The sequence below is a fragment of the Salmo salar genome, chromosome ssa06 (assembly GCF_905237065.1).
Source record: "Salmo salar chromosome ssa06, Ssal_v3.1, whole genome shotgun sequence".
Taxonomy (NCBI): domain Eukaryota; kingdom Metazoa; phylum Chordata; class Actinopteri; order Salmoniformes; family Salmonidae; genus Salmo; species Salmo salar.
The window spans coordinates 12,939,359-13,083,537 of NC_059447.1; the positions used below are offsets into that span (position 1 = coordinate 12,939,359).

General features: G+C 41.9%; 3 protein-coding genes and 2 long non-coding RNA genes across 9 annotated transcripts in view; 4 read left to right on the plus strand and 1 right to left on the minus strand.

Annotated features, from left to right (window-relative positions):
* Positions 1 to 2,139: 2,139 nt before the first annotated feature.
* Positions 2,140 to 10,037, plus strand: LOC106606379 (GTPase HRas). Its single transcript, XM_045719799.1, has 5 exons — positions 2,140 to 2,438; positions 3,845 to 3,957; positions 5,175 to 5,353; positions 6,069 to 6,228; positions 7,149 to 10,037. Exons 2-5 carry the CDS (start codon positions 3,847 to 3,849, stop codon positions 7,260 to 7,262), a joined length of 564 nt encoding a protein of 187 aa, XP_045575755.1. The 5' UTR covers positions 2,140 to 2,438; positions 3,845 to 3,846; the 3' UTR covers positions 7,263 to 10,037.
* Positions 10,038 to 12,522: 2,485 nt separating this feature from the next.
* LOC106606380 (hemicentin-1) lies at positions 12,523 to 18,854 on the minus strand. 2 transcript variants are annotated; one of them, XM_045719792.1, is made up of 8 exons: positions 18,597 to 18,854; positions 17,728 to 17,772; positions 16,994 to 17,203; positions 15,931 to 16,191; positions 15,158 to 15,439; positions 13,563 to 13,659; positions 12,787 to 12,925; positions 12,523 to 12,660 (listed from the first exon to the last, which is right to left on the minus strand). In XM_045719792.1, exons 1-8 carry the CDS (start codon positions 18,733 to 18,735, stop codon positions 12,637 to 12,639), a joined length of 1,197 nt encoding a protein of 398 aa, XP_045575748.1. In that variant the 5' UTR covers positions 18,736 to 18,854; the 3' UTR covers positions 12,523 to 12,636. The 2 variants fall into 2 exon arrangements, with proteins under 2 accessions (XP_045575748.1, XP_045575747.1); XM_045719791.1 differs by having other exon boundaries at positions 16,994 to 17,341; positions 18,597 to 18,853.
* A 21,877-nt stretch (positions 18,855 to 40,731) lies between these two features.
* LOC106606377 (NACHT, LRR and PYD domains-containing protein 12) lies at positions 40,732 to 79,486 on the plus strand. Of its 4 annotated transcripts, XM_045719769.1 has the most exons (13): positions 40,734 to 40,865; positions 41,855 to 41,925; positions 55,766 to 55,944; positions 56,054 to 56,217; positions 56,362 to 56,403; positions 57,546 to 59,373; positions 61,617 to 61,790; positions 62,388 to 62,564; positions 62,742 to 62,915; positions 63,371 to 63,544; positions 78,143 to 78,313; positions 78,402 to 78,451; positions 78,597 to 79,486. In XM_045719769.1, exons 3-13 carry the CDS (start codon positions 55,787 to 55,789, stop codon positions 79,130 to 79,132), a joined length of 3,648 nt encoding a protein of 1,215 aa, XP_045575725.1. In that variant the 5' UTR covers positions 40,734 to 40,865; positions 41,855 to 41,925; positions 55,766 to 55,786; the 3' UTR covers positions 79,133 to 79,486. The 4 variants fall into 4 exon arrangements, with proteins under 4 accessions (XP_014058004.2, XP_045575725.1, XP_045575723.1 ...); XM_014202529.2 differs by lacking the exon at positions 41,855 to 41,925 and having other exon boundaries at positions 40,732 to 40,865; positions 78,402 to 78,476; positions 78,597 to 78,883; XM_045719767.1 differs by lacking the exon at positions 41,855 to 41,925.
* A 12,290-nt stretch (positions 79,487 to 91,776) lies between these two features.
* Positions 91,777 to 121,877, plus strand: LOC106606238 (uncharacterized). Its single transcript, XR_001329010.2, has 7 exons — positions 91,777 to 91,928; positions 94,495 to 94,546; positions 97,684 to 97,942; positions 98,434 to 98,708; positions 115,080 to 115,257; positions 115,371 to 115,492; positions 120,247 to 121,877. It is a non-coding gene; the product is annotated as an uncharacterized lncRNA (long non-coding RNA).
* Positions 121,878 to 138,870: 16,993 nt separating this feature from the next.
* The window catches only part of LOC106606237 (uncharacterized), a 10,312-nt gene continuing 5,003 nt past the window's right edge, over positions 138,871 to 144,179 (plus strand). Inside the window, exon 1 of the long non-coding RNA XR_006770154.1 lies at positions 138,871 to 139,195. This is a non-coding gene — a long non-coding RNA (uncharacterized lncRNA). The remainder of the gene's footprint in view (positions 139,196 to 144,179) is intronic.

Below are 144,179 nucleotides of genomic sequence, written 5' to 3' on the forward strand. Positions count from 1 at the left end.
GCATGGGTGGTACGGATGCGACTCAACCCAAGGCTTATTTTCTATTGCTACTGGCCTATGTTGCACACAGCAGTCCAATGTTTTCCAGCATCGGCAAAGTGGGCATTATATCCATGAGGAAAGGCCATTGGTTACTCCACTGAATCCTGTCAGAGAGCAGTTAAATGGTGCTCCAGAATTCTGTCATTATTGTCATATTACCCTCTCAGTATTTTAGGCATTTTGCCAAAATCACTGAACGCACTTATATGTAGAAGTCAATATTTACTGTATGTAGGCTACTGTTCCTTTCTATATACGTTTCTATGTATTAGGCAGTGCTCTCCTGAAGTGTGTGTGTGTGTGCGTGCGTGCGTGCGTGCGTGCGTGCGTGCGTGCGTGGCGTCGGGTGCAGGTGCTGGAACATTGTGCGGTGAGCATGCTGTGATGATGGGTCCATGGGTGCAGTGAGTGCACCACACAACGTGGCCATGTGTCCACGTGTGACAAGAGAAGTAATGATGACTTAGGATGTTAATGTGTGACCACACGTTGCTGTATTATTTCTATTGATGAAACTTGTCGGCCTGTTAGTGAATGACTGACTGTCGGTGAATTGTGTGTTAACCTTTTGTGCAGTGATGGAAAAAATGTGAGGTTGCCATTGTACCACAGCGTGCAATGTGTGTCTAATACTGGTCTTTAACAATACGAACTGTATCTTCAGGTGTGGGTGTTCTGTCATATTATACAGTGTACGTTTGCGAGGCTAACGGGGACTGTATGCTCTACGTGTCCTGAACAGAACATTTCAGCAACCAATCCTGGACTTGTTACTATAGTTGTTGTTGGTTTTCTGTTGGTTTCTTTTGTCTTTTGGTTTCTTACTTTCCTGTTTCCATGTTCTCCTCTGTCTTGTGGAAACGTACGATTACCTGTTGGGGAAACAACATGTAAAAACACATACAGATATATACATACAAAAACACAGAAAAAATATGACATGTATGAAATATGTATATGTGTAAAATAAAAGGTGTATATAAAATGGTGTCGTCATTATTACACCCCTATTGTCATTACTGTTTATAATTGATCAATAATTCTGGTTTTATCACTTTCTAAGTAGACAATAGCATATTGTCATTTTAGTAAGTACATTTTAGTAAATACAGCGATTGGTATTGTAATAGCACAAGGAATTTAACTTTTTACATAATATTCACATTCATATTCCCAAGGTTCTCTCTCTCTCTCTCTCTCTCTCTCTCTCTCTCTCTCTCTCTCTATGACAGATGGATGCTGGATTATCTCTGTGATTTTAGGCAAAGATTAGTGAGGAGAGCAGATGCACTCAGTAGGGGAGAGAGAGAGACAAATGGGGAAGGATGCAGGGGATTGGCTATAGCCTAGGTTATGGCAGGGAGGTGAGGGGGGAGAGACTGGTGTGTGCGCTTCCCTAAGTCCTTAGTGAGCTGTAACACAGTTTGATCCATCACTGTCAGGGTTCCACTACTGATCTTTACAGCCCCAATCCTCTCTTTCACTAATGCAGTTCGATACTTACAGCAAACCCAATAGGGACTAAGGTATTCCAATATTTCCCAATATTATCCTCATCCAATTTGTCAGTTTGAATATCGTTTTTAAGGAAACCCCATAAAATTGGGCCATCAACCTTGTGCTTGAAATGTGTCAATAGCGTGCAATGAACAAAGCGATCTTGACTGTGTGTCTGTTTTTCACAGACATCTAAATACTGTATATTTTGGTCGGTTAGCTCTTTTTACAGCCTATTGGTTGGTTGACCGCTAGTACAGTGATTCCATCTAGTGGTCAAATTATCTCCGCACACTCAACAACCCAAATAATCGAGCCAATCAGACTCGAGTGCGCTCTTTCCAAACATTACTGCACCAATGTCTATGATTGGTTAATCTTCGTACAAAGGCGGGACTATCAAGGCGTCGTGAGCACGCGATTTATTTTTCGGACACGACCAATGAGGCTTTCAGTCGGTTCCTGATTGGTCCGTTTCTGATTTGAAGGCGGGTATAACCGGAAGTAGACCGCAAGACCCATTCTGGTTAGGTTACTCTACTGTCTGTCTACTTTACCACAATGGTATTGGCTGTTAAATCAATACCATTGATTGCGTTTGCCGTGAAAGCCTTGCCCCTTTTCAACCACAATGGAGTCTAGAGAGATTTACTCCCCTACTACTAATTCTTACCTTTAAATTAATTCGGGTTATATTCAGCCTATATTTCCCGTTCATTGCCAACAGCGATTTGACATAATTGTGGCTCAATTGCTGCAAAGATTGCAGCTTCTAATAGCATATATTTGTTCTTAGCTGGCTTCAATCAGGAAATTGTTTCAGGCTATGTAGCACTAATCTCATTTTGTCATTCAAACGCTGCATTTTTGTTTGGTGAAAAACGACCAACCAAATTAAGGTAAGCACTCTGATTTAGTCATTTTGCTCATGCAATAGGCCTAGCGTTACATTATAATCGCAGAAATGCAGTGATTGTATTCTGCCTAGTGTGCCATCTACCGCAGTCTGTTAATTATGCTATGCTAGCTAACGTTAGCTCTCATACAAATCTGGGTCAAATTAGAGCCAGCCTCTTTGCCAGTAGATACCAGCATGTTTTTGTAATGACCGCGAATAAAGATTGATATCCTGCAATGATCAGACAATTCTCCGGGCCGTTGGCTATTCCAAATCACTGAAAGTGCATATTATGTGAACTTGTTGTTGGCTGTACTGTAGACACCACAGGTTTCCTCGTGCCTTTGTCTTATGATACTTTGTGTTCAATTGAAAGAGTATACAGAGCGTTTGCCTTTGGGTGTACTCTTCACTCAAAAGGGGTCCCCCAAGTGTACAGAAATATTGTCTAGAATTTACCTAATTGGACAGAAAGACGAACACCTCATCACACTTGAACAGAAAGTATATAATTTGCCTAAAATGTAGGACTCGTTTGGCTCAGAAATGAGTTAATGTATAATATTGTTATGAGTTCGGGGGCTAGCCCTGACTGGGACACGAGCCCTGATCTAGAGACTGTCAAGTCAACACCTTAACCATTAAGCCAAGAGGTCAGAATCTCTTGTTGAGGTTTGGTTAAGGTCCCTACATTATCACCTTCCTTCAGGAGAGTGTGACCCACGCTTCTCTATACCAAGTTCCTCAGGTGTACACCCCTCTCAGATGGCCTTACAGGTGATAATTTGACATGCACACACACAATTACACACACAGACATTTCAGAACTTATTTACAAGTAAGAAAACAACTAGTACTTAAATCAACCAATTTAATAATTGTAAATGGATTCAACATTTAAAGCCACAATATGTAACTTTTTGGGTGACCCAACAATGTACATAGAAATGGGAGTTATAGCTCTGTCATTCTCATTTAGTCTAAGTGGTAGATCTGTTCCATGTGTGCTATTAAAGATGCAATATGCAGGAATCGCTCCGCCATTTTCTGGTTGCTAAAATTCAAAATAGTTTGCCTAATTTCAGTTAATGTGACAAAACAAGCAGTCATTGTGTAGAGAAACATTGTACCATCCTAAACTGCTGTGAAATATATTTTCCATAAACAGAAATATTGTATTTTCTATTACAAAAAATATTGTATTTTCAGCTGTTTTGAAGTTGGTGTAAGAAACCGAAAGGAGCAAAAACAAAACATAAGAACGGGAAGCATAGTAATAGCTTACATAGAACAGATCTACCACGTAGACTTGCTTTCAATGAGAATGACAGATCTATAACACACATTTCTATGTGACGCTTTAATGCAAACATATTGACGTGTTTCTCTTTCTCCCGCTCTCTCTAGGCATGACTGAGTATAAGCTTGTTGTGGTGGGTGCTGGAGGTGTTGGGAAGAGTGCCTTAACTATCCAGCTCATCCAGAATCACTTTGTGGATGAATATGACCCCACCATCGAGGTGAGTTGCAGGTGTTTGTCTCTGTGTGACTCTTAAAGGGCAACACCGCCACTTTTCCCCTTATCTCCAGCTTCAAACCAGTGTCTACATATGTGAAAATTGCACGTTGCTATGATCTGTAGTTAAAAAGGATGAGAAGGGTTCCTAAAAAAATGCTTCTGTGACATCACAGGGTAGGATTAAAAGTAATAAACCATGATTTTCAAAACCTGCAATGAGTTTCTAGCTAAAGGGATGGTATTTTCTTGCTCCCCACATCAATGCGAATCTCAGTGTTTGAAAATCTATTTTATTTTTTATTTTTTTACTTTTGATGTCATTTTTAATGTTGAAATGCTCAGTATTCCACATATGTAGACACTGGTTTGGTGCTGGAAATAATGAATAGGAGGTTGAAAAGTTGTGGAGTTGCCCTTTTAATTGTGAGTTAATTCGATTTCAAATCGTCTGCTTTAAACGTAGCAACCGACTATATGCATCTTGCATATAGAGTCTATGTAGATTCTATTCTAGAAGTATCTATCCACAGTCTCCTGATCATTAGGATAAGTGTTGCCGCTAGCTAAATGGTTAGAATGATTTACAGAGTGGCTCCGTAAACTATAAGGGTGGCAAAGGGGCAGGATTATTACTTTCCAAACATAATGTTACGATCATGCTTTCCAATCCATTCAGATTCACACCAGTACCTATGGGTAGGTACCTGATTCTAACTAATCATCAGGCCCTCAGTGAGTTGAATAAGGTATGTTTGTCCGGGGCTACTACAAAATGTGTGCTGCTGTGGGGTTCTCCAGGACCGGAGTTGGGAACCACTGCATTAGAGCAACAGAAAAGAGAAAAAAGAGTTTTGCAATGGAAAACTAAAATAAACGTTTTCTCATTGGACAAGTCCAGGTAGTCCCTCCCTGTTTTTACTTGTTTCCTTCCATTTGGTGGTTGTTCCACTGGATATCCTAAGGTGAATGCACCAATTTGTAAGTCGCTCTGGATAAGAGCGTCTGCTAAATGACGTAAATGTAATGAACACACCCCTATTTTAGGATTGTACTAGGTTGAATATACCTAATAATTCCATGTGGAAGCTTCTGAAAATAAACAGATTAAGCGGTGTTGCTTAATAGCATCGCTGGTGTCATTGTTTTGAATTCTTCATTTATGCTAAGAGTTCTAGGATATTAGAATCCTGGTCTTAAGCTTTGTTATGTTCAACCTAGGACTCGTACAGGAAGCAGGTGGTGATTGACGGAGAGACGTGTCTGCTGGACATCCTTGACACTGCAGGTCAAGAGGAGTACAGCGCCATGAGGGACCAGTACATGAGGACAGGGGAAGGCTTCCTCTGTGTGTTCGCCATCAACAACATCAAGTCCTTTGAGGACGTTCACCTGTACAGGTACTGACTGTCTGTCACAGTGACTGCTGTCCTACACCTGGAGTGTATTCATTAGTCGCAGACCGTAGTGAAACGTTTGGCCTGTTTGCGAAACATTTTGCAACGGAAACCGTTTACACTTGGAATCAAACAGAAGGAAACTGAGGGACATACTTGAATTTGTCCAATATAAACTCTAGTTTTCATTGCAAAATGGTTTCCATTTGGAGTAAACTATTTCCGTTGCAAAATGTTTCGCAAACAGGCCAAACGTTTTGCTACGGTCCGCGACTACTGAATACAACACTGGAGTGTCATGATCATGTTCCGTTAGCATCCATTTATTTACTGTTGTCAGACTCCGTTAGGTATCACGCCCCCATTAAGGCCCAACTCTAAATGTGGAACAACAGCTACACGGCAATCCCTCTACTTGGTTTGCTTTAGAGCTGAGGGATGGGGCTGGATAACTGTAGCCACTCCAATTTCTAGATGGCTCTATGAATGCAAGGACTGACTGTCCATGAAGTCAACGTGATCATTTGAACCATGTGGGTTCCCGTCCGGCCGGGCGGACATGGAGGAACTGCGGTGTCACTGACAATGGAGGCGAGGCTTTGGAATTAAAAGTAGATTTTTAGATGTTTTTTTGTCATGTCCATTTGTTTGACACGTGACTCTACCTCTTGGTCCTATTCTTCCTTTCCACTTCTCCCTCCTTTTTTCTCCTCCACAGAGAACAGATCAACAGGGTGAAGGACAGTGACAGTGTGCCTATGGTGCTGGTGGGGAACAAGAGTGACCTGGGGAGTCGGAGCGTGGAGAGCAGGCAGGCTCAGGAGCTGGCCCGCGGCTATGGTGTGCCCTTCGTGGAGACCTCTGCCAAAACCAGACAGGTGGGTTTTCCAGCCAGGGGAACTACACGGGGGAGTAGTAGGAATGGACCAGCTACACTGGAAGCATAACTTTTGAGCAGCACGTGATCCACTTTATCACGTGTTCACAGGTGGGAATCTTGAAAAAGAACCAGACGCTGAGCAGCACTTGCTTCTGTCTCCTACTTCTCACTCTGCAGAGATGATACGTCCATTGTAGCAGGCCTGTTAGGCCTCAAACTGGACAAAACAAACTTTACTTGTCACATGTGCCGAATGCAAGTGTAGACCTTACCGTGAAATTCTTACTTACAAGCCCTTAACCAACAGTGCAGTTCAAGAAGAGTTAAGAAAATATTTACCAAATACACTAAAGTAAAATAATTATTTAAAGTAACACTATAACATAACGAGGCTATATAAAGGGGGTACCGATACCGAGTCAGTGTACAGGTTAGAGGTAATTTGTACATGTAGGTAGGGGTGAAGTGACTATGCATAGATAATAAACAGCGAGTAGCAGCAGTGTACAAACAAATGGGGGGGGGTCCAATGTAATAGTCCTGTGGCCATTTGATTAATTGTTCAGCAGTCTTATGGCTTGGGGATACATGCTGTTAAGGAGCCTTTTGGTCCTAAACACGGAGGGTCAGAGGAGATGTTGTCCTGACAGACTCCTATGTCCTTAACTGTTGTGTGTATAATTTGAATAAACTCAACTGACTCACTAAAGGTATTGGGTAACATAACACATCTGTACACAGCCGTTAAGACAGTATTTGAGGGTACAAATGGGATAACTTTGTTATTGGATACATTCAGGTAGCACTCTTCTATTCTACTCATTTGCTCTGTTTTTGAGTCTACTGAAGGCGACCAAGCTGCATTCCATCACGCTTCATTTGAGTGTAAAGTTTCTCCTTTTTGCGTCTTTGTTTCAGGGAGTGGAGGAGGCGTTCTACTCTCTAGTCAGGGAGATCAGGAGGTATAAGGAAACCAACCGCAGCAACAAGAAGAGCAAGAAAAGCACTCAGAGACGTTGCACCATTCTATAACACCACACACACGCTGCACATAGCCCAATAACCCCCTCACACACTGCACATAGCCCAATAACACCCTCACGCGCTGCACATAGCCCAATAACCCCCTCACACGCTGCACATAGCCCAATAACCCCCTCACACGCTGCACATAGCCCAATAACCCCCTCACACGCTGCACATAGCCCAATAACCCCCTCACACGCTGCACATAGCCCAATAACCCCCTCACACGCTGCACATAGCCCAATAACCCCCTCACACGCTGCACATAGCCCAATTACCCCCTCACACGCTGCACATAGCCCAATAACCCCCTCACACGCTGCACATAGCCCAATAACCCCCTCACACGCTGCACATAGCCCAATAACCCCTCACACGCTGCACATAGCCCAATAACCCCCTCACACGCTGCACATAGCCCAATTACCCCCTCACACGCTGCACATAGCCCAATTACCCCCTCACACGCTGCACATAGCCCAATAACCCCCTCACACGCTGCACATAGCCCAATAACCCCCTCACACGCTGCACATAGCCCAATAACCCCTCACACGCTGCACATAGCCCAATAACCCCCTCACACGCTGCACATAGCCCAATAACCCCCTCACACGCTGCACATAGCCCAATAACCCCCTCACACGCTGCACATAGCCCAATAACCCCCTCACACGCTGCCGCTCGTATTGACAGGGGATCTGGAATGGTGAACGCATCAAGTTCCACTTTCAGTCATTAGTGTCGTCACCGTAGTAACGGAAACTTCACTTCCTGTTGCTTGTCATTGGCTGCACCATTAGCATTGTGACTTCAGTTTATCCACGTTGTTTTCTGACAATTGTAACAAGAAACTAGAAGTTGTAGCGTTGAAGAGGGGATTTATAGACTGGGTTTAAATATGAACGTCACTTTACTGCCCCTAGTGGTAAACATCTGAGCGGAGTAATTCATTGATTAATTAATGACGCAAGTCGCATAGCTACACATTGTAAGTGATCATCTTGTTTATTTTTTCACCATGTTGGGAAAAATTTTTTTTTCTTCGTTTTTTTTTTCTTTGCCAACGTGTTCTGCATTGCAAGAAGCCAGTGTAGGCTAGCTTTTCTTGCATTCCAAGGTAGTTTTCTCTTCAGTATTTACACACAGAAGTGTCTCTCTGTTATTGTCTTTTAAACGCCTCAGCAATGTTGTAATAGAGAAGGTATTTTGGTCCTCACTAGCCTCAATCTCTCATTTTCTGTATTTTTTTAAATCCAATCACAGAGTTGAAGGCCACAACTCACTATTGTGTCATTAGGCAGCGTTTACACGGGCAGCTCAATTCTGTTTTTTTTTTTTTTTTTTCAATTATTGGCAAAGAGCTGATCTGATTGGTCAAAAGACCAGTTAGTGAGGAAAATATCAGAATTAGGCTGCCTGTGTGAACACGGCCTTATACTGTTGCCATTTCTATAGGATCATGTCCAATTATTTAGGCTCGCTGTTCAGTGTACTACTAGCTTGAGTTCCATTTATACAGTAAAGTTGTGCACGTGAACATGTCTATTGTGAATTCTGATCGCCAGACTCCATTTTGATGTCTGTCGTGTGGTATTATTTCAGATACAGATTCTGGATGTGTCCCAATGTCCATGCTAGCATACTCCTTGGTGCATGCCCAAAAGTTTCATGCTAAGTGGCATGGTGGTTTAGTGGTCAAGAATTTGAGCTGAATGATTCCAAAACTCAATTGGCCTTTGCAAATGAGTTATGTGTCATTTGCTAATATCTCTAGCTTTACATTCTTAATAACTGAAACCAGGGACTTTTCCCCAAGAGGTTGAAATAGAACGTGTCAGAGAAAACGGGATTCTCTTATGTGGAGATCGAAACAGCGTTCATTCTATACGATGTAGTTCAATCTGCAACATTTTAATTATTTCAGTCCACAGGTATCTGAAGTGTTAGACAAGGGAATCGGGGGACAAAAACAGTTATTTACACACACTGAAAGGTGTCAGACCAACACTGCGTGAAAACATGGTGTTTTATTGGTTGGAATTATGCTAAATGTGGTCATTGGACACTTTCTAGTGTCATCCCAAATGACTGATGTAATATGTGGGCTGAGAGGTGAACCCACAATGACCCTGGTGTTGCCAGCAGGATGAGCTAACTCAACCTCTAGGATGAATCCCCCTGAAGTTTCAGTGGTTAGTGAGTGTAACCTATAGGTGTCTTATGGTAGTGTTACTTTGCCCAGGCCGGTGCAGCAATACCAATGTTCTAATAGTGTTACTCAACTCTCCGGGAGTGTAGTCTTGCAGGCCCCTCACCCCCTGTTGCACATATTTGTTATAGCCCAGCACTAACACACTTGACGCAACTGCTCAAGAGCTTGTTGATCATTGCAGCAGGTGTGCTATTGTAGTGCTGGACTAAAGTAAAGGATTGTGCAACCCTTAGGGCCTCAAACTAAACTCTGGACCTTAAAACCAGTTCTACTGCAACTTTTCATTGTTGCCCTCTAATCAGGGACTGATTTAGACCTGGGACACCAGGTGGGTGCAACTAATTCAGGTAGAACAGAAACCCAGCAGGCTCTGGACCTCGTAGGGTAAGAGTTGAGTACCCCCTGCCCTAGGGGGACCTGTGACAGGAGTTGAGCAACACTGCTAGAATACATTCCACTTTGAGAGACTAGACAGCATACCGCCAGTTTACTGAGTTGTACCACTCCTTCATACCACTGGTCTAGTCACTTTCAGGTTGTTTCATGAATAAAGTGGCTTTTGGCTATTCGGACTTGTGTGTCTGTTTTTGGTGGAAACAAGTTGAATAGAGAGACACTTATGGGCCCTCATTTCTGTCAATCAGCTAGTATCAGCTACATTTATGCCTTTACTAGACTATGGGGATATTTTATATATGAATGCTTCCGCTCAGTGTTTGACATCAATTGACACCCTTTACCATGGCACTTTGAGATTTATTTTAAACTGCAAAACCCTTACGCACCACTGCACTTTGTATACCAGGGTTGGCTGGCCTTCTCTAGTCACTCGTAGGCTCAGTCACTGGTATACTTTTATTTAAGAAGCCGTTTTGGGTTTACTACCATTTTATTTGGGCATTTTTATTGTTCAGAAATGTGGTGGGTACTCTTTGTTCGCAAATCAAATCTCAATGAGCTCTACCTGGTTAAATAAAATATCAGTAAGCAGGGTCAAATGGAGGGAGACCGCCCTCTAGTGGCACAATGGCTCTGCTTCTCTAGAACAGAGTATCTGAGCGGAGCAAGGAGCGAGATTCCCAAAACCTGGAGCGTCTGCCTTCTCGCCCGCTTCAATTTCGCTCAGTACATGCTGGGCCGGGCATGCATTTGTAGTCTACGCGTGTGCTGCTATAGCCCTTTGCTTTAGCAACTGTCATGGCGTTCACTAAATATTTTCATAAAGAAACTGATCAAACGCACAGGTGCTAAAGCAAGGTGACTTACAAAGATGAGGACCAAGAGAGTGCGGTGACTTAGAATTAAATACAAATTAAACAAATGACTTAGTGCCTTTGAAAAGTATGATTGTGTACTCACTACGTGCACATGCTAAAAGAAAGGAACGAGGTGGGTAGATAACTAAGTGTCATTGTAGCAAAATATTTATAAACTAAAGTTCAGATCTCTTAAACGTTTAGTTCATTTTTGTTCTATTTATACAATAGCCCTGGCATATCCCCACGTTCAATGAGCTTTCCGTTTTGAATGGGTTATTTAGCCTAAAAACCTTTTAGGCGTACCTATAGAAAAACAAATATACAACTCTCCATATCTGTCCTGTCCGGCAAGGGTGGCCAAAAGGGTATTTAGCATCCATAGTGGCTCTGCAAGTGTGGAGGATATTCTCAGCTGCTGGCCTGCTCTCCAGGCACCTGCTCTCCAGGCACCTGCTCTCCAGGCACCTGCTCTCCAGGCACCTGCTCTCCAGGCACCTGCTCTCCAGGCACCTGCTCTCCAGGCACCTGCTCTCCAGGCACCTGCTCTCCAGGCACCTGCTCTCCAGGCACCTGCTCTCCAGGCACCATCTTATGAGCCAGAAGCCACAGACTGGCCAAACTCCTGTTTCTAAAAATGAATTCAAAGGCACTAAGTCATTTGTATTTAATTCTAAGTAAGTTACAGCCTATATGCGCAATTTACAGACTATAATGATTTAATACAACGAAATGTTAAAGACTGAGCGCTTTATGTGCCTACCAGCCTATTGTATCGCACTCGCAAATGCTTCACAATGTATTTATTTGTAGGCTATAACCTTGAAATAATATAGACAAATTAATTATTTTTCGTTCTTTCTTAGCTTCATGTCTGGCTCCTGACGTATTTAGAGTTTTAATGCTGTTTCATATGACATGTAGCCTATTTGAAATTGTTTGCTTCTTACATTCAGCTTTTCATGTTCATTCAAATGCTTTTCATTCAAATCCATATGGTTTGCTTTCAATACTTAAAAAGCAGTTTTGTTTTTCTTCCTGTGAGCACAGGTAGGTTTTTAGCGGAGGGGTAGGAAAGGATATGGAGCGCCAGAGCGGTGCGCAAGCACTACTTCATAAACGACGAGCAGGATATCTAACTCTCATTTCCGCTCACATGCTCTGCTCTAGACTGCCTTCTCTACTTCACACGCTCTGCTCTAGACTGCCTTCTCCACTTCACACGCTCTGCTCTAGACTGCCTTCTCCACTTCACACGCTCTGCTCTAGACTGCCTTCTCCACTTCACACGCTCTGCTCTAGACTGCCTTCTCCACTTCACACGCTCTGCTCTAGACTGCCTTCTCCACTTCACACGCTCTGCTCTAGACTGCCTTCTCCACTTCACACGCTCTGCTCTAGACTGCCTTCTCCACTTCACACGCTCTGCTCTAGACTGCCTTCTCCACTTCACACGCTCTGCTCTAGACTGCCTTCTCCACTTCACACGCTCTGCTCTAGACTGCCTTCTCCACTTCACACGCTCTGCTCTAGACTGCCTTCTCCACTTCACACGCTCTGCTCTAGACTGCCTTCTCCACTTCACACGCTCTGCTCTAGACTGCCTTCTCCACTTCACACGCTCTGCTCTAGACTGCCTTCTCCACTTCACATGGGATTAGATGTAAAGTGTGACTGTATGAGTACCCAAAACATGGGAGGTACTTTCTTTACTGTAACACCTTCATAGGATGATATTGGACATGTGTAGCCCAGACAAGTAGCAACACTTCATGTATTCTGTATTAAAATTTGATCACTTAAAAATTATACCCTTTTTAATCATTTTCAAAAGGTTATATGGTTTCAAAAGGTTATATGTTTTCAAAAGGTCACAGCCATAGGGTCTTCTTCAGCCAGATGGTCTTCTTCAGCCAACAGTGTTTCTGACATTCTGAGAGGAGAGAGGGAACTAGAGGTCACTTTAAACTTGGGGAACATGTGCACACTTCGGGAGAAAGGAAATATTATTGTGACTAACCTGTAAGTCATCAAAGTTTTTTTCAAGGGAGAAACTTACAGCCAGCGTGTCATACTCAGGAGACATGGTCCTTTTATTCAGAGTCATGTACATGTCATCAGACTGCGCCGTGTGTGTCGGTTTACCACAAGGTACCATCTGTGCCTCCCCTCCAAAGTCCATTCCTCTTGGGGCTTTCCTGGAGAGAGTGACAGATGACATGTAGTAGTCCCAGGTCAACAGGCCATAACACTGTAAAGATCATGCAGCAGTCCCAGGTCAACAGGCCATAACACTGTAAAGATCATGCAGCAGTCCCAGGGCAACAGGCCATAACACTGTAAAAGGTGATGTAGTAGTCCCAGGACCACAGACCATAACACTGTAGAGTAGACGCACTTATTTTTATTTTATTTTTTTATATATATTTTTGTACCTTTATTTAACTATGCAAGTCGGTTAAGAAAAAATTATTATTTTCAATGACGGCCTAGGAACAGTTGGTTAGCTGCCTTGTTCAGGGGGCAGAACGCTCTAACCACTAGGCTACCCTGCCGCCCCATGCCGCTGTCATTTCCTAACTGGATTCTAAATACTTCGCCTCTTAGAAGCACCATAAGCTGTTGAATCAAATGCTGTGTCTTTAAAACATAGGTATCCTAATGGCAGGGTTGGGATCAATTCCATTCCAGTCATTTCAGGAAGTAAACTGAAATTTCAATACTTTTCAATTAGGAACATTTGAAATTGGAATTTGGTTTACTTTCTGAATTGACTGGAATTTAAGTGGAATTGACCCCAACCCTGGTATCTTAATAAGAGGTTAATGGACTCACCTCTTCTTCAGTGTGCCATAGAGGATGACTAGGAGAGCTCCAGCTGCCAACACAGCCACCACCCCCACAACGGGAGCCCAGAGAAACACTGGTTTACCTGGGAGAGGACGACTACCAGATAAAGACAACAGCTACTCACATCAAAACATTTAACCTACAACCCTGGTGAAGGTGACCACCTACAGAAGATGACAAGTTGAAACCAGCCCATTAGGAGAAATATAAACCAGCCCATCTGACATTTAATAATGATCATGTAGAACGGCCCACTAGGAGAAATATAAACCAGCCCATCTGACATTTAATAATGATCATGTAGACCGGCCCACTAGGAGAAATATAAACCAGCCCATCTGACATTTAATAATGATCATGTAGACCGGCCCATTAGGAGAAATATAAACCAGCCCATCTGACATTTAATAATGATCATGTAGAACGACCCACTAGGAGAAATATAAACCAGCCCATCTGACATTTAATAATGATCATGTAGAACGGCCCACTAGGAGAAATATAAACCAGCCCATCTGACATTTAATAATGATCATGTAGACCAGCCCATTAGGAGAAATATAAACCAGCCCATCTGACATTTAATAATGATCATGTAGAACGACCCACTAGGAGAAATATAAACCAGCCCATCTGACATTTAATAATGATCATGTAGAACGGCCCACTAGGAGAAATATAAACCAGCCCATCTGACATTTAATAATGATCATGTAGAACGGCCCACTAGGAGAAATATAAACCAGCCCATCTGACATTTAATAATGATCATGTAGACCGGCCCATTAGGAGAAATATAAACCAGCCCATCTGACATTTAATAATGATCATGTAGACCGGCCCACTAGGAGAAATATAAACCAGCCCATCTGACATTTAATAATGATCATGTAGAACGGCCCATTAGGAGAAATATAAACCAGCCCATCTGACATTTAATAATGATCATGTAGACCGGCCCATTAGGAGAAATATAAACCAGCCCATCTGACATTTAATAATGATCATGTAGACCAGCCCACTAGGAGAAATATAAACCAGCCCATCTGACATTTAATAATGATCATGTAGAACGACCACTAGGAGAAATATAAACCAGCCCATCTGACATTTAATAATGATCATGTAGACCGGCCCATTAGGAGAAATATAAACCAGCCCATCTGACATTTAATAATGATCATGTAGAACGGCCCACTAGGAGAAATATAAACCAGCCCATCTGACATTTAATAATGATCATGTAGAACGGCCCATTAGGAGAAATATAAACCAGCCCATCTGACATTTAATAATGATCATGTAGACCGGCCCAGTAGGAGAAATATAAACCAGCCCATCTGACATTTAATAATGATCATGTAGACCGGCCCAGTAGGAGAAATATAAACCAGCCCATCTGACATTTAATAATGATCATGTAGACCGGCCCAGTAGGAGAAATATAAACCAGCCCATCTGACATTTAATAATGATCATGTAGACCAGCCCACTAGGAGAAATATAAACCAGCCCATCTGACATTTGCCTGACCTACAGTATGGCCGGTCTATTCTACCTTAATTAAATGGATATCTTACCTGCTATACTGAGATGCACAAGTGCAGAGTCAAGTGGTCCGTATTGATTCTCAGCCTTACAGAAGTACTGCCCACTGTCCTCATTGATGGTGTTAAGGATGATGTAACTCTGCCCTGATCCTGTTTCTGAGAACCCCGTCCGTTCTTTATTCTTCTTGTACCAGGTGTATTTATCCACTGGTGGCTTGGCATCACTGCTGCAGGTCAGAGTCACTGATCTGCCCTCCACTATTTCACCAGAGGGACTGACTGTGACTGACACTGAGGTGTTCTCTGGGAAGTCTGGAGGAGAAAACGATGAAAACAGTTTGTAACCTCTAGATTAACACCCACAGCTGATGTTGTGGTGACATTGAGCTGTTTATGGCATGTTATTTAGCGCATGCTGACTGGGGTCCTTTTACTCCAGAGGGGCTTACTACGAAGCAGGGTCAATGAGTTAGCCAGGTAACTTGCCTAAATATTGTAAAATAATGTTTTATTTCTTAGAAAAAAAGCTTAAAATGACATGATCTAATTGACTGAACAACCAAAAACACATATTGAAGTTTAGCTTTCTTAATGAATCAGAAAATTAATGGTTATTTCTGGTTGTTTATCAAAGTTAGCTGTAGTATACCCCTTTGTTGTTTTTCAAGCTAATGCTAAGATGTAGGTCAGTAAACAAAACCATATTTGGGTTGCTGACTCTCAGAACCAATAGATGATTTGCTAGGGACATAAACGGAAGAAATTCATACATTTCTAATATCCTCTCTAAGCACTCTACTCACATCCCACTACAAGGATCACTGCCGGACCAGGGGAATCCTCTCTGCCGCTCACCGCACAGGAGTAGCTGCCTGCATCCTCCCTGCCTACCGGGTCTAGTTCCAGGTAGTTGGCCATAACCTTGACCTTGTTGGTGTAGGTCAAAGGCTGTTTGTCCCTGTACCAGGTGTAGGTGGGATTTTCACTCAAGAAGCAGGAGCCACAGGTAAGGTCTGCCCACTCGCCGTCCAAAGCTAGGTCAGGGGTCAAATCAACATGGAGCCCTGGGTAGAGTGGGGGTCATTTTAATTTGAGTTTTGATTTGATTTCAAACAAACTAGCTTTATTAGATCAAGTCAAACCCAGGAAAATAACAGACAGTAACATAAAGCATAATACATTCTCCTCCCAAAGCTTCTACAAGATTCTCCTATTTTATTGTTTCTTAAAATTACAGATGAAGCCAATGTTTTTTTCAATGGGAGTAATCCGCTGACGGATGATGGACAGCGGAGATGATTGTCAGTCTAAAAGACGCATATGCTTTTCAAAAAGAATAGAGGACCAAGTCACTCTTCATATAATTAATTAAAATGCCTTTATTTGTATGGCATGTTCAACAGAAACAAAGTTGAAAAACTTTTACGCATTTCGGCTGCATGGCCTTCGTCAGGGCGGACAAAGAAATCATAATACAATGTCCTCTTTTGAACAGCTTTTTCCCCCCCAAAATAAGCTGTTCAAAAGAGGACATTGTATTATCATTTCTTTGTACTCCCTGACGAAGTCCATGCAGCTGAAACGCGTTGGAGTTTTTAAACTTTGTTTTATATGAAGAGGGCTTTGGTCCTCTCTTTTTGATGACCAATTTACCCCTTTTACCATAGAGCACCTTCAGTCTACCAACATCTACTATTGTGTACCTTAGCAGCGCTTCCCTTCTTTTTCTACGTATATGCTTTTGTCGGCCTTTGTTCAGACTTTGTGCGTATGCAACTCGTCCAAAAATATCTGACTTGAGTTGAACATTTGACGGACAATGATTTTATCCATATTAATGTGGATGAATTCATGCCGTGACCTTACCTGTCACATTTAACCTTACTCCTGGATTCCCCATCCATCCCCCAGGATTGACGTCAGTCCCAAACAGGAAGCTGTAGGTGCCTGAATCGCTCTCTCTCAGGTCTGTGATTCTCAGTGTACAGAGTTGGTCACTGTCCCCTAGATACTCCACCCGGCCTTTGTACTCAGGGTTCAAATTCAGATCCAGAGACTCAGCACCAGGCTCTTGACCTTTGAACCAGAAAGCTGTTGTGACTTTGTGACCCTTGGGAAACGTGTAAGAGCAGGGCATGGTCACAGAAGAGCCCTCTAAGGAGCAGACTCTCCTGGGGGTGTAAGTCACACTCCCGTTGTCCTGACCCAGACACCCTGAAACATAGGTCACACATCAGGATGCTGAATCGTAATTCCATCGTTAACGAATTGATACTGAAGATGGTCACACTCTATCTACTATGAGAGGTCAACCTCTTGTGGTGAATGTGTTTTTAACTGACAAACTAAAGAAGAAGTTGTAAGAAGTACATTTGGGGTGTTGTAATCTGTTCTAAGAGAGTTCCAAGTGTTAGAGAAAAACCACCAAAAGAGAAGTACTGTGATGTTTAGTTGTCAACTGGAAACTGTACATACCCTATTTTCCCTGAATGACTGTATACTACTATATGCTCAACAACGTCATAAATCCAGATCATTCCTTTTCAGGAGGGGAAACAAACAAATACAACTAAAATAATATTTCATCTCATCCAGTTTACCTGTAGTCATGAGTAGAATGATTACCAGGTTGGAGTGTTGAGAGCCTGCAGAGAAACAAGAGGACGAAGAAGAGGAAACAAAAGCATAATTATCATCATCATCATTACAGAGCATACCTCATGTACAGTATACTAACCAATTAACATCATCATTACAGAACATACTTCATGTGCAGTATACTAACCAGTCAACATCATCATTACAGAACATACTTCATGTACAGTATACTAACCAGTCAACATCATCATCATGACAGAACATACTTCATGTACAGTATACTAACCAGTCAACATCATTATCATGACAGAACATACTTCATGTACAGTATACTAACCAGTCATCATCATCATGACAGAACATACTTCATGTACAGTATACTAACCAGTCATTATCATGACAGAACATACTTCATGTACAGTATACTAACCAGTCATTATCATGACAGAACATACTTCATGTACAGTATACTCAATGCAAAATAATATGAGAAGAAATACTATGATATGAAAGTATGAGACGACACACAAGGCCTGATCAGAGGAACATCTGTTCATAAGTACAACATACATACTACTAAATGGCTAATTAAACCTGGTTTTAACAAATCATTCTATTCTAATACTACAACTATATTTTTCTCGATAGTGGGGTCTTCACATCCAGACCACCACAAGGGACTATCAAATACCCTTTATGGTGATTCAGATCCTCCTACCGTGTATGTATTTATACTACCGTGTATGTATTTATACTACTGTGTGAGATCTCTAACCAAATCATTCCAATGTACGCATTTATTTTAGTACCTGCAAATGAACCAGCTGAACTTGAACAAAGATTTAAAAAAATAATTTAGAAGCACTCTTACCATGTTGAAACAGGAGTCCAGTAACAGAGACTCTTACCATGTTGAAACAAGTGTACAGCCAGAGCTCTTTCTCACCGTCACTAGAAAAGTAGAAAATGTAGACAGACACTGATGGAACTTCCTCTTCTCTTTTTGTCATAGTTTTTTTTTAGTATTTCACGCTGAATAATTACCAGGCTGCAAATATACTGGACGATTTGAAAGTTGTCAGACCAATTTTCTTTTCTTTTAGCTGTGTGTGTGTGTGTTGGTTCTTCTATCCTTGTGGGGACCTAAAATCCCCACAAGGATAGTAAAACAAGTACAATTGTCCATCGTGGGGACATTTCCCATGTCCCTATGAGGACAAAGGCTATTTTAAACTTAGGGGTTAGGGTTAGTGGCTTATGGGTAGGCAGTCTCATGAAAACCCCACAGCACCACACTAGACCTTATAGTGGTTTATTAGTAGACAGTCTCATACAGAGAGTTAAAGAGGAACATAAATCCAGTCTGATGAAGTTTAGGTTTGTGTTTGAAGGCACTGAAGAGGAAGAAACTCCCCTCAACAGCATAAACGTAAACACGGTTACCAAGATTTACCGTGATAAATAACTGCGAGAAACCGGTCAATTATATTAGCGGTGATTTGATGATGTTGAAATGTTGAAGTTGAAATGGTGCTGGAATAGTAAAGGCAGCTCCTGTTTTCTTTGGGACTTGCGGTAACTCTCTGTGATTCTAAATCAACAGCTGTTTAATAGTCCGAAAATGTCGGAAACATTACCTTGCTTGACCATGCTGTAGATCATGTAGTAACTGTCTGTTAAATACAGTATACTTTGTGGACTTCACAGGACAGAGGTTGCTATCCGGTTTTGTGATAAAACAAATTATTATTATTTTTGTTTAACCTTTATTTAAGTAGGCAAGTCAGTGAAGAACAAATTCTTATTTACCCCGGCCAAACCTGGACCAATTGTGCCCTATGGGACTCCCAATCACAGTCAGATGTGATGCAGTCTGGATTCAAACCAGGGACGACAGTGACACCTCTTGCACTGAGATGCAGTGCCTTAGAACGCTGCGCCACTCGGGAGCCCGAAGCCCAAACAAAGGTGTGGTTCAATTCATTCTGCCACTGTGTCTTCCTATTGTCTCTGTCTTTAAACCTATATATCACGGCCGCAAGGAATATGAATGAACAGTTTATAGAGCAAACACATAGGTTGCAATATGTCTTTTTTTCTGGCTTCCCCAGTAATTTTACTAACGCACCGCTACTGCTCACTCGTATCAATCTAATCACACACACACACACACACACACACACAGAGAGAGAGAGTTTCCCCCTGGCAATTTCAGTCTATCATACACTCACTTCTAACGGCCATGGTAAGGTATACTCAAAAAATTAGGGGTTTTATGATGTTACCATCTATCTTTTCATATTTGTGCAAATCTTTCTAAAACAGAAAATGGACACAATTCAATGGATATCACTCAACAAAGAGGTAAGAATATATAGGCTATAAGAATATGTTGAAGGCTAGCTGTATTGGGTGCAGATGACTGAACTGCTCACTTTTGTGTCTGTATCTGCAGGTATACAGACGAGTAGGTTTACAACGGTATGTCAATTGGTATTGGTATGTTATGCAGATCACATTTACCATCCTTCTCCCTTACCTCTTCAATGAATATCCCATAGGCCTCTACATTATGAACAAGGTATGTGTATGAAAACCATTATCAAAACACTTTTTATTCGTTCACAAAAACCAAAGTATGAATACTGTCGTGTGCATATTTTGTTAATCACCTGTATAATTACTATTTTTTGGAATCACAGATATTAATTAATGGATTCTCCCTTTCTTAATATATTAATTTATCTAAATATAGGCCTATTAGATCAATGATGATAGGCTACATAGGCTGTAAAGAAATAGTCAAATATATTATTAATAATAAGCACAATAACCCAATATCTTTGTTGTCAGTGTTTATTATGATTTTAGTGGCAAAGCAGAATGAATAAATCTAAATATGAGGTAAGCTCCCAGCAGAGCCCCAAGTCCAATGAGTATATCCTCTGGCGTGTTGATGTTAATGTGTTGATGTTAATGTGTTGATGTTAATGTGTTGATATTCTCCGTAGGCTCGACCTGTTGGTTGTTATAATGAAACGTAAAATAACTGTCTCAGACGTGGCTTTACCGAACCCCTGCCCCGTGGCTATGTAAGGTCCATGACAGGGGTTTGGTGGCAGTAGCCCTTGAGCCCGACAGGAACGCGCAATCCTTCTCTAAACAATCCGTGACCTATATTCACAAGATTATAAACACAGGCCTATGACATTACTTCATTAGAAGTGTAGCCTACATAAAACACCGTGCCATTAAGCACACATTTGAAAGTTAACCGTTCTATCGACCTACAGGCTGCTGGCCGAGCTGTTACTCTCTAAAATCTACTATGCAAGGTGTTGGTATACGCAGGGGCCTGAGTATAACATTGTAGTGAATTCAAAGGTTACCATGACAGGGCCTGATGCACGCAACTCCATGTCCCTTTGCAGTCTGACAACTCACCATGGCTGTTAGAATGTTATTGCCTTGGGGATAACTTGTGTTTGTGTGACCCCCCCCCCCCCCATCCTTCTGAAAGTAATCTGTGGCACAACCTCTTCCAGGTCCTAATAGGCCTGGAAAAGATGTCCTTGTTACTAAAGCCAATTCTAAAGTATAGTTTTACCAGGTAATCTAACAGCAGACATTTCAACGTTGGCGGGTACAGCAGCAGGGAGCCAGGGAGACATGCGGTTAAAATATAACTGCGACTTTATTCTCAAAATGTGTACTTTATTCTCAAAATATTGCCACTTTATTCTCAAAATATCAATTGTTCTATCTGTGGTAGTGTCGTGCAAAAAAAAAATATCCAACGAACACCCCCGTCGCTGTTTATTTTTTTATTTTCACTTGGCCCTAGTACTCTTCCGTACTAGCAAGTTGTTTTTTGCTGGATGTTAAATACAGCAGCCAGTAGAACTCACCCGTAGTTCGAAAGAAGCTATAGTTGTTATTTATTAAGACCCAACCATTCAATCTTCATGAAGAGAAGTGAAAGCCTTCTGCATCTAATTCTAGTCCTATATTATTCAAAGATGTCATTAGAATGATGAAGATAAAGACAATGAAATGTATTTCATTTAACCGTTGAAAGCGAGGAAGGAATGAGGCAACAATAGAGAGAGAAAGAGGAGGAAGGCTAATAACATTAGGGGAAATGTTATGAAAGGTATATATGCGTCAGCCTACTAATTATACAAATAGGCCCTATTATATTTCTAAATTAAATCTAATTCGCTAGCCTATACTTGTAACTTTGTAGGCGTCATGTGCTGCACCAGAATCACATGTTCTCTTCTGCTTTATCATGTTTTGAATGACGTGCATAATTCCAGACCATATGCTACAGTATAATACAATACAGTGATACAGTTCACACAAAAATATTTAAATATCTATAGCTACCTACATTGATGGGCTGTTATGTTTTTCTGTCATGCCGTGCATAATGTGCAGTAGCCTATATCATATACTGTAAGACTATTTTACATTACATAATAAACATCAACAACTACTGGCAAACAGGAATTATTCTAAACGTTCCCTTGTTTTCTGTGCTGTTTTTTCTCCCTTTCATCATTTCCTTTCCTCATATCCTAGTTCCTTGTCTTTATTTCCTTTGCCATCTCCCTTTCCTTTCCTCTTTTCTATTATAGCTCCTCTACCTTCCCTCTTTTCTATTCTAGCTCCTCTCCCTTTCCTTTCCTCTATTCTATTCTATTCTAGCTCCTGTACCTTTCCTTTCCTCCTGTTCTATTCTAGCTCCTCTCCCTTTCCTTTCCTCTATTCTATTCTAGCTCCTGTACCTTTCCTTTCCTCCTGTTCTATTCTAGCTCCTCTACCTTCCCTCTTTTCTATTCTAGCTCCTCTCCCTTTCCTTTCCTCTATTCTATTCTAGCTCCTGTACCTTTCCTTTCCTCCTGTTCTATTCTAGCTCCTCTCCCTTTCCTTTCCTCTATTCTATTCTAGCTCCTGTACCTTTCCTTTCCTCCTGTTCTATTCTAGCTCCTCTACCTTTCCTTTCCTCTATTCTATTGTAGCTCCTCTACCTTTCCTTTCCTCCTGTTCTATTCTAGCTCCTCTACCTTTCATTTCCTTCTGTTCTATTCTATCTCCTTTACCTTTCCTTTCCTCCTGTTCTATTCTAGCTCCTCTACCTTTCCTTTCCTCCTGTTCTATTCTAGCTCCTCTACCTTTCCTTTCCTTCTGTTCTATTCTATCTCCTTTACCTTTCCTTTCCTCCTGTTCTATTCTAGCTCCTCTACCTTTCCTTTCCTCTTTTCTATTCTAGCTCCTTTACCTTTCCTTTCCTCCTGTTCTATTCTAGCTCCTCTACCTTTCATTTCCTATTTTCTATTGTAGCTCCTTTACCTTTCCTTTCCTCCTGTTCTATTCTAGCTCCTTTACCTTTCCTTTCCTCCTGTTCTATTGTAGCTCCTTTACCTTTCCTTTCCTCCTGTTCTATTCTAGCTCCTCTACCTTTCCTTTCCTCCTGTTCTATTCTAGCTCCTTTACCTTTCCTTTCCTCCTGTTCTATTCTAGCTCCTCTACCTTTCCTTTCCTCCTATTCTATTCTAGCTCCTTTACCTTTCCTTTCCTCCTGTTCTATTCTAGCTCCTCTACCTTTCATTTCCTCTTTTCTATTCTAGCTCCTCTACCTTTCATTTCCTCTTTTCTATTCTAGCTCCTCTACCTTTCCTTTCCTCTTTTCTATTCTAGCTCCTCTACCTTTCCTTTCCTCTTTTCTATTCTAGCTCCTCTCCCTTTCCTTTCCTCTATTCTATTCTAGCTCCTGTACCTTTCCTTTCCTCCTGTTCTATTCTAGCTCCTCTACCATTCCTTTCCTTTCCTCTTTTCTATTCTAGCTCCTTTACCTTTCCTAGCTCCCTTTGCTTAGCCATTAGTGTTGTTGATCTTAATATCTAGTGTATTGATATGTTGAACACTATTTGGTTCGGGATATTGTAAATTGCTAAGTAGTGGTCAATTAAAAGTGTGTTCGTCGTGTACACAGTTTAGCACATCAAAGTGCATTTGGAATTTTACACCAGTGTACACACTACTTATTTTCCCCAATGTAGTGATTTATTTATATATATATATATATATATATATATATATTAAACAATTATATAACATGTCATGGCCTAGCCTACTGCTTGTAAACAATAAAAATTCCCTATTCCCTATTTTTATTTTGTGGCTTTAATAATTTGCTCAGGACACATATGTAGCCTGTTAATATTTGTTATGGTTTTCACATTCCAACCGTTGTTATGTTACTTTATTGATAAAGCAACACACACAGTATTTAAATACTTGGATGGCTCACAACTTCCTCCATCTAAATCAAGAGAAGACCGGGGTACTTATTATTGGAGCCAAAGCACAGAGAGAGAATCTGGCCGCACATTTTAATTCACGAGCAATAAAGATAAAACACCAGGTAAAAAACCTTGGTGTCATTTTAGATTCCGAACTCAATTTCGATTACACATTAGGAATGTGACCAAATAGCGTTTTACCACCTTAGAAACGGCCGCACCTTGGCAATGTTCCAGTCTCAGGCTGATACAGAGAGACTCAGCCATGCTTTTATTACAAGCAGGCTTGACTACTGTAATGCTCTCAACAGCTGAGGTGGGAGCTCTGGCTTGTTTTTTCATACTGTTCCTACCATCGTCAGCTTCCTCTTGAGGAGCTCCTGTCCCAGCTTGTGCGAAGTAAAAAAGTTATTGCATGTGATGTTGTGGCCACAAAGTCCCTCTGTCACGTCCAGAACAACCTGCATCCCTTGGTTGTTCTCAGGGTCTCCTCCATCTGGCTTCCCTGTATACACTTGCAAGTTCCACACATGTGATGAAGCAGCATCACAGGCAGCCCAGATCTTGATTCCATATTTTGCGGGTTTAGACGGTATGTACTGCCTGAAGGGGAAGCGGCCCCTAAATGGCATAAGCTGCTCGTCAACAGTAACGTTGGGCCCAGGGATGTAAAACAGGGGAAGGCGGTCCACCCACTTGACCCACACTGACCTGATGCAGCTAGCTTGTCTCTCTGCCGCCGAGCTGGTCTGGTGTCTCAGTTATCAAAATGGATAATCCTGGAAATAATGTGGAAGTTTTCCAGAGAAATTGTTGCACGGAAAAATTATCTGCCAGTTTCTGCATCCCACAGGGATCCTGTGGATTCCCCATCGGATCTGAAAACACCATCAAGGATAAGAACACCAAAGTATGCATGTAAATGAGTTTGGTCCATCTCCTTAAATCTCTCTGCAAAAACACACCTTCCCTCCAAATTAGTGCAGTCCAGAATTATTTTCTGGATGGTGTCTGGGATGAACAATTCAATAGAAGACTTTATGTCCTGCAGGCTGCTGATGAACTGGTTGCTGATTGGGCTGGTCCTGGTTGCTGGCTGCTGATAAGGAGCCACACATGTAAAGATATTTATTTGTGTCCCTCCCCCAATTTGTGTGGGAAAATACAGCATTTTTTACAGTGTATCAAAATAATGTATTGTAATAACATTGTTCAGGTTCCCGCAAGACATTGTGTAGTTTCACACACTACAAAGGTTAAAGAGTGTGAGAAAAGCGGGAGACAGGCAGACAGACAGTCAGGTTCTTGGTGCTATGTTGAAACAGCAGGCCCAGGAAGGAGGAAGACAGAGTGAAGACACACAACAAACCTTTTTGTTTCATTTTGACTTGTTTTCACGTACAGTGAGGGGGAAAGTATTTGATCCCCTGCTGTTTTGTACGTTTGCCCACTGACAAAGAAATGATCAGTCTATAATTTTAATGGTAGGTTTATTTCAACAGTGAGAGACAGAATAACAACAAAAAAATCCAGAAAAACACATGTCAAAAATGTTATAAGTTGATTTGCATTTTAATGAGGGAATTAAGTATTTGACCCCCTCTCAATCAGGAAGATTTCTGGCTCCCAGGTGTCTTTTATACAGGTAACGAGCTGAGATTAGGAGCATACTCTTAAAGGGAGTGCTCCTAATCTCAGCTTGTTACCTGTATAAAAGACACCTGTCCACAAAAGCAATCAATCAATCAGATTCCAAACTCTCCACCATGGCCAAGACCAAAGAGCTCTCCAAGGATGTCAGGGACAAGATTGTAGACCTACACAAGGCTGGAATGGGCTACAAGACCATCGCCAAGCAGCTTGGTGAGAAGGTGACAACATTTGGTGCGATTATTCGGAAATGGAAGAAAAACAAAAGAACTGGCAAAAGATCTCCCTCGGCCTAGGGCTCCATGCAAGATCTCACCTCGTGGAGTTGCAATGATCATGAGAACGGTGAGAAATCAGCCCAGAACTACACGGGAGGATCTTGTCAATGATCTCAAGGCAGCTGGGACCATAGTCACCAAGAAAACAATTGGTAACACACTACGCCGTGAAGGACTGAAATCCTGCAGCGCCCGCAAGGTCCCCCTGCTCAAGAAAGCACATATACATGCCGTCTGAAGTTTGCTAATGAACATCTGAATGATTCAGAGGACAACTGGGTGAAAATGTTGTGGTCAGATGAGACCAAAATGGAGCTCTTTGGCATCAACTCAAACTCGCGGTGTTTGGAGGAGGAGAAATGCTGCCTATGACCCCAAGAACATCATCCCCACCGTCAAACATGGAGGTGGAAACATTATGCTTTGGGGGTGTTTTTCTGCTAAGGGGACAGGACAACTTCACCACATCAAAGGGACGATGGACGGGGCCATGTACCGTCAAATCTTGGGTGAGAACCTCCTTCCCTCAGCCAGGGCATTGAAAATGGTTTCGTGGATGGGTATTCCAGCATGACAATGACCCAAAACACATGGCCAAGGCAACAAAGGAGGGGCTCAAGAAGAAGCACATTAAGGTCCTGGAGTGGCCTAGCCAGTCTCCAGACCTTAAACCCATAGAAAATCTGTGGAGGGAGCTGAAGGTTCGAGTTGCCAAACGTCAGCCTCGAAACCTTAATGACTTGGAGAAGATCTGCAAAGAGGAGTGGGACAAAATCCCTCCTGAGATGTGTGCAAACCTGGTGGCCAACTACAAGAAACGTCTGACCTCTGTGATTGCCAACAAGGGTTTTGCCACCAAGTACTAAGTCATGTTTTGCAGAGGGGTCAAATACTTATTTCCCTCATTAAAATGCAAATCATTTTATAACATTTTTGACATGCGTTTTTCAGGATTTTTTGTTGTTATTCTGTCTCTCACTGTTCAAATATGCCTACCATTAAAATTATAGACTGATAATTTCTTTGTATGTGGGCAAACGTACAAAATCAGCAGGGGATCAAATACTTTTTTCCCTCACTGTACACACACACTTTTTCACATGTTTATTACCCACGGGTGGACACAAACACCACATATGTAATATAAATGTGTAGGGGGGTGCACAGTGTGCACTCAATGAAAATGTATTATTTTAGTCCAATGAGTCTCAGTTTGAAAAAATAATTAATTGTATAATTTTTCTTTTAGTAAACATTGAAAATGTATCATGACACAAGGCGAGACCCAGATGCAGACACAGGAGGCAGATGGTTGGAGTCTTACAATATTTATTAATCCAATAGGGTAAGGCATGAGAATGGTCGTGGACAGGCAAAAGGGTCAAAACCAGTTTTTAGTCAAAAAGGTACCGAAGGGCAGGCAGAATCAAAGTCAGGGCAGGCAGGATGATCAGGCAGGTGGGAAAGTAGTCCAGAGTCAGGCAGGCGTCCAAACCGGGAAGATTATCAAAAAGAGAATAGCAAAAGGTGTACAGCAAAAAACGCACTGGTTGACTTAACTAACATACAAGATGAACTGGCACAGTGAGACACAGGGATAAATACACTGTGGAAAATAAGCGACACCTGGTGGGAGCGGAGACAATCACAGGAACAAGTGAAACAGATCAGGGCGTGACAAAATGAGTCCCACAGACCTGAACGCCACACAAGGGTTAAAGTCTCTGCACTGGATGCCTGTGAGTTTTAGAATACATTTTAAGATTCTTCTATTGATTTTCAAATCAATCCACGATCATGCACCCCAACACATATCAGACACGCTTTGAAGTTTTGTACCCAGTAGGTCCCTCAGGTCCTCTGGCACTGGCCTTTTAACTATCCCAAAGCCTAGGACCAAGAGGCATGGAGAGGCAGATTTTAGTTACTATGCCCCCTGCCTCTGGAATAGCCTGCCAGAGAACCTGAGGGGGGATGAAACTGTGGACATATTTAAAAGATCTTAAAACAAACCTTTTTAGCTTTACTTTTGCTTTGTTTTAAATTGTTACTTTTGTGTTTTTTTATCCTCTTATGTTTCTTGTGTAGTAAATATTTCATTTTTATTTTCAGATTTCTTTCCTGTGAAGTGCATTGTGTTCTAGCTCATTCATGTCTAAAATGTGTTATATAGAGCTTGATTTGAGTTCCAGAATTAGTGGGCATTGGAATGACCCTGGTCCTTCCTCCACTGCAGCCTTCTCAGCTGTTTATTAAATCCTTTGCAGAAACAATATTTTCATCCAGGCTTTTTCCCTTGGAAAGGCTAGTGACTATTAATACATTCATCTAATAATCAAACAGATGGGGTTTTGGAAAAGTAGGTACTTTAGTCAAAACACCTCCATCTAGTGGATGTATAGTGCCATTACAATGAGTAGGAAATCACTATTCAAGACAAGGCTGGAGGAACATATTGTTTCTATAAAATAATGAATAAACGATGGAGAGGATTTGTTTTCACATGGACATATAGCTTGTTACTTCAGAGGCAAAAGTGTTGATATCCAGACAATAGAAATTAAAAAAGATCAACTGTAAGCAGGCAGCCTAGTGGTTAGAGTGTTGGGACAGTAACCGAAAGGTTGCTGGATTGAATCCCCGAGCTGACAAGATAAAAATCGGTTGTTCATTCCCTGTTCCCCGGTAGGCTGTCATTGTAAATAACAATGTGTTCTTAACTGACTTGCCTAGTTAAAAGAAAAAAATAGCATTGAGCTCTAGAATTGCATTTGTTTGTCATCACAGGGAGTCTGTGTAATGCAGTCAGTTTGACCCTCAGCTACTTTTTATATATATTTTTTTTATTTCACCTTTATTTAACAAGGTAGGCTAGTTGAGAATAAGTTCTCATTTACAACTGCGACCTGGCCAAGATAAAGCAAAGCAGTGCGACACAAACAACAACAAAGAGTTACACATGGAATAAACAAGAGTACAGTCAATAACACAAAAGGAAAAATAGAAAGTCTATATACAGTGTGTGCAAATGGCGTGAGGACGTAAGGCAATAAATAGGCCATAGTAGCAAAGTAATTACAATTTAGCAGATTAACACTGGAGTGATAGATGAGCAGATGATGATATGCAAGTAGTGAAACTGGTGTGCAAAAGAGCAGAAAGTAAATAAAAACAATATGGGGATGAGGTAGGTAGATTGGGTAGGCTATTTACAGATGGACTATGTACAGCTGCAGTGATTAGTTAGCTGCTCAGATAGCTGATGTTTAAAGTTAGTGAGGGAAATGTAAGTCTCCAGCTTCAGCGATTTTGCAATTCGTTCCAGTCACTGGCAGCAAAGAACTGTAAGGAAAGGCGGCCAAAGCAGGTGTTGGCTTTGGGGATGACCAGTGAGATATACCTGCTGGAGCGCGTGCTACGGGTGCGTGTTGTTATCGTGACCAGTGAGCTGAGATAAGGCGATGCTTTACCTAGCATAGACTTATAGATAACCTGGAGCCAGTGGGTCTGGCGATGAATATGCAGCGAGGGCCAGCCAACGAGAGCATACAGGTTGCAGTGGTGGGTGGTATAAGGGGCTTTGGTAACAAAACGGATGGCACTGTGATAGACTGCCTCCAGTTTGCTGAGTAGAGTATTGGAAGCTATTTTGTAGATGACATCGCCGAAGTCAAGGATCGGTAGGATAGTCAGTTTTACTAGGGTAAGTTTAGCGGCGTGAGTGAAGGAGGCTTTGTTGCGAAATAGAAAGCCGATTCTAGATTTGATTTTGGATTGGAGATGTTTAACATGAGTCTGGAAGGAGAGTTTACAGTCTAGCCAGACACCTAGGTAGTTGTCCACGTACTCTAGGTCAGAACCGTCCAGAGTAGTGATGCTAGTCGGGCGGGTGGGTGCGGGCAGCGAACGGTTGAAAAGCATGCATTTGGTTTTGCTAGCATTTAAGAGCAGTTGAATGCCACGGAGTTGTATGGCATTGAAGCTCGTTTGGAGGTTAGTTAACAGTGTCCAAAGAAGGGTCAGATGTATGCAGAATAGAGGGCGGCCGATTAATTAGGGCCAATTACAAGTTTTCATAACAATCGGAAATCGGTATTTTTGGACACATATTTGTTTAAAAAAATGTACACCTTTATTTAACTAGGCAAGTCAGTTAAGAACACATTCTTATTTTCAATGACGGCCTAGGAACGGTGGGGGTTAACTGCCTTGTTCAGGGGCAGAACGACAGATTTGTACCTTGTCAGCTCGGGGATTCGTTTTTGCTACCTTCCGGTTACTAGTCCAATGCTCTAACCACCTGCTTTACATTGCACTCCACGAGGAGCCTGCGTGGCAGGCTGACTACCTGTTACGCGAGGGCAGCAAGAAGCCAAGGTAAGTTGCTAGCTAGCATTAAACTTATAAAAAACAATCAATCTTCACATAATCACTAGTTAACTACACATGGTTGATGATATTACTAGTTTATCTAGTGTGTCCTGCATTGCATATAATCGATGCGGTGCATGTTAATTTCTCATCGAATCACAGCCTACTTTGCCAAACGGGTGATGATTTAGCACTGTTGTTGCACCAAACCTAACCATAAACATCAATGCCTTTCTTTAAAATCAATACACAAGTATATATTTTTAAACCTGCATATTTAGTTAATATTGCCTGCTGACATGAATTTCTTAGAATTAGGGAAATTGTGTCACTTCTCTTGCGTTCCGTGCAAGCAGTCAGGGTATATACAGCAGTTTGGGCCGCCTGGCTCATTGCGAACTGTGTGAAGTTCATTTATTCCTAACAAAGACCGTAATTAATTTGCCAGAATTGTACATAATTATGACATAACATTGAAGGTTGTGAAATGTAACAGGAATATTTAGACTTAGGGATGCCACCCATTAGATAAAATACGGAACGGTTCCGTATTTCACTGAAATAATAAACGTTTTGTTTTCGAAATGATATTTTCCGGATTCGACCATATTAATGACCAAAGGCACGTATTTCTGTGTGTTATTATGTTATAATTAAGTCTATGATTTGATATTTGATAGAGCAGTCTGACTGAGTGATGGTAGGCAGCAGCATGCTCGTAAGCATTCATTCAAACAGCACCTTCGTGCGTTTGCCAGCAGCTCTTCGCAATGCTTCAGGCATTGAGCTGTTTTTGACTTCAAGCCTATCAACTCCCGAGATTAGGCTGGTGTAACCGATGTGAAATGGCTAGCTAGTTAGCGGGGTGCGTGCTAAAGTGTTTCAATTGGTGACGTCACTGGCTCTGAGACTTGGAGTAGTTGTTCCCCTTGCTCTCCACGGCTTTTGTGGAGCGATAGGTAACGATGCTTCGAGGGTGGCTGTTGTCGACGTGTTCCTCGTTCGAGCCCAGGTAGGGGCGAGGAGAGGGGCGGAAGCTATACTATTACACTGGCAATACTAAAGTGCCTATAAGAACATCCAATAGTCAAAGGTATATGAAATACAAATGGTATAGAGAGAAATAGCCCTATAATTCCTATAATAACTACAACCTAAAACTTCTTACCTGGGAATATTGAAGACTCATGTTAAAAGGAACCACCAGCTTTCATATGTTCTGAGCAAGGCACTTAAACGTTAGCTTTTTACATGGCACATGTTGCACGTTTACTTTCTTCAACACTTTGTTTTTGCATTATTAAATTGAACATGTTTCATTATTTATTTGAGGCTACATTTATTTTATTAATGTATTATAATAAGTTAAAATAAGTGTTCATTCAGTATTATTACAAATAAATAAATCGGCCGATTAATCGGTATCTGCTTTTTTTGGGCCTCCAATTATCGGTATCGGCGTTGAAAAATCCTAATCAGTCGACCTCCAATAAAGAATGGTGTCGTCTGCGTAGAGGTGGATCAGGGAATCACCCACAGCAAGAGCGACATCGTTGATATATACAGAGAAAAGAGTTGGCCCGAGAATTTAACCCTGTGGTACCCGCATAGAGACTGCAAGAGGTCCGGACAACAGGCCCTCCGATTTGACACACTGAACTCTATCTGCGAAGTACCTACAATCCATAGGGCACATTTCTGATATCAATGGACACAGAGTTTGGTATTATTGCTCACATTTAAAAAAATATATATATATAACATTCTGAATTAACATAATGAAAATTGCATTTGGAACACTAGTCACTTTAATAGTGTTTACATATCTTGCATTACTCATCTATATGTATATACTGTATCCTATACTACAGTGGGGGGGAAAAGTATTTGATCCCCTGCTGATTTTGTATGTTTGCCCACTAACAAAGAAATGATCAGTCTATAATTTTAATAGTAGGTTTATTTGAACAGTGAGAGACAGAATAAGAACAAATAAATCCAGAAAAACGCATGTCAAAAATGTTATAAAATGATTTGCATTTTAATGAGGGAAATAAGTATTTGACCCCTCTGCAAAACATGACTTAGTACTTGGTGGCAAAACCCATGTTGGCAATCACAGAGGTCAGGCGTTTGTTGTAGTTGGCCACCAGGTTTGCACACATCTCAGGAGGGATTTTGTCCCACTCCTCTTTGCAGATCTTCTCCAAGTCATTAAGGTTTTGAGGCTGACGTTTGGCAACTCAAACCTTCAGCTCCCTCCACAGATTATCTATGGGATTAAGGTCTGCAGACTGGCTTGGCCACTCCAGGACCTTAATGTGCTTCTTCTTGAGCCCCTCCTTTGTTGCCTTGGCTGTGTGTTTTGGGTCATTGTCATGCTGGAATACCCATCCACGACCCATTTTCAATGCCTTGGCTGAGGGAAGGAGGTTCTCACCCAAGATTTGACAGTACATGGCCCCGTCCATCGTCCCTTTGATGCGGTGAAGTTGTCCTGTCCCCTTAGCAGAAAAACACCCCCAAAGCATAATGTTTCCACCTCCATGTTTGATGGTGGAGATGGTGTTCTTGGGGTCATAGGCAGCATTCCTCCTCCTCCAAACACGGCAAGGTGAGTTGATGTCAAAGAGCTCCATTTTGGTCTCATCTGACCACAACACTTTCACCCAGTTGTCCTCTGAGTCATTCAGATGTTCATTGGCAAACTTCAGACGGGCATGTATATGTATTCTTGAGCAGGGGGACCTTGCGGGCGCTGCAGGATTTCAGTCCTTCACGGCGTAGTGTGTTACCAATTGTTTTCTTGGTGACTATGGTCCCAGCTGCCTTGAGATCATTGACAAGATCCTCCCGTGTAGTTCTGGGCTGATTCCTCACCGTTCTCATGATCATTGCAACTCCACGAGGTGAGATCTTGCATGGAGCCCCAGGCAGAGGGATATTGACAGTTCTTTTGTGTTTCTTCCATTTGCGAATAATCGCACCAAATGTTGTCACCTTCTCACCAAGCTGCTTGGCGATGGTTTTGTAGCCCATTCCAGCCTTGTGTAGGTCTACAATCTTGTCCCTGACATCCTTGGAGAGCTCTTTGGTCTTGGCCATGGTGGAGAGTTTGGAATCTGATTGATTGATTGCTTCTGTGGACAGGTGTCTTTTTTTACAGGTAACAAACTGAGATTAGGAGCACTCCCTTTAAGAGTGTGCTCCTAATCTCAGCTCATTACCTGTATAAAAGACACCTGGGAGCCAGAAATCTTTCTGATTGAGACGGGGTCAAATACTTATTTCCTTCATTAACCTGTTGGGGATAGGGGGCAGTATTTGCACGGCCGGATAAAAAACGTACCCGATTTAATCTGGTTACTACTCCTGCCCAGTAACTAGAATATGCATATAATTGTTTGATTTGGATAGAAAACACCCTAAAGTTTCTAAAACTGTTTGAATGGTGTCTGTGAGTATAACAGAACTCATTTGGCAGGCCAAAACCTGAGAAGATTCCAAACAGGAAGCGCTCTCTCTCATTTCATGGCCTTCTTGATCATCTCTAACCAAAACAGGGGATCTCTGGCATAACGTGACATTTTCTAACGCTCCCATAGGCTCTCAGAGGGCGCCAGAAAGATGAATGGTGGCTTTGCAGGCCCTGGCTGAAAAACATTAGCGCATTTTGATAGTGGTCGATCTGAGGACAATGAGACTGGAGGCGCGTGCACGAGCCGACACCATGTTTACTTTCTCTCTCTTTGAACGAAAACAGCTTTCCCGGTCAGAATGTTATCGCTTTTTTACGAGAAAAATTGCATAAAAATTTATTTTAAACAGCGGTTGACATGCTTCGAAGTACGGTAATGGAATATTTCGAATTTTCTTGTCACGAAACGCGTCGGGCGCATCACCCTTCTTTACCCTTCGGATAGTGTCTTGAACGCACGAACAAAACGCCGCTATTTGGATATAACTATGGATTATTTGGGACCAAACCAACATTTGTTATTGAAGTAGAAGTCCTGGGAGTGCATTCTGACGAAGAACAGCAAAGGTAATCAAACTTTTCTAATAGTAAATCGGAGTTTGGTGAGTACCACACTTGGTGGGTGTCAAAATAGCTAGCCTGTGATGGCCGGGCTATCTATTCAGAATATTGCAAAATGTGCTTTCACTGAAAAGCTATTTTAAAATCGGACATAGCGAGTGCATAAAGGAGTTCTGTATCTATAATTCTTAAAATAATTGTTATTTTTTTGTGAACGTTTATCGTGAGTAATTTAGTAAATTCACCGGAAGTGTTTGGTGGGAATGCTAGTCACATGCTAGTCACATGCTAATGTAAAAAGCTGTTTTTTTATATAAATATGAACTTGATTGAACAAAACATGCATGTATTGTATAACATAATGTCCTAGGATTGTCATCTGATGAAGATCATCAAAGGTTAGTGCTGTATTTAGCTGTGGTTTGGGTTTATGTGACATTATATGCTAGCTTGAAAAATGGGTGTCTGATTATTTCTGGCTGGGTACTCTGCTGACATAATCTAATGTTTTGCTTTCGTTGTAAAGCCTTTTTGAAATCGGACAGTGTGGTTAGATTAACGAGAGTCTTGTCTTTAAAATGGTGTAAAATAGTCATATGTTTGAGAAATTGAAGTAATAGTATTTCTAAGGTATTTGAATATTGCGCCACGGGATTACACTGGCTGTTGAGTAGCCCATAGAGGTTAAAATACAAATCAATTTATAACATTTCTGACATGCGTTTTACTGGATATTTTTGTTGTTATTCTGTCTCTCACTGTTCAAATAAACCTACCATTAAAATTATAGACTGATCCGTTCTTTGTCAGTGGGAAAACGTACAAAATCAGCAGGGGATCAAATACTTTTCCCCCCCACTGTATCTATTGCATCTTAGCCTATGCCGCTCTGAGCAAGTCAGTTAAGAACAAATTCTTATTTTCACAAATGCGGGTTAACTGCCTTGTTCAGGGGCAGAACGACAGATTTGATCTATGCAACCTTTTGGTTATTAGTCCAATGCGCTAACCACTAAACTACCTGCCGCCCCATTCATTTGAATCTGCCCAGCAGATAGATGGCTTGTATAGCATAGACCGAAGATGAGATCTTGGTGTTCATGTAACCGATGTGAAATGGCTAGTTAGTTAGCGGTGGTGCGCGCTAATAGCATTTCAATCAGTGACGTCACTCGCTCTGAGACTTGAAGTAGGGCTTCCCCTTGGGTTGCAAGGGCCGCGGCTTTTGTGGCGCGATGGGTAACGATGCTTCGTGGGGTGTCAGTTGTTGATGTGTGCAAGGGTCCCTGGTTCGAGCCCGGGTTGGGGCGAAGAGAGGGACGAAACCTACACTGTTACATTGCTGCCGTGACCCGGATCATTGGTTGCTGTGGAAAAGGAGGAGGTCAAAGGGGGGGTGAGTGTAACCGATGTGAAATGGCTAGTTAGTTAGCGGTGGTGCGCGCTAATAGCATTTCAATCTGTGACGTCACTCGCTCTGAGACTTGAAGTAGGGCTTCCCCTTGGGTTGCAAGGGCCGTGGTTTTTGTGGCGCGATGGGTAACGATGCTTCGTGGGGTGTCAGTTGTTAATGTGTGCAAGGGTCCCTGGTTCGAGCCCAGGTTGGGGCGAAGAGAGGGACAAAACCTACACTGTTACATTCACATGTGCCAGTAGTGACTCAGTAGAGTTTGTTGTCCCTTGTGCTGTATATCCTGTTTTGATATGCATTCAGGATTTTGGTGAAATTCAGGTGTAAAATATACTTGTACTGTATTTCACCGAAAATCCCTCATTTATTCTCATTTATTATTTTAAGGTTATTTTGAGATGTATTACACTATTTTCAAGAGTGAACTATTTTATTGTATTTATTTTCTAAATTGTGTTAATGTCATCATCGGGAGCCATGCTTTTACTCCTCAGTATGCTCAAGGCTTTATGAGGAGAGGTATGTGTTTATGTATGCACATGTTCGCAAATGCACAAAAAAAGATAAGCAAAAAATGATGCCGTCATTGATTTAGTGTTGTTGCACTACTGTTTGTAGCAATATAGATTAGCGTGAATGGGAATAATTTTCGATTGCAACTTTGCAAGGCTAGCCCAGCTACGGTTCGCTTTGGTTGCGGTAGAGGATCTCTTTCGGGTAACATTACAGACAGCTTGAGTTTTCTGATGATTTTCTCACGGGCATTCTGCACTGTCTTTTATCAGGCAAATGCACTTGTGTATGAGAGTCCAGGCGGCAGCATTAAAGTTAGTCTTGCATTTGTATCCATTCCATGCAGGTATGTTGTCAAATGTGACGTTTTTGTATTTCATGTTTAATGTGCCTAGTTAGCTGTCGTTCATTTTGTTACCTGTCCGGTCATGTCAAAAATGGGGTTGTTGCCTCATTAGTATGCCTCAGGTATAATGGTACAATAGTACACTCAAATATTTAGCAGTTATTAGACAATTAGTGTTAAACGTTTATAAAATGAAATGTGAGTCTCTTGAAAATATGAACATGTACATTTTCTACAATGCATTTTTTTTTATATGGTGTTTGCTAAAAGCGTGATGAGGAGAGGCAAATATACTTGTGTATGAGTCCAGATGGCAGCATTAAAGTTTGCCTTGCATTTGTATCCATTCCATGGAGCCATTAAAAGACAGACAACTGACAGAATTGTGTTCAGAGCCTTCCCTTCCACTTCCACCTCACCAGAACACAAACGCAGAAAGGTACTGGTCCAGAACCTGCTTACACATCCACTATTCCACCACCATTTCAAGTTCAAAATGTCAGCATCATCTAATCGTCTAATACAGTGATTTAGTCCAATCAACTGAAGCTAAATATGTGGTTATCCATGGTTCTGATTTCTGTGTGCATGCTTGTTTGTGCAAGTAGAAAAACATGTTGACTCACCTTGTAGAGAAATGCCAATGCCATCCTACTCTCTTTCATGTTGCCTAAACGGTCTATGACTGTCATACAGTACACATTTTAATTTTTTGTTGTCCTGGGCTACCTGGTTAAAATACTTACTCGCTTGCCTAACTTCCTTTCATGGGCAATGATACGCCATGCCAGCTAGTTAACATTAGCATACTACATCTCGCTCCATGTTGAACTTCCATAATCTCAGGCCAGCGGCACAGGCCAGTGGCTTCCCTTCACACTTTTTTTGGTGCGCTAGGACCATTCACAGCTGAACTCGTTCAGTTTAGCTCAATGCTGATTGGCTATTATTTAATAAATTGTTTTATCAAGGGAGGCCAAATGCTTGCTGGCTTCCCTTGCATTCAATGCTCTGGGTGGCAACAATGTCACACTCTTTCTGACCAGACAGGATCAGATAGATACTCTACACATACTAAGACGTGAGTCAGATGGGCGCTGTTTCGTTCGCTCTGATGGTTTCTCGAGTGAGACACATTCAGCCTCTTGCGAATTGAAGGAAATTCATGTTTTTTAGGGGGGGCATCAGTAGGAACCCCTCTTTGTACTTATATTGATATATTTTTAAGCTGTGTTCTAATACCTTTACTGTATACTACATACTTAATGAGTATATACTACATAGTATTAGTTAATTTTAGTATACTGTAAAGGAACGGTATCGTTTCAGTTGAGTGTACTAGCACTTCGCCTGTCTACCGGAAGTTGATGCTGTTGCTATGCAACCTCTTGCTAGCTTGTTAGCATAACAAATTACTTGCTAGACATTTTACAATTCCATGTGTGTTTGTAAATTCAATCTGGAGTGCCAGAGTGCGCTCTGGGCGTTCATAAATCCAGATTGTCAGTTCGTCAAATTCAGAGCGTTTTGCTCTCGGAGCGTACTGGACGCTCTGGCCGAGGGGGGTTGATCCGAGCGTTCAACTGCAGTCAGGCACCCAAGCTAACTGGCTAACATTGGCTAGCTACTTTTAGACACAAATGAGAGAACACCTCACTCTGACTATTTTATTCGCCCTAGCAGAGCTGGTTAGGCTGTTTTCATGTTACCCAGTGCGTTGGTGACTGTAGCTGTGCTGCTGGCAACAATTTATTACGCTTTTTTAATTTATTTTTTGCTTACGGTTACTGACCATATTCAACTAGTGTTGAGTGTTCGTAAATTCATCAGTTATTCTGTGCTCTGGCACACTCAGACAGAGTGCTGTTAACTCCATTTAAAGGCACAATGACTATACCACTTAGCTAAGCATGATGTGAATAATCAAGTCAATAAATGTTGGGTAGTTAGTTAGTTAATATACTGCCTTGCAAGTTTGATGTAGTAGACAACTAACATTAGATAACTAGCTAACATACGGTACATATTGCTGTAATGCTATGCAGTTCGTAAGGATAGCGTAGCTAACAAATTGTCCGCCAACATAATGTGTAACTTATTGGAAAAGTCATTACTTTATTATATTTCTTAACATTTGTCATAATTAGTTGCAATGAATTTGTATCTCATTGGACTTCGGCTGCATATTTTCCACCATTTTCTTCAACTCTGAAAACGTCGTGAAGCCACGCCCATTTTCTGAAGAATTGCACTATGGGCCGTAAATAGTGTCCAATGCGTGTATACTTCCTATTTTGGCGAATTTAGTACGACATCCGGGAACTTTTGCCATACTAACTATATCCATACTATATACTCAATTCACATCACAAATAGTACGGTTAGTATGAGTATTCGAACACTGTTATGATTCCGGGACAGTTCATAGGTGAGAGGCAGGGGCGCTCCAGAACAGTAAGTGGTGGCAATGTATGGGGTCAATTTCACGCCATATGTATTGAGTTCAAAATAAAATAAATCGTGAACATGAAAAATAAAGTTGTGAATGTAAACATATTTTCGAGGATGGGTGAACTAATGGATGTTGAAATCAAAAACCAAAACGAAACAATTGTTGCTCAGTTGGTAGAGCACGGTGTTTGCAATGGTGTTTGCAACGCCAGAGTTGTGGGTTCGATTCCCGCGGGGGGCCAGGACAGAAAGAAAAAAAAAATGAATCGAAATGTATGCATTCACTACTGTAAGTCGCTCTGGATAAGAGCGTCTGCTAAATGACTAAAATGTAAATGTAGAATTGTAAACAGAAATAAGACATCAAAAGCAAAACCCCAAAACTTATAAGCAAATAATTTTAAAGCGAGAACAAAACTATGACAAATTATTTTTTTATATTTGAAAACGAATGCAAAAATCGTTTTTGGTTAAACTTTCCTAGCAACCAATCCTATTGAATACATTTTGCATACGTTCTTGCCTGCATGTACTACCTTTTGGTTACGCTACTCGCATATTTTCTTTCGATGTCTGTTTCTTTGCTTAAACTGCCAGTCTTTTAGATTGTGAGTTTTGGCATTATTTTTCCATGAAGCGTTTAGAGGGAGGCGTAGACAATGAGTCTCCATTAGTCTGCTAGTTTTGGAGTGACAGTTCGTCTTAACCCAATCAATGATTTGATGTGTCACTGGCTCTGACCCTTCTAACAACTTAGGTAAACATATGAATTACCTGTTGCACAACGTTCGGCGCAGGTGTTGGTAACAGGTTCGCCGTGTTCAGAATATAGGGGAAGATTTGGTGCGTAGTGGTGACGTCAGACCGTCTACTTAAGTAGGCAATAGAAAAAAAGCATGTTTTTTTGTTTCTTTTTTTTCTTAATAACAAATCAATACAGGAAGTACATGGGGGAACACAAGTATATATAAATAATATACAAAGGACAATTGGGCTAGGGGAACAATATCACATTACACAAGGACCTTAAGGGACATATATACACTTATAATTCTAACAGATTTTTTGTTAGTAGAGTATTTAATTGTCTTAAAATACAGTTCAATGTCTTTTTGTAAGGTAAGAAAATCTGGTGTTTTGTTTGTAAATGTACATTTGTGAATATGAAATTTGGCCAAAAGAATAATGAAATGAATTACATAAAATTGTTTCAGCTTATTTCTATCGTAGGTAAAGAATCCAAGCAATACATCTCTCCACAATAGTGTAAAATCTTCATGAATGTGTTCATTAGGAATGTGAAATGTTAATTAGACGTTGAGTTAGAGGAAATATGAATACTGCTAATGTAAGAGAGCTTTGGGGGAAAGAAGAGGAGAGTAGGTCTGTTGTTGCAACAGGTAATAACACTTAGGGGTATACTGAGAAAACGTATGTTGTACACTTAGAAAAACAGTGAATGTTGGAAGAGGATCAGTGTTTTCTACACAGAGAAATAGTATGTGCACACTTAAAAGACTTCTAATAGAATATAAAGTGCACTAGCCAAATAATGAACCATCTGGAACTCTACAGTTGGGGACTTTTTGAGAACGGCGCTTATCTTTGTAGAGATTGTTTGCTGACAGTCCTACTGTGCCCTGAGTCTAAGATAACAACCTGCCAAGATAGTTCTCTTTCTCTTTCATTCTCGCTCTCTCTGTCTTTCTTTCTCTCACACACACATACACACACAAGACATTCACACCGCAGTAAATTTCTATTACCAGAAAGGTAAGGATCTTCTTTCAATAATTACAATATATTAGATTTGTTTTGGAGTAACTTTTGAAGTAAATCTTTGTTGAACCGAATATTTAGTTTCACCATAAAGAGGAATGGAAACACTAGCATTTAGAACGCCAGCTAACTGTAAATCACCATATTGGCATTGTTGCGTCACCGGCAGGAGAGAAAATGTTGGAACTCCCAAAAATGGCTGAATTTACCAAGTAGCTCCGAGTCTGAGAATGAGTTTATTACAGAGAATGAAATAATGTTAGTTAGTTAGGGAGCCAATAAACCTACTGAAGCCGTTCATGTTTGAGCCGATCATTGCCCGAGATCAAAGTTCGTTTTCGTAGCAGTAACAACACAGATGTGCCGCCTGAAACACCTCAGCTAGAGGATCTGCGTAGCAAAACTAACAGGTGTGAGTGGGAATGCTGCCAGACAATTGCAGTGTTGCCATCTCCCCAGTAAGGAAAGTAGCTATTGGCTGTCCCTAAAAGTCGCTAGAAGTCGCTAAATGACGTCATCGCCTAATTTGCATCATTGTGATGGACCCCGTGGGACAAAAAGTGAGTAAAAAACATGAATATGTTTAGAACTACAAATTAACTTTCTTCTGTCGATTCTTGTTTTTTTTTTATGTCACAATTCCAACCCTCCTCCTTTTTCCGGGCTTGGGACCGGCAAAAGTGACCCAAGAGATACTCTGGCGGAGTTACTTCGTTTTTTATTTTATTGTTTTTTAGTTTAGTTTTCTTAATTTGGTTTGGTTTTTAACCTTATGGTCCATTTAGGAGTACAACAAGTCACAGTAAAACATTAACATTTTTAACCATAACATTTAAAAAAAAAAAAAAAATGGTATACAATCTACATTAACAATCTAAATGGACCAAAAAGAGACAATAGAAAAACTGGCAATGGCAATGTGAGAAAATTATGGTAACTAGTCTGGCACTAATTCAGGTTAATTGTATTTTTCTTTATGTAAGCAAGGGCGGGATCAGCCAGCGGAGGGGTGAACATCTCCTGCTCAGACTGCAGTGCAAGGACTGGGCCGCATGTGAGTGCTTTGGGACGGGGGTGGGCCCACGGCAGCACCTGCTGCTCATTGAGAAGAGTAAGAACGATACGTGCTTTCACGTCAGTCTCCAATAGTCTCCAATAACACTAGAAAAAGTCGCTAGATCTGTCGCTAGTCGCTTTTTTGAAAATGTGTCGCTAGAGGGGTATGAATACTCGCTAAATAGAGTGTTAGGGCTGCGTCAATTCAATCTGGTATCAGAACAGAATTTAACACTAGGCTACTGAATATATTTTCAGCTGTTTATTAATAGAATCAAGCAGAATAAATGGTAAATGCAATCTTCGTATATACGGGTTCACTGTAACACCTCGCAGGGCAAACAGAGAACTGAGTGACACATCCTTTGCTTTTCATTAAATACTCTGACAGAGATAGTTCCCGCTCACTGCTGGCCTGTCAGAGGGAGGATGAGCGTGGTTTAAACTTACTCATCCTATCGTTGGCGTGCAGGCTGGTCCCAGCCTGTAGACGCATCTTTGTTGCCAAGCATAGTTGTCTTCTAGCTTATCTTCATGTGTGTACCCGAGAGTCAGACACCCAAGGACAGTGCCTGTTTTTATGCTACAGTTAGGACAGTTTCGGCTTTTGTGCTACAGCTATCTTCCATTCTACCAGCCCCTCCCGTACACCTGTCCTTGAGCGGCCCCACAACCAGGCATTGTGTGTGTGTGTCACGAGTCTACTCAGCCTACACTCCTACTAGCCAGCAACCCTCCAGTTAGTCATGTCTATTATATGTTGCTCAATCTATGTTAATACAATATAAACCTCTTAGTGCATTACAGTCCGTTCATACTTAGGCCTACATCTACTGTAAATGGTAATGCATCACATCTAATAAGTGAAATAAAACCCAACAATCCCCCTTTTCACATCCGAAGGGTGTGAACACTCCACAATAAGAAATTTCAGAGAAATTTAGGATTCCCCCTTTTGACACCCGCAAGGGTGTCACTCACTAAAATACAATACAAACAAAAAGAATCATACTTTTATTATTAGGCAATAAGGATAATAAAAAACCTTCAGTCCTTCCAGCTACACCTAACTTTTACTAGGTTGACTACCAGCCACCCAGGAACTTCAAACCCACACATAAGGAAAGACAAATAGTACACAGGATAAATTCAGAACATTATTATTCAAAAAAACGTATAAAAAGAAGACCTTCTTGCGGCAGTGGCTACACCTAACTGTGTGGGACAGACTCTTTGTCCCAGAACTTAAAACCTTCACATCCACCCGATTGGCTAAATATTTCACATACATTATAACACATCTATTTTTAATGGATTCAGAAATTTCACACAAAATCAAACTAATTCAGGAAACTCTAAAGATGGTCTCATCTTATCATGGGCTCCTCATAATTGAATTAATCCTCCACCAGGCTTGGCGGTAGGTATTTGTCGTCCCACTGATCTGAACTTGGACTCGGTCCGTATCTCACCATCTGCACCGTTATCGATCTCTCCAGAACCCTGCAAATGAGACCTCTCGCACAAGGGACCAAACAACAACCACACAACACAAACACACTCATACAGGTGAAAGCAGCCCACACCACAATGATTACAACATTTTTCCATTTTCCAAAGGTACTATCGAACCACCCCGTGAGTGCAGTGTCCACCCCGGAGTTTTTTGCTAACTCTTGAGCTGAATTGTTTAGACCGGCCAGGGCCTTGGTCACTGATCCATCTGGAGCTGTGTTATCAGGAATGTACGTACAGCTATGAACCTAATCATTCTACCTACACCACCCTCTTCTGCCAATAACATATCGAGAGTCAATCTATTTTACCAGGTCATGAGGGAAGTGGCGGATAATTGGTCAGAGAACCTCTTTACTGCATCCCCGGTTTCATTCATGAATCTCTGTTGATTATAAAAGATGTCATTAATCCAATCCACATTTTTATTTATTGTCAACCACCAAAATAATGTAGTGGTAAAGCCTTCACCTATTTGATTCATAGCTTTATATTCATCTGGAACTTCCCTGAGGATGCCAATAGCATCCATCTAGACAAAGCTACTCCCATCCTGGTCAAAACTCCTCCTGTGCCTACTTTAGCCTCCTATAACTGGCCTCTGATGACTAACTTGAACTGGTTGGACCTATAACCCCAAGGCGCAAGTTCCTAACCACCCTTTGTGGTAATTTCTGTCGTATGCGTCCTTTACTGGTACTGGCCCACCCTTCATCAGTTATAGGTGCTGTGAGGTTAAACATTTTCTATTCATCTTTCAAACCTAAGTCAGTCACATTAACGATTACTTTCAGCCATTAAAATCATCTAAGTTCTCGGTGCCATTCTTGTATCTATAACACTGGTATTCATCAGGAGTTAAGGTGAACCGAGGTGTGTTGGCTGAGTACTTCAATCTGGCCAACCCCAATTCCTGTACAGTTGTCTGCTTCCCCAGGAAATTGTTTAATGTTAACCTTAAACCTACATCCTGATCTTTTTTGATTCCTCATTCTGTACGTCACTCATCAGTGTATTATATAGTTTATCTTTTACTTCTTCTCAATGACAACGGTATCGTATGATTAGTACCCGTATGTGGTGGATCTGAATATATCAGAAAGATTAGACTGTGATGCAGCTCAGAGTTTCTACTCTTCCCAAAAACCGTCAACCCTCTCCTGCCCTTAGTCGATCTGCTTGGTACCACCCCATACTCACACCTCTAGGAGCACACACAGTGATGAACGGTCGGGATAGGAAATCTTCGTTAAGGAGGTATCCCCCGGACCCTGTTGGTACTCGGTTCTTCTCCTAACTCTCTGTGTGATCAGCAGTGCTTATATGTGTACATACCTTCTTGCAGTGGATAACGTGGACCCAAGTGACTCTCTCAGCTTCTCTAATGGCAAAGGCAGTGGGTCAACAGAACCTGGTATGGGCCTTCCCAACAGGGCTGCTTCCCGTCTTTTCTCCTCAGGGACTGGATCCACACCCAGTCTCCTGGTTGTACTGAGTGAATCACCTTCTCCTGTAATTCACCTGTTGGACACAAATTCTTGGACATACGGGTTTGGTTAACAAACAGTCTTTTCATGTGTTCTGTTAGTATTTCTTCAACTTCTATGTCTACCTGTTCTGGTATCTCTATTCTCCCTAACTCTGGCATTCTATAGGCTCTACCTGATTAGCTAAAATGTCAACCAACTCTAGGGATAATATCTTGACCTCATATTTTAGTTACCATAATCATGTCCACCAAGTAAGTTGGGAACGCTTCTACCCATTTGCTATACTTATCTGTTATTTTTAAACACCTCTTCTTCCCCTTAATTCGGAATAGTTCAATAAGTCTATTTCCAAATGTTGGAATGGAAATTCTACAAAAAAATGTTTTTGTTTAAGTAATATCCTAACCTGTTCTATCGTCTGCTCTACCATACTCCCCCTATTTATACATGGCTCAAGCCATGTATCAATTTTGCTGCATATCTAAACAATGTATTTTATAAGATCAGTAAATTATCCTTACGTCAGCCCTTCTCTTGTAGGATTGCCCCCTTTCATTTTCCACATGTCCAACTCTCCCTGGGGCATTCATCCTTAGTTACCCTGTAACAATTCTCTGTCAAGTGTCTTATTTAAGATTTATCTGTGCTGCTTTGTGTGGTTTTAAATGTCTATGTGCCTTTCTGTGTAAATAGTCATCTCTTCTTAGAGAATTTACCAAACATAAGCTTAAAATCAAAACTAAAATACATGTCAATGGAGCTGATAGTCCCTCCATGTATTAATATCCTAACTAAACGAACCAAACTAAATTATCTTCCTGTCTTCTATTCTTATGTCTTTTCTGTCTGTCCCAGTGTTATTTCTGTCCTCACTTGTTTATAATTTAACTATGCTGGTCTTCACTCACTAACCGTTATCTAATTCTTCTGTGTCACTTTTATCTTCTCTTCCTGTCTTATGCTCTCCTCCTGCTACTTCCAACCCATCAAGGTCTCAGCAGTGCAGGGGAGGACTTCTCCATCTGCCCTTCCTTCTATCTGTCTGTCGCTCTTTCTCCTAACTGTCAGTATCAAATATGGTTTGTTTCCAAATATTGACTAAAATGTCTCATGGTCTCCCTTGTTGCACTTCTGAATTTTTTGAAAAATCAACCTTCGTTTAATTTTATCTCTATACCCTCAATGATCCTGGATCACCTACAAATGTCATGTATCTCTGTCCTGTTGACATAAGTCTACCATTATTAAACTTATTCACAACAAAATATAATACTGTTATGTCAATTCCACAGCCTTGTTGCGTTAAATCTCTTACACAACCACAGCTGACTTCCTAAGGGAAAATACTTATCTAGATAATGTAAAAAGTACCCCTGCTTATCAAAAAGTTATTCAAATAACATAATCAGATCAAAATGACTAATCTGAACTACTCCTCAAAGAAAAATTATTGTACCCTTATCGTCCTTCTATCTTCTCATTGGCTCAAATGATCAATTGTGTCTAAGAACTTTATCTCCATCATAATTATTAGTTCTACAAATTTCCTTAAAATCAATATCACCAATGACCTTAAATTCACCATCCAAATGGCTTTTCATTGCGGCTGATCAGACCACAAAGGAAAAGTCACCAGAGGGGTCAAAAGTCATACCCCCTTTTCAGAACCGTTTTTCTTACTACATTAGACAAATGAAAGCTAAGAACTTTATCTATATTTTGTATCTCAAGATCCCAGAACATTCCCTATCAAAAGAATTTCACATGCTTAATTTAAACTCAGAAAACAAAACTTCCAAAATGCCATGTGTATACCCCTTTAAGATATCCTGTCCCTAGGAATTTTTCCCAAAGAGAGCTAAGCGCTCCTTTTTCTGGCTATGGGCGCCTGACCTTCTTCTCGCTGTATTTGTCTCAACCCCCTCTCTTGCATCTCTTGCCTCTGTTACTTCCCTCAGATCTGCTAGCCCCCACCCTACGAGGTTCTGTTTGATGGCACGACTTATCTCGGGACGCATTCCACTGAGGAAAGCAATTTTAATTGCTGTTATTACGGGGCGTCAAATCCATCCACTACCGGGGGTTCTATTATCCCACTATTAGCGTTGAACACGTCCTTTACTCTCTCTAGGTATTTGCTTATATTCTCACTGTCTTCTTGTTTACACTCGTGAACCTTAGAGAAATCTGCATGTCGATAATGGTGGTCCCTCAGATTATTACACAGCTGTGTGATTTTCTCGACATATTGTCCATCTGTCGCCCAGGGCACTACTATCAAATCACCATGTCCTGGTACCCAATTCATTTGTTTAACCATTGACTCCAATCTTTCAACATTTAAATGCAAATGAAAAAGGTATTTCATATAACCAAATGCAACCTAGCTAAATTCCAAAGCCTATGTAATTGTTTTATTACAGAGGTACCAAAACTATACTTCAAGGGTTCAGAGCGATTGACCTCACCAATTTAAACGCTATTAGTGCGCACCACCGCGGTTACACTCACCCCCCTTACAGAGCGCGTCCTCGCGTTAGCTTGCGACTCTACGTCCTACAGGAACGCGCACGCCGGCCAGGAACACGCCCAACTCTGATTAATTTGCACTGTTCCTGCGAAATAAAATAAACTCACCCTGCAATCCACCTTTCTGACCTGACATTGTTTCATGCAATGGAAACATTATAATGTTAGCATACATTCACTTCCCGTTCAATTCACTGGTGTTACTAAACAATCAAACCACGAATCAATAACCAGAATTTATCACATCACAAAATGCTTCCTTCCAGCCAAACATAGCCCAAGCGCTCACACCCAACTCTCCTCTTTTCACCCGTAGGGAAAAACATTACCTCTTTTCAAACAGCGTTCTGCCTTACCTCTATCGTAAGCTTAAAACCAATGTTACAACTTTCTCCTTTTCGGCTTCACGCTTATGAAATGTCCAAGACTTTAAAAAATACCATGTATTTCTCCAAATTTATAAAATACTTCTTTCAACACTTTAGCCTAAAAATAAGACACCTTTCGGTGTTTACAATTCTATAGGATTCGGCGAATGTTCCACACAGTATCTTTGGTTCCCTTCTCTCTGTCTTTTCCTGTTCCTCCTCGTTACTTTGTTTTTCTTTCCCCATTTTCTTAAGTTTCTCCATCATTGCCAGTCCTATTCTCTCCTTCTGTCTGGCTTTCTCCATTGCTTCCTTGATTTGACCTTTTCTGGGTTCTCCCTCTTTCTTCCATTCCCCCTCTGCTTTCTGAGTTTTCCGCTTCAATGCTCCCAGTATTCTACCTGGCTCACCTTCTGTGGGAACTCCATCGGGGGACAATACCCAACCATCCTCTATCCATTCCATATAGAGTTTCTCTCCTCGTCTCTTCCATTCCTTCCCTCCATTGATTTTGAGCGTGGATTTTAGAGCCTTTAATACCCTTTCCGCTTCTTCACTGGTAGTCATGTTTTTGTTTTACTGTATTATTTTCGTATTTATTTCGAACCAATTTGGTAATCAGTCCATTATTTAATGTATGTTAACCTATTTATTTAAACCAAATTGTTTCACCCTATTTAGTTAAACTCGGTGCTTATTTCAACCTAATTATTTGGAACCGGAGTTATTCAATATAAATCAAACATCAAATCAAATAATATTCCATGTTATTTCAACCCCATTATTTAAACCCATGTTTTATAACGTCAAACAGCAACCATCAAATCGAATACTAATCCAAATTATTTCAACCCAATTATTTAAACTCGTTTTATACAGTGTCCAACATCAAACATCAAATCGAATAATATCTAAATTATTCTATCCCAATTCTTTAAACTCTGTGTTATACAGTGTCAAGCATCAAACATCAACTCAATTGACAAATCTCCAGTCGAGCCAACAATATCTCTCATTTAAACCATGTATTCTTTAGACCCAACCACACCCGCAATATGGGCCTTGCCAATAGCCACAATTATCGTCCTACCTTAAATATTCCTCCAGTCCCTTTGATGCCTTTTTGTTTGTAAATTCAATCAGCTATACATCTCCTTTTATTCTACACCTAAATTTATCATATTATTTTATCTCCAAACTTTTTATGATACTATTATTCTCTTGCCTTTAAATTCCTAATTCATTATTCCTCTTTTACCTCGCCTATAACCTCATCTCCTTTCCCAAGAATTACTCCGCCGAACCTAATCGTACCCTCGAAGTTACGAATCTTGCCGGTCACCCAGTATTCTATCTAAAATTTCCCGATCCTTGCCGGGGTAATTCCTCGAACCCAACCGTATCTTTATATTTACGAATCTTGCCAATACCAATTACTAAACCAATTATTCCCTATATCTTCGAACCTAATCGTATCTTTATATTTACGAATCTTTCCGACAGAACAATACTCTATGGTACCAAGGTAATAACAACACATTCACCACGGATTTGCATGTCACAATAATATTCCTTATCTACTCATAACAATTCATAATTTAGTTAACTTACATCAAACAGGTGCTTCACAAAATTAATTTGGATATAGCCAATATGCAGATCTTTAGTTATTATAACAATAGGTGTCTGCTTACCTGTTTTTAGTTGTCCGGACTCTTTGTGAAACACACCGTCCCACGACAGCGATGTCCAATCGGCTGATCAATACTCAGCGAAGTTCCAGTACCAGAATCACGTCGGGGTCACCAATTGTTGGGTCGCGTCAATTCAATCTGGTATTGGAATAAAACAGTTAACACAGAGTAACTTCTGATTTCTTTGTACTTTAATTAATGCAAACACTTGAATGGTAAATATGTTGTTCGTATATACGGGCTCACAGTAACACCACGCAGGGCAGACAGAGAACTGAAATGACATCATAAGTTCTTCCTTAACCTGTTGGGTCTAGGGGGCAGCATTTGCACGTCTGGATAAAAAAATGTACCCGATTTAATCTGGTTACTAATCCTACCCAGTAACTAGAATATGCATATACTTATTATATATGGATAGAAAACACTCTAAAGTTTCCAAAACTGTTTGAATGGTGTCTGTGAGTATAACAGAACTCATTTGGCAGGCAAAACCCTGAGACATTTTCTGACAGGAAGTGGATACCTGATGTGTTGTATTGATTTTAAACCTATCCCATTGAAAAACACAGGGGTTTAGGAATATTTTGGCACTTCCTATTGCTTCCACTAGATGTCACCAGCCTTTACAAAGTGTTTTGAGTCTTCTGGAGGGAGATCTGACCGAACAAGAGCCATGGAACGGTGATGTCCCATTAGACACCTGGCGCGCTACTTCATGTTGGGTACCCTCGTTCCAATACGTTATAAAAGGCTATGCATTCGTCCACCTTGAATATTATTCATGTTCTGGTTAAAAAAGGCCCTAATGATTTATGCTATACAACGTTTGACATGTTTGAACGAACGGAAATATATTTTTTCCCCTCGTTCATGACGAGAAGTCCGGCTGGCTTACATCATGTGCTAACGAGACGGAGATTTTTGGACATAAATGATGAGCTTTTTTGAACAAAACTACATTCGTTATGGACCTGTGATACCTGGAAGTGACATCTGATGAAGAGAATCAAAGGTAATGGATTATTTACATAGTATTTTCGATTTTAGATCTCCCCAACATGACGTCTAGTCTGTATCGCAACGCGTATTTTTCTGGGCACAGTGCTCAGATTATTGCAAAGTGTGATTTCCCAGTAAGGTTATTTTTAAATCTGGCAAGTTGATTGCGTTCAAAAGATGTAAATCTATAATTCTTTAAATGACAATATAATATTTTACCAATGTTTTCTAATTTTAATTATTTAATTTGTGACGCTGACTTGACTGCCGGTTATTGGAGGAAACGATTTCCTCAACATCAATGCCATAGTAAAACGCTGTTTTTGTATATAAATATGAACTTGATAGAACTAAAAATGCATGCATTGTCTAACATAATGTCCTAGGAGTGTCATCTGATGGAGATTGTAAAAGGTTAGTGTATCATTTTAGCTGGTTTTATGGTTTTGGTGACCCTGTCTTTGACTTGACAAAACATTACACACAACTCTTGTAAATGTACTGTCCTAACATACTCTAAATTTATGCTTTCGCCGTAAAACCTTTTTGAAATCGTAAAACGTGGTTAGATTAAGGAGATGTTTATCTTTCAAATGGTGTAACATAGTTGTATTTTTGAAAAATTTGAATTTTGACATTTATTTGGATTCAAATTTGCCGCTCTTGAAATGCACCTGCTGTTGATGGAGTGCACCACAGGTGGCACGCTAGCGTCCCACCTAGCCCCAAGAGGTTAAATACTTCTTGACAGACGTAGTTCCCTCTCCCTGAGGGCCTGTCATAGTAGAGGCTTGGGTGTGGTTTAGACTTACTCCAGCCTATCGTTGGCGTGCAGGCTGGTCCCAGCCTCTAGACGCATCTTTGTTGCCAAGCATAGTTATTATCTTTGGCAGTCGATTTATCTTGTGACTGCACAATGCACAGTTCTCTAAAACCCCGACACCCCTCCGCATATACATTTCACCCGTATCCTGCCCTTATCTTTTAACAAGCTCTTCCACATCCCTGATTTACAGCATCTGCATTCTTTCCATATGACTCACCATCCCATGAGCCCCTTCCTCTCACACAGCAGTATGCTCTCATCATATAGAGTATAAACTTAATATTGTAGCATAGCTTCTTTGTTATATTATATAGGTTATGCAAACAAATACTTGGTCAAACCCTAACAATATATACAGCGGTTTGGGCTGCCTGGCTCATTGCGAACTGTGTGAAGTCCATTTATTCCTAACAAAGGCCGTAATTAATTTGCAAGAATTGTACATAATTATGACATAACATTGAAGGTTGTGCAATGTAACAGGAATATTTAGACTTAGGGATGCCACCCGTTAGATAAAATACGGAATGGTTTCGAAATGATAGTTTCCGGATTCGACCATATTAATGACCAAAGGCTCGTATTTCTGTGTGTTATTATGTTATAATTAAGTCTATGATTTGATATTTGATAGAGCAGCCTGACTGAGCGATGGTAGGCAGCAGCAGGCTTGTAAGCATTCATTCAAACAGCACCTTCGTGCGTTTTGCCAGCAGCTCTCCGCAATTCTTCAAGCATTGCGCTGTTTATGACTTTAAGCCTATCAACCCCCGAGATTAGGCTGGTGTAACCGATGTGAAATGGCTAGCTAGTTAGCTAGTTAGTGTTTCAAACGTCACTCGCTCTGAGACTTGGAGTGGTTGTTCCCCTTGCTCTACATGGGTAACGCTGCTTTGAGGGTGGCTGTTGTCGATGTGTTCCTGGTTCAAGCCCAGGTAGGAGCGAGGAGAGGGACGGAAGCTATACTGTTACACTGGCAATACTAAAGTGCCTATAAGAACATCCAATAGTCAAAGGTATATGAAATACAAATCGTATAGAGAGAAATAGTCCTAGAATTCCTATAATAACTACAACCTAAAACTTCTTACCTGGGAATATTGAAGACTCGTGTTAAAAGGAACCGCCAGCTTTCGTATGTTCTCATGTTCTGAGCAAGGAACTTAAACTTTTTTACATGGCACATATTGCACTTTTACTTTCTTCTCCAACACTTTGTTTTTGCATTATTTAAACCAAATTGAACATGTTTCATTATTTATTTGAGGCTAAATTGATAGTATTTATGTATTATATTAAGTTAAAATAAGTGTTCATTCAGTATTGTTGTAATTGTCATTATTACAAATAAATAAATAAAATCGGCTGATTAATCGGTATCAGCTTTTTTGGTCCTCCAATAATCGGCATCGGCGTTGAAAAATAATAATCGGTCGACCTCTAGTCCCAGTGGACCTCTTCTCCACTGCAGCACAGGAACACTCTGGCACCCAGGGGTCAGTTTGGCATTGTCATGACGTTGGCCTGTGGGTAAGGTTTATGACCCCCCCCCCCATAAATACCTTTCTTACTGACCCTACTGAAGGACTGCTGTCCTGTTAAATATAGAGAGTCTGGGAACATCAAACAAATGGGGAAAGGTACAACATATTTTGTTAATAAAACCAGTTGGAAATATGCTTGGGAACGTAATGAGTATGTATGTCAGTTCGGTTGTCATCTGAGACCTTATGACTGATGACAGGACGACATAAACTGTACCTGGGAAAGTATCCACCCTCTAGTTATCAGAGTCACATGGAATTGTTATGCAATTGAAATGTTTGATATTGAAAATGTTTGTTAGGAGATGAAATGTAATTTTAGCTTCCGAATGAGAGATTTGGGTTTTCATAAGGAAAGTGCCCTGCTCGATCAGTGGCCCAACCCTGTGAAGAGACAGGGGTTATAAACGATGAAACACCTCCCTCCCCCTCTCCACTATATAATCCTTTGACGAAAAGATAACCATGTGGTTCCAGTACGGGAGGTCTGCAGCCTCTACGTTAGAAGGACACACATGTCAAGGACAGAACTAAGCCAACCTCGGCGTGAGCTATGGTATGAACTGGTATGAACTTTGAGCTTATTCACTACAGAAGTGCTACTTCCTAGCCGTTGAGTTAGCAGCGGCCGCTGTAACGTGGGCTAGGAAAGGACGGACGACGGATCCAGTCTAACAACCAGACGAAGATACCACCACGTATCCAATCGACCACCATTGACATTCTTCCGAAAACAGGGAGATCTGTTGGCCAACCCGGCCAGAATCTACGACCAATCTACTGAAGCGCAGCTCAGAGTAAATATTTATTGCATTTTCCTTTTCCAAATGGGCGGTCATTTAGAATGCATAAGATAATGTATTTACGATAGCATAGCTGCTGTTTCTCTGTTCCTAAATCTTCCCGCTCTTTCATTTAAGCCCAACCCCCTTTCCTTTGTGTAACCAGCCGTCATATCTGTTCCGTCTACCGGGACGTTTTCTGTATGACATCATTGTATTCTGTGTATTTGTAATTCTGTGTGATTAGTTAGGTATTTAGTAAATAAATAATTAAACCCAATTTTGTATTGCTGATTCAACTTGTTAGCCAGGGTTCATGAAGATAGCCAAGAACTTACAACTTTCATTATGAGACTGAAAATAAAACAAGGGTTAATATTGACTGCTATCGATGTAAAATATTACAAAGTATTTTAAGAGTTTATTCGGAAGATAACGGCTCTATAAACGTTCTTCCGTGGTGCCCCGACTTTCTAGTTAATTACATTTACATGATTAGCTTAATCAGGTAATATTAATTACAGAGAAATCATTTTATAAATTAGCATGTCATATCACTTAATCCGGCATAGCCAAAGACACGACAGCATGCTGTACTAACCAGTCTTTCCTGTTGGTAGAAAACAATTAAGGCATCTATTAGGTTATAGTTATATTCAAGAATCACTGCATATACTTGAAATAAACAATAGCCTTAGAAATAACATGGCTCCTGCACAGTCTCCTCCAGGATGAAAACATTTTCAGGTATGAAGATGTCATCCTGTAAACAAACAAATGTTTTGTTAACACTGAACCCTAATATCAGTTGGTATCAACAAGCTACCTGTCTTGTATGCTTTGTCAACCCACACACACACACACAGCAAATACAGGGACATTTTTTTTCAGCAAACATTAGCAATGTCAACTTCAGTCTAGCTAAATGAGGTGGAGCTAACAAAACATTACAAAAACAAATCTGTCAACAAAAATGTATTATAGTAACGTTACTTAACTGAGGTGGAAGCTAGCTAACTAACGTTACCTAATAACACGGGTACACAAAAACTGTTGCAACTTTAGTTGCAGTTGAGTTGCTTGCTAACGTTATTTGCAGTGGGGTTTTACACAAAACACTTCAGACGCAATTATTGACTTACATTCAACTAGAGTTGCAACAAAATTGTCCGGTGTCTAACGTCAGCATAGTCAACAACATTCATGACCGGTTAACGTTACCTCAGGCTCCTGGCATTGCATTGACTCGTGTCGCCACCTCTGTTCAGTTGCTTTTGCTTGACTCTCCAAAGTCAGCGATGTTGATGATGGTTGGTCGGTAACCCCTACACCATAACCCTCTTAATGTCAAATGGAGGCGCAAGCAGAGGGCTTCAACATAGGCCTATGACTCCTTTCCATTCGGAAACTCCCGGTTGCCGCATCAAAAGTGCCCTTCATCGCGAAGTCTGCCTCTGCGAAGTGCTGTCTGCACATCCTACTGGCTCAAGCTGGCATGTCCTTCCTCTTCGGGACATGGAGCCACTTCTTCAAAAGTTGTTGTTCCTTGGACAGCCGATGGTAGTTTACCAAGGGATTCTTCTGGAGCCAATTCATACAGTCTGGCGCTATGAAGTTCATGTTTGAATTACTACTTGTTGTTGCCATCTTCGTTGTCCACACCTAATCTCACTCTCTTCGATTCACTCTGCGCGAAAGCTCAATACCACAGACAATTTGCTATGGCAATTTAAAATGGCGCTGACCATAGCTGAAATAAACCTTGTCAGCGATCAAAATACAAAAAATAGAGATGTTTTTAAGTTAAATGAACATGTTTAGTGCTTAGATTTACTTCCTAAACTGTTTCCATTCCCCTTTAAATCAGATGCTACTGATATGGTGGAACAGAAGGTTAAGTGTTCTCCACAATTTATCAAACTCGAATGGATTTGAAATGCATAAGAGTAAAATATATTTGTAACTGTTTTCTAGATAACAGCTATTGTCTTTAATTTGGTATGGTTTAGTACACATTTGCTGTTTTAGATATTAGGAGTTCTGAAGAATACAACAATAGGTTTTCATGAGTTCACTCATGTTCCGTAGATTGAGACTTGAGAGAAAGAGATGGGGAGCAATTGCTCCAAAGTGAGGAGAGAAGATGGGGACACAACCGCTTTCTCCAAAAATAAAAGTTTGTCTTGGAGAAGAAAAAAGGGGGACACTGAAGGGAGGATAGCAGAGGGCAACAGTCTCATTGGTGGAGAAACGCCCTGTCAACAAAGGTGAGAACGATTTCCCTGAAATGGTTTGTCGGTTTTGCCTTGTGTTGTAGTACAAGGGTGAGGACACAGGGGCCAGTGTTACCTCTATTTCTCTCTTTGTCTCTCTTAGTTTTCCTAGCCTACAATCCCCATTCTCCCCAGCATACAATCCCCAGTTTTCCCTCACAGCTGAGGGTAGAAGCAATCTATGTGCCCCAGTGATCAGCAATAATGAAGTAGGAGGTAGCATCAATATCACTCAGAACATCACTCAGAACATCATTCAGAAAAACGGTAAAAACATAACTCTTCCACTTACTTTACATAGCTGTGAGGAAAAAGTATCCACCGGGACATTAAATTCATACTGTATTCAATCAAGTCACCTTCAGAACTGTAGGAGAATATCGTATATTTTCCATTTTTTTCAAATTCTAGATGACCCCTCCCAGGTTGCACAATGCAGTGACACACAAAAAAGGTAAGGTGTCAAACGTTTTACTTTGGAGTGTGTGTGTGTGTGTTTAAAATAAAAGTTTTGTGGTTAATCCCTCTCTCTCTTTCCGCAGTGAGTTGCATGGTGATCTATTCTACCTGTCCCCAGTGTGCAGAGAGACCCAGAGCGTGTCGAGGAACACACACTGCCATCCACTACCACCACAATATGAAGATAAAGACAAAGAAGACAAAATACATCATTAATTATAAGCACATATGCATTATTATGATGCATGACATAGGAGCTAATAGGTTATATTGCGTATTATGCATATGCATGCACATATAATGCATTATGAAGAGGGTATTCATCGGAGATGTTACCATAGATACAGTATAAGTAAGTGTGGACTCAAAATGAGTAGGATGAGGAATGGAATGAGTTGAAGATGACTACTGATAAAGGAGTTGGAGGAGGAATGAAATGAGTTGAAGATGACTACTGATAAAGGAGTAGGATAAGGAATGGAATGAGTTGAAGATGGCTACTGATAAAGGAGTAGGAGGAGGAATGAAATGAGTTGAAGATGACTACTGATAAAGGAGTAGGATGAGGAATGGAATGAGTTGAAGATGACTACTGATAAAGGAGTAGGAGGAGGAATGGTGAAGAATTAGTTGACTAGTGACAAATTAAGAAAAAAACTATGAAAACCCCACAGCACCTCAATAGACCTTATAGTGGTTTATTAGTAGACAGTCTCATGAAAACCCCACAGCACCACACTAGACCTTATAGTGGTTTATTAGTAGACAGTCTCATGAAAACCCCACAGCACCACACTAGACCTTATAGTGGTTTATTAGTAGACAGTCTCATGAAAACCCCACAGCACCACACTAGACCTTATAGTGGTTTATTAGTAGACAGTCTCATGAAAACCCCACAGCACCACACTAGACCTTATAGTGGTTTATTAGTAGACAGGCTCATGAAAACCCCACAGCACCACACTAGACCTTATAGTGGTTTATGAGTAGACAGTCTCATGAAAACCCCACAGCACCACACTAGACCTTATAGTGGTGTATGAGTAGACAGTCTCATCCATATGAGTGAAAGGTGGATAAAACTTCATCTTATGCTCTAACTAAGCTGTTTTATTCTGACTCTGTCCTTACAGAACTCATACAGAGAGTTAAAGAGGAACATAAAGCCAGTCTGAAGCAGAAGTTTAACTTTGTGTTTGAAGGCACTGAAGAGGAAGAAACTTCCCTGAACAGCATCTACACACAGCTCTATATCACATTGGGAGAGAATGAAGGAGTTAATAAAGAACATGAGGTTTGGCAGATTGAATATACATCCAGGAGAGAAACATCATCATACACTCCAATCAACTCTAATGACATATTCAAACCCTTAGCTGGACAAGAGAAAGAAGAGAAGAGACCCATCAAAACGGTGCTGACAAAGGGCATTGCTGGCATTGGAAAAACAGTCTCCGTGCAGAAGTTCGTCCTTGACTGGGCTGAAGGAAAGGCCAATCAGGATTTGGATTTCATCTTTGTGCTCCCTTTCAGAGAGCTGCATTCAATCAAAGATGATGAGTTAAGTCTTCATGGACTTATAAATGACTTCCACCCTGAACTTACAGAGATAGAAAACGCAAAGATATATGCTACGAGCAAAGTTCTGTTCATCTTTGATGGTCTGGATGAAAAGCGACATCCACTAAAATTCAATACCAAGAGGGTGACTGATGTTACAAAGACAGGTAACAATGTAGATGTATTGGTGACAAACCTCATTGAGGAGAAGCTGCTTCCCAAAGCTCTGATCTGGATAACCTCTAGACCTGCAGCAGCCAATCAGATTCCCCGTAGATACATCAACCTGGTGACAGAAGTACGAGGGTTCGATGAGCGACAGAAAGAGGAGTACTTCAAGAAGAGGGTCAAGAATGGGGAAGTGGCCAGAAGAATCATTGCACACATTACAACATCAAGAACCTTCAAAATCATGTGCCACATACCAGTCTTCTGTTGGATTTCCGCTAAGGTTCTTGAGGAACTGTTGAGAGAAAATGTGAATGGAGAAATCCCTACAACTCTGACTGAGATGTACACTCACTTTCTGCTTATTCAAATACAGCTGGCACAAAAGGATCCTGGGCATGAGAGAGATAAACAGAAGATCTGGGAATCAAATAAAGACTTCCTTCTGAAACTGGGAAAGCTAGCGTTTGAACATCTGGAGAAACGCAATCTCATGTTCTATGAGGAAGACCTGAATGAATATGGCATTGACATCAGTGAAGTTGCAGTCTACTCTGCGTTGTGCACAGAAATCTTTAAAGAAGAGAAGGTGTACAAAAAGAAGGTGTACTGCTTCATGCATCTGACCATTCAGGAGTTTGTTGCTGCCCTCTTTGTTTTCCACTGTTTCACAACCAAGAGCCTCAAGACGTCATCGAGCCTCAAGTCTTTCCTGATGGAAGGTTCAGAACCATATCTCAAAGCTATCTTGGAGAAGGAGCCTGTAGACCTTCCCTTAGATGAGTTGATGGAGATTACCATGTACAATTCTGTGTCTAGAGAAAATGGAGAGATGGACATGTTCCTCCGCTTCCTTCTTGGAATGTCTATGGAATCCGTTCAGTGTCTCCTACAAGGCCTGCTGCCAAAGACAGAGAACAGTTCAGAGATTGTTAAAGAAATGAAGATAATACTTAAGGAGATGGATCTAATTGATGTGTCCCCTGAGAGGTGCCTCAATCTCTTCTCTTTGACTGAAGAAGTTAAAGACCATTCCCTACATGAAGACATTCAGAGATATCTGTCAGAAAAGGAAGCAGACAGAGAGCTCTCACCCGCTCATTGCTCAGTTCTGGCCTATGTACTTCTGATGTCAGAGAAGGTGTTGGATGAGTTTGTCCTGAAGAAATATAAAACCTCCCAAAAGGGGTTTTTCAGACTTCTTCCAGCTGTGAGGAACTGCAGAAAGGCAATGTAAGAAAGATCGTCAAAATTCACACATACCAAATAACAATGAATATACTGAATTGTTATTATTTTCATTACCCATTAACTCTTTGACCCGAACTGCAATAAGCATGCTTTTGAGAAATCAGCATAGTCTGTATTTGGATGGCTGTTAGTATGGAACATATGCACTGGTGTAGCTCAGTTTCTCCGGACCCCCATAAAGTCGGCATTTGGGACCCCCCCAATGATGTGGTTATCTTCGGTAATATGGCACGACCTTGATCAGATAAAGCTTTTGTGCTGCGTTTTTGTGCACAACTTGGTCTTACCTTTTGTTTATCCATCTTGAACAACGCACTCACTCTCCAGCCGAGTCCGACCTGATTCACTAACTTTTTTTTTTACTTGATAGCCAATTAACTGAGGAAGCAGAGGCAGGCAACAATTAGATGCATGAAAACGATATTGTCTGATTCACCTACCACCCATGTAGATTGGACACCACGCTTGCTACATGTGGAAATTAAAAAGGAGGGTTACTGTCAAAATTATTTGTTTAACTATTTTTTTAAATTCAGACACAGTGTGAGATGACGGGCGCATGGGCCCCCAGAGTATACTAGGCCCACTTGATCTCGCATGCCCAACTATAAGAGGAGAGGAAGGCTACTTAACTGAATGTTATTTTCTTAGCCAGGCCTATCTTTCCAAAGAAAACACAATTTAATGATATCTCTATTTGAGCAAAATAAGTAGTTTTTGTGATCACAAGAAAATCCTAATAATTTAGGTAAATAGCGCCACAGTCAGGGAGAAAAATCTGAATGTTCAATCATAAAGTGAGAACAATTAGTTTCCCTGGCTGATATGGCTGCTACTTTAACAGTAAAAAAATCATTTCCAACCCTAGAATATAATTTCTCAACTGAAAACTCTCAATTTCTACTGGATATCCCCTTTAAAGCTGGAATCCGCACAGCGCCACTGTTCACCCCAATACCTTTATTAGTGTTTTTGTTTTGTTTAAGAAATGGAGGAGAGGAGGGTCCGGCAGCGTGTTCTATCGCGTCTGCAATGATGTTGGGGGAACAAAACAGTGTTCGTTGTTTGAAGTAACTTCTTTGTTGTTGTAATATCCCAAAAGCACGTGGCAGTTTCACCAAGAGCGGACTCCAGCTTTAATGGTATAGACGTTCTAGCGTCATGCTTTTTTGGCCTGAATGTTTGGCACTCTGGGGGCCTCAAGTTGAATGTTTGGCACTCTGGGGGGCCTCAAGTTGAATGTTTGGCACTCCCGGGGCCTCAAGTTGAATGTTTGGCACTCTGGGGGGCCTCAAGTTGAATGTTTGGCACTCCGGGGGCCTCAAGTTGAATGTTTGGCACTCTGGGGGGCCTCAAGTTGAATGTTTGGCACTCTCCAGGGTTAATAAAGAAAAATCTAAAACAATTACTGTGTATTTACAATCCCCTTCTCCAAATGGATTACTCATTTACCTAGCACTTGTCAATTTATAAATTACAGTGCATGGAAAATGCTTTTATTTCTATCGGAAAAAAAGAAAGTAGATGCTTTTTCAAACATTGAACTTTTGGGGTGGCAGGTAGCCTCGTGGTTAGAGCGTTGGGCCAGTAACCGAAAGTTTGTTAGATCGAATCCCTGAGCTGATAGGGTAAAAATCTGTCGTTCTGCCCCTGAACAAGGTAGTTCACCCACTGTTCCTAGGCCGTCATTGTAAATAAGAATTTGTTCTTAACTGACTTGCCTAGTTAAATAAAGGTTAAATAAAATACAAAAATTCCACTTGGAACCGTCAGGTTTGCTCGACCTTATTCATGGTTTCCTCACGCGTAAAGGTGGTGGAATTAAGTTAAGGGCAGAATACGGCATATTTGTAAACACATCTCCACCACACCTTCATTTATTCAAGCTCCACCTCAAATGAATAGTGGGTGAATAGCATTCAAGGTCAAAAATACTCAGAGAAAAGCACATAAAAAGGGAATAACATTCCATTTAAGCGCGCTTAACTCGGGGCTTGTGTGCAAACAGAAATGATGGAGAACTGTGCAGATCCAAATCCTCACAGGAATAATTAGGGCAGCAGGTAGTCTAGCAGTTAAGACCGATGGACCAGGAACTGCAAGGTTGCTGGTTCGAATCCCTGAGTTGACTAGGTGAAAAGCAAGGCCCTTAACCCTAATTGCTCTTGTAAGTCTGCTAAATGACTCAAATGTAGGCTAAATGTCATTTTCCTCTGTTTCTGCAGATTTGAAGGCGTTTATCTGGATAGATGGTACTGTGCAACGTTGGCCTCAGCTCTCCAGTTACCAAACTCACCATTGAGAGAACTGCACCTGATAGATTCAATCTGGCTGGATTCAGAAGTGGATGTGCTCTGTACTGGACTGTCTAGCCGAGACTGTAAACTGGAAGCACTGAGGTAATTGAAGAGATTATTTATTTGATTGATTAAAATAGAAGAAAAAAAATGTATGTCAGCAAGTGCCATTGAATGATGAGGTAACATTTTCTTTCTTGTATGTGTTAATATTTTCTTTGTCACTACAATGACCATTTAGGCAAACATTTGCCTCAAATTGACTTATGCCGCGTTCACGTGCTAGTAGCAACTAGGAAACTCTGAAATCTTTGACTTGCTAACTGGTTGTAGTTATACGCATGCCGCGTTCAACTAGTTAGCAAGTCGGAAATGTAATAGTTTCCTTGTTCTGACTAGCACGTGAATGCGGCATTAATCGAGCATCTGTTGCAATTATGCAAGATTTTAGTTCTGGTTGTCCAAGATTACATGTTACTGCAAACCATGTGCTAATGCCACGCCGAAACAAACTTTCTCATTCGTCGTCGCATCAGTCTGGTGACAGATGCTACGATACCAGTTATGTTACGTGCATCTGTCCACAAGAGGTTAAGTAACATGTAATTACACGTACATTTATAATAGCATGTCTCACAAAAAAAATCTGCCTGTTGATGAAACAAGCTGCCTTAAAATGCATTATATCTGCAATTGCAGTCTCTGCGGGAATGGACTCTCAAACGAGAGACGTGATCATTTGGTCTCGTCTATGAAAACAGTTCTCAGCTGCAACCTGAGAGAGCTGGGCTTGAGTAACTTCACACTGCAGGATTCTGTAGTTGAGGTACTCTCTACTGGACTAGGGAGTCAACACTGTAAACTGGAGATACTGAGGTCAGTAGTTTTTCTGTTAGTACATTCATTTGGACTGTGAATTCAAAGTCATTCATTTCTTTGTCAGGGGTTGTTTGATTTACAAAATAAATGCAGGCATTTGATTTAGCATGTTGATATCTTTGAATTACAAAAAAAATGCATGTTTTAATAAAATGAAATACATCTTGTGTACAGGCTGAATCGAAATACACTACATGACAACTTCTGTGAAGTACTAGTCTCAGCTATCAGCTCAAATTCCTCTCATCTGAAAGAGCTGGACATTGTTCACTGTGACCTGATCGATTCAAGAGTGGAGCTTCTCTCCACTGGACTCAAAAGTCCACACTGTAAACTGGAGAAATTGAGGTCAGTATGTTTCTTGTTCTCAGGTTTGTATTACCTGATGGATATAGCCTGATTTATGTTGACTGATCTCCACATTCAACTCCACACTTTTAATGTTAAAGAAATTTTATGGAGGATTTCTAAAACATCCCATGGATGTTGTGGACAAGCAGTGATCAGGGAAAGTTATACCAAATTCCAAGACACTAAGTACATATTCCTTAGAGCAAGGTGAAAATAATTAAGAGGGATGTCATTAAGAGGCCAATGTTGATTTTAAGACAGCTACAGAGTTCAACAGCTGATATAGGAGAAAACTGTGCATGGATCAAAAACAGATCTGGGACACAGGCTAAAAGGTTTGGGCCAAATCCAACAAAACAGGTAGCTGAGTAAAACATTTTCAATCGTGGTGGTGGCTGGCAGGGACTGGAGAATATCTGTCTTCATATTTTTCTTTGAAATGTTTCATTTAGGCTCTATCAATGTAATCTCAATAACGCAAGTTGTGAAGCACTGGCGTCAGCCATTAAGACCATCCCCTCACACCTGAGAGAGCTGGACCTGAGTAACAACGACCTGAAGGATTCAGGCGTAAAGCTGCTGTCTACTGCCCTGGGGAATCCCCACTGTAAACTGGAGACTCTGAGGTTGGTAGGCTACTCTCTTTTCTATGTTTTGTTATTATATTGATTGAATAATAACGTTTGAAAATAACAACTCATTTGCATATACATATGGGCTTAATTTAATAAATTAGCATGAAATGACTCTCTATCTGTCACGAATCCCACCGAAGGTGGCTCCCCTGCCTGCTCGGGTGGCGCTCGGCGGTCGTCGTCACCGACCTACTAGCCGCCGCTGATCCTTTTTTCCTTTTCGTTTGGTTTGTCTTATTGGTTGCACCTGTTCCTCATTTGTCTTTTGATTTTGGTTATTTAAGCCTGGTTAGCCCGCCCAGTGTTGTGCGGGATTATTTAGCGTCAGGTTGTGTTTTGTATTTGGATGTGCTGGCGATCTACTACTGTTCTATTTTCATGCATGCTGTGCACCTGTTGTTTGGGCACTTTGCATTTTTCACACCCGTTGTGTTGGCGTCGATCGTGTTGTGTTTTTATTGAATAAACACACAGTTCCTCACCTCTGCTCTCTGCGCCTGACTCCTACCACCACTCCTAGCAACAACTGACAGAATCCCGCACTTGCTATGGAGTCAGCAGGAGCAGCCTCCCCTCCTCTCCCATCGATGGAGGAACGGGTCCTTCACCATACCGCCATCCTCCACCGAATCGGCTCAGCGATGGAGCAGATGATGGAGAGGATGGACCGATGGGAGAGGAGTGGCCTCCCTACCGCATCCCCAGCACCAACTCCTCCTCCACCATCTACCCCTCCACCGACGTCCGGACCCGGAGCCCTACGCCTGGCTCTCCCCAGGGAGTACGATGGAGCGGCGGCGGGGTGCCAGGGGTTCCTGCTACAGTTGGATTTGTACCTGGCTACCGTTCATCCAGCTCCCTCCGGAGAGGAGAGCGTAAGCGTCCTCGTCTCCTGCTTAACGGGACGTGCCCTGGAGTGGGCCAACGCAGTGTGGTACGGCCCAGACTCGGCAAGGGATCACTACCCTGAGTTCACCCGCCGGTTCCGGGCCGTGTTCGACCACCCAGCAGAAGGCCGGGCGGCGGGTGAAAGGCTGTTCCACCTGCGTCAGGAGACGAGGAGCGCACAGGACTTTGCTCTGGAGTTCCGGACCTTGGCTGCTGGAGCGGGGTGGAACGACAGGGCCCTGATGGACCACTATCGGTGTAGCCTCCGGGAGGACGTCCGCCGTGAGCTAGCCTGTCGGGACACTACCCTGTCGCTAGACGAACTAATCGACATGTCCATTCGTCTTGACAATCTGCTGGCTGCGCGCGGGCGTCCAGACGGGCCCCTTTTGGTTCCACCTCCAGGTCCTCCAGCTCCCATTCCTATGGAGCTAGGGGGGGCCGCGTCCAGGGGAACCGGAGGAGGAGGCTCCCCTTGTATCCAGTGTGGTCGGAGAGGACACACTACCGACAGGTGCTGGGGAGCTCCTCTGGGAATCGGGATGGCAGGCGGAGCACTCCTCGTCCATCTCAGGTGAGTAAGCACCAACCTCACCCAGAGCTCCCTGTTGGTCACATGTTCGTTTTAGTAACTTTCCCCTTGTTTTCTCCCTCTTTCCAGCATAAGGCGCTAGTCGATTCAGGCGCAGCTGGAAACTTTATGGATCGTGGGCTCGCATTAAGGCTAGGGATTCCCCTGGTGTCATTGGACCAACCTTTCCCCGTGCACTCCTTAGATAGCAGACCATTAGGGTCAGGACTGGTCAGGGAGGCCACGGTGCCACTGGACATGGTAACGCAGGGGGATCATGGGGAACGGATTAGTCTCTTCCTCATTGATTCTCCTGCGTTTCCGGTGGTGCTGGGGATTCCCTGGCTGGCCAATCACAATCCCAATATTTCGTGGAGACAGGGGGCTCTCAGAGGGTGGTCAGAGGAGTGCTCAGGCAGGTGTAAGGGAGTTTCCATCGGTGCGACGACGGTGGAGAGTCCAGACCAGGTTTCCACTGTGCGCATTCCCTCAGAATATGCCGATTTGGCTATCGCCTTCTGTAAAAAGAGGGCGACCCGATTACCACCTCATCAACGAGGGGATTGCGTGATAAATCTCCAGGTAAACGCTGCACTTCCCAGGAGTCACGTGTACCCATTGTCACAGGAGGAGACGTTGGCTATGGAGACATATGTCACGGAATCTCTGAGACAGGGGTATATTCGGCCCTCCATGTCACCCGTCTCCTCGAGTTTCTTTTTCGTGAAGAAAAAGGATGGAGGGTTGCGTCCGTGCATTGATTATCGAGGTCTAAATTCCATCACAGTAGGGTTCAGTTACCCACTACCTCTCATCGCTACGGCGGTGGAATCATTTCACGGCGCGTTTTTTTCACGAAACTGGACCTCAGGAGCGCGTACAATCTGGTGCGTATCCGGGGAGGAGACGAGTGGAAAACCGCATTTAGTACCACATCGGGCCACTATGAGTACCTCGTCATGCCGTACGGGTTAAAGAATGCTCCAGCCGTCTTTCAATCCTTTGTTGACGAGATTCTCAGGGACCTGCACGGACAGGGGGTGGTGGTGTATATTGACGACATCTTGATTTATTCCGCCACCCGCGCCGCGCATGTCTCCCTGGTGCGCAAGGTGCTTGAGCGACTGCTGGAGAATGACCTGTACGTCAAGGCTGAGAAATGTGAGTTTTTCAAACGAGCCGTTTCCTTCCTGGGGTATCGCATTTCCACCTCGGGGGTGGTGATGGAGGATGACCGCGTAAAGCCGTGCGTAATTGGCCGACTCCGACCACGGTAAAGGAGGTGCAGCGGTTTTTAGGGTTTGCCAATTACTACCGGAGGTTTATCCGGGGCTTTGGTCAAGTTGCTGCTCCCATTACCTCACTGCTGAAGGGGGTCCGGCGCGCTTGCGCTGGTCAGCAGAGGCGAACAGAGCGTTCAGTCGCCTGAAGGAGCTGTTTACCGTCGCTCCAGTGCTGGCTCATCCGGATCCCTCTTTGGCATTCATAGTGGAGGTGGACGCGTCCGAGACTGGGGTGGGGGCCGTGCTATCACAGCGCTCGTGCACGCCACCCAAACTCCGCCCGTGCGCTTTCTTCTCTAGGAAGCTAGGGCCGGCGGAGCAGAACTATGATGTGGGGGACAGGGAGTTGTTAGCTGTGGTCAAGGCTCTGAAGGTGTGGAGACATTGGCTTGAGGGGGCAAAGCACCCTTTCCTCATCTGGACTGACCACCGTAATCTCGAGTACATCCGGGCAGCTAGGAGACTGAATCCGCGTCAGGCCAGGTGGGCCATGTTCTTTACCCGTTTCCGGTTCACCATCTCTTATCGGCCAGGTTCACTGAACACGAAGGCCGACGCACTGTCCCGCCTATATGACACCGAGGAGAGGGCCATCGATCCGGCTCCCATTCTTCCGGCGTCGTGTTTGGTAGCTCCGGTGGTGTGGGAGTTGGACGCGGAGATCGAGCGGGCGTTAAGGTCGGAACCTGCACCATCGCAGTGTCCGACAGGGGTTCAGTACGTACCGCTTGGTCTCCGTGATCGATTGATTCGATGGGCCCATAATCTCCCCTCTTCGGGTCACCCTGGGATCGAGAGGACAGTGCGGAACCTGAGGGGGAAGTACTGGTGGCCCACCTTGGGTAAGGACGTGCGGTTTTATGTTTCCTCCTGCTCGGTGTGCGCTCAGAGCAAGGCTCCTCGACACCTGCCTAGAGGGAAATTACACCCCCTTCCCGTTCCACAGCGGCCGTGGTCACACTTATCAGTGGACTTCCTCACTGACCTTCCCGTATCACAGGGGAACACCACTATCCTGGTCGTTGTGGATCGGTTCTCGAAGTCCTGTCGTCTCATCCCGTTGCCCGGTCTCCCCTACGGCTCTGCAGACTGCGGAGGCCCTGTTTACCCATGTCTTCCGGCACTATGGGGTGCCCGAGGACATCGTTTCTGATCGGGGTCCCCAGTTCACGTCCAGAGTTTGGAGGGCGTTCATGGAACGTTTGGGGGTCTCGGTCAGCCTGACCTCGGGTTTCCACCCCGAGAGTAATGGGCAGGTGGAGAGGGTGAACCAAGAGGTGGGTAGGTTTCTAAGGACGTATTGCCAGGACCGGCCCAGAGAATGGGCGAGATACGTGCCATGGGCAGAAATAGCCCAGAATTCTCTACGGCACTCATCAACCAACATGTCACCGTTCCAGTGCGTGTTGGGCTACCAGCCGGTCCTGGCTCCATGGCACCAGAGCCAGACCGAGGCTCCTGCGGTGGAGGATTGGGTGCAGCGCTCGAAGGACACCTGGAGAGCCGTCAAAGACGCACTTACAAAGGCGAGTGGACGGCAGAAGAAGAGCGCTGACCAGCACCGCAGTGAGACCCCTGTGTTTGCACCAGGGGATCGAGTCTGGCTCTCGGCTAGAAACCTGCCCCTCCGCTTGCCCTGCCGGAAGCTAGGCCCGCAGTGTGTAGGGCCGTTTAAAGTCCTGAGGAGGATAAACGAGGTGTGTTACCGGTTACAACTTCCATCTTACTACCGTATTAACCCCTCGTTTCATGTGTCTCTCCTCAGGCCGGTGGTGGCTGGTCCCATGCAGGAAGGTGAGGTGCCGGAGGTTCCTCCCCCCCGCTGGACATTGGGGGTCCCCGGCGTATAAAATACGCGCCATTCTGGACTCCAGACTTCGGGGGCGGGGCCTACAGTACCTCGTCGACTGGGAGGGGTACGGCGCGGAGGAGAGGTGCTGGGTACCCAGGAGGGACATTTTGGACCCTCCACTACTGAGGGAGTTCCACCGCCTTCATGGGGATCGCCCTGCGCCTCGTCCTCCGGGTCGCCCTCGAGGTCGGTGGCGGCACGCTGCGGGAGCCGCGCGTCAGGAGGGGGGTACTGTCACGAATCCCACCGAAGGTGGCTCCCCTGCCTGCTCGGGCGGCGCTCGGCGGTCGTCGTCACCGACCTACTAGCCGCCGCTGATCCTTTTTTCCTTTTCGTTTGGTTTGTCTTATTGGTTGCACCTGTTCCTCATTTGTCTTTTGATTTTGGTTATTTAAGCCTGGTTAGCCCGCCCAGTGTTGTGCGGGATTATTTAGCGTCAGGTTGTGTTTTGTATTTGGATGTGCTGGCGATCTACTACTGTTCTATTTTCATGCATGCTGTGCACCTGTTGTTTGGGCACTTTGCATTTTTCACGCCCGTTGTGTTGGCGTCGATCGTGTTGTGTTTTTATTGAATAAACACACAGTTCCTCACCTCTGCTCTCTGCGCCTGACTCCTACCACCACTCCTAGCAACGACTGACACTATCCAACCAACTCTTTCTAAGGTATCGGCCCACGAGAATTGTTAACTGCCCCATCACAATCTCCTGTCAACTTTTACCATGGCTTTTATCCAAAGACATACGACATTAGGCTACTTATTCATGATTGGTGTCATCTAGGGCTCTATTCAATCTGTCAAAATGAAGCATTACAGATTCCTTGAAAGAAATGTGAAGGTGATTTCCGATTCCGCTAACATGCAGCTTTTAACGTGAATGCATTATCCGCTCAAGCAGGAACATAGCCTTTACATTTCAATCCTGCTGTAAACATTTTTAGTAGCCTATGGTCGGGTAAAACTTTGGCCTTTTATAAATGCATTTCATGCAATTCTACATCATTTTACATGACTGGAGACTTGGGCAGAAACTTTTGTTTTTATACCGCACAAATGATTGAAATGGCAGGCTACTTTGACACTGACAAACTGACCGAGGTACAGATGGTTTTATATTCACACATTCAGACATTCAACAGACATTCAGCAGACATTCGCCAAAAGCAATTTAAAAATGTAAAAATCAATAACTAATTCACCGTTTGTCACAGAATCATCAAACTTGATATGATTTATTCTATAAATGTCTAACATACTTTTACAACCTTTGTTTTGAGGAAAGATTTCAGTTTAGATTTTTATAGAAATACATCAAATCTATATGATGCCATTTAAAGCGGTATAAATCAATAACTAATTTACCGTTTGTCACAGAAACATCAAACTAGATATGATTTATTCTATAAATGTCTAGCATACTTTTACAACCTTTGTTTTGAGTACAAATTCCAGTTGACTTGATAGAAATACATAATCTATCAAATGCCATTTAAAGCGGTATAAATGAATAATGTTTTCACTGATTATGACAGAATCGTCAAACTAGGTATGATTTATTCTATAAATGTCTAGCATACTTTTACAACCTTTGCTTTAAGTAGAAATTCCAGTTTTGATTTGATAGAAATACATAAAATCTCAAATATTGCCTTTAAAGATGAAGAAATCAATAACTAATTCAGTGATTGTCGCAGAAAAAAGTGAAAATATGCATTTATTTGCAATAACTTTAAATAAATTTTAATTTCAAGTGCAATTTGTTCTATATGAAGTTGTACAATATTTACAATCTTAAATTGTATGCTAAATCAATGTTTACATTTTTAGTGCAACAGATCAACTCAAAGTTTATTTGTCACGTGCGCCGAATACAACAGGTGAAGACCTTACAGTGAAATGCTTACTTACAGGCTCAAACCAATGTTGCGGAAAAAAGGTGTGTGTGTGTGTGTGTGTGTGTGTGTGTGTGTGTGTGTGTGTGTGTGTGTGTGTGTGTGTGTGTGTGTGTGTGTGTGTGTGTGTGGGTAAGTAAAGAAATAAATAAATAAAACAACAGTAAAAAGACATTTGAAAATAAGAGTAGCAAGGCTATATACAGACATCGGTTAGTCAGGCTTATTGAGGTAGTATGTACATGTAGGTATGGTTAAAGTGACATTGCATATATGATGAACAGAGAGTAGCAGTAGCGTAAAAAGAGGGGTTGGCGGGTGGTGGGACACAATGCAGATAGCCCGGTTAGCCAATGTGCGGGAGCACTGGTTGGTCTGGCCAATTGAGGTAGTATGTACATGGATGTATAGTTAAAGTGACCATGCATATAAGATAAACAGAGAGTAGCAGCAGCGTAAAAGAGGGGTTTGGGGGGGGGGGGGGCACACAATGCAAATAGTCTGGGTAACCATTTGGTTACCTGTTCAGGAGTTTTATGGCTTGGGGGTAAAAACTGTTGAAAAGCCTTTTTGTCCTAGACTTGGCACTCCGGTACTGCTTGCCATGCGGTAGTAGAGAGAACAGTCTATGACTGGGGTGGCTGGGGTCTTTGACAATATTTAGGGCCTTCCTCTGACACCGCCTGGTGTAGAGGTCCTGAATGGCAGGCAGCTTAGCCCCAGTGATGTACTGGGCCGTACGCACTACCCTCTGAAGTGCCTTGCGGTCGGAGGCCGAGCAATTGCCGTACCAGGCAGTGATGCAACCGGTCAGGATGCTCTCGAAGTTGCAGCTGTAGAACCTTTTGAGGATCTCAGGACCCATGCCAAATCTTTTTAGTTTCCTGAGGGGGAATAGGCTTTGTCGTGCCCTCTTCACAACTGTCTTGGTGTGTTTGGACCATTCTAGTTTGTTGTTGATGTGGACACCAAGGAATTTGAAGCTCCCACTACAGCCCCGTTGATGAGAATGGGGATGTGCTTGGTGCTCCTTTTCCTGTAGTCCACAATCATCTCCTTAGTCTTGGTTACGTTGAGGGATATGTTATTCTGGCACCACCCGGCCAGGTCTCTGACATCCTCCCTATAGGCTGTCTCGTCGTTGTCGGTGATCAGGCCTACCACTGTTGTGTCGTCAGCAAACTTAATGATGGTTTTGGAGTCATGCCTGGCCATGCAGTCGTGGGTGAACAGGGAGTACAGGAGGGGACTGAGCACGCACCCCTGGGGAGCTCCAGTGTTGAGGATCAGCGTGGCAGATGTGTTGCTACCTACCCTCACCACCCGGGGTAGGCCCGTCAGGAAGTCCAGGATCCACATTTTAAAGTAGTTAAAAGTCACAACAGTTATGTATTTATACGTCTCTAATTTAACAGCAAAGAGGCCCCTTCCAATCATTTTCAATTTTGGCTTTGTAAAATTCCTTCTTTGTCATCCTCAGACAAGCTGAATGGTACCATCTCCTGAGGTAATAGATTCACCTGTTCAACACTTACAGCCAAATGTTTAATACCCCGGGTATTCCCAGAAAACATTCTGGAGAGTCTATAGATTCAGTGGTCACTTTATTAGGTACAGCCCCCTTTGCATCTGGAACAGTGTGAATTCAAAACAGTTGATGAAACTGGGAAAGGAGATAGACTGTTCAAGTTTTTAAGTCCAGTTGGAGTTTATTACAGTCAGTACTTTTCTGAGTCACAAAAGGCCATCACAGACTGTGCTATTTGCAAATCTTTTAAAACATCCAGAAAGACAGTGGTCCTAGAAGGGCATTTATACTTTAAAATACATATTTTATGTAAGTGGATGTGGATGAAAGAATTCTGGCCTAGTTTCATATTTGTTTCTTTACCTCCAACTCTATATATCCAAGTGAGCCTATGAGGACCTTGGGGATCAGATTTACCATTATACCCATTGATCAAACGTATAACAGACAGACACTGCTCAAAAGGAGTTGTTTGTGATATCTACACTCAGTTGCCACTTTATTAGGTTCACCACCCTATTCACCAAAATAAATTGCTCCTACACACACCAAGTCCAGTGGTCTTGGCTTGCTAGACACCAAAGCATGCAGAGAAGTATTCAGGTATTCTGTTGCTGTTTGTTTGAACTTTAGAATGTGCTAAATGAAAGTTCTTTGTTTCTGGCCATTTTGAGCCTGTAATCGAACCCACAAATGCTGATGCTCCAGATACTCAACTAGTCTAAAGGCCAGTTTTATTGCTTCTCTATTCAGAACAATAGTTTTCAGCTGTGCTAACATAATTACAAAAGGGTTTTCTAATGATCAATTAGCCTTTAAAAATGATCAACTTGGATTAGCTAACACAACGTGCCATTGGAACACAGGAGTGATGGTTGCTGATAATGGGCCTCTGTACGCCTATGTAGATATTCCATTAAAACTCTGCCGTTTCCAGTTACAATAATAATTTACAATATTAACAATGTACACTGTATTTCTGATCAATTTGATGATATTTTAATGGACAAAAAAAAAAGGCTTTTCTTTAAAAAACAAGGACATTTCTAAGTGACCCAAACTTTTGAACGTTAGTGTATGTTATGGTTCACTCTTAGTTTTCCACTGTGGAATGTCCATGTTGATCCTCTTGGTTGTCTTGGTCCTCTTGATCCATCCAGCTGTTCTTTGTTAGTCAGACCTGACCCCTTCATCCCGTAGTTTTTTCCTGTAATCTAATTGAATATGGCTGAAGATGCAGAATTTTATGCCAGGCCCCTTCTAACAGGGTATAACAGACTAGTTAGAACTTTGACCACATGCCCTCTAGATGGTCTACATGCCCTCTGTCAAATCAAAACCGGATTTTTTCCACAAAACAAAAGTTGTAAAAGTATACTAGACATTTATAGAATAAATCATATCTAGTTTGATGATTCTGTGACAAACGGTGAATTAGTCTGTTGAATGTCTGTTGAATGTCAGAATATGTGAATATAAAACCAACTTTACCTCAGTGACAAACTGACAATCTGAGATTAATAAAACTACCTTGTCTTGAATCCATCAACAGCCTAGGCCTAGGTGTGTGGAGAGACACATTGTAGGCTACAATATGAGGAGGAAATTATAGTCCTAAAAATGTTTTTCTTGTTTCACTGACTCACCCAATGGTGATGGCGATTTGCTTGTGCCAAATGCCCCTCTCTCTCTAGCCTAAAGCATATTTTATTGAACTAGGCAAGTCAGTTAAGAACAAATTCTTATTTACAAAGACGGCCTCCCCGACCAAACCCTCCCCTTACCCGGATGATGCTGGGCCATTTATGCGCCGCCCTATGGGACTCCCGATCACGGCCATTGTGATACAGCCCGGGATCTAACCCGGGTCTGTAGTGACGCCTCTAGCACTGAGATGACAAGCATTTCATTACACCCACAATAACATCTGCTAAACACGTGTATGTGACCAATACAATTTCATGCAGTGCCTTACACCGCAGTGCCACTCAGGACGTCTAGTGTGTATAACATGTACCCGACTGTAGGCTATTCCTTGTTATTTGGCTACAATCCACAGCTAGGCTCAATAGTTAAATATATATAAATATATATATATATATATATATATAACACTGCTCAAAAAAATAAAGGGAACACTTAAACAACACAATGTAACTCCAAGTCAATCACACTTCTGTGAAATCAAACTGTCCACTTAGGAAGCAACACTGATTGACAATACATTTCACATGCTGTTGTGCAAATGGAATAGACAACAGGTGGAAATTATAGGCAATTAGCAAGACACCCCCAATAAAGGAGTGGTTCTGCAGGTGGGGACCACAGACCATTTCACAGTTCCTATGCTTCCTGGCTGATGTTTTGGTCACTTTTGAATGCTGGCGGTGCTTTCACTCTAGTGGTAGCATGAGACGGAGTCTACAACCCACACAAGTGGCTCAGGTAGTGCAGCTCATCCAGGATGGCACATCAATGCGAGCTGTGGCAAGAAGGTTTGCTGTGTCTGTCAGCGTAGTGTCCAGAGCATGGAGGCGCTACCAGGAGACAGGCCAGTACATCAGGAGACGTGGAGGAGGCCGTAGGAGGGCAACAACCCAGCAGCAGGACCGCTACCTCCGCCTTTGTGCAAGGAGGAGCAGGAGAAGCACTGCCAGAGCCCTGCGAAATGACCTCCAGCAGGCCACAAATGTGCATGTGTCTGCTCAAACGGCCAGAAACAGACTCCATGAGGGTGGTATGAGGGCCCGACGTCCACAGGTGGGGGTTGTGCTTACAGCCCAACACCGTGCAGGACGTTTGGCATTTGCCAGAGAACACCAAGATTGGCAAATTCGCCACTGGCACCCTCTGCTCTTCACAGATGAAAGCAGGTTCACACTGAGCACGTGACGGACGTGACAGAGTCTGGAGACGCCGTGGAGAACGTTCTGCTGCCTGCAACATCCTCCAGCATGATTGGTTTGGTGGTGGGTCAGTCATGGTGTGGGGTGGCATTTCTTTGTGGGGCCGCACAGCCCTCCATGTGCTCGCCAGAGGTAGCCTGACTGCCATTAGGTACCGAGATGAGATCCTCAGACCCCTTGTGAGACCATATGCTGGTGCGGTTGGCCCTGGGTTCCTCCTAATGCAAGACAATGCTAGACCTCATGTGGCTGGAGTGTGTCAGCAGTTCCTGCAAGAGGAAGGCATTGATGCTATGGACTGGCCCGCCCGTTCCCCAGACCTGAATCCAATTGAGCACATCTGGGACATCATGTCTCGCTCCATCCACCAACGCCACGTTGCACCACAGACTGTCCAGGAGTTGGCGGATGCTTTAGTCCAGGTCTGGGAGGAGATCCCTCAGGAGACCATCCGCCACCTCATCAGGAGCATGCCCAGGCGTTGTAGGGAGGTCATACAGGCACGTAGAGGCCACACACACTACTGAGCCTCATTTTGACTTGTTTTAAGGACATTACATCAAAGTTGGAACAGCCTGTAGTGTGGTTTTCCACTTTACTTTTGAGTGTGACTCCAAATCCAGACCTCCATGGGTTGATAAATTGGATTTCCATTGATTATTTTTGTGATTTTGTTGTCAGCACATTCAACTATGTAAAGAAAAAAGTATTTAATAGAATTATTTCTTTCATTCAGATCTAGGATGTGTTGTTTAAGTGTTCCCTTTATTTTTTTGAGCAGTATATATATATATATATATATATATATATATATATATATATATATATATTATATATTTAACTATTGATACTCTGTGGCTAAATTATAGGCCTTCTCATGGTGTAGGCTATTCTGAACGATTTATTTCTTTCTGAACAGAGAGCAGTAATTATACAACTTTGTCAAATGTATTTCAATTTATCATGGAGTGCTGCAGTTCGTTCAGAACCCTTCGCGACTATGATTTTATAAGGAAATAAACAATGAAGTGCAACGCTGGAGAGATGAGAGTTGCAGGCTTATGTCTATCAGAGCAGAGAGGGAGAGAGATCATAGAAAGTGAATCTCATTCTACTTATGTGAGAGATACTGGCGCGCTTCTCACACAGCCACGACTATGCGTTGGTCTCAAACATAGGTTACAATGTTGCGCAAACCATAGAATCTACTTTTTCACATTACGAGGCAACTCGAAAGAACTTTGATCGCTTTTATTAGAATTTTTACATTGCAGAAAGTTATTTTTCATGCCAGGAGAGGTTTGTTTACTTACTTAGTTTACTTACTTACTGACTATTGTCCCCATGGGGAAATTTTGTTGCAGTGTCATGTACACATTTAAAGTGGCGTTTAAATACAAAACAAAATTGACAATACAACTTTCATAACAGTTACGTACCAATAAAAATAATAATAATAAATAAAATAAAAAGACTAGCCTGCTGGCCTTACTGAGTCGATGGGAACATTAGCCCGAGCTATTTAGGAGGGATATCACACCTGGCACAAATGATTGTCTAGTTATGTTTTGCCTGCTGAGGGGTGCCCTATACCTGCGCCCAGAGGAGAGTAGTTCAAAGTCCGGGTACAGGGGGTGGCTTGGGTCTAAAATGATTTTGTGAGCCTTACGGAGGGCCCTGATCTTAAAGATCTCATCCAGGCCTGTCTGTTTGACTCCAAGTACCTTGCTGAGGGCCCTGACCTTAAAGATCCCATCCAGGCCTGTCTGTTTGACTCCAAGTACCTTGCTGAGGGCCCTGATCTTAAAGATCTCATCCAGGCCTGTCTGTTTGACTCCAAGTACCTTGCTGAGGGCCCTGATCTTAAAGATCTCATCCAGGCCTGTCTGTTTGACTCCAAGTACCTTGCTGAGGGCCCTGATCTTAAAGATCTCATCCAGGCCTGTCTGTTTGACTCCAAGTACCTTGCTGAGGGCCCTGACCTTAAAGATCTCATCCAGGCCTGTCTGTTTGACTCCAAGTACCTTGCTGAGGGCCCTGATCTTAAAGATCTCATCCAGGCCTGTCTGTTTGATCCCAAGTACCTTGCTGAGGGCCCTGACCTTAAAGATCTCATCCAGGCCTGTCTGTTTGACTCCAAGTACCTTGCTGAAGGCCCTGACCTTAAAGATCTCATCCAGGCCTGTCTGTTTGACTCCAAGTACCTTGCTGAGGGCCCTGACCTTAAAGATCTCATCCAGGCCTGTCTGTTTGACTCCAAGTACCTTGCTGAAGGCCCTGACCTTAAAGATCCCATCCAGGCCTGTCTGTTTGACTCCAAGTACCTTGCTGAGGGCCCTGACCTTAAAGATCTCATCCAGGCCTGTCTGTTTGACTCCAAGTACCTTGCTGAGGGCCCTGATCTTAAAGATCCCATCCAGGCCTGTCTGTTTGACTCCAAGTACCTTGCTGAGGGCCCTGACCTTAAAGATCTCATCCAGGCCTGTCTGTTTGACTCCAAGTACCTTGCTGAGGGCCCTGACCTTAAAGATCTCATCCAGGCCTGTCTGTTTGACTCCAAGTACCTTGCTTGCTGTGGTAATAATCCTTCTCAGCATATTTCTCTGGTTGACAGTGGCATTGCCAAACCAACAACAATACAAAAAGTTAAAATACTCTCAATAAAAGATTTGTAAAACCGAGTCGATATAGTACAGTCTACATTAAAAGATCCCAGCTTTTTGAGAAAGTACAGTCTCTGTTGGCTCTTTTTGTAGGTCAGGTCTGTATATTTACTCCACTGAAGCTTATTGTCCAAAAGGACACCCAGATATTTGTATTCCTCTACAATTTCTATAGTCTGACCTCTGATGGATGTTGCAGAGGTAAGTGTTGTACGCTTCCTGAAGTCTACTGTATGCACATCTCTTTGGTCTTGTTGGTATTGAGGACCAAGTGTGATTCCTCACACCACTCTACAAAGTCATCAAGGACCGGGCCATGATGTTCCATGAGGTACCGGATCTGGTCAAATAGGTTCCAGAACAAAACAGTCTAAAACGGAGAAGCTTAAATGAAGCACTGCTTAAACACAAGGCAGAAATGTTTTGTACCAAAAATTGCACCCAACAGTTGTGAACATCAATATACATCGCTCTAGAATTGAAGAGAACCAATGCATATTTATTAGACAATAGGAGAACGATAACAAATTGCGCAATTGATTTCGATTTTTCGTGTCAGCTTTCTTTTCTGACTGGCGAGTTTGTTTAGGCTACATTATCATCTAATCAAACATCAACAATGTTATATCCCACGAACGGGAACACTTACTGTAAGTAGTTGCTGTATCGGTGCGTTTAATCCCCATCGATAAATCAATTATGATAAATAAACACGTGGGTCCAAACTTTTTGTCCCATGTCTACGATTTCCGACGATACCCCCATCCTTTTGAGACATAGTTTCACACTTTTCTCCGATAGTAAAGTACAGGAGAAAAGGTGGTTTGCACAGGTAATCCTATGAATATTGTCTGTTTCTATTTTGAAAGCAATCCTTTGGCAGATAGGTGTATCATAAAGTGGGCGTGTCTTGAGCCTTGCAATTTGGTCTCATGTCTGAATCTGCTGTGAGCGATAAAAGCAGGATTTAAGTGCCAAGGATCGTCATTACCTCTCCTTGCAGGCTGCCATTCTGTAGAGTCACAGAGGAAGGCTGTGATTCTCTGGCTTCAGCACTAACGTCAAACCCCTCCCACCTGAGAGAGCTGGACCTGAGCTACAATCACCCAGGAGATTCAGGAGTGAAGATGCTCTCTGCTACAATGGAAGATCCAGACTGTAGACTGAAAATCAAGTAAGTGCAGTTGATGAAAATAATGCAAGATACTCTATTAAGACCTTTGAGTATATTCACACTGTCTGTTCTCCTGCCTCTCACACAGTATTGACCACAACGAAGAGTGCTGGGTGAATCTGGAGCTGCTGAAGAAGTGTAAGAATGCATTATACTTGACATGGTACAAAAGTATTATACTACACATAAACATTGTTTTAAAATCGTTTGACAGCCCATGTAACAATACACTCCTGATTTAATCCAGTTGATCCTCTCCTCTTACCTCTTCTCTTGTCTACAGATGCCTGTGATCTCACACTGGACCCAAACACAGCAAACAAACACCTCTCTCTGTCTGAAGGAAACAGAGCGGTGAGATATGAGATTGAGGAACAGCCATATCCTGATCACCCGGAGAGATTTTATGACGCTTTTCAGGTTCTTTGTAGAGAGGGTCTGACTGAGCGTCATTACTGGGAAATGGAGTCAACTGATGACGTTGTTCTCGGCGTGACGTACAAAGGAATCAAAAGAAAAGGCAGCATCAGTAATGACTTTGTCATTGGACACAATGACAAGTCCTGGTGTATGGAGTACAAAACACATTTCTGTCATAATGGCGCAGATATTGAATTCCCCCCCTTTAGGGACCCCTCCAGGCACAGAATAGGAGTGTATCTGGACTGGCCGGCCGGCACTCTGTCCTTCTACACGGTCTTCTCTGACACATTGACCCACCTGTACACATTCCACACCACATTCACTGAGCCCCTCTATCCAGCTTTTGGACTAGCCGGCTGTAACCCTTGCTCAGTGTCGTTGTGCCAGGTAGAGTAGCCTTTTCGGTCCTGGAGGAACACCTGGGTCTCCATGACAACAGTCACACACACCATCCTGTTCTAACCGTGTGACTTGATGGCGTTGACAGTGGTCATGAATTCAGATATGGACATGAATAAATCACAGTTGTCGTGAGAGGATTATATTGTATTCCTGTGACTGTACATCCGTGTTCTGTAAAAAGCCTTTGACTTTGAATACGAGATATTTTATTGTTAAGTGTGATCAAATTATTTGTAAATATTACTCGTTTGTTAAATGTGTTGCATCATACAGGAAACATAACACACCTGTCTGTGTACAGGAGGCCAGAGTTTCTCAAGAGAAATAAAGCTTTGGTTTAGACACTAATTTAATTTTAGCATTGACTGATATTGGTCAATGTTGGTGGTGAATATTGAAGTGAATTTGGTGGATGGCCAGATAGAGGTATAAACACCCAACATTCTGGACCAGATAGAGGTATAAACACACAACCTTCTGGACCAGATAGAGGTATAAACACCCAACATTCTGGACCAGATAGAGGTATAAACACACAACCTTCTGGACCAGATAGAGGTATAAACACCCAACCTTCTAGACCAGATAGAGGTATAAACACACAACCTTCTGGACCAGATAGAGGTATAAACACCCAACATTCTGGACCAGATAGAGGTATAAACACACAACCTTCTGGACCAGATAGAGGTATAAACACACAACCTTCTGGACCAGATAGAGGTATAAACACCCAACCTTCTAGACCAGATAGAGGTATAAAAACACAACCTTCTGGACCAGATAGAGGTATAAACACACAACCTTCTGGACCAGATAGAGGTATAAACACCCAACCTTCTGGACCAGATAGAGGTATAAACACACAACCTTCTGGACCAGATAGAGGTATAAACACCCAACCTTCTGGACCAGATAGAGGTATAAACACACAACCTTCTGGACCAGATAGAGGTATAAACACCCAACCTTCTGGACCAGATAGAGGTATAAACACACAACCTTCTGGACCAGATAGAGGTATAAACACACAACCTTCTAGACCAGATAGAGGTATAAACACACAACCTTCTGGACCAGATAGAGGTATAAACACACAACCTTCTAGACCAGATAGAGGTATAAACACACAACCTTCTGGACCAGATAGAGGTATAAACACCCAACCTTCTGGACCAGATAGAGGTATAAACACACAACCTTAATTCCTTTTGATTATTTTTATACAGGACAGGTTAGGAGCAGAAGCAGGGAGACTGAGTAGAGGGAATAGAAATGCGTATACGGTCCTCATATGTATTTTGACAGTAAAGCTACAATTTGGTTCTCTCTTCCAGCATTTTTGGATTTGATATCAAATATTTAATATTAGACAGTATATAATTTCACCTTTTATTTGAGGGTATATTTTATGCATATCTGTTTCAATGTTTAGAAATGAAAGCACGTTACGTATCAAGTCCACCCATTTGAAGAAGTCATAAGTATTCTGACCAATTCACTTAGAGCAGTGTTTCCCAACTCCGGTCCCAGAGTAGTCTACTCCCAACAGCACACATTTTGTTGTTTCCCTGGAGGTACTCGAGGACCGGAGTTGGGAAACACTGTCTTGGAGTGTATTAAAGTAGTCAAATCGTTAATATTTAGTCCCATATTTCTTACACGCAATGACTACATGATGTTGGTGACTCTACAAACTCCGATGCATTTGCAGTTTGTTCTGGTTGTGTTTTGGATTATGTTTTGCCCCATAGGAGCCTGAAATGTAGCCTGTTAGAGGTGAAGTACAGTAAAAAAAATCAGCTGTTGCTTACCACAGACAACAGTAACACATCGGTTATCACAAAATGAGCACTGGACAACGTTTAGTACTCAAAATAGTACAAAACCACAACCACTTTTGGTTCAATGCAACTGAGATCTTCTAGACTGAAGACAGACAACAATGACAAGACACATTTCTACAAAAATAATAATAATAATAATATAATAATCTGCCATTTAGAAGACGCTTTTATCCAAAACAACTTAGTCATGGTGGTCCCGGGAATCGAACCCACTATCCTGGCATTGCAAGCGCCATGCTCTACAAACTAAACTACATTTAGCGACTTCCATTCAACTAAATATTTCCATTCAACTCCACACTGACTATGCATTCAACTAAAGTAGGCAAAAACAACCACACATCACAATCATTGCAAGTAAAACCTTCAAAAAAATAGCAGCTATCTGAAGGGATACGTTTTTCAGACGGATGTGCAGACACTGCTGTTCTAAACATCAAGGAAGGAAGTCACACGCCACATGATTCCAACAATTTAATACAACCATTGTTGAGAGACTCCCTTTCTTTCTTTGGATACTGTTTACCCTCCGTTACTCAGCAACTCTACAAACATTCAGCGGTGTGCCTCAGCCCATGCTTTTTAAGGGACTGCTGCTCTGACAGCTTGGTTACTGGGGGGTTGAACTGGCAACATCTAGTTTGTGTGTGTTAGTGTGTAGTGTGTGTAGCATATATGTTGATGGGTAGTTCAGAGTTGGTGGGGGACTGGAGGAGAGGGGGGTGGTAGTATGGGACTGGAGGAGAGGAGGTGGTGGGGGACTAGAGGAGAGGAGAGGGGGTGGTAGTGGAGGAGAGGAGGTGGTGGGGGACTGGAGGAGAGGAGAGGGGGTGGTGGGGGACTGGAGGAGAGGAGAGGGGGGTGGTAGTGGTAGTGCGGGACTGGAGGAGAGGAGGTGGTGGGGGACTGGAGGAGAGGAGGTGGTGGGGGACTGGAGGAGAGGAGAGGGGGTGGTGGGGGACTGGAGGAGAGGAGAGGGGGGTGGTAGTGGTAGTGCGGGACTGGAGGAGAGGAGGTGGTGGGGGACTGGAGGAGAGGAGAGGGGGGTGGTAGTGGTAGTGCGGGACTGGAGGAGAGGAGGTGGTGGGGGACTGGAGGAGAGGAGAGGAGGTGGTGGGGGACTGGAGGAGAGGAGAGGGGGGTGGTAGTGGTAGTGCGGGACTGGAGGAGAGGAGGTGGTGGGGGACTGGAGGAGAGGAGAGGGGGGTGGTAGTATGGGACTGGAGGAGAGGAGGTGGTTGGGGACTGGAGGAGAGGAGAGGGGGGTGGTAGTGGTAGTGTGGGACTGGAGGAGAGGTGGTGGTTGGGGACTGGAGGAGAGGAGGTGGTGGGGGACTGGAGGAGAGGAGAGGGGGTGGTAGTGGTAGTGCGGGACTGGAGGGGAGGAGGTGGTGGGGGGACTGGAGGAGAGGAGAGGGGGTGGTGGGGGGCTGGAGGAGAGGAGAGGGGGGTGGTAGTGCGGGACTGGAGGAGAGGAGGTGGTGGGGGACTGGAGGAGAGGAGAGGGGGGTGGTAGTGGTAGTATGGGACTGGAGGGGAGGAGGTGGTTGGGGACTGGAGGAGAGGAGAGGGGGGTGGTAGTATGGGACTGGAGGAGAGGAGGTGGTGGGGGACTGGAAGAGAGGAGAGGGGGTGGTAGTATGGGACTGGAAGAGAGGAGAGGGGGGTGGTAGTGGTAGTGCGGGACTGGAGGAGAGGAGGTGGTTGGGGACTGGAGGAGAGGAGAGGGGGGTGGTAGTGGTAGTGCGGGACTGGAGGAGAGGAGGTGGTTGGGGACTGGAGGAGAGGAGGTGGTTGGGGACTGGAGGAGAGGAGGTGGTGGGGGACTGGAGGAGAGGAGAGGGGGTGGTAGTGCGGGACTGGTGGAGAGGGTGGTGGAAGGAGTATAGACTAACCATCACCCACAAAACTTTGCCCTGTCTGGCAATCCCGTACTTTACCTGTTTCCTCCTCCCACGACTTGGACGTAGGGTTGGCTTTTGGCAAGGCAATGATAGAATATATATAAAAAAAGACAACTGAGGTTGAATATATTTCCCCTTATAAACGATGAACACTGAATGCATATAAGAATCCTAGCTTGCTGAGACTTTATAGTTGTTCCTTAATTGTTATGATTGACAAACCTGTGGACAGAGAGGATACTTACATGTATGGTTTGATTTCCAATTTAAAATACAATAACTACCTTCCAGCATGTATTGGATTTATGGAAAGCCGAGGTAATCCCCCTCAAAGACACCCCACACTCCAGCTGCAGGGCTGCAAACTGGCACAGGAGGTCCTCTGAAATTGCTGTTTGCAGCAGATGTGGGGGGGCGGGCCAGAGTCTGTGGCAGATCAGAGTGACAGGTTCCAGCTCACAGCTGCAAACTGCAGCCAGACGTCATGAGCTCTTCCTGAAAGGAGAATCTTCCGTTGCATTGCTAAACATTACATCCGATGTTGGTGAGATGCATGTCTCTTAAGAACTTTCAAAAGGACTCCATATTTTCATCATAACAAGTGAACAGAGTTCTAGTAAACTAGGTCAAATTAAATCAGTTCTCATTTACGCTGGAATACCATGAAATAAGTAGACAACTACAGAATATGAAGTACAGTAGTTGCTATAGCAGCAAACATCAACACCATTATCCCAGAAACCCTAGACCCACTCCAATTTGCATACCACCCCAACAGATTCACAGATGATGCGATCTCTATTGCTCTCCACACTGCCCTATCACAGCTGGACAAAAGGAACACCTATGTGAGAATGCTATTCATTGACTACAGCTCAGCGTTCAACACCATAGTACCCTCAAAGCTCATCACTAAGCTATGGACCCTGGGACTAAACACCGCCCTCTGCAACTGGATCCTGGACTTCCTGACGGGCCGCCCCCAGGTGTTAAGGGTAGGTAACAACACATCCGCCACGCTGATCCTCAACATGGGGGCCCCTCAGGGGTGCGTGCTCAGTTGCCTCCTGTACTCCCTGTTCACTCATGACTGCATGGCCAGGCACGACTCCAACACCATCCTTAAGTTTGCCGATGACACAACAATGGTAGGCCTGATCAACGACGAGACAGCCTATAGGGAGCAGGTCAGAGACCTGACCGTGTGGTGCAAGGACAACAACCTCTCAGTCAACGTGATCAAGACAAAGGAGATGATTGCAGACTACAGGAAAAGGAAGACCGAGCACACCTCCATTCTCATCGACGGGGCTGTAGTTGAGCAGGTTGAGAGCTTCAAGTTCCTTGGCATCCACATCACCAACAAACTAACATGGTCCCAGCACACCAAGACAGTCGTGAAGAGGGCACGACAAAACCTATTCCCCCTCAGGAGACTGAAAAGATTTGGCATGGGTCCTCAGATCCTCAAAAGGTTTTACAGCTGCACCATCGAGAGCATCCTGACGGGTTGCATCACTGCCTGGTATGGCAACTGCTCGGCCTCTGACCACACGGCACTACAGAGGGTAGTGAGTACGGCCCAGTACATCACCGGGGCCAAGCTGCCTGCCATCCAGGACCTCTACACCAGGCGGTGCCAGAGGAAGGCCCTAAAAATAGTCAAAGACCCCAGCCATCCCAGTCATAGACTGTTTTCTCTACTACCACATGGCAAGCGGTACCGGAGTGCCAAGTCTAGGTCAAAAAGGTTAGCCGGACTATTTGCATTGTGTGCCCCCCCACCAACCCCTCTTTTACGCTGCTGCTACTCTCTGTTTATCTTATATGCATGGTCACTTTAATTATACATTCATGTACATACTATCTCAGTTGGCCCGACCAACTAGTGCTCCTGCACATTGGCTAACCAGGCTATCTGCATTGTGTCCCACCACCCGCCAACCCCTCTTTTACGCTATTGCTACTCTCTGTTCATCATATATGCATAGTCACTTTAACCATATCTACATGTACATACTACCTCAATCAGCCTGACTAACCGGTGTCTGTATATAGCCTTGCTACTTATTTTCAACTGTCTTTTTACTGTTGTTTTATTTCTTTACTTACACACACACACACACACACACACACCTTATTTTTGCACTATTGGTTAGAGCCTGTAAGTAAGCATTTCACTGTAAAGTCTACAACTGTTGTATTCGGCGCACGTGACAAATAAACTTTGATTTGATTGTTTCCTTTCAAATCCATTGTGGTGGCGTACAAAGACAAAATGATGAAAATTGTGTCATTGTCCAAATACTCATGGACCTGACCGTACAGGTAGAGGTAAAGTGACTAGGCATGGATAATAAACAGAGAGTAACAGCAGCCTAAAATTGGGGTGAGGGAGACAATGCAAATAGTCCGGGTAGCCATTTGATTATCTGTTCAGGAGTCTTACGGCTTGGGGGTAGAAGCTGTAACTCTATGAGTACAGTGTATGATTCCATTTACGGTATTCAGATCAAATAGTTGAGTTCAAGAAATGGAAATGCTACATGCACATTAGGGTAACCCAAAACAGAGTCAGCACAACAACATTCCACGTAATGAGTTTAATTCACTATTGTTTTGTTTTTTTAGAGAAGGACACTGTTTGGGTTTCCAGTGTGGGTAAATAAATCAAACTAGTTCTAGTAGGCTAATCTTTTTGAGCGTGAACTGTATTACTGTACTGTATTATATGGACTGGAATTATGCACATCGTTCAAAACATAAAGCAGAAGAGAAAATGTGATTCTGGTGCAGCACATGCGGTCTACAAAGTTACAAGTATAAGCTAGCGAATTCGAATTTGAAATGTAATAGTGCCTATTTGTATAATTAGTAGGCTGACGCATACCTTTCATAACATTTCCCCTAATGTTATTAACCTTCCTCCTCTTTCTCTCTCTATTGTTGCCTCATTCCTTCCTCGCTTTCAACGGTTAAATGAAATAAGTTTGTTTTCCTTATCTTCATCATTTTAATGACATCTTTGAATAATATAGGACTAGAATTAGATGCAGAAGGCTTTCACTTCTCTTCATGAAGATTGAATGGTTGGGTCTTAATAAATAACAACTATAGCTTCTTTCGAACTACGGGTGAGTTCTACTGGCTGCTGTATTTAACATCCAGCAAAAAACAACTCTTTGAATAGTGTATTGGTATAAGAAATGCAAAATAATAATAATGTCCAACTGCGTAGAATTGATTACCTGAAAGGCTAGGAAATCTATATATCCAGTGGCAATTTTAGCATGTAAATCTTGGTGGGACAAAGAAAAATTATAAAGTGGCATGCATGCCAGCAAAGCCACTACACAACACTAAACATTACATTATTTGCACTATAACGGTGAAAAACTGTGCCAACAAACTGTTAGGGCCTACATAAAGCTGTCCCAACAGCAGAGTCCCAACAGTAGTTCCAACACCTTACCACTGCTACACCTGTCTATCAGCGGAGCCTTGTCTGGCAGCGAATCAGTTCATTCAGCCCCATTTACTGCCTTTTAAAAAAACAGCTGATATTTTTTTTACATTTTTTCACCTTTATTTAACCAGGTAGGCAAGTTGAGAACAAGTTCTCATTTACAATTGCGACCTGGCCAAGATAAATCAAAGCAGTTCGACAATATACCACAACACAGAGTTACACATGGAGTAAAACAAACAAATAATACAGTAGAAAAATAAGTCTATATACAATGTGAGCAAATGAGGTGAGATAAGGGAGGCAAAAAAGGCCATGGTGGCAAAGTAAATACAATATAGCAAGTAAAAACACTGGAATGGTAGATTTGTAGTAGAAGAAAGTGCAAAGTAGAAATAGAAATAATGGGGTGCAAAGGAGCAAAATAAATAAATACAGTAGGGGAAGAGGTAGTTGTTTGGGCTAAATTATAGATGGGCTGTGTACAGGTGCAGTGATCTGAGCTGCTCTGACAACTGGTGCTTAAAGCTAGTGAGGGAGATAAGTGTTTCCAGTTTCAGAGATTTTTGTAGTTCATTCCAGTCATTGGCAGCAGAGAACTGGAAGGAGAGACGGCCAAAGGAGGAATTGGCTTTGGGGGTGACCAGAGAGATATACCTGCTGGAGCGCGTGCTACAGGTGGGTGCTGCTATGGTGACCAGTGAGCGGAGATAAGGGGGGACTTTACCTAGCAGGGTCTTGTAGATGACCTGGAGCCAGTGGGTTTGGCGACGATTATGAAGCGAAGGCCAGCCAATGAGAGCGTACAGGTCGCAGTGGTGGGTAGTATATGGGGCTTTGGTGACAAAACGGATGGCACTGTGATAGGATGCATCCAGTTTGTTGAGTAGGGTATTGGAGGCTATTTTGTAAATGACATTGCCGAAGTCGAGGATCGGTAGGATGGTCAGTTTTACGAGGGTATGTTTGGATGCATGAGTGAAGGATGCTTTGTTGCGAAATAGAAAGCCAATTCTACATTTAACTTTGGATTGGAGATGTTTGATGTGAGTCTGGAAGGAGAGTTTACAGTCTAACCAGACACCTAGGTATTTGTAGTTGTCCACATATTCTAAGTCAGAACCGTCCACAGTAGTTATGCAGGACAGGCGGGCAGGTGCAGGCAGCGATCGGTTGAAGGGCATGCATTTAGTTTTACTTGTATTTAAGAGCAGTTGGAGGCCACGGAAGGAGAGTTGTATGGCATTGAAGCTCGTCTGGAGGGTTGTTAACACAGTGTCCAAAGAAGGGCCAGAAGTATACAGAATGGTGTCGTCTGCGTAGAGGTGGATCAGAGACTCACCAGCAGCAAGAGCGACATCATTGATGTATACAGAGAAAAGAGTTGGCCCAAGAATTGAACCCTTTGGCACCCCCCATAGAGACTGCCAGAGGTCCGGACAACAGGCCCTCCGATTTGACACACTGAACTCTATCAGAGAAGTAGTTGGTGAACCAGGCGATGCAATCATTTGAGAAACCAAGGCTATTGAGTCTGCCGATGAGGATGTGGTGATTGACAGAGTCGAAAGCTTTGGCCAGGTCAATGAATACGGCAGCACAGTATTGTTTGTTATCGATGGCGGTTACGATATTGTTTAGGACCTTGAGCGTGGCTGAGTTGATATACTTGATATGGCTGACTTGCTTAAACAAATGTGGTTTCTACTGACAATTGAGATGTACAAACTATGGCATAAGGGGACGACAATCAGATAAGAGGCAATCCATAATTTCGATTAAGACATTAATGAGCGAGCTAGGATGGATGTAGTCAATAAAACTATTTGTTCAGCACTTTTGAAATGTACAGCGACAGAATTCAGAACATGGGACGTTCTTAGTGTTCTCCCTGTACACCAAGTCAGAACCGTTGGATAAATAAAGGGGGCATATAAGCAGACAATGAAAGCTCTTACAATATTCGATGATTACATTTCTCTAAAACAGGTCATAGGCTACATGTGCACCACCGTCAAAACAGTAGGTGAAATTAAGAGGGGTAAATAGACCAAATTATTAGGGTGAGGCACATGGGCTACTAATATCTTACTACACAACATACCCTTAGTATTACTTTCTTAGCTACAGTATACATATTTCCCTGGCATATTACATAATTTATGCAGCAGCATACAATACATTTTTGGACTCACCTTGTGCTGTGCTCACTTGAACAGGAAGGTGGTGTGGCGGTCCATCGTGGGCAAATTTTGTCATCAAAGTCTGACATTCTCTGGATTAATGGTGCTTTCAAAACAACTGGGAACTTGGGAAAAAAAACAAGGTCGAATCATGATGACGTCATTGATCTTCAGGTCGTAGCTCTAGAAAGGATTTACAATTCCGAGTTGGATGACCGTTCAAAACGTATTTTCCCCCTGTCGGAGCTTGTTTATTCCAGACTTTCCAGTTGTCTTGAACACACTGAGGTCAAGTTTTCGCAGTTCCGAGTTAAGTTGTTTTGAGCATGGTACAAATCATGCTTCATTGACAGCATGGCCAATGTTGAATGTTTATCATTTTAAACTTCGAAAAAATCCCCTTAATTCCAGATTTGGGACCACACAGGCACTCCACTGAATAGCAGGCTAGTGATTGCATTTACATATTTACATTTATGTCATTTAGCAGAGGCTCTTATCCAGAGCGACTTACAAATTGGATTGCTTTGTAATGCTTGCAGTTAGCCACTGTCACTGATTCCTTCCAAACCACTCATTGTTGAATTTGCGATTTCCAACTTGTGTAATGTTTAGGTCCAATGGCCGATGAGAACCGATACGTTTAATCTACAATTTTTCTTCATCATTTCTCTTCATATGACAAGGATTAAAAAGCATTTGCCAGTAGATTGTCGACTTGATTCATGATGACTGCTAGCTAAGATTTTGAAAGTAGGATGTTGACATGATCAGTCCAGTCAAAGCTACTGTAGGTATAACATAATTTGACGTCATTTTGTCTTTGGCCAATGACGTTGAGCCTTCTTGGATGGGAACTTCTAATGTAACTCTATGGCAGCACCCAAGGAGTTCCAATTTTGTAGCTCTACTCTTAGACTTGGTGTTGACATACTGTCCACATGAGTGACAAAATACTGAGCCAATCATGGTGCAACGCTCCGTATTTTCTGCTGGCTCTGCCCCACCTTCCCTGAATGACGGGTCGCCACTGTATATATATATATATATATAATATCTAAAACAGGAATATCTATTTTGGATGCAATTTGAATGGAGTTGCTGATGTGCGAGAGAAACACTGAGTGCTCATGCTGATTTAAAATGATATTAGGGGGATTGGCTGTTTTAAAACTCTGCAGCTGCAATTAAAAAAATATATATTTACAATTAAAAAACAAGGTGACCCCTGAAAGCCAGATGGAGATGGGTATATTAGACGCTCATTCGGTCCTTATATTACTGTAGCATGGGCTATGCTGCAGCAAATGTAGTCCTACCTTTCACAATTTACAATTTTTTCACAATTTAACGGTTTCTCGCAGTTATTTTGGGGCGGTAAATCCCAGTAAATCTTGGTAACTGGGTTCCTGCCATTTAACCCTAGTGTAGATGCTGTTGAGGGGAGTTTCTTCCTTATAAGGGCACAAGGCAAGACCCAGATGCAGACACGGGAGGCAGATGGTTTGAGAATTTGATATTTATTGAACAATCCAAAAGGGGTAGGCAAGAGAATGGTCGTGGACAGGCAAAAAGGTCAAAACCAGTTCAGAGACCAGGGGGTACAGAGTGGCAGGCAGGTTCAAGGTCAGGGCAGGCAAACTGGTCAGGCAGGCGGGTATGCAAACAGGCAAGGGTCAAAACCGGGTGGACTAACAAAAGAGAATAGAACAAGGAGTACAGGAAAAACACGTCGGTTGAAAAAACATACAAGACAAACTGACACAGGGATAATAAACAACACCTCGAGGGGGTGGAGACAATCACAAGGACAGGTGAAACAGATTCCTCTTCGGTGCCTTCAAACACAAACCTAAACTTCTTCAGACTGGATTTATGTTCCTCTTTAACTCTCTGTATGAGTTCTATAAGGACAGAGTGTAATGGAAATGATATGATTAAAGGGTTGACTAAATGATTTCACTCAGAAACCCTATAACCTGTTGAAATGTATTCGAAATAAGGCTATAATAATGGGTTAAAAACTATATTCCAATACTGTGTGTGAATAAGACACTGTTAAAATGAGAAGGGCAGAGCTCTCATAAATAAACGTTTTGACCCTTTTAGGCTGGCTATCCGTCTGCTTCATTCAACCAGAATCTTACACACACTGGTGGGGTAGACTGAGTAGTTTCATTGAAGTTCGGTTTAAGAACATTGATAACTTAATTCACATAACACAGAGTCAGAATAAAACAGCTTAGTTAGAACATAAGATGAAGAATAAGTCTTATCCACCTTTCACTCATATGGATGAGACTGTCTACTCATAAACCACTATAAGGTCTAGTGTGGTGCTGTGGGGTTTTCATAAGACTGTCTACTAATAAACCACTATAAGGTCTAGTGTGGTGCTGTGGGGTTTTCATAAGACTGTCTACTAATAAACTACTATAAGGTCTAGTGTGGTGCTGTGGGGTTTTCATGAGACTGTCTACTAATAAACTACTATAAGGTCTAGTGTGGTGCTGTGGGGTTTTCATAAGACTGTCTACTAATAAACTACTATAAGGTCTAGTGTGTTTCTTTTCCTTATTTATCAGTAGTCATCCTCTTTAACTAATTCAACTAAGAAGAGGCTCCAATGGGCGATCACCAACAGAAGAGAACTGAGGAGGGGAACAGCATCGGCCTGGAACATGAAAGCGAGTTCAGTTTACTTGAGTGGCCTGCTCAGTCCCCAGTCCTCAACCCAATAGAACAGGGGTGTCGAACTCATTCCATGGAGGGCCGAGTGTCTGCGGGTTTTGAGGTTTTTCCTTTCAATTAAGATCTAGACAACCAGGTGAGGTACAAGGTTGAAGTGAAAACCCGCAAATGCTCCGTGGAATGAGTTTTACAAGTGCAATAGAGCATCATTGGGATGAGATGGAACGGGCAGTTCACAACGTGAATGTACTGCTGTCCAACCTACTGTGTGATACCATCATCGTGTCAGCATGGACCAACATCCCTGTGAAACGTTTCCGACATCTTGTAAAATGCCCCTAATAATTCAGGCTGTTCTGGAGGCAAAGGGGGGTCCGACCCGGTAGTAGATGGGTGTATCTAATAAACTGTCCGGTGAGTGTAGAGCACTTCTACCCTTAGCTGTGAGGGCAAACAAGGATAGAAGAACCAACACACAAATAGATTTTTTATTGTGGAACAACTAGAAAAAAATGCTGACAAAAAGAGAAGAAGAGAAGAGGAAGTCCATCAGTGTCTGTCCAAGTGTTTCTACTGTTCTAGTGACAGTGAGAAAGAACTCCCACTGGACTCCTGTTTCAACATGGTAAGAGTCTCTGTTACTGGACTCCTGTTTCAACATGGTAAGAGTCTCTGTTACTGGACTCCTGTTTCAACATGGTAAGAGTCTCTGTTACTGAACGTTGAATGTAATAAGCCATTTAGTCATATATATGTTAGTATTATGTATGTTGTACTTATGAACAGATGTTCCTCTGATCAGGCCTTGTGTGTCGTCTCATACTTTTCATATCATAGTATTTCTTCTCATATTATTTTTAATTGAGTATACTGTACATGAAGTATGTTCTGTCATGATGATGATGTTGACTGGTTAGTATACTGTACATGAAGTATGTTCTGTCATGATAATGACTGGTTAGTATACTGTACATGAAGTATGTTCTGTCATGATAATGACTGGTTAGTATACTGTACATGAAGTATGTTCTGTCATGATAATGACTGGTTAGTATACTGTACATGAAGTATGTTCTGTCATGATGATGATGTTGACTGGTTAGTATACTGTACATGAAGTATGTTCTGTCATGATGATGTTGACTGGTTAGTATACTGTACATAAAGTATGTTCTGTCATGATAATGATGTTGACTGGTTAGTATACTGTACATGAAGTATGTTCTGTCATGATAATGGTGTTAACTGGTTAGTATACAGTACATGAAGTATGTTCTGTCATTTTGATGATGTTGACTGGTTAGTATACTGCACATGAAGTATGTTCTGTCATGATGATGATGTTGACTGGTTAGTATACTGTACATTAAGTATGTTCTGTCATGATAATGACTGGTTAGTATACTGTACATGAAGTATGTTCTGTCATGATGATGTTGACTGGTTAGTATACTGTACATGAAGTATGTTCTGTCACGATAATGGTGTTAACTGGTTAGTATACTGTACATGAAGTATGCTCTGTAATGATGATGATGTTGACTGGTTAGTATACTGTACATGAAGTATGTTCCGTCGTGATGATGTTAATTGGTTAGTATACTGTACATGAAGTATGCTCTGTAATGATGATGATGTTGACTGGTTAGTATACTGTACATGATGTTCTGTCATGATGATGATGATGATGTTGACTGGTTAGTATACTGTACATTAAGTATGTTCTGTCATGATGATGATGACTGGTTAGTATACAGTACATGAAGTATGTTCTGTCATGATAATGATGTTGACTGGTTAGTATACTGTACATGAAGTACTTTCTGTCATGATGATGATGACTGGTTAGTATACAGTACATGAAGTATGTTCTGTCATGATAATGGTGTTGACTGGTTAGTATACTGTACATGAAGTATGTTCTGTCATGATAATGACTGGTTAGTATACTGTACATGAAGTATGTTCTGTCATGATGATGTTGACTGGTTAGTATACTGTACATGAAGTATGTTCTGTCATGATGATGATGTTGACTGGTTAGTATACAGTACATGAAGTATGTTCTGTCATGATGATGTTGACTGGTTAGTATACTGTACATGAAGTATGTTCTGTCATGATAATGTTGACTGGTTAGTATACTGCACATTAAGTATGTTTTGTCACGATAATGGTGTTGACTGGTTAGTATACTGTACATGAAGTATGTTCTGTCATGATGATGATGTTGACTGGTTAGTATACTGTACGTGAAGTATGTTCTGTCATGATAATGGTGTTGACTGGTTAGTATACTGTACATGAAGTATGTTCTGTCACGATAATGGTGTTAACTGGTTAGTATACTGTACATGAAGTATGTTCTGTCATGATGATGTTGACTGGTTAGTATACTGTACATGAAGTATGTTCTGTCATGATAATGACTGGTTAGTATACTGTACATGAAGTATGCTCTGTAATGATGATGTTGACTGGTTAGTATACTGTACATGAAGTATGTTCTGTCATGATGATGTTGACTGGTTAGTATACTGTACATGAAGTATGTTCTGTCATGATGATGATGTTGACTGGTTAGTATACTGTACATGAAGTATGTTCTGTCATGATGATGATGTTGACTGGTTAGTATACTGTACATGAAGTATGTTCTGTCGTGATGATGATGTTGACTGGTTAGTATACTGTACATGAAGTATGTTCTGTCGTGATGATGATGTTGACTGGTTAGTATACTGTACATGAAGTATGTTCTGTCATGATGATGATGTTGACTGGTTAGTATACTGTACATGAAGTATGTTCTGTCATGATGATGTTGACTGGTTAGTATACTGTACATGAAGTATGTTCTGTCATGATAATGACTGGTTAGTATACTGTACATGAAGTATGCTCTGTAATGATGATGTTGACTGGTTAGTATACTGTACATGAAGTATGTTCTGTCATGATGATGTTGACTGGTTAGTATACTGTACATGAAGTATGTTCTGTCATGATGATGATGTTGACTGGTTAGTATACTGTACATGAAGTATGTTCTGTCATGATGATGATGTTGACTGGTTAGTATACTGTACATGAAGTATGTTCTGTCATGATGATGATAATGACTGGTTAGTATACTGTACATGAAGTATGTTCTGTCATGATGATGTTGACTGGTTAGTATACTGTACATGAAGTATGTTCTGTCTTGATAATGATGATGATGATGCTTTTGTATCCTCTTCTCCACCATCTTCTATCTCTGCAGGGTGGTGAATCTCAACACTCCAACCTGGTATTCATCCTGCTCATGACTACAGGTAAACTAGTTGAGATTAAATGACATTTTAGTTGTACTTGTTTGTTTACCCCCTGAAAAGGAATGATCTGGATTTATTGGTGTGTACTGTGTTCATTTGAAAACTAAACCTCACACTACTTCTCTTTCGTTGGTTTCACAGAAAAGGAACTCGAAACTCTCTTGGAGCAGATGGCACAGATTTCAACACCACAAATGTACTTCTTACTTCTTGTGTGTCTGTATGTGTGTGTCATGCTTACTTATGCTGTCTTAGTCCATGCATTTGTTACAAACAACAAGCATGTGACTGTGCTCTTTGCAGACGGGTGTGTTGCACTGAGATCACCAGCAGCTGACTTTTCTATCCTTTGCGCTTGGGCAGAGCTGGCGCCTCTTCTTCTTATGGCCCTGGCTGCTGTGAGTGGTGGTGGCATGGCTCTCTCATCACCCTACATCTTTCCATTTCCTCAGTGATGACCTTTGGTAGGTTGCAACAGCCTTCTATGAGCCTCTGCATGTGTGGGATCACAAGCTCTTTGACCAGCTCCTTGATGAACAGCTTTCAGGTGCTGTTCACACCTACCATGAAGTTGGGCTTCTGTGCCATAAATATGGTGTAAGCATTGAGGTGGCAACATCCAGCAGGTTGTATCACAGCACCATCGGCCACCTCCTTGACTGGCGTTTGCATGTGTAATTACGCACCATCTGATCCATAATGTCCACTCCTCCTTTTGTGCAGTTATTGTATTGGATCATCTCTGGCTTCTTCTTCGCACAGGCCTCATCCACCGCTTTGTCATCATGCAGGGTGCTCAGGAGGGCAACAGCCTTTCGCTGCTTCAGCACATAACTCACCATGGCCAAGTTGCCATTAAAACCAAACTCGGAGCGATGCACCTTCTTGAACTTGGATGGCTTCATAATTGTTGGTATGTCTGGCTTGTTTTGTCATAGAGTCCCCACAATTGTCAAGTTATTTTCCCAGAGGTACACTAGTAAAGAAGTTGTCCATTGTGATGTTGCGACTTGTGATTCAAAACAAAGGGACAAATTGTCAATTTACTTTATTTCCAAAATTATACATTTGGAATTTCTATTAAATTCTTTTTGGATTCAAGATAACAACATCTCACAATAATGATTAAAATGTCTATCTAAAATACACACTAGAAAAGATAAACAAGGCTGAGCGAGGTATTGAAATAATACTTACAGAGCGTACTATTTCACCTGTTTGTCTCATTCCACTGAACAACTTTCGGACAACGCTCTCTCCAAGGTTGTTCTGAACCTCCTCTGCTGGCTGTCAGCCTGTGTAGACTATGCCATCAATGGCATAGGGGACTCTTGCGTCACACACCCAGAAGATCTGTATGCCATATTTGGCAGGTTTGCTGGGCATGTACTGTGCGAACCTGCTTCTGCCCCGGAACGGCACAAGCTGCTCATCCAGTCGCTGGGGATGAACCTTCCTCTACAGTTTGCTAAGAAAAGGTCCCACACATACTGGAAGGCTGCCAGGTGGTCCGTTGCCTCTCTGAACACTCTGGTCCTCTTGTCATCAAGCCTCAGGTAGCGACGGATATCCTCATATCTTCCGACCGACTTGGTGACCTTATACATTGGATTCTGCAGTGGATCCAAAATGTGGCTCCCGTGTGGAGACATTCCAGCTGTTAAACACATAAAGGCCTTTAGTTCCTCTTTGTTGACCTCTCTCCACTCTGTCCCTTTTGCTGTCTCCAATTATTTTAGCATTAGTGTGGCTAAGTTTAGACCCCCCCCTCCCACATTCTCCTAGTCATCTTCCAACTACTCCCCTACCCCCACCCCCCTCTCTCTGATTAGCTGGCTGATTAAATTTTTGGGGCGAAACATTATATCCGACCAACCGACAAACAGACTAACTTATACTAGCTGCATGGCTAGCTGGCTAAGATCAAGATCAGGTTAGATAGATAGATTATTATTATTATTATTATTATATAGTATACATTTCTCTCTAACTTCTGTAATGATGGACGTGCAAATGTTATAGAATATTTTTTTATCTGAAGACATCAAATGTTTTGTGAGGTCAACTTTTTGTAAAATACTTGCATGTATCAGATGATGAGCATAATTGTCTTCCAGTATTGTGAAATTGTTGACTGCAGATGTGTTGTCCACTGTAAATATATTCCTGACTGGAAAAATGTACTAGGATCAAAGGTTCCTATCAAATTCCATGAGAAATGTGTATGGGTAATATTTTTACCCGACATATGTAAACTTGGGGTAGTTATGCAAAAACTCATTTTACTCAATGAGTTAAAAAGGAGAAACGAAAACTGTGATTACCGAACACTAAAAACAAGATATTTAATAAATACTTTATTAATTACATTGATTTTATTGTTGCAGCAAAAAGAAAGGTCAGTTTGACGAGTGCAATGTAGTGAATTCCATAGGAAATACCTACGGGTCATATTTGACCCACATATGAAAACTTGGGGTTAGCGATGCAAAAACCATTTTTACTTAAAAAAATAAGAAATTAAAAAACAAAACTAGAATGTTGGAACATTAAATACACCGTATTTAATGAATTCCTGGAATATTAGATGATGACATTTTGGGGGGATCAATAGAGCAAAAAAACATTAGGCCGGGTCATTTTGACCAGACATATGCATCCTAGGGTTTTAAAGGGCTCTTCTTTGACCATACCCTGCTCTTACACGCTTAGAATCACAGACCTGAGAGAGAGCAATTCAGGCACCTTCAGCTTCCTGTTTTGGACTAATGTCACTCCTGGGGGGTGGATGGGGAATCCAGGAGTCAGGTTAAACGTGACAATTCATCATTGTCCGTTTTTGTCCGTCAAATGTTCAACTTAAGACAGCTATTTTCTATTGTATTCGCACAAAGTCTGCACAAAGGCCAACAAAAGCACGTGTTTTTTGACTGACAATCATCCCGCTGTCCGTCAACGGATGTCTCCGTAATTTTGAGACACAATATAAGAGGAGAATCTTCTGGAAGCTTTGGGAGGAGAATCTATTATGCTTTACCTTACTGTCTGTTATTTTCCTGGGTTTGACTTGATCTAATAAAGCTATTTTGTTTGAAATCAAATCAAAACTAAATTAAAATGACCCCCACTCTACCCAGGGCTCCATGTTGATTTGACCCCTGACCTAGTTGTGGACAGCGAGAGGGCCGTCCTGACCTGTGGCTCCTACTTCATCAGAGAGAATCCCACCTACACCTGGTACAGGGACACAACCTTTGACCTATACCAACAAGGTCAAGGTTATGGCCAATTACCTGGAACTAGACCCGGTAGGCAGGGAGGATGCAGGCAGCTACTCCTGTGCGGTGAGCGGCAGAGAGGATTCCCCTGGTCCGGCAGTGATCCTTGTAGTGGGATGTGAGTAGAGTGCTTAGAGAGGATATTAGAAATGTATGCATTTCTTCCGTTTATGTCCCTAGCAAATCATCTATTGGCTCTGAGAGTCAGCAACCCAAATATGGTTTTGTTTACTGACCTACATCTTAGCATTAGCTTGAAAAACAACAAAGGGGTATACTACAGCTAACTTTGATAAACAACCAGAAATAACCATTAATTTTCTGATTCATTAAGAAAGCTAAACTTCAATATGTGTTTTTGGTTGTTCAGTCAATTAGACCATGTCATTTTAAGCTTTTTTTCTAAGAAATAAAACATTATTTTACAATATTTAGGCAAGTTAGCTGGCTAACTCATTGACCCTGCTTCGTAGTAAGCCCCTCTGGAGTGGAAGGACCCCAGTCAGCATGCGCTAAATAACATGCCATAAACAGCTCAATGTCACCACAACATCAGCTGTGGGTGTTAATCTAGAGGTTACAAACTGTCTTCATCGTTTTCTCCTCCAGACTTCCCAAAGAACACCTCAGTGTCAGTCACAGTCAGTCCCTCTGGTGAAATAGTGGAGGGCAGATCAGTGACTCTGACCTGCAGCAGTGATGCCAAGCCACCAGTGGATAAATACACCTGGTACAAGAAGAATGAAGAACGGACAGGGTTCTCAGAAACAGGATCAGGGCAGAGTTACATCATCCTTAACATCAGCAATGAGGACAGTGGGCAGTACTTCTGTAAGGCTGAGAATCAATACGGACCACTTGACTCTGCACTCTCAGTATAGCAGGTAAGATATCCATTTAATTAATATTGTCGGTCTAAAAAATGTCAGATGGGCTGGTTTATATTTCTCCTAATGGGCTGGTCTCAACTTGTCATCTTCTGTAGGTGGTCACCTTCACCAGGGTTGTAGGTTAAATGTTCTGATGTGAGTAGCTGTTGTCTTTATCTGGTAGTCGTCTTCTCCCAGGTAAACCAGTGTTTCTCTGGGCTCCCGTTGTGGGGGTGGTGGCTGTGTTGGCAGCTGGAGCTCTCCTAGTCATCCTCTATGGCACACTGAAGAAGAGGCGAGCCCATTAGGATAGCAGGGTTGGGCAGGGCCGTCACCATAGTTTCATAACATTCGGGGCTCTGTCCTAAAGACCAGGTGCTGAGGGGTTTGTAGGTCCGGAGAAAAAAAAGGAAATTTCAAAAAAATAATTTCCTGCAATTCTCTGTCATTTTACATGACTGGAGACATACATTAATATTTGTTATACCACACAAATTAGCAAAATCACAAGCTACTCTGAAATGTACGTGCTGAGATCAATAAAACAAATGACTCATCTTAAATGCAACCAGTAGTATTGGCCAATGAAAAGAGTGGACACGCAGATCAAAAGGTTTACAAAATTATAGTCCACCAACTTTCCAGTGCCACTCACCTATTCAAACAGATTTTTCCCTCAATTGTATTTTGAAAAATTGCTAAATACCTTCTAGCTTTTTAAAATAAGCTATTGAACCTCTGTGGCTAAATTATGCTGGTGTAGTATTTTCAATGATTTCATTTATTTATAGAGCCAGGAGTCGGGTGAGTATTGGTTAAGTGGGACACCTGGCAAAGATGGACACTTAAGCGTTGTAACGGATATCTTTGAATGTGTACAACAACATAACCAACAGCCAATGCCTGTGTGTTAGTGAGGAAAAAAATGCGTTCAATGGGTATGACGCCATCATGGTGGGCGTGGCATCCCGTGTGATGACGTGTCTGTAGAGGCATAATAGATGTGAAATGACATTGGATAAATAATGGTAAATAATGTTAAGGTTATAAAAAACAAAGAAAGGATATTCAGTGTCTCATTACAACATATTTTGTAATGGGATGTAATTGTCAATCAAAATGACTGTAAATGGTTTTCTTACTACTCTCAACTTTTTAGAATATTGACATTTTGAGAGTTGTCGCAGTATGTCAATGCCTACTGTCAAACTGGGACCCCCTGTTACTGGAAAACTGGTAACCTCCTCTAGGCCATTTTAATGCAGATTTTGTATATATATGTCCGGGGATTACGACATTCAAACGAGGCTGCAAAGAAAACTAATGGGACTGTAGTGACTGTGTTGACTTCAAAATCTGGGGTGTGAACTACGTTTCTATTCATGCGTTGATCGACATGGTAATGGCTCTATAGTATTGGAGAAAAGTTGAAAAAACTGACCCTCCGTCACATCGTGACGTGTCATGCCGTAACGTACAGCACGCATAAAGCAACTATTTCTGTCTTACAATCTCTCTCCACCAGGTGTAACACTTCTCTCATCGTTTAAAAACAAGAAATGGACAGTGACGGGGGTAAGGGGGGATACCTAGTCATTTTTTGCGTCATCACTGCAAGTGATCATGACTCTCAATAGACGATGTTTACTTCTGAAGATCACTTTAGCACCGCCCTAAAAACCCGATTCAAATTCGACACAAACCTTCAAATAGGTATGTAATGACACATTATATAAACTCTTTATAGTGTTTTATTTACATTTTAGATGCGATAAGGTGATAAGTTGGACAGATCGAGTGAAAAAAAGCCGTTTCCCCACATGACATCTCTCCTCACTATCAAGCATTAGTTTCGCTTCCCCACGGAGCTCATTGCCTTCTTGAATCATGCTGAAACGGGCAGCGTGGTCTCGTCATGGATTTTGTTGGAAAGGGAAGAAATTGTGCTCTACAATGGTATTGACATTACAGTAGATCTGGAAGTATTACGTTTTTTGGGCGCTAAAATAAGGTCAATTGAATGGACCAATGCGATGTACAAAAGTGAGTGAGTTTACGTTACATTTCTAAATAACAATTCCTAGCTATTTGGATAACCATACAGGTGTATGATGACTAAAGATTATTTTGCTGTATGTGACTCTGGTGACAATAAAACAGTTATTGAAATTGTTGAGGGGTAACGTCTTTCTGGTTTCATTCTACAACATGATCATTAGAGTGTATGTCATGTGGAGAATGTAGAGCTGATAGGTCCTACATGAAGTTCATTGTATTTTATTTATAGGCTGTAATTACATATAGGCTACATCATATCATTATAATCAAGTATGATGATAATAATAATACATGATAACAATAATAATAATAGTACATGATAACAATAATAATAATAATAATACATGATAATAATAATACTCACAATACATGACAATAATAATACATGATAACAATAATACATAATAATAATAATAATAGTACATAATAATAATTATAATAGTACATAATAATAATAATTATACATGATAATAATAATAATAATACATTATAAAAATAATAATGATAATATTACATTATAATAATAATCATAATAACAATCATGATAATAATAATACATTCTTAATGTTCCACATAAATACATTTAATTTAACTAGGCAAGTGAATTAAGAACAAATTCTTATTTGCAATGACGGCCTACCCCGGAAAAGTGGGTTAACTGCGGGTAGCCTATGGTTAGAGCGTTGGACTTGTAACCGAAAGGTTGCAAGATTGAGTCCCCGAGCTGACAAGGTGAAACTCTGTCGTTCTGCCCCTGAACAAGGCAACCCAGGCCGTTGTTGAAAATAAGAATTTGTTCTTAACTGACTTGCCTAGTAAAATAAAAAAGCGAACGACAGATTTTTACCTTGTCAATTCGGGGATTTGATTCAGCAACCTTTCGGTTACTAGCCCAACACTCTAACCACTAGGCTACCTGCCGCCCCACGCACGCACCTGCACAAATCCACGCATTTGTATAAATAATTGAAGTTTATCATTATTATATTGAAATTATTCATATACTCTCCAATTTATCCTTCATTCCAATAAAGAATTAAGTGTCCCACTTTGCCAATCAAGGCGTCCCAATTTGCCCGTAACGACTTAATGTGGTCTCAACACAATTTGTGTTTATTATTTATGTTTTATTTTGTTTAGTGCAGTAGTGTAGTAGACTTTTTAAGCAATGTAGAACATCCCATTGTCTTGGGGGTTAAGACAATGGGATGATTCTGTAAGGTGTTCCGGAAAACGAATTTTCAGAAAGTGTCCCACTTTACCAATACTCACCCTAATTATATAATTTGGTAAATGTATTTCAATTTCTCTGCATCACTTCCAGCACCCCTTTCTGCAGCGCTATGTTATCTTCTATGCGCTGTGCTCTACCCAAGGCCTAATAAATTAATCAACACTTCTTATTATTAATTACACCCCTTGTGGTCAGTAATCCCATATGAAGTTATTCTGTAGGTAGTCCTACTGTAACAATAATATTTAAAATAATCTATCAGAATGCAGCCTAGCCTACAATTACGAGAATCAATTCAGTAAGTCAATGAAGCCGATATTGGTTTCAGCTATATAGTTATTGAAACGATTACCTTTTGAAACAATAAAACAATATGTCAAATGACTTGAATAGCCAATGGGAAAAGTGTACAAATGTGTATTCGCATTAGTAGGTTAAGTGATTGAAATGCATCAGAAAAGTAATGGAAAGCTCAGGAAAACACCAGGGAAGCTCATCAGGTAGACTATAGGACTAATGTGTGCGTAGAGAAAATCGGCAGTGCTTTCAATTGCTAAACTAATAATCATGAGAGCTCACCTCAATTTAGCTAACATTTCCCAGCCTAATTGAAACCAAATATCCACACGGAGATTCAGTGAAAACAAAAATCTGACATTGATTTATCCATATGAGTTCTCATGCTTGTCTCAAAGCAGCACAGTGACGTTGTCCCAATCAACACGGTGCTGGAATTATCAGTTGACCACATGTCCATTACTTTACATTTATTATAACCAGTTACTGTGTTGTCTTCTTTAGGTAGTCTACCGGAGCACCATTGTTTTGGAATTATTATTAAGACATCATTTCTGAATGAAAGTCGATACCAACATGAAGCCTTTTGTATAAAATAATGTTAGAATGTAGGCTACATACAATTCATCATCCGAATTTCACGATTGCCTACACATACTGTAAGTATTACAAAAATTAGGTCATCATCACTGTCAATCCCGAATGATAATTCTTCACATTTTACAGGTGAAACGTCCATGCTGCATGACGTCAACCATTTGATCCCAATTAGTTTCATGGTAATATGCATTTCGATCTTATTGAGGGATGTAAATAAGGGTGGCTAACCAGACTAACTAATCACACTGAGAGCACATGGAGTTAAACAGCCAACCATGAGAAATACAATCCATCATTTCAGCACAATCATCCTAAATTGTCATAAGAAATGAAATTGTGTTTTTGGTATAACAGTAGCCCGACATTATCATGCTATTATATTCGGTTTGTTATGTTGAATCCTAATTAATCATTATTAAGTGATCTTGCGAGACATACCACCATAACTGCGGGTGCGGGTAGCCTATGGTTAGAGCGTTGGACTTGTAACCGAAAGGTTGCAAGATTGAGTCTCCGAGCTGACAAGGTGAAACTCTGTCGTTCTGCCCCTGAACAAGGCAACCCAGGCCGTTGTTGAAAATAAGAATTTGTTCTTAACTGACTTGCCTAGTAAAATAAAAAACGAACGACAGATTTTTACCTTGTCAATTCGGGATTTGATTCCTTCCCCCCCCCCACGCCCCCGACAAACCACGCCCATTTGTATAAATAATTGAAGTTTATCATTATTATATTGAAATTATTCATATACTCTCCAATTTATCCTTCATTCCAATAAAGAATTAAGTGTCCCACTTTGCCAATCAAGGCGTCCCAATTTGCCCGTAACGACTTAATGTGGTCTCAACACAATTTGTGTTTATTATTTATGTTTTTATTTTGTTTAGTGCAGTAGTGTAGTAGACTTTTTAAGCAATGTAGAACATCCCATTGTCTTGGGGGTTAAGACAATGGGATGATTCTGTAAGGTGTTCCGGAAAACGAATTTTCAGAAAGTGTCCCACTTTACCAATACTCACCCTAATTATATAATTTGGTAAATGTATTTCAATTTCTCTGCATCACTTCCAGCACCCCTTTCTGCAGCGCTATGTTATCTTCTATGCGCTGTGCTCTCCCCAAGGCCTAATAAATTAATCAACACTTCTTATTATTAATTACACCCCTTGTGGTCAGTAATCCCATATGAAGTTATTCTGTAGGTAGGCCTACTGTAACAACAATATTTAAAATAATCTATCAGAATGCAGCCTAGCCTACAATTACGAGAATCAATTCAGTAAGTCAATGAAGCCGATATTGGTTTCAGCTATATAGTTATTGAAACGATTACCTTTTGAAACAATAAAACAATATGTCAAATGACTTGAATAGCCAATGGGAAAAGTGTACAAATGTGTATTCGCATTAGTAGGTTAAGTGATTGAAATGCATCAGAAAAGTAATGGAAAGCTCAGGAAAACACCAGGGAAGCTCATCAGGTAGACTATAGGACTAATGTGTGCGTAGAGAAAATCGGCAGTGCTTTCAATTGCTAAACTAATAATCATGAGAGCTCACCTCAATTTAGCTAACATTTCCCAGCCTAATTGAAACCAAATATCCACACGGAGATTCAGTGAAAACAAAAATCTGACATTGATTTATCCATATGAGTTCTCATGCTTGTCTCAAAGCAGCACAGTGACGTTGTCCCAATCAACACGGTGCTGGAATTATCAGTTGACCACATGTCCATTACTTTACATTTATTATAACCAGTTACTGTGTTGTCTTCTTTAGGTAGTCTACCGGAGCACCATTGTTTTGGAATTATTATTAAGACATCATTTCTGAATGAAAGTCGATACCAACATGAAGCCTTTTGTATAAAATAATGTTAGAATGTAGGCTACATACAATTCATCATCCGAATTTCACGATTGCCTACACATACTGTAAGTATTACAAAAATTAGGTCATCATCACTGTCAATCCCGAATGATAATTCTTCACATTTTACAGGTGAAACGTCCATGCTGCATGACGTCAACCATTTGATCCCAATTAGTTTCATGGTAATATGCATTTCGATCTTATTGAGGGATGTAAATAAGGGTGGCTAACCAGACTAACTAATCACACTGAGAGCACATGGAGTTAAACAGCCAACCATGAGAAATACAATCCATCATTTCAGCACAATCATCCTAAATTGTCATAAGAAATGAAATTGTGTTTTTGGTATAACAGTAGCCCGACATTATCATGCTATTATATTCGGTTTGTTATGTTGAATCCTAATTAATCATTATTAAGTGATCTTGCGAGACATACCACCATTCTGAGAAGTGGCAGAGCGTCACTCCACTGTGCAACCGCAGCCCAACATCCCTGATTATATCAATTGGATGACTTCGGGCGTTTCAAGTAACCACCGCCCAAAGAAATAAGTGGCGCATTCAGTTGACTACAATTTTTTACACCATTGCAGCAGCGCAAAAGATTCGGGCTGACCCAAAATCATTGGGGGCTAAAGCTCCAAAAGCCAGGCACTGGTGATGTCCATGCTACAGCACTAGACATTTGTTTTCCAAACAGTTTAAATGTTGCGATATGCCTGGCTGGGTCTCTCTGCTTTTCACTGACAGTCACAACTCAACAATCATATATTTGGCATTTGCAGCGCGCGCTGCCCAAATTGCGGGCAATTCCGACAGTAGTCTGTCTGTGCGATTTAAAACAATCGACATCTTTCTGGTTTAGTAGCCTATTTTGAATGATTTATGTATAGACACGAGTGAGCTAATTAGGCTACATTATTTTGGCAATTTTATTAAATTTACTATAGGGAAAGCTTAACCTTATGGACACACCGCCTATGCATTTTAATGTGGCAGAAACACAACCAGTTTAAGATCATCTGATTGTCAAACAATCACTTAAGGAAGGCGCTCGTGTAGGCTACCGGCCCACATTTGTCCGCTCCAAAAATAATTTCAGCATCCAAACTTAAACAGTGCACCCGAAATGTGATGAATGGAAAGAGACATCTATGACATTATGCGGTTGTCATTAGGTTTACACTTGTAGCCAGTGCCTCCGTCTCCGCCACTCATCTCCGCCTTGTTCGTGATCATCTCCGCCACTCATCTCCGCCTTGTCGGTGATTATCTCCGCCACGCATCTCCGCCTTGACAAAATGTATGTGTTCTCCTCAAACGACAACGCAATTTGAAGCGTTTACCACCCGGTTTCCAGTCACTTCGCTAATTGTTCATGCGGCTGACATGCAGTAATGTTAAGTAATGGTGTAATCAGGGGCGAAAATCTGATATCAACTTTGGGGGGGACAATTACATGACATTTTCTCAAGAGCAATTCCTGAGGGGGACACCAAAAGTAGTGCTGTAACACATAGCCTACATTGTAATATGGTAAATGTATATTGAGGAACCAAAGAAATAAGGTGTTTGCCATACTCCTAACTACCGGTACCCAAAACTACACAACTATTCACAACAGCAATACCATTGCCTTTAACAAATCTTAGTTCAGTCACCAGTTTAAGTTGAGAGTGGGGGTATCCATGGCATTTTCCAATTATGTTCCTATTTTACAAGTAAAAAAAATGGAGAACCTTTCATAATGTTGCCAAACAAAGACTCAAGAAACTTACCTGAGACTCCCTGTCTCTGCCAGTCTGTCCCTGCATATCTGTCCCCAACTCTGCTGTCTGTGTGCCATCTGTTGCCTGCTCTGCCCAATGACATCATTGTGAAACATTTCCATTAGAATTTCATTTCTTTCTTATGAACATTTTATCAACTAGTCTTTGGGATATTAGGCTACTAGGGTTCTTACTTTGCGTTTTGGTGTACTGAAAAATACTCTGATGTCCGTCTTTTATTTTTCTGCCATTTTTCTACCTGGCTGGCTGGCTATACACACACACACAGTGTGTTGGTTATTTACAGTAGGAGATGGGCTTCTATCATCTTATCTTTTATCATTCTATTTGGGCTTCGATCTAAAAGGTAGCTAGCAAATGTGAAACGGATTAAAATGACAAGAGTTGACAGCTGTATGAGTTCACCTTTTACACAACATATGCTGCAACCTTTTGTAATTTTAATAGTTTGTTTCATATTGGCTGGCTTCCAACAATAGCTGAATTTGCAAAGCTTGCGAACACCAATTCAGTTTCAGTGGTGTTTGCTATAATCTTTGCTACCTGGGTTAAATCAGTTTATCGCTAACCTTATCACAGGGACTTTGAAGCACTAACTTACGTCATCTGCATGCTGATCTCGGAATAAATTGACCATAGCAAAGATTCCATATTTGACGAGGCCACATAAATGGAATAGGTACTAGCTAGCTTAATAGTTAATATTTGCGCGCTAGCTGTGCATATTCAGCTAGTGTGTGTGCGCGATTGACTGGATTAACCTCACGTCAGTTACGTTCATTGAGTGCCTTTCAGACAGTGGCTACGACCCCTCTGTTACCTTGCCAGTGGATCAAACCATTGTGAGGAAAAGGGTGGGGGGGTCGCAATCTTTTGAAACTTAAAAACGCGCTGTTAAGTGTCTATAATCAGCACAATTGCTTTCATTGCGTATTATTAATATTATTTAAATTACATAGTTATGTTTCAGTGATATATTGGGGGGGACAAATCATATTTTTCCCAGGATGGGGGGGTCGTGTCCCCCCGTCCCCCCCGCGATTTCCGCCCCTGGGTGTAATAGCCTACCGTTTTTTGGGGCATGTATTAATTGTGATAGGCTCATGTTTTACCGGTACCGCATACCACCACGACTTATTTTGTCGGGACACCATAGCGCCTTTAGTTTCACCCCTGGTTCTGAGAAGAACAATATTGGCACGCCAGGCATATAGCCAATATGCTGTGATAATGTTTAGGCCTACTGCACAAACCTCATTCCTACTCATCTGTTTTTAATAATTTAATGTTCGATTTTTTTAAAGTCATGTTTAAAACAAATCTGAGAGGTCGATCTTGGCTTGCTTTTTGCTGCGAAAGTGATCTTGACGCAGAAAAGGTTTGTAGTCACAAAGTGGTGCGGGTGTTAGTTTCATTTGGAAGCTTATATTTAGATACTTACCACTGTAAAACATATTTATCACTGCATTTGAAATAAATAGGAGAATGCTTAAATTAGCATTATTTAGAGACCCCGCCCAAAGTTTGACTTTTGTTGCATTTGGTTAGTTTTTTAGATGCATGTCAGCAAAGCCACACCACAACACTAAACAATACATTAATTGCACTATAACTGTTAGGGCCTAACATAAAGCTGTCCCATAAAGCTGTCCCAACAGCAGTCCCAACACCTTACCACTGCTACACCTGGCTTTCAGCGGAGCCTTGTCTGGCAGCGAAAGAGTTCCTTCAGCCTCATTTACTGCCTTTAAAAAAAACATAGCTGATATGGCTGACTTGCTTAAACAAATGTGGTTTCTAATGACAATTGAGATGTACAAATACCATAAGGGGACGACAAGCGGAATAGAGGCAATCCGTAATTTGATTAAGACATTCATGAGCGAGCTAGGACAGATGTAGTCAATATAACTATTTGTTCAGCACTTTTGAAATGTACAGCGACAGAATTCAGAACATGGGCCATTCTTACAGTGTTCTCCCTGTACACCAAGTCAGAACCGTTGGATAAATAAAGGGATACAAGCAGACAATGAAAGCTCTTACAATATTCGATGATTACATTTCTCAAAAACAGGTTATAGGCTACATGTGCCTCACCGAGTCAGAACAGTAGGTGAAATTAAGAGGTGAAAATTGACCAAAATATTAGAGTGAGGCACATGTGCTGCTAATATCTTACTACACAATATACACTTAGTATTACTTTCTTATCTACAATATACACAGCTCGCTGGCATATTACATCATTTATGCAGCAACATACAATATATTTTTGGACTCATGTTGTTGTGATGTAGTTGAACAGGAAAATGACTCAGCGGTCCTTCCTGGAAAAATGTTGTCATCAAAGAGAAAGATGCCGGATTTACAATTCCAAGTTGAAAGACCGTTCAAAACGTTTTTTCCCAGTTTGAGCTGTTTATTCCCGATTTCCCAGTTGCAATGCTTGCTGTTAGCCACTGTCACCGATTCCTTCCAAAAAACGTATTGTTTAATTTGCGATTTCCAACTTGTTGTGTAATGTTTATGTCCAATGGCGGATGAGCACTGATACGTTTTATCTATCATTTATCTTCATTATTTCTCTTCATATGACAAGGTGATTGATTAAAATGATTGCTTGTAGATTGTCTACTTGATTCATGATGATGACTGCTAGCTAAGATTTTGACAGTAAGATGTTGACATGACCAGTCCCATCAAAGCTACTGTACATATAACGTGATTTGACGTCATTTTATCTGTGGCCAATGACCTTGAGCCTTCGTGGAAGGGCAATTCTAATCTAAGTCTATGGCAGGACCCAAAGGGCTCACATTCTTGACGTCTACCCTTACTAAAGGCGGGTGATGTATTGTCTCCATAAGTGACAGAACACTGAGCCAATCACAGTGCAATGCTCCTATTTTCTGTTAGCCTGCCCCAACACCACAGAAAGCACTGAGCTAGGCTGAAACACCTCTATTTTGGAGCTACCTGTTTGTATGCAGCTTTATTAACTCAATGATATATATATTTTTTACATTGTTTGCAAATTGATGTGACACGTATTAATGGCAAAATAACATGCAAAACAGGCAAGTCCCCCCCCCAAAACCCCCCAAAAATGTATATACATATATTTTTTTTGTTGCAAAAAATATTGGGCTCAAAACAGGTAGGGCTCTGCCCCACCTGCCCTGTATGACAGGTCGCCACTGCTAATGTCTCATTCAGGGGAGCTGAGCCCCCGGCTCCCCCACTCTGCTTATTCCTCCACTTGGTAATGTTCATGGCAGTTCATACATTTAGGCACTCTATCAAGCAAATGTTCATATTGATACATCTCAGACTTTGTGTGGAAATGATCCCATACATGGTTTATTACAGTGCTGTGCCTACGCATGATTAATATGTTCCCAGAGATGCTAGTCCCGTGTGGCTCAGTTGGCGCTTAGTGCTTGCAACGCCAAGGTTATGGGTTTGATTCCCACCGGGGACCAGGACAAAAAATAATAAAGTACAAAAAATGTGTGCACTCACTTACTGAATAAGAGCGTCTACTAAATTACTAGAATGTAAAATGTTGAGCGACACAGAGTCAAGCGCAGAGGATGTATACTGTAGGGAAAAAAGAGGAAGTAGAGAGACACTGACATGTTACTGCAAGATTATTGATACACTTCATGGCCAAAAGTATGTGGACACCCCTTAAAATGAGTGGATTCGTCTATTTCAGCCACAGCCATTACTGACAGGCATATAAAATCGAGCACACAGCCATGCACATTGGCAGTAGAATGGCCTGTACTGAAGAGCTTAGTGAATTTCAACGTGGTACAGTCATAGGATGCCACCGTTCCAACAAGTCAGTTCTTCAAATGCCTGCCCTGCTAGAGCTTCCCAGGCCAACTGTAAACGCTGTTATTGCCAGGAAGTGGTAGACGTAGTCCGCACAAGCTCACCGAACGGGACCAATGAGTATTCTCATCATTCAGACTATTCTCAATTTAATCTTGTCTTTATATATACTAAATGATATGTGTGCCCCTCTCTCTCTCTCTCTCTCTCTCTCAATTCAAAGGGCATGGGAAACATATGTTTACATTGCCAAAGCAAGTGAAATAGATAATAAACAAAAGTGAAATAAACAATTACAATCAACAGTAAACATTACACTCACAAAAGTTCCAAAAGAATAAAGACATTTCAAATGTCATATTATGTCTATATGCAGTGCTGTAATGATGTGCAAATAGTTGAAGTAAAAAAGGGAAAATAATTAAACATAAATATGAGTTGTATTTACAATGGTGTTTGTTCATCACTGGTTGCCCTTTTCTTGTGACAACAGGTCACAAATCTTTCTGCTGTGATGGCATCAAAATTGGATTTGTTTACGAGTTCTTTGTGGGTCTGTGTAATCTGAGGGAAATCTGTGTCTCTAATATGGTCATACATTTGGCAGGAGGTTAGGAAGTGCAGCTCAGTTTCCACCTCATTTTGTGGGCAGTGTGCACATAGCCTGTCTTCTCTTGAGAGGCAGGTCTGACTATGGCAGCCTTTCTCAATAGCAAGACAATGCTCACTGAGTCTGTACATAGTCAAAGCTTTCCTTCATTTTGAGTCAGTCACAGTGGTCAGGTGTTCTGCCACTGTGTACTCTCTGTTTAGGGCCAAATAGCATTCTAGTTTGCTCAGTTTTTTTTGTAAATTCTTTCCAATTTGTCAAGTAGTTATCTTTTTGTTTTCTCATGATTTGGTTGGGTCTAATTGTGTTGCTGTCCTGGGGTTTTGTGGGGTGTGTTTGTGTTTGTGAACAGAGACCCAGGACCAGCTTGCTTAGGGGACTCTTCTCCAAGTTCATCTCTCTGTAGGTGATGGCTTTGTAATGGAAGGTTTGGGAATCGCTTCCTTTTAGGTGGTTGTAGAATATAACAGCTCTTTTCTGGATTTTGATCATCAGCGGGTATCGTCCTAATTTTCCTCTGCGTGCATTATTTGGTGTTTTACATTGTACACTGGGGATATTTTTGTAGAATTCTGCATGCAGTCTCAATTTGGTGTTTGTCCCATTTGGTGAATTCTTGGTTGGTGAGCGGACCCCAGACCTCACAACCATAAAGGGCAATGGGTTCTATAACTGATTCACATTTTTTTGCCAGATCCTAATTGGTATGTCGAATTTTATGTTCCTTTCGAAAGCATAGAATGCCCTTCTTGCCTTGTCTCTCAGATCGTTCACAGCTTTGTGGAAGTTACCTGTGGTGCTGATGTTTAGGCCGAGGTATGTATAGTTTGTGTGCTCTAGGGCAACGGTGTCTAGATGGAATTTGTATTTGTGGTCCTGGCGACTGGACCTTTTTTGGAACACCATTATTTTTGTCTTACTGAGATTTACTGTCAGGGCCCAGGTCTGTCAGAATCTGTGCAGAAGATCTAGGTGCTGCTGTAAGCCCTCCTTATGCGAATACACATTTGTACACCTTCCCATAGGCTATTCAAGACATTTGTTAGAAAAGGTCATCGTTTCAATAACAATATAGCTTAAACCAATAGTGTCTTAATTGACTTACTGCATTTATTCTCGTAATTGTAGGCTACTTGCTGATAGATTATTTTAAATATTATTGTTACAGTAGGCCTACCTACAGAATAACTTCATATGGGATTACTGACCACAGGGGATGTAATTAATAATAAGAAGTATTGATTAATTTATTAGGCCTTGGGTAGAGCACAGCGCATAGAAGATAACATAGCGCTGCAGAAAGGGGTGCTGGAAGTGATACAGAGAAATTGAAATACATTTACCAAATTATATAATTAGGGTGAGTATTGGTAAAGTCGGACACTTTCTGAAAATTCGTTTTCCGGAACACCTTACAGAATCATCCCATTGTCTTAACCCCCAACATGATACTATTCTAAATAGCTTAAAATCTCTACTACACTAAACAAAATAAATAAATATTAAACACAGGATGAATGACTCTTTTTCAAACACAAATTGTGCTGAGACCACATTTTTTATGTCGATACGGGCAAATTGGGACACCTTGATTGGCAAAGTGGAACACTTAATTCTTTATTGTAAAGATGGAATAATTGGAGACTATATGAGTCATTTCAATATTTGAATGATAAACTTCATTTATTAATACAAAAATGAAATGTATTAAAACTTTATTTACTTATTTTCGTGTAACATTAAGAATGATCATGTATTATTATAATTTATAACAGCCTTGTTCAGTGGCAGAACGACAGATTTTGACATCATCAGCGCGGGGATTCGATTCAGCAACCTTTCGGTTACTGTCTCAATGCTCTAACCACTAGGCTACCTGCCGCCCCAGGTAGTAAGAAAACCATTTACAGTCATTTTCATTGACAATTACACTGCAGAGCGGCTGGTGCTATGTCTCGCAAGATCACTTAATGATTAATTAGTAATCTACATAACAAACCGAATATAATAGCATGATAATGTCGGGCTACTGTTTTAAGAACAAATTCATATTTACATTGACGGCATAGGAACAGTGGGTTTACTGCCTTGTTCAGGTAATATGCATTTCGATCTTATTGAGTGATGTAAATAAGGGTGGCTAACCAGACTAACTAATCACACTGAGAGCACATGGAGTTAAACAGCCAACCATGAGAAATACAATCCATCATTTCAGCACAATCATCCTAAATTGTCATAATGACATGATGTTTTTGGTATAACAGTAGCCTGACATTATCATCCTATTATATTCGGTTTGTTATGTAGATTACTAATTAATCATTAAGTGATCTTGTGAGACATGGCACCATTCTGAGAAGTTTGGAGCGTCGCTCTGCTGTGCACCTGCAGCACCACAATCCTAATTATAACCGTTGGAAGACTTCGGGAGGTTCATGTAACCACCGCTCTATGAACTAAGAGGCGCATTCAGGTAGTTTTTTTTTTACACCATTGCAGGAATGGTGATGTCCATGCTACAGCAATAGACATTTGTTGCCCAAACAGTTTCTCCGCGATTGTATTTTTAAATATTGCGATATGCTTGGCCTGGTTTCTCTGCTTTTCACAGAGACACACGTCACTGTACGTTTCACTACATGTTGCCCCTTAGGGTGGGGGAACATGTAGGACAGCCAGGCACAGCCTTTTAGGTTCTAGATAGCAGCTTTCCCCCCCTAAGAGTATAGGAAGAAAACAGAAACACGTGTACTGCCAGTTCCTTAATATGTTGGCTCTATATGTGATAGCAATGAACACTTAGGAGTGACAGACCGACACAGTGACAGAAGAGAGACTGCACAACAGGAAATCAACAGGAACAGTTATAGTTGTTGGGCTGTTGTGGTCATGACATTTTGTTAGCAGGTGATTGTCATTCCAAAAACTGCTGGTCTCATGGTAACTGACAGCTAATTAACATAAACAGGTGTAGCGTCTCCTGGCTTCAACACATCTTACAAGCCACTGATGCAGACCTTTGGAATATCTACATTTTAAAAAGACTAATCCATTTGATATAGCTCACACCATCACAATCAATCTTTTACTTATTTTAGACAGGTCTAAAGAAATATTGTATATACTGAACAATTGAACATAGTTAACTTAAATAGAAATTATATTTTTCCCCAAACGATTTAAGGGAGTACGCACATGCAGCTATTCTGTGTTGAGCGGTTAACGAATAAACATGTCCTCCTATATGCTTCATTTAGAGTTACGTATGCAACGTTAGTTGTGATGCACATGTTTTGAGGTCTAATACATTAAGGCTGCATGATGAGACGAATGATTTGAAAAACGGAAGGCCCTGAGGGAAGGCTCTGCTCTCTGTTGCGCTGGCTCTTTGTTGTGCAGTCTAGAATTCACATGTTGACATGCATTTTACAATATTGTCACGCTATATTCTCAATTTAATCTTTACGTATAGCCTACTAATATATGTGTATATACTTTTGATTTAGAATGGCCGAAAAAAGCAAGCTTTTTTTGTTGTTGCGCAAAAACCTTCAGGGTGGGGTTTTTGTTCAGGTTTTTGTTGTCGTGTGGCGACTTCCTCCGTGGTCACATTCTCACCATCTTTCACACTACACAGTCAATTTATCACAGAAGGTAAGGATCTTCCCTTAATAATTACAATAGATTCGTTTTGGAGTAACATTTGGAGTAAATCTTTGTTGAACCTATTTCTGGTGGAACATAAAGTCAATTGTACTTGACAATTTATCAAACTGGAATGGATTTGAAATACTTTAAAGCTTCAAAGATAGATTTAGGAAACATGTCATACTCTAAAATGGTGTATAAACATACCTAGTGCTTTATGTCACATTTGGCATTTTACCCTACAGCAGATATGATGTCACCCTTTATACACCATTTATAAAGTATGAAATACACTTAGATGATTTGTGAAGCATTTATGTAGTACTTATGAAGCCTTTATGTATGCTTTATAAAGCCTTTATAAGTTGTACTTTGTTTAATGTGGGACCCTAATATGTTCATGAGTTCACTCATGTTCCATAGATTGAGATTGAGAGAAAGAAATGGGGTGCATTTGCTTCAATGGGAGGAGAGAAGATAGGGACACAACCGCTTTCTCCAAAGATAGTAGTTTGTCTTGGGGAAGAAAAAAGGGGGACACTGAAGGGAGGATAGCAGAGGACAGCGGTCTCATCGGTGGAGAAATGCCCTGTCAACAAAGGTGAGACCGATTTCAATGAAATGTTTGAGGTCAGAGTTTTACCTTGTGTTGTAATACCAGGGTGAGGACACAGGGTTACCTCTATCTCCCTCTGTCTCTCTCCCCCTGCACAGACCAACCTACAATCCCCAGTCTACCATCACAGCGCAGGGTGGAAGCATTGTAATTGCCCCAGCGATCAACTCCACAGTAGGAGGTGACATCAACATCAACGTTCTGCAGTTTCAGAACAAAGGTAAAAGTTTATAACTCTTCCACTTTCTATAAATAGCTATGAGGAAAAAGTATTGGGGCGACAGGTAGCCTAGTGGTTAGAGTGTAGGGCCAGTAACCAAAAGGTTGGTGGATCGAAACCCCGGGCTGTTTGTTCATCACTGGTTGCCCTTTTCTTGTGACAACAGGTCACAAATCTTTCTGCTGTGATGGCATCAAAAGTGGATTTGTTTACGAGTTCTTTGTGGGTCTGTGTAATCTGAGGGAAATCTGTGTCTCTAATATGGTCATACATTTGGCAGGAGGTTAGGAAGTGCAGCTCAGTTTCCACCTCATTTTGTGGGCAGTGTGCACATTGGCTGTCTTCTCTTTAGAGCCAGGTCTGCTTTCGGCGGGCTTTCTCAAATCCAATAAAAAAAATTGGTCACATGCACATGGTTAGCAGATGTTAATGCAAGTGTAGTGAAATGCTTCTGCTTCTAGATCCAACAGTGCAGTAATATCTAATATCTAAGAAGTAATATAAGAATTCCCAACAACTACCTAATACATACAAATCTAACGGGGTGAATGAGAATTTGTACATATAAGTACAGTATATGGATGAGTGATGGCCGAGTGGCATAGGAAAAGTGCAGTAGATGGTATAAAATACTGTATATACATGTGATATGAGTAATGTAAGATAAGTAAACAATATTAAAGTGGCATTATTTAAAGTGGCATTGTTTAAAGTGACTGGTGATCCATTTATTAAAGTGACCAGTGATTGGGTCTCAATGTAGGCAGCAGCCTCTCTGAGTTAGTGATACTTTTTATATATATATTTTTTAATCACCTTTATTTAACAAGGTAGGCTAGTTGAGAACAAGTTCTCATTTACAACTGCGATCTGGCCAAGATAAAGCAAAGCAGTGTGACACAAATAACAACATAGAGTTACACATGGAATAAACAAACATACAGTCAATAACACAATAGAAAACAAAAGAAAGTCTATATACAGTGTGTGCAAATGGCGTGAGGAAGTATGGCAATAAATAGGCCATAGTAGCAAAGTAATTACAATTTAGCAGATTAACACTGGAGTGATAGATGTGCAGATGATGATGTGCAAGTAGAAGTACTGGTGTGCAAAAGAGCAGAAAAGTAAATAAAAACAATATGGGGATGACATAGGTAGATTGGATGGGCTATTTACAGGTGGGCTATGTACAGCAGCAGTGATTGGTTAGCTGCTCAGATAGCTGATGTTTAAAGTTAGTGAGGGAAATATAAGTCTCCAGTTTCAGCGATTTTTGCAATTCGTTCCAGTCATTGGTAGCAGAGAACTGGAAGGAAAGGCGGCCAAAGGAGGTGTTGGCTTTGGGGGTGACCAGTGAGATATACCTGCTGAAGCGTGTGCTACGGGTGGGTGTTGCTGTTTGCTGTTTAGCAGTCTGATGGCCTTTAGATAGAACCTGTTTCTCAATCTCTCGGTCCCAGCTTGGATGCACCTGTACTGACCTCGCCTTCTGGATGATAGCGGTGTGAACAGGCAGTGGCTTGGGTGGCTGTTGTCCTTGATGATCTTTTTGGCCTTCCTGTGACATCGTGTGCTGTAGGTGTCCTGGAGGGCAGGTAGTTTGCCCCTGGTGATGCGTTGTGCAGACCGCACTACCCTCTGGAGAGCCCTGCGGTTGAGGGTGGTGCAGTTGCCGTACCAGGCTGTGATACAGCCCGACAGGATGCTCTCGATTGTGCATCTGTAAAGGTTTGTCAGGGTTTTGGGTGACAAGCCAAATTTCTTCAGCCTCCTGAAGTTGAAGAGGCGATATTGCGCCTTCTTCAACACACTGTCTGTGTGGGTGGACCATTTCAGTTGGTCTGTGATGTGTACGCCCAGGAACTTAAAACTTTCCACCTTCTCCACAGCTGTCCCTTTGATGTGGATATGGGGGGGGGGCTCCCTCTGCTGTTTCCTGAAGTCCATGATCATCTCCTTTGTTTTGTTGACATTGAGTGAGAGGTTGTTTTCCTGACACCACACTCCGAGTGCCCTCACCTCCTCCCTGTAGGCCGTCTCGTCGTTGTTGGTCATCAAGCCCACTACTGTTGTGTCGTCTGCAAACTTGATGAGTGAGTTGGAGACGTGCATGGCCACGCAGTCGTGGGTGAACAGGGAGTACAGGAGAGGGCTGAGCACACACCCTTGTGGGGCCCCAGTGTTGAGGGTCAGCGAAGTGGAGATGTTGTTTCCTACCTTCACCACCTGGGGGCGGCCCGTCAGAAAGTCCAGGATCCAGTTGCACAGGGCGGGGCTGAGACCCAGGGCCTCCAGCTTGATGATGAGCTTGGAGGGTACTATGGTGTTGAATGCTGAGCTGTAGTCAATGAACAGCATTCTTACATAAGTATTCCTTTTGTCCAGATGGGATAGGGCAGTGTGTAGTGCGATGGCGATTGCGTCATCTGTGGACCTGTTGGGGCGATATGCAAACTGAAGTGGGTCTAGGGTGGCCGGTAATGTAGCGGTGATATGATCCTTGACAAGCCTCTCAAAGCACTTCACGATGACAGAAGTGAGTGCTACGGGGCGGTAGTCATTTAGTTCAGTTATCTTTGCCTTCTTGGGTACAGGAACAATGGTAGCCATCTTGAAGCATATGGGGACAACAGACTGGGATAGGGAGCAATTAAATATGTCTGTAAACACACCAGCCAGCTGGTCATTGCATGCTCTGAGGACGTGGCTAGGGATGCTGTCTGGGCCTGCAGCCTTGCGAGGGTTAACATGTTTAAATATTTCACTCACGTCAGCCACTTAGAAGGAGGGGGGGGATGCAGTCTTTGTTAGCGAGCCACGACGATGGCACTGTATCCTCAAAGCGGGAAAATAAGGTGTTTAGTTTGTCTGGAAGTGTGACAGTGGTATCCGTGACATGGCTGTTTTTGTGGTCCGTGATTTCCTGTAGACCCTGCCACATATGTCTTGTGTCTGAGCCATTGAATTGCGACTCCACCTTGTCCCTGTAACTGCATTTCACTTGTTTGATTGCCTTGCGGAGGGAATAACTACACTGTTTATATTCAGCCATATTACCAGACCTCTTTCCATGGTTTAATGCGGTGGATCGAGCTTTCAGTTTTTCGCAAATGCCGCCATCCATCCACGGTTTCTGGTTAAGGTAGGTTTTATTAGTCACCATGGGTACGACATCTCCAATGCACTTATTTATAAACGCACTCACCGTGTCAGCGTATAGATCAATGACGTTATCAGAGGCTAACTGGAACATATTCCAGTCCGCGTGATCAAAACAATCTTGGAGCGTGGCTTGCCGATTGGTCAGACCAGCGTTGAATGGTTCTCGTCACTGATACGTCCTGTTTGAGTTTCTGCCTATAAGCCGGGACGAGCAAGATGGCGTCAGGGCCGGATTTGCCAAAGGGGGGGGGGAGGGCTTTGTATGCATCGCGGAAGTTAGTGTAGCAGTGGTCTAGGGTATTAGCCCTACGTGTCGTGCAATCAATATGCTGATAAAATTTAGGTTAACATTGATCTCAAATTTGCTTTGTTAAAATCCCCAGCTACAATAAATGCAGCCTCCGGGTATATAGTTTCCAGTTTACATAGAGTCCAGTGAAGTTCCTTGAGGGCCGTCTTGGTGTTCGCTTGAGAGGGGATGTACACAGCTGTGACTATAACTGACGAGAATTGTCTTAGTAGGTAGAATGGCCTGCATTTGAGTTCCTGTGTGTTGTTATGATCACACCATGAGTTGTTAATCATAAAGCATACACCCCCGCCCATCCTCTTCCCAGAGGGGTGTTTATCTCTGTCGGCGCGATGCATGGAGAAACCCGGTGGGTGGACTGATTCCGACAACATATCCCAAGAGAGCCTTGTTTCAGTGAAACAGAATGTTAGTCTCTGATGTCTCTCTGGAAGGCAACCCTTGCTCGAATTTCATCTACCTTGTTGTCAAGAGACTCAAAGAATCAAGAGAATTTAACGGCTCTTTTCTGGATTTTGATAATTAGCGGGTATCGACCTAATTCTGCTCTCCGTGCATTATTTGGTGTTTTACGTTGTTCACTGGGGATATTTTTGCAAAATTCTGCATGCAGAGTCTCAATTTGGTGTTTGTCCCATTTTGTGAATTCTTGGTTGGCGAGTGGACCCCACACCTCACAACCATAAAGGGTAATGGGTTTTATAACTGATTCACATCTTTTTTGCCAGATCCTAATTGGTATGTCAAATTTTATGTTCCTTTTGACGGCATAGAAGGCCCTTCTTGCCTTGTCTCTCATATCGTTCACAGCTTTGTGGAAGTTACTTGTGGCGCTGATGTTTAGGCCGAGGTATGTATAGTTTGTGTGCTCTAGGGCAAGATGGAATTTGTATTTGTGGTCCTGGCCACTGGACCTTTTTTTGGAACATCATTATTTTTGTCTTACTGAGATTTACTGTCAGGGCCCAGGTCTGGCAGAATCTGTGCCTAAGATCTAGGTGCTGCTGTAGGCCCTCTTTGGTTGGGGACAGAAGTACCTGATCAGCAGCAAACGTAGACATTTGACTTCAGATTCTAGTAGGGTGAGGCCAGGTGCTGCAGACTTTTCTAGTGCCCTCGCCTATATGTTGAAGCGGGTGGGGCTTAAGCTGCCTCCCTGTCTCACCCCCCGGCCCTTTGGAAAGAATTGTATGTGTCTTTTGCCAATTTTAACCACACACTTGTTGTTTGTATACATGGATTTTATAATGTTGCTCTCTCTCTCTCTCTCTTCCTACAGGGAGGTGACCTGTCCCCAGTATGAAGAGAGACCCAGAGCACCCAGCGATTATTAAGTCATTGACAATAATCATTTACATTTACATTTAAGTCATTTAGCAGACGCTCTTATCCAGAGCGACTTACAAATAGGTGCATTCACCTTATAATATCCAGTGGAACGACCACTTTACAATAGTGCATCTAAATCTTTTAAGTTGGGGGTTAGAAGGATTACTTTATCCTATCCCAGCTATTCCTTAAAGAGGTGGGGTTTCAGGTGTCTCCAGAAGGTGGTGATTGAAGGAGAGAACATAAACATTCAATAAAATTCACAAGTTGAATTTAATCCTTTCTCATTCTTGACAGATTTGTCCAAAATTGTGACACAAAAAACCCCACAATTTTTCTTTACATGCGTTTATGGCAGTGTTGCTTGTCGATGTATGGCTTCTGGTGAGGGGAAAACTATTCAGAAAAAGGGCATGTCCTCTAAAACTGGTTATAACTCCAGTTCTGTTTGTGACATTAAGATTCTAACACAGTGTGTTTTAAAGGAAAAGTCAAGGACAGAGGAGGGGATGACTTTAAAAAATGAGCAGTCAAAATGAGTGCTTTAACGGTTGTAGTGTTAACTCTGTGATTACCAACAAGGGTTTTGCCACCAAGTACTAAGTCATGTTTTGCAGAGGGGTCAAATACTTATTTCCCTCATTAAAATGCAAATCAATTCATAACATTTTTGACATGCGTTTTTCTGGATTTTTTTGTTGTTATTCTGTCTCTCACTGTTCAAATAAACCTACCATTAAAATTATAGACTGATCATTTCTTTGTCAGTGGGCAAACGTACAAAATCAGCAGGGGATCAAATACTTTTTTCCCTCACTGTCAGGCCACGGCATGAATTCATCCACATGAATACAGATAAAATCGTATTATCTATTCATCATTGTCCGTTTTTGTCCGTCAAATATTCAACTCAAGGCAGCTATTTTTTGACTGACAATCATCTCCGCTTTCCGTCATCCGTCAGCAAATGACTACCGTTGAAAAAAACATTGGCTTCATCTGTAATTTTAAGAAAACAATAAAAGAGAATCGTCTGCAAAATTTGGGAGGAAAGTGTATTATGCTTTATGTTACTGTCTGTTATTTTGCTGGATTGACTTGATCGATTAAAGCTATTTTGTTTGAAATCAAATCGAGATGACCCCCACTCGACCCAGGGCTACATGTTGGTTTGACCCCCGACCTAGTTGTGGACAGCGAGAGGGCCGTCCTGACCTGTGGCTCCTGCTTCATCAGAGAGAATCCCACCTACACCTGGTACAGGGACACAACCTTTGACCTATACCAACAAGGTCAAGGTTATGGCCAATTACCTGGAACTAGACCCGGTAGGCAGGGAGGATGCAGGCAGCTACTCCTGTGCGGTGAGCGGCAGAGAGGATTCCCCTGGTCCGGCAGTGATCCTTGTAGTGGGATGTGAGTAGAGTGCTTAGAGAGGATATTAGAAATGTATGAATTTCATCTGTTTATGTCACTAGCAAATCATCTATTGATTCTGAGAGTCAGCAACCCAAATATGGTTTTGTTTACTGACCTACATCTTAGCATTAGTTTGAAAAACAACAAAGGGGTATACTACAGCTAACTTTGATAAACAACCAGAAATAACCATTAATTTTCTGATTCATTAAGAAAGCTAAACTTCAATATGTGTTTTTGGTTGTTCAGTCAATTAGACCATGTCATTTTAAGCTTTTTTTCTAAGAAATAAAACATTATTTTACAATATTTAGGCAAGTTACCTGGCTAACTCATTGACCCTGCTTTGTAGTAAGCCCCTCTGGAGTGGAAGGACCCCAGTCAGCATGCGCTAAATAACATGCCATAAACAGCTCAATGTCACCACAACATCAGCTGTGGGTGTTAATCTAGAGGTTACAAACTGTTTTCATCGTTTTCTCCTCCAGCCACCAGTGGATAAATACACCTGGTACAAGAAGAATGAAGAACGGACGGGGTTCTCAGAAACAGGATCAGGGCAGAGTTACATCATCCTTAACATCAGCAATGAGGACAGTGGGCAGTACTTCTGTAAGGCTGAGAATCAATACGGACCACTTGACTCTGCACTTGTGCATCTCAGTATAGCAGGTAAAATATCAATTTAATTAAGGTAGAATAGACCGGCCATACTGTAGGTCAGGCAAATGTCAGATGGGCTGGTTTATATTTCTCCTAGTGGGCTGGTCTACATGATCATTATTAAATGTCAGATGGGCTGGTTTATATTTCTCCTACTGGGCCGGTCTACATGATCATTATTAAATGTCAGATGGGCTGGTTTATATTTCTCCTAGTGGGTCGTTCTACATGATCATTATTAAATGTCAGATGGGCTGGTTTATATTTCTCCTAGTGGGCTGGTCTACATGATCATTATTAAATGTCAGATGGGCTGGTTTATATTTCTCCTAGTGGGCCGGTCTACATGATCATTATTAAATGTCAGATGGGCTGGTTTATATTTCTCCTAGTGGGCCGGTCTACATGATCATTATTAAATGTCAGATGGGCTGGTTTATATTTCTCCTAGTGGGTCGTTCTACATGATCATTATTAAATGTCAGATGGGCTGGTTTATATTTCTCCTAGTGGGCTGGTCTACATGATCATTATTAAATGTCAGATGGGCTGGTTTATATTTCTCCTAGTGGGCTGGTCTACATGATCATTATTAAATGTCAGATGGGCTGGTTTATATTTCTCCTAGTGGGCCGGTCTACATGATCATTATTAAATGTCAGATGGGCTGGTTTATATTTCTCCTAGTGGGCCGGTCTACATGATCATTATTAAATGTCAGATGGGCTGGTTTATATTTCTCCTAGTGGGCTGGTCTAAATGATCAATAACTAACTATTGTTATCTAAAAACTATTGAAGCTCTGTGGCTAAATTATGCTGGGGTAGTATTTTCAATTATGTCATTTATTTATAGAGCCAGGAGTAGGGTGAGTATTGGTTAAGTGGGACACTTGACAAAGTTGGACACATAAGCGTTGAAACGGATATCTTTGAATGTGTACAACAACATAACCAACAACCAATGCCTGTGTGTTAGTGAGGAAGCATGTGATTTAAAAAAATGGGTTCAATTGGTATGACGTCATCATGGTGGGCGTTGCATCCCGTGTAATGACGTGTATGTAGAGGCATAATGGTATGTAAAATGACATTGGGTTCTGAGGTAAATAATGTTAAGGTTATAAAAAAACTAAGAAAGGATATTTAGTTTCTCATTACAACATATATTGTAATGGGATGTCATTGTAAATCAAAATGACTAAATGGTTTTGTTACTACTCTCAACTTTTTAGAATATTGATATTTTGAGAGTGTCGCAGTACTTCAACCGCCTACTGTCAAACTGGGAACCTCTAGGCCATTTTAATGCAGAACATTTTTTATTTCGTGGGATTATGAAATACATTTTCTAAATAGGATCAAATGTTTAATTTTCCTCAAATCTGCTATAGCTGCATTTTACTTAAAGATATTACCTCACCAACATAAAAAAAAATCCTAGCTATATTCATAACCAAGTCATCATACACCAGATGAAAACATCGTGACTGGTTGTGTTTCTGCCACATTAAAATGCATAGGTGGCGTGTCCGTAAGGTTAAGCTTTTCCTATAGTAAATTGAATTAAACTGCCAAAATGATATAGGCTAATTAGCTTACTCCTGTCTATACATAAATAAAGAAAGCATGATTAGGCCACAGAGGATCATTAGCTTCTAAAAAAAAGCTGTGGATTATTTACTCTTACAGCCGGCAGGGCCCGCAATTTGGGAAACGCGCTGCAAATGAAAAATGGATTATTGTTGAGTTGCGACTGAGACCCAGCCAGGCATATCGCTATATTTAAAAATACAATCGCGGAGGAACTGTTTGGACAACAAATGTATATTTCTGTACAATGGACATCAGCAGGACCTGGCTTTTGCGTCAGCCCGGAATCTTTTTCGTTCCTGCAATGGTGTAAAAAAAACGAACCGAATGCGCCTCTTAGTTCATAGAGCGGTGGTTACATGAAACTCCCGAAGTCTTCCAACGGTTATAATTAGGATTGTGGTGCTGCAGGTGCACAGTGGTGTGACGCTCCAAACTTCTCAGAATGGTGGTATGTCTCGCAAGAACACTTCATGATTAATTAGTAATCTACATAACAAACCGAATATAATAGGATGATAATGTCGGCTACTGTTATACCAAAAACACCATGTCATTAATTATAACAATTTAGGATGATTGTGCTGAAATGATGGATTGTATTTCTCATGGTTGGCTGTTTAACTCCATGTGCTCTCAGTGTGATTAGTTAGTCTGGTTAGCCACCCTTATTTACATCACTCAATAAGATCGAAATGCATATTACCATGAAACTAATTGGGATCAAATGTTTCACCTGTAAGACGTAAATAATTGTCATTCGGGATTGACAGTGATGACGTAATTTATAATAAAGTAGACCTAATTTGGTGTTTTAGGATTTAAAAAATATAACTTTCCTATAGCCACTTACAGTATGTGTAGGCAATCGTGCAATTTAGATTATGCGTTGTAGCCTACATTCTAACATTATTTTATACAGAAGGCTTCATGTTGGTATCAACTTTCATTCAGAAATGATGTCTTAATACTCATTTTAAAACAAAGGTCCTCCGGTAGACTACCTAAAAAAACATCACAGTAACTGGATGTAATAAATGTACAGCAATTGCCATGTGGTCAGTTGGTAGAGCATGGTGTTTGCAGCGCCAGGGTTGTCGGTTCGTTTCCCACGGAGAAAAACAATGTATGAAATGTATGCATTCATTAGTGTAAATCGCTCTGGATAAGAGCGTCTGCGAAATGACTAAAAAAATATTTAAAAATAATTCCAGGACCGTGTTGATTGGGACAGCGTCATTGTGCTGCTTTGAGACAAGCATGAGAACTCATATGGATAAATCAATGTCAGATTTTTGTTTTCACTGAATCTCCGTGTGGATATTTGGTTTCAATTAGGCTGGGAAATGTTGGCTAAATTGAGGTGAGTTCTCATGATTATTCGTCTAGCAACTGAAAGCAACGCAGATCTTCTCCACACACACATTAGTCCTATAGTCTACCTGATGAGCTTCCCTGGTGTTTTCTGAACTTATCATTACTTTTCTGATGCATTTCAGTCACTTAGCCTACCGATGCGAACACACATGTGCACACTTTTCCCGTTTTGGGCTCCCGAGTGGCGAAGCGGTCTAAGGCACTGCGTCTCAGTGCAAGAGGCGTCACTATAGTACTTGGTTCGAATCCAGGCTGTATCACATCCGGCCGTGATTGGGAGTCCCATAGTGCGACGCACAATTGGCCCAGCGTCGTCCGAGTTTGGCCGGTGTAGGCCATCATTGTTTTTTAATTCGACCTTTATTTAACTAGGCAAGTCAGTTAAGAACAAATTATTATTTTCAATGGCGGCCTAGGAACAGTGGGTTAACTGCCTTGTTCAGGGGCAGAACGAACTTGTCAGCTCGGGGATTCGATCTGGCAACCTTTCGTTTTGTAAAGAAGAATTTGTTATTAACTGACTTGCCTAGTTAAATAAAGGTTATATAAAAAATAGGCTTCAAGTCATTTGACATATTGTTTTATTGTTTCAAAAGGTAATCGTTTCAATAACTATATAGCTGAAACCAATGTCGGCTTCATTGACTTATTAACTGAATTGATTCTCGTAATTGTAGGCTAGGCTACATTCTGATAGATTATTTTAAATATTGTTGTTACAGTAGGACTACCTACAGAATAACTTCATATGGGATTACTGACCACAAGGGGTGTAATTAATAATAAGAAGTGTTGATTAATTTATTAGGCCTTGGGTAGAGCACAGCGCATAGAAGATAACATAGCGCTGCAGAAAGGGGTGCTGGAAGTGATGCAGAGAAATTGAAATACATTTACCAAATTATATAATTAGGGTGAGTATTGGTAAAGTGGGACACTTTCTGAAAATTCGTTTTCCGGAACACCTTACAGAATCATCCCATTGTCTTAACCCCCAACATGATACTATTCTAAATAGCTTAAAATCTCTACTACACTAAACAAAATAAAAAATGGATAAATATATAAATATTAAACACCGGTTGAATGACTCTTCGAAAAACACAAATTGTGCGGAGACCATTTTAAGTCGATTAGGGCAAATTGGGACACCTTGGTTGGAAAAGCGGGACACTTCATTATTTATTGTAAAGGATACATGAGTTTAAGATTCATTTTAATGATAAACTTTTATTATTAATACAGATGAAATGTATTAAAACATTATTTATTTTTGTGGAACATTAAGAATGACCATGTATTATTATTATTGTGATTATCATTATTATAATGTATTATAAATATTATTATGTATTATAATAATAATACTTGATTATAATGATGATAGTCTGTATGTAATTACAGCCTATAATTAAAATACAAGGAACTTCATCTAGGCCTATCAGCTCAACATTCTCAAGACTACAAACACTAATGGACATTTTATAGAATGAAACCAGAAAGACGTTACCCCTCAACAATTTCAATAACTGTTTTGTCACCAGAGTCAAATACAGCAAAATAAACGTTTTAGTCATCATACACCTGTATGGTTATGAATATAGCTAGTTTTTTTTTTATGTTGGTGAGGTAATGTCTTTCTAAGTAAAATGCTGCTATAGCAGATTTGAGGAAAATTAAATAAAACATTTGATCCTATTTAGAAAATGTATTTCTGTTAAGCAAATATGTATTTCATAATCCCCCGAAATATTTTGTTTTAGCATTAAAATGGCCTAGAGGAGATTCCCAGTTTGACAGTAGGCGTTGACACTCTGAAAATGCCAATATTCAAAAAAAGTTGAGCAGTAAGAAATCTATTTACAGTCATTTTGATTGACAATGACATCCCATTACAAAATATGTGATGAGACACTGAATATAATTTCTTCGTTTTTATAACCTTAACCTAACATTATTTACCTGAGAACCCAACGTAATTTTACATACCATTATGCCTCTACAGACACGTCATCACACGGGATGCCACGCCCACCATGATGACGTCATACCAATTGAACACTTTTTTTATCATCCTCACATGCTTCCTCACTAACACACAGGCATTGGTTGTTGGTTATGTTGACGCCTCTTGAGATACAGTGCGTTAGACCGCTGCGCCACTCGGGAGCCCAAAATGGGAAAAGTGTGCACATGTGTGTTCGCATCGGTAGGCTAAGTGACTGAAATGCATCAGAAAAGTAATGATAAGTTCAGAAAAACATCAGGGAAGCTCATCAGGGAAGCTATAGGACTAATGTGTGTGTGGAGAACGCTTAAAGGATCACTACAGACACCCTGATTCGAATCCAGGCTGTATCACAACCAGCGGTGATTGGGAGTCCCATATAGCGGCGCATAAATTGGTCCAGTGTCGTCCGGGTTTGGCCGGTGTAGGCAGTCATTGTAAATAACAATTTGTTCTTAACTGACTTGACTAGTTAAAAAAAGGGTACATTTAAAAAAATCGACTACAATTTTTTTGCAGCAGCGCGAAAGTTTCGGGCTGACCCAAACTCATTCGGGGCTAAAGCCCCGAAAGCCAGGTCCTGGTGATGTCCATGCTACAGCACTAGACATTTGTTTTCTAAACAGTTTCTCCGTGATTGTATTTTTAAATATTGGGATATGCCTGGCTGGGTCTCTGCTTTTCACTGACAGTCGCAACTCAACATTCATAATCTATTTGTCATTTGCAGCGCTCGCTGCCCATATTCCCGACCGTAGGCTATGCGATTTAAAATAATCTACAGCTTTAAAAATAAATAAATAAATAAATAAAAAAGCTAATGATCCTCTGTGGCCAAATCATGCTTTCTGGTGTAATAGGTCATTTTCATTTTTTTTTATTTAGCTAATTAGGCTATATCATTTTGGCAATTTAATTCAATTTACTTTAGGGAAAGCTTAACCTTATGGCCACGCCGCCTATGCCTTTTAATGTGGCAGAAACACAACCAGTCACGATCAGATTGTCAAACCAGACGCGCCTGTAAACTACCGGCACTTTGTCCACTCACAAAATAATGTCGGCATCCAAATCAACAGTGCACCATGCATCCGCAATTTGTTGAATTGAAAGATACATCTGTTACAAAACACCTACGTGTACTGCAATAACATTATGCGGTTGTCATTAGGTTTACACTTGTAGCCTGAACTGATGCGTCCACTGTTGACCACCAGTGCCTCGGTCTCCACCACGCATCTCCGCCTTGACAAATGTATGTGTTCTCCTCAAACCACAACGCAATTTGAAGCGTTTACCACCCGGTTTCCAGTCAAGTCGCGATCACAATTAATACATGTCCAAACAACGATAGGCTATTACACCATTAAATAACATTACTGCATGTCAGCCGCAATATTATTTCATGGTGTAATAGCCTATCGTTGTTTGGACATGTATTAATTGTAATCGGCTCACGTTTTACCGGTACCGCATACCCCCACTATTTATTTTTATAAACTTCATTTAACTAGGAAAGTCAGTTAAGAACACATTCTTATTCACAATGACGGCCTGCCAAAAGGCCTCCTGTGGGGATCGGGACCTGGGATTAGAAATAAAAAATAAATACAACATAAATATACGACAAAACACACATCACAACAAGAGAGACAAAAACACTACATAAACAGAGACCTAAGACAACATAGCAAGGCAGCAACACATGACAAAACGGCATGGTAGCTACACATGACAACAACATAGTAGCAACACAACATGGTACAAACATTATTGGGCAAGAAGGTAGAGACAACTATAATCACACAAAGCAGCCACAACTCTCAGTAAGATTGTCTGTGATTGTGTCTTTGAATGAAGAGATTGAGAGAACTGTTCAGTTTGAGAGAGGACCCCCCCCCCCACAAAGTTTGACTTTTGTTGCATTTATGGGAGCTAATGTCTCATTCAGGGGAGCTGAGCCCCCGGCTCCCACACTCTGCTTATTCCTCCACTTGGTAATGTTCATGGCAGTTCATACATTTAGGCACTCTATCAAGCAAACGTTCATATTGATACATCTCAGACTTTGTGTGGAAATGATCCCATACATGGTTTATTACAGTGCTGTGCCTACGCATGATTAATATGTTCCCAGAGATGCTAGTCCCGTGTGGCTCAGTTGGCGCTTAGTGCTTGCAACGCCAAGGTTATGGGTTTGATTCCCACCGGGGACCAGGACAAAAAATAATAAAGTAGGGGAGAGCGAGGTTTGTCACAATTTTCACGCTGTCTAACATTTACTGGGCATAATACATCACATTGGTATACATGTCATACCAAATGAAAGACGGAAGTCTTGGGCACATATTTTGTATTCATTTCATCTTCATATCTTATTACAGTCTGAAGTTGTAGACCGTTAAATAGAGTGTGCACTTGTGACAATTTGCCCCATCAGCGGGTAAATTGTCACATTGGACTATCAACAAATAAGAACTAATTAATTGTGAATATTGATTTTAATTTCAACTTCATTAAAGGACTCAAAATAAAAACAATCATGCCTAGATAATCAAAAACAATCATGCTACAGAGCACACATTAATAAAGTGGCACGACCACTTTACTTTGAAATCGAACGTTCTCTGCCGTGCACATAGATCCACCGTAATTGTTGGAATCGGAATGGCATGTAATGCTGCAGATAAGACTTAAAACATTTCAAGCAAGTTAACAAAACAGACGTGGTGTTTAAACACACGAATGCACGGTTTTGTAACAGCCTATAAGACGTACATCCGTATCTGATGTCATGACGTTGGCCTCTTTTGGTACAGGGAGGACAGTTGACCCCTCCCTTTTGCACACAATCCACCCTGTGTGTAAAGGGTCGTAAAAACTCAAAAATTCCAGGAAAGTCTCTGGCCACATGGCCCATAGAGAGACAAAGGAAATTCTTCCAACTCATAGAATTGGAGAGCCAAGCGACATTTTGTGTTCTGGAGAAGGTATGGAAGATTGGTGAAGAATCCAGCTACGAACTAATCCGCTTGGTACAATTTTGTGATACTCAGAAGAGACAATATAGCCATATTACCATAAAACTGTTTATATAATAGCATCATAATGGTTGTATAGAATGTATTAATAAGGATAAAGCTTTTGTAAGACATTGAGATGCTATGTACTGATGTAATGTGATAGAATTGTATTTCTGTAACCAAATCTAACTCAGTCATAGGCATGCCCCCAACACCCATACAGGACCAGGCGTCATTTGACAAGCTGTTCTATGGGCACTATAAAACACCCCCGGATTTACATTTCCTCAGACCAGGCCTACACTCCGTTGGCCAAATAGGTTCTACCATCTAATTCCTCTACTGAAAGTGAACCATACCACGTGGTTAACTTTTAGACTATTGATACCGACAGGATAAGAACAAGTCTTTGATATTAATTATTAGTCTGCAGCTAAGTAAATTATATCATCGAACGCGAAGACCAACGAAACCACCATTCTATGACGACATTAATGAATGTCGCTCTGAAAGATCCATTCTAACCGAGAGAGAGAGAGAGCGAGAGAGAGAACGCGGACAAAACTCCCCAACAGAACTACTCTCCAACAAGAATCAGAACGACACACTGAGCGTAAATATATATATTGATTGCAATTGTTCCCGAATGAGTGAGCCTTCAATTGTCAATTGTTAATGAACTCTGTGTAAACTTCTCAGCTGACCATTTATGACCCATTGTTCAACAGGCCGACCAGCCTGTTTAGCCAGTAGGGCACATTCCGATACCAATCCTTTGTGACAATAATTACTGTTTGTATGTTTTTCTGTTAATTACTTAGTGTAGTAAATAAATGATTTTAAGACAATTGATGTATGGATGATTTTAGTAAAGACTGGGTTCGTGCAGATACAACAATTTACGACGTTTTGGAATGAGACTGGACTAGAGGTAAATACACCATTTAAACTTAGAAGATAATCGACCTATACTATAATAGAATATAATATTATAGTACAGGAAAGTTATATTAGGAAAATTATAGCTTTGTAATCTGAATATTCTCCTTGGTGCCCCGATCTCCTAGTTAATTACAATTAAACGATTAATAAGTTTAATCGCGTGATAATAATTACAGGGAGCTAATTGATAAACATATCTTCCGTTTAATGGTACCCCCAAAGACACGACACTGACTAATCAGACTCATCTTCAGAGTCACAGTTCTGGCACACAAACTGCCTGGCCTGAGGTGCAAGCATCATGGGCCCATTTGTTGCATCTCACACACTTCACCCAAGTCTCCTTTGGAAGGCCGTTTGAAAATGGCTCCACACAGATGAGGCAGAAGCACGCTTCATCTGATGACTCTTCTACGATTTACTTTTTTAGCTGTCTTCTTGTTCTTTGCAGATACAGATTTTGACTCCCCCCTTGCTTCCCTTTCTTCTGAAACAGCCTTTTGCTAGATCGTGCCTTATTCTTTTAAATTTCTAGTGCCTGCTAGAATTGTTGTTTTGCTCCGTTTTCTTCCTTTGCAAGCTGGTTTTCGGGGGCCAGCTTTTGGATATGGCCGGATGTCCTCTGGAGTTGGTAGTCTGCTGTCAGCAATGGCATTGCTGGGCGACGGTGAGCTGGTGCTAGCATAAGAACTGGGCAGGTCTGTGTCTGAGCTCATACTAGGCAGGGCTCGAATGGTGCTGGGGCCTGGCAGGGCCATTTGCACACACTGTATACAGATTTTCTATTGTGTTATTGACTGTACGTTTGTTTATTCCATGTGTAACTGTTGTTTTTGTCGAACTGCTTTGCTTTATCTTGGCCAGGTCGCAGTTGTAAATGAGAACTTGTTCTCAACTGGCCTACCTGGTTAAATAAAGGTGAAATAAATAAAATAAAAAATAAAAGGGCTGGAATGTTGCTGGGGCTTGGCAGGGTTGGGTTCTGAATGGGGCGATCTGTAACGTAGGATGGCGCAAACTCGGTTTCCAGAAATACATCCCTGTTGTAAGGTTGTACCCCAGCCACCCTAAAGCCAGCCTGAATGTTCAAGGGGGTTGCAGCCAGAGGATAGGCGATTGCCATAATCCCAGGAGTTATACATTTACATTGTCTGCCCAGGATTGTTCCTCATCCAGGCATCACACGCAGTGTTGATGTGCCTCTTCAGCGGCCCGTAGACAGACCTGTCTAAAGGTTGAAGCCGATGAGAGCAATGGGGTGGGAATGACAGCATAATTGCCATTTTCTTTGGCATAATTGAGTCCATCAATGGACAGATGAGACTTGTGGTTTTGTCCAAAAGGAGTAAACAGGGCTTCTCCTTTGAGCACTTCATATGCTCGACGAAATGTTTCAGGAAATCAACAAAGTGCACATCTTTCATCCACCCAGAGGGATTTGCCCCTCCTTTGCTGCCAGATGGCCTGTTGATCAGGAAATGATCACGGAAGCTGACACTGGGGAATATAAACTATGGAGGTATACTATCCAAATCAAATCAAATTTATTTATATAGCCCTTCTTACATCAGCTGATATCTCAAAGTGCTGTACAGAGACCCAGCCTAAAACCCCAAACAGCAAGCAATGCAGGTGTAGAAGCACGGTGGCTAGGAAAAACTCCCTAGAAAGGCCAAAACCTAGGAAGAAACCTAGAGAGGAACCAGACTATGAGGGGTGGCCAGTCCTCTTCTGGCTGTGCCGGGTGGAGATTATAACAGAACATGGCCAAGATGTACAAATGTTCATAAATGACCAGCATGGTCAAATAATAATCATAGTAGTTGTCGAGGGTGCAACAAGTCAGCAATTCAAGAGTGTCAGTTGGCTTTTTCATAACCGATCTTTGAGAGTATCTCTACCGCTCCTGCTGTCTCTAGAGAGTTGAAAACAGCAGGTCGGGGACAGGTAGCACGTCCGGTGAACAGGTCAGGGTTCCATAGCCGCAGGCAGAACAGTTGAAACTGGAGCAGCAGTAGTGTCATGACGTTGCCCTCTTTGGTTACAGCGAGCACAGTTGACCCCCTCCCCCTGCACATCTTCACCATCTCCCTCTGTCTCCTACACCAAGGCTGCTGTGGTCAGAAGGGGTCGTAAATTCCTAAGAAAATGTCCCACCTCATGGCCACAGTATAAAGAGACAGAGTGTTTCACAGTATAGAGAACAAAGGATTCTTCCACCTCACAGAATTGGAGAACCGAATGACATTTATGTTCTGGAGAAGGTATAAAAGATCGGTGAAGAATCCAGCTACGAACTGGTCCGTTTGGTACAATTTTGTGAAACTCATAGACAATACGGCCATATTACCATAATAATGTTTATATACTAGCCTCAGCTATGAGACTTACATCTAAATGGTTGTATAAAATTAATGAATAAGGATAGAACTGTTTGTGATATTGTGCAATGTGATTTTGGACTGTTAATGAAGGAAACTCCAATTCCCTTTGGAGTCTTAACCTCTCTGGGCTAGGCGGGACGAATTCGTCCCACCTACGTAACAGCCAGTTGAATCCTGTGGCGCGATTTTTAAAACCTTTGAAATGCTATTACTTCAATTTCTCAAACATATGACTATTTTACAGCTATTTAAAGACAAGACTCTCGTTAATCTAACCACACTGTCCGATTTCAAAAAGGCTTTACAACGAAAGCAAAACATTAGATTATGTCAGCAGAGTACCAAGCCAGAAATAATCAGACACCCATTTTTCAAGCTAGCATATAATGTCACAAAAACCCAGAAGACAGCTAAATGCAGCACTAACCTTTGATGATCTTCATCAGATGACAACCCTAGGACATTATGTTATACAATACATGCATGTTTTGTTCAATCAAGTTCATATTTATATCAAAAACCAGCTTTTTACATTAGCATGTGACGTTCAGAACTAGCATACCCCCCGCAAACTTCCGGGGAATTCGCTAACATTTTACTAAATTACTCACGATAAACGTTAACAAAAAGCATAAATTATTTTAAGAATTATAGATACTGAACTCCTCTATGCACTCGATATGTCCGATTTTAAAATAGCTTTTTGGTGAAAGCACATTTTGCAATATTCTAAGTACATAGCCCAGGCATCACGGGCTAGCTATTTAGACACCCGGCAAGTTTAGCACTCACCAATATCAGCTTTACTATTATAAAAGTTTGACTACCTTTTGTTGTCTTCGTCAGAATGCACTCCCAGGATTGCTACTTCAATAACAAATGTTGGTTTGGTCCAAAATAATCCATCGTTATATCCGAATAGCTGCGTTTTGTTCGTGCGTCCCAGACACTATCTGAAATGGTAAATCAGGGTCGTGCGCATGGCGCAATTCGTGACAAAAAAAATCTAAATATTCCATTACCGTACTTCGAAGCATGTCAACCGCTGTTTAAAATCCATTTTTATGCCATTTTTCTCGTAAAAAAGCGATAATATTCCGACCAGGAATGTCCATTTAGCTAAACAGAGGAAAGAAAACACAGCTTTCGGTCGACGCGGGCACGAGCCTGAGTCTCACAGTACTGTAACCAGCCACTACCCAAACGCGCTACTTTTTCTCAGCCAGAGCCTGCAAAGCCACGATTCCGCTTTTTGCCACCTTCTGAGAACCTATGGCAGCCGTAGGAAGTGTCACGGGACAGCTAAGATCCTCACTCTTCAATAAACAGACAAGAAGAACGACACCTTGTCAGACAGGCCACTTCCTGTAAAGGAATCTCTCAGGTTTTTGCCTGCCATATGAGTTCTGTTATACTCACAGACACCATTCAAACAGTTTTAGAAACTTTAGGGTGTTTTCTATCCATATGTAATAAGTATATGCATATTCTAGTTACTGGGTAGGAGTGGTAACCAGATTAAATCTGGTACGTTTTTTATCCGGCGGTGTAAATACTGCCCCCTAGCCCTAACAGGTTAACTAAGTCATCGGCACGCCCCCAGGGACACAGACATGACCTGGCGTCATGTGACAGCCTTTTCTACGTTCAGTATATAAACCCCCCATCCAGGGTTTCTTTCCCTAGACCAGCTTACCTCGAGAACGAGGGCCAAGGTTTGACCATGCATTCCTCGTTCTGAACTTTAACCATACCACGTGGTTAAACTCTTAGACTATTGAAACCTACAGAATAATAACAAGTCTTTGATATTAATTACTAGTGTGCAGCTAGGAATTCGGTATCATTGAACGCGAAGACCGAAGAAACATCCATTCTTTAACGACATTAATGAATGTCGCTTTGAAAGATCCATTCTAACCAAGAGAGAGAGAGAACTCCAACAGAACGACCTTTCCAACAAAGATCCCGACGACACACTGAGCGTAAATATATATATTGATTGCAATTGTTCCCGAATGAGTGAGCGTTCATGTGCAAAGGAGTAGCATTTCAATTGTTAATATTTATCAACTCTGTAGTGTCTTCTCAGCTGACCAACACTCCCCTTTTGTTTAACAAGCCGCCATGCCGGTTTAGCCCACTAGGGCACATTCCTCTATCATTTCTTTGTAACCATATCTACGGTTTTGTATGCATTTCTGTTGAATTATTTAGTTTAGTAAATAAATGATTTTAAGACAATTGATGTATGGATGACTCATAGTGAAGACTGGGTTCGTGCAGATAACCAACAATTTACGACGTTTGGAATGAGACTGACCAAGGTAAAGAATACGTCATTAAATCAGAAGACTCAGAGATCAGATATTATGATATCTGAAAGTTATATTAGGAAAATTATAACTTTGTAATCTGAATATTTTCCTTGGTGCCCCGACCTCCTAGTTAATTACAGTTACACGATTAATCAGTTTAATCGCGTAATAATAATTACAGAGTTATTTGATAAACATGTCTTCAGTTTTAATGATGCCAAAGACACGACAACAACCAGGTGGACTGGGGACAGCAAGGAGTCATCATGCCAGGTAGTCCTGAGGCATGGTCCTAGGGCTCAGGTCCTCCGAGAGAAAGAAAGAGAGAAAGAGAGAATTAGAGAGAGCATATTTCAATTCACACAGGACACCGGATAAGACAAGAGAAATACTCCAGGTATAACAGACTGACCCTAGCCCCCCGACACAAACTACTGCAGCATAAATACTGGAGGCTGAGACAGGAGGGGTCAGGAGACATTGTGGCCCCATCCGATGATACCCCCGGACAGGGCCAAACAGGCAGGATATAACTCCACCCACTTTGCCAAAGCACAGCCCCCACACCACTAGAGGGATATCTCCAACCACCAACTATTCCCTGTGGCTGAGACAGCACAGGCCAGTGTGACGAGGGTTCCCTTTTCAGCGGAGGTCAGTGACCCTACTTATTTGAATCCACGTCTGCCCACCACGTTGTCATGTTTATGTACAGTGGTCACCCCAGTTTCATCGGCATTCCATATGTCTCCTGGTCCAAATTGATATCTCTGTAGCACTTCTGCTACATTGTTGAAGAAAGCATTAACCTTTTCTCTGTTGAAGCTACTTGCCCTGGCAAGGCTAGTTGCCTCTGGCTTTCTCTGCGACAGCGTTGGGTGCCGCTTTAAGAAGCCTGTAAACTACTCCGAGCTGGCCTTTTGTTTTTCTGCCCACATTGGCGCGAACTTCAGCCGGTGTGCCACAGCAACCTGGTAGGCAAGTCTTCTGACCTCACTTGGCGACTGAACAATCTGCATCTCCAAATCAGGTGAAAAAACCTGGCTTCGGATAGCCAACCACTGTTGGTATGGCTGTCTGACTTTCAACTTCTTCTCTGGTAACCTTTTGACAATACCGAGTCAGATTACTGTAATCTATGTAAAAATCCTTCGCTGTACTCCTAATTTATATGTTATGCAGCCTCACTGCCTTTAACATGATGCCAGATGGTGTGCTGCCATTCTGTCTTTATTTTATCATTTCTAACCATACATCCTTCCTTCCAAAACGCATTTCCTCATTACATATTCATTACACCACACTAAATTCATGACTGTACGAAGTAGTGTGCATGTCTGTGGATATACTGTCTCATACAGTAGGCATGTAGTGTGTTAGTACACACACACCAGAGCCTGTCTTGTGTAGTCCAGGGATGTCTGCTGCTCTAAACTATACGTGTATATATAATAATCCATTTACAGTCACTTTTAATACTATTATCATAGCTGATTTGACAATATCAATGTTTTTTGAGCATGTTCTTTGTCTATGTATACTGGGGCAAGTTGTCACATGTGAAGACTTGCCCCAAGGTCATTGAGACAACTTGCCCCAAGGTCATTGAGACAACTTGCCCCAAACTGGCATGTGTGCGAATGTTGGCTAAATCTCAGTTAGGACTGCAGCTAAAGTATCAAAAGACACGTTACTGTCTCCTCTACTCAGTGCAACATTTTAATTTTGAACATTAATATCTAAAAGTTCTTTGCATAAAATGTAAAGTGCCAATATTTTACTTTGAAGGGGAAAAATAAGAAACTTGTGCTCATCAGATTAGTGACTTTGACCACATGTGAACAGGACATTGACTATAGAACATGTAGTCACACAAAGTAGCTATTCTAGTGTTGGAGGTATGAACAGTTTGACCGTGTGACAAATTACCTCGCTCACCCCTAGGGAAAATTAATGCACTCACTTAATGTAAGTCACTAAATAAGGGTGTTTACTAAATGTAAAATGCTTAGGGGCACGGAGTCAAGCGTAGGAAGAAAAGAGGAAGCGAGAATCAAACTGCCATCTTATATCAACCCCACCCCGACATCCTGTTACTGATAGATGTACGGTGAGGGAAAAAAGTATTTGATCTCCTGCTGATTTTGTACCTTTGCCCACTGACAAAGAAGTGATCAGTCTATAATTTTAATGGTAGGTTTATTTGAACAGTGAGAGACAGAATAACAACAAAAAATCCAGAAAAACGCATGTCAGAAATGTTATAAATTGATTTGCATTTTAATGAGGGAAATAAGTATAGACTGATCATTTCTTTGTAAGTGGGCAAACAAACAAAATCAGCAGGGGATCAAATACTTTTTCCCCCCACTGTATAAAATCGAGCACACAGCCATGCAATCTTTATAGACAAACATTGCCAGTTGAATGGCCCGTACTGAAGAGCTCAGTGACTTTCATAGGATGCCACCTTTCCAACAAGTCAGTTCTTCAAATTTCTGCCCTCCTAGAGCTGCCCCTATCAACTGTAAGTGCTGTTATTGTGAAGTGGAAAAGTCTAGGAGCAAAGGGAAATGGTTGTCTGCACAAGATCCGCAACAGGAAGGAAGCATGACATTATTTTTTAAATGTAACCTTTTATTTAACTAGGCATGTCAATTAAGAACAAACTCTTATTTACAATGATGGCCTACTGGGGAACAAATCAAATCAAAGTTTATTTGTCACGTGCGCCGAATACAACAGGTGTAGACCTTACAGTGAAATGCTTACTTACACCAACAGTGCAATTTTGAAATAAAAAATAGGTATTAGGTGAACAATAGATAAGAAAATAAATAAAAACAACAGTAAAAAGACAGTGAAAATAACAGTAGCAAGACTATATACAGACACCGGTTAGTCAGGCTGATTGAGGTAATATGTACATGTAGGTATGGTTAAAAAGTGACTATGACTTTGATTAAGTATTTGAGGTCAGTGTTTGTCTTGTGTTGTAGTAGCAGGGTAAGGGCACAGGGTTACCTCTATCTCCCATCTCTGTCTCTCTCCCCCGCACAGACCAACCTACAATCCCCAGTCTACCATCACAGCGCAGGGTGGAAGCATTGTAATTGCCCCAGAGATCAATTCCAAAGTAGGAGGTGACATCAACATGTCGTCTCAGAACAAAGGTAAAAGATTTATAACTCTTCCACTTTCTATACATGCTGTGAGGGAAAAAGTACCAGCTGGTACATTATTGTAGTCATACTGTATTTATGCCAGGTTTCCTCAAGTCACCTTCAGAACTGTAGGAGAATATCATGTATTTTAGTCATAAGTGTTCTCTTTTGTTCAATATCTAGAGGACTCCAAGGTTGCACAATGCAGTGCCACACAACAAGGGTAAGGCCCATAGCCGTGGGATGTAAGGGGACTAAGGGTACTGCAGCACCCTTCTGATAAATCAAAAAAGTAGTTATTTTTTTATTGCACCATTTTTTTCTCCACGGAGCCTTTACTAGTTCTGTATGAGCGGACCTAAATAGAAGGTTTCATGTGTAAAATAAGTGGTTGAACTCCCTCTTTGAACTGCCCCTAGTGTGAAGAGAGGCCCATCAGGGAAAAACCCATGCACTACCACAGCAAAAGGAAGACAAAGAATAATCAAAGACAACATTTCCTCATCAATCTACACACAATACCCCATACTGACAAAGCAAAAACAGGTTTAGACACTTTTGCTAATATATCACATTTCGATAAGTATTCAGACCGTTTACTCAGTACTTTGTTGAAGCACCTTTGGCAGCAATTACAGCATTGAGTCTTCTTGGGTATGACGATACAAGCTTGGCACACCTGTATTTGGAGAGTTTCTCCCATTCTTCTCTGCATATCCTCTCAAGCTCTGTCAGGTTGGATGGGGAGCACAGCTATTTTCAGGTCTCTCCAGAGATGTTCAATCGGGTTCATGTCCGGGCTCTGGCTGGGCCACTCAAGGACATTCAGAGACTTGTCCCGAAGCCACTCCTGCATTGTATTGGCTGTGTGCTTAGGGTCATTGTCCTGTTGGAAGGTGAACCTTCAGGATCGGGTCACCGCCTTGATGTTGGTGGAGAACGACAGGGTGTTGTCCAGGGTCACGCCAAGGCTCTTAGCACTCTGGGAGGAGGACACAAGGGAGTTGTCAACCGTGATGGCGAGATCATGGAACGGGCAGTCCTTCCCGGGAGGAAGAGCAGCTCCGTCTTGCCGAGGTTCAGCTTGAGGTGGTGATCCGTCATCCACACTGATATGTCTGCCAGACATGCAGAGATGCGATTCGCCACCTGGTTGTCAGAAGGGGGAAAGGAGAAGATTAATTGTGTGTCATCTGCATAGCAATGATATGAGAGACCATGTGAGGATATGACAGAGCCAAGTGACTTGGTGTATAGCGAGAATAGGAGTGGGCCTTCACCCCAGTCTGAGGTCCTGAGCGCTCTGGAGCACGTTTTCATCAAGGATCTCTCTGTACTTTGCTCCTTTCATCTTTGCCATCCTGACTAGTCTCCCAGTCCCTGCTGCTGGTAGCATCTCCACAGCAGGATGCTACCACCACCATGCTTCATCGTAGGGATGGTGCCAGGTTTCCTCCAGACGTGATGCTTGGCTTTCAGGCCAAGGAGTTCAATCTTGGTTTCATCAGACCAGGGAATCTTGTTTCTCATGGTCTGAGAGTCCTTCAGGTGCCTTTTAATTAGGAATTTTACTGCACACTGCCCTATCCCATCTGGACAAGAGGAATACCTATGTAAGAATGATATTCATTGACTATAGCTCGGCATTCAACACCATAGTACCCTCCAAGCTCATCATTAAGCTCGAGGCCCTGGGTCTGAACCCTGCCCTGTGCAATTGGGTCCTGGTCTTCCTGACAGGCCAACCCCAGGTGGTGAAGGTAGGAAACAACACCTTCACTTTGCTGATCCTCAACACTGGGGCCCCCACAAGGGTGCGTGCTCAGCTCCCTCCTGTACTCCCTGTTCACCTATGACTGCATGGGTATGCACGCCTCCAACTCAATCATCCAAGTTTACAGACAACAGTAGTAGGCCTGATTACCAACAATGACGAGACAGCCTACAGGGAGGAGGTGAGGGCTCTGGTGTCAGGAAAATAACCTCTATCACTTTTCAGGATTTGCCGTACCAGGCGGTGATACAGCCCGACAGGATGCTCTCGATTGTGCATCTATAAAAGTTTGTGTTTTAGATGACAAGCCAAATTTCCAAACGGCAACTGCACCACGCACAACCGCAGGGCTCTCCAGAGGGTAGTGAGGTCTGCACAACGCATCACCAGGGGGGCAAACTACCTGCCCTCCAGGACACCTACAGTACCCGATGTCACAGGAAGGCCAAAAAGATCATCAAGGACAACAGCCACCCGAGCCACTGCCTGTTCACACCGCTAACATCCAGAAGGCGAGGTCAGTACAGGTGCATCAAAGCTGGGACCAAGACTGAAAAACAGCTTCTATCAAGGCCATCAGACTGTTAAACAGCTATCACTAGCACAGAGAGGCTGCTGCCTACATACAGACTAAGTCATTGGCCACTTTAATAAATGGAACACTAGTCACTTTAATAATGATTACATATTACATTACTCATCTCATACGTATATACTGTTCTATACCATCTACTGTATCTCAGTCTATGCCACTGACATTGCTTGTCCATATATTTATTTATTCTTAATTCCATTGCTTTACTTAGATGTGTGTGTATTAGGTATTTGTTGTGACATTGTTAGATATTGCTGCACTGTCGGAACTAGAAGCACAAGCATTTCACTACACCCGCAATAACATCTGCTGAACACGTGCATGTGACAAATACAATTTGATTTGATTTTGATTTGAGGTGTGGCTTCTATCTGGCCACTACCATAAAGGCCTGATTGGTGGAGTGCTGCAGAGATGGTTGTCCTTCTGGAAGGTTCTCCCATTTCCACAGAGGAACTCTAGAGCTCTTTCAGAGTGACCATCGGGTGCTTGGTCACCTCCCTGACCAAGGCCCTTCTCCCCCGATTGCTCAATTTGGCCGGGCAGCCAGCTCTAGGAAGAGTCTTGGTGGTTCCAAAATAAGTCCACTGTGTTCTTGGGGACCTTCAATGCTGCAGAATTGTTTGGGTACCCTTCCCCAGATCTGTGCCTCGACACAATCATGTCTCAGAGCTCTACGGACAATTCCTTCGACCTCATGGCTTGGTTTTTGCTCTGACACGCACTGTCAACTGTGGGACCTTCTCTATAGACAGGTGTGTGCCTTTCCAAATCATGTCCAATCAATTGAATTTACAACCGGTGGACTCCAATCAAGGTGTAGAAACATCTCAAGGGCTCTCAAAGTGTTTGATTAGATTTTAGATTGCATTGATGTCAGAGTGAATAGAGGGACAATAGAGTGCTGAGTACCAGGCAGTTAGTATGTTTGGTAGGTTATTAATGACCATCAGCAGCATCAGAGCTTGGAGAAGTCTAATTACCGTGACTAAACGGTCATGTGGAATTTGACTGCCATCATGACTCGTGACCGCCGGTGTGGTGGTAATAGGGTGACCGTAACAGCCCAATGAGACAGCCTATAGGGAGGAGGTCAGAGTCCTGGCAGTGTGGTTCCAGGACAAAAACCTCTCCCTCAACATGATCAAGACAAAGCAGATGATCGTGGACTACAGGAAAAGGGGGGCCGAGCACGCCCCCATTGACATCGATAGGACTGTAGTGGAGCAGGTTGAGAGCGTCAAGTTCCTTGGTGTCCACAACACCAACAAACTATTATGGTCCAAACACACCAAGACAGTCGTGAAGAGGGCACGACAAAACCTATTCCCCCTCAAGAGACTGAAAAGATTTGACATGGGTTCTCAGATCCTCAGTAGGTTTTACAGCTGCACCATCAAGAGCATCCTGACTGGTTACATCAGCGCCTGGTAGGGCAACTGCTCAGCATTCGACCGCACGGCACACAGAGGGTAGTGCGTACCACCCAGTACATCACTGGGGCCAAGATTCCTGCCATCCAGGACCTCTATATCCCAGAGGAAGGCCCTAAAAATGGTCAGACTCAGGCCACCCTAGTCATAGACTTCTCTCTGCTACCTGCACGGCAAACGGTACAGGAGCGCCAAGTTTAGGTCTGACAGGCTCCGTAACAGCTTCTACCCCCAAGCCATAAGACTGCTGTACAGCTAATCAAATGGCTACCCAGACTATTTGTATTGACCCCCGCTTCTTTTTTTTTTATGCTGCTGCTACTTGCTGTTTTATCTATGCATAGTCACTTTACCCCTACCTACATGTACATATTACCGACTAACCTGTACTCCCACACATTGACTCGATACCGGTACCCCCTGTATATAGCATTTACATTACATTTTACATTTACGTCATTTAGCAGACGCTCTTATCCAGTGCGACCATGGTCTTGTAGCAGATGCGAGCTTCAACTGGAAGCCAGTGGAGTGTGCGGAGGAGCGGGGTGACGTGAGAGAACTTGGGAAGGTTGAACACCAGACGGGCTGCGGCGTTCTGGATGAGTTGTAGGGGTTTAATGGCACAGGCAGGAAGCCCAGCCAACAGCGAGTTGCAGTAATCCAGACGGGAGATGACAAGTGCCTGGATTAGGACCTGCGCCGCTTCCTGTGTAAGGCAGGGTCGTACTCTGCAAACGTTGTAGAGCATGAACCTACAGGATCGGGTCTCCGCCTTGATGTTAGCGGAGAACGACAAGGTGTTGTCCAGGGTCACGCCAAGGTTCTTAGCACTCTGGGAGGAGGACACAATGGAGTTGTCAACCGTGATGGCGAGATCATGGAACGGGCAGTCCTTCCCCGGGAGGAAGAGCAGCTCCGTCTTGCCGAGGTTCAGCTTGAGGTGGTGATCCGTCATCCACACTGATATGTCTGCCAGACATGCAGAGATGCGATTCGCCACCTGGTTGTCAGAAGGGGGAAAGGAGAAGATTAATTGTGTGTCGTCTGCGTAGCAATGATAGGAGAGACCATGTGAGGATATGACAGAGCCAAGTGACTTGGTGTATAGCGAGAATAGGAGAGGGCCTAGAACTGAGCCCTGGGAGACACCGGTGGTGAGAGCACGTGGTGCGGAGACGGATTCTCGCC

Coding starts and splice junctions, on each gene's coding strand:
- LOC106606377 (XM_045719769.1), top strand. CDS start 55,787: ATGGGGAGCAATTGCTCCAAAGTGAGGAGAGAAGATGGGGACACAACC. Junction 56,218..56,361: donor GAACATCATTCAGAAAAACG/GTAAAAACATAA, acceptor TTCAAATTCTAG/ATGACCCCTCCCAGGTTGCA. Junction 62,565..62,741: donor TGTAAACTGGAGATACTGAG/GTCAGTAGTTTT, acceptor TCTTGTGTACAG/GCTGAATCGAAATACACTAC.
- LOC106606380 (XM_045719791.1), bottom strand. CDS start 18,735: ATGACAAAAAGAGAAGAGGAAGTTCCATCAGTGTCTGTCTACATTTTC. Junction 17,342..17,727: donor CATTCTACTCATGACTACAG/GTAAACTGGATG, acceptor CCTATGTTTCAG/GGTGTCTGGGTCAGGACAAC. Junction 13,660..15,157: donor TGTGCATCTCAGTATAGCAG/GTAAGATATCCA, acceptor GTCCTCTCCCAG/GTAAACCAGTGTTTCTCTGG.
- LOC106606379 (XM_045719799.1), top strand. CDS start 3,847: ATGACTGAGTATAAGCTTGTTGTGGTGGGTGCTGGAGGTGTTGGGAAG. Junction 5,354..6,068: donor GAGGACGTTCACCTGTACAG/GTACTGACTGTC, acceptor TCTCCTCCACAG/AGAACAGATCAACAGGGTGA. Junction 6,229..7,148: donor CCTCTGCCAAAACCAGACAG/GTGGGTTTTCCA, acceptor TCTTTGTTTCAG/GGAGTGGAGGAGGCGTTCTA.